The 113,750-nt window shown below is 48.1% G+C and overlaps 2 protein-coding genes across 4 annotated transcripts; one reads left to right on the top strand and one right to left on the bottom strand.

The window, feature by feature from the left end:
• Positions 1-3,674: 3,674 nt before the first annotated feature.
• LOC149365659 (uncharacterized) lies at positions 3,675-60,841 on the bottom strand. Its single transcript, XM_089569047.1, has 22 exons — positions 60,441-60,841; positions 59,045-59,157; positions 58,312-58,795; positions 57,383-57,640; positions 56,602-56,720; positions 53,763-53,810; positions 52,567-52,737; positions 50,756-50,830; positions 48,436-48,559; positions 46,311-46,383; positions 43,657-43,839; positions 41,287-41,507; positions 36,224-36,473; positions 33,258-33,371; positions 32,171-32,248; positions 31,258-31,373; positions 16,859-16,926; positions 15,162-15,283; positions 14,412-14,489; positions 13,762-13,869; positions 10,578-10,669; positions 3,675-3,869 (listed from the first exon to the last, which is right to left on the bottom strand). Exons 1-22 carry the CDS (start codon positions 60,839-60,841, stop codon positions 3,728-3,730), a joined length of 3,438 nt encoding a protein of 1,145 aa, XP_089425173.1. The 3' UTR covers positions 3,675-3,727.
• Positions 60,842-69,956: 9,115 nt separating this feature from the next.
• On the top strand, positions 69,957-101,414 carry LOC149365660 (putative defense protein). 3 transcript variants are annotated; one of them, XM_089541122.1, is made up of 5 exons: positions 69,957-70,278; positions 98,437-98,660; positions 99,881-100,014; positions 101,145-101,236; positions 101,308-101,414. In XM_089541122.1, exons 2-5 carry the CDS (start codon positions 98,462-98,464, stop codon positions 101,375-101,377), a joined length of 495 nt encoding a protein of 164 aa, XP_089397248.1. In that variant the 5' UTR covers positions 69,957-70,278; positions 98,437-98,461; the 3' UTR covers positions 101,378-101,414. The 3 variants fall into 3 exon arrangements, with proteins under 3 accessions (XP_089397248.1, XP_089397305.1, XP_089397168.1); XM_089541179.1 differs by lacking the exon at positions 69,957-70,278 and adding an exon at positions 84,975-85,072; XM_089541042.1 differs by lacking the exon at positions 69,957-70,278 and adding an exon at positions 92,180-92,204.
• Positions 101,415-113,750: the final 12,336 nt, after the last annotated feature.

Consider the following 113,750-nt stretch of genomic DNA (forward strand, 5'->3'; position numbering starts at 1 on the left):
CCACGACTCCACCCCGGACACGTTTCGGGTGCACCACCCTTCCTTCGCTCTTTATGGGGAGGTGGCGGCGAAAGGAGCCTGCATTTCACTGCAAGTTGGGTGCGCAACCCCTCACACAAACGGATTCGGCCAACCTGGGCGCACTACGCTCGCGGCGGTGAGGGTCGTACTCTGCCACCTCCCATCCAAAGGCTAGTCGCAGCTCGCCATTGTCTGGTGCTGTAGCAGGGCGTAATACGGACATATATTTTTACACCGAACTATGTGTGAGCGACTGTACCACTACCAAAACAAAATTGGAGGCGACACAAAAGCTACGCCTTAAGGATATGATGCGATGTCGTTATTGAGTTAAACGCCATATATGTGGAATTGGTCGTTCTGAACTTTACACTCGTATGTCCCACGTAGTCCTTGATACCCCTCCTTGTGCAATGGTGCAGCGGTTAAGGGATGCGTCACTGCCCTGCGATGGCAAGTGCTGCCACGTACCGGTGGGTCTTGAGCGAGTGAAGTTGCTCTTCCCGAGTAGCCTCTCGCGATCAGCCAGTAATTTAACTGTCCCCTAGCAGGGTGGTTAGTTACTCAGAATCCGGTGGGCAGGTTGATGACCCCAGTAGGTCACGTGACCTAGGTTGCTCCCCTAAGCTGCTTTCTGGGGGTGGCTACGTGAACCACACTACGCCACTGTATTTATCGCTCACAACGCCGACAACACCGACGCTGTGTTTTCTACGTAACGAGGCCTTTAACGCTATCGCGTTAGCATTGCCCAGTGTACTGGCACGTAAGTGATAGAATAAAAATAACTTAATTTGGTCCAAAGGGTGCTTGGCCAAGGGTGGAGCCTTAACCTGTTACCCCAGCGGCAGCGGCGACTGCCGAAGACCGCCGGACCAGGCCCCACCGGCGTTCTAAATTTGGCCTTAATAACGCGATAGTGTTAAAGGCCCCATTACGCATAAAATCCAGCGTCGGCATTGTAAGGGAAAATCACGATCATGGCTCTGGCAAGTGATGCCCAGAGAGCAACCTAGGAGGACGGTGGTCCAACCTGGTCATGTGACCTTGCGGCGTCATCACAACGTGCCCACAGAATAGTGAACAAACTGCCCACCGGGGCACGTGGCAGTTAAATTGATGATTTATGGCTGGAGAAGAGCAACATGGGCCGCAAAAAGCCCCCCGTTTGATGCACCTGTCATCGCAGGGCAGTGGCGCATCGCTTAAGCACCTCACCACTGTGCCAGGAGGTGTATGATGACTCCCACGGATCTATGAATGAATGTGAAGTACAGAATGACCTGCATATATGGGAATTTATTACGCTATCGCGTCATACCCTCAAGGAAAAACTGAAGTGTCCCCTCCAATTTTGTAATCACGGCTGCGATTTGTAACCTTACCACTGGGAGCGAAACAACGGATGTGATAATCCAACTGCGGCACAGGTGTTGCTGACCAATGGTAAGGAGACAGAATCAATCGCGGAAAGTGGTTTTTGGCTGGCGAGTTGGTTACGAAGCATCATGAAGGGAACAGAGTGATCTAAGACATACACAGAAAGATGAAGAACAAGGCGAACATAGCACTGAGTAACAACTGGAGGTTTATTTCCGGGTCACCATGTATAAACACACATGACCTCAAGGAGGAAAGAGATTCAGAACATACGCACCAGAAACAACATGAAGACGCTCAGGAAGATACCCCAAGGAACAAAAAGTGAATTGCACTGAGGCCTTCGTGGGGTGTATCTTCTTGACCTTCTTCATGGTGTTCTCTGCGCGCATATTCTGAATCCGTTTGGCGTCATCTGTGTCTTCATACATGATGTCGCGGAGATAAAACTTCAGGCGTTAGTCAGCGGTGTGTTCGTCGCGTTCTTCGTCCCACAGCGTCTGTTTATGATAATCGCGGAAAGAACCGTTGGAAAGCTGACCTTTAAAGCGACAGCATTGGAGTTGTCAAAACACCTCCGTCTATGTTTAGTGTCACGAAATTCTCCGATCGATCGTGAGTGGTCACGTGACCTTGTGACGTGATCACAAGTTGCCCAACGGGTCTGCGAGGAACCTAGACAATCGAAAAAATCTGAAAAAGATATATATGCAGCGATTGGCGCTGCAACCCCATAGCCGATGCCTGCTATTGCAGCTAGCAGTCCGAATATGGGGGTTGATGGATCTACAATCGTAGTGAAACGGACGCAACTATACGCAGAAGTTGCAACAAAAGCTGCGACATATGTGGAACACACTGCTATGGCATTCCACTGTTGAGGTAACTTAAGGGTCCCCATTGTTTTTTGGAACGAATTTTCCACATAGCCCTAGCCTCTTTCTTTACTGAGCTTATCGCAAGGCTACCAAGGCAGAGCACGTGACATTGATTACATGAGAGCTGTAAGCCGGCATTTTAAACAATACCATAAGCGACTTAGGAAACAAAATAATTGCAGTGAATGCGAGCAGGTGGCGCAACTGACCTCCTCCCCCACATTGAAAAAGCGATCCATTTTTAAGTGCAGAAGAAGCACTGTCCGCTCTGGAAGAGGCGTATTGAAGACCTCCGAATTCGTTCTGACCACCGGAGGCTTAGGGGGCACCCGTAACGGAGGCCCCGTGAGGTGTTTTCAAAGAATAATTTTCTTTTGCAACTAGTCTCTGCTTATGTCCACACATGAAATTAATATGCTTACTTGAAAGCGAGAGTCGATTCCACACTCTCAAGTGCATCCTCTTCATACTTTTTCAAGTCCAGCTTTCTTCGGCATTTTCTTTTTTAGGCAACTGTGGAATATTGTAGATTACTTAGAGCATATAGACGGGAATTATCTAACTTTCCGATGCGTTGCAAAATCTTGCTTTTAGACCTTGTCCTGCGTTCGTACCGTGTAGTTAAGAGTGCCGTGGAAAACCAGTGAGGTGCGTTTTTGGCATTAAAAAGCAGAAAACTACAAACGTCCCGTAGAGGGATCAGAGGATATATTGATTGTTATGATGCAATCTTACGATATGCGAAACAACTGCGGGAATAAACAAGTTTGGGTTGAAAAAATGCGCTTGTCAAGAATTCCTGGGTATAGCTTGCCTTAATTGCAACCATATCAAAGGTAACTTTTTATGACTAATCCTTAATCAGGCGATTAAGTATTACAGAGAACCTTTGTAACTTTGTTAAAAGCCGCCGACACACGCTTTATTATTTTGTTCGGCACGCCAGACACATCCGCATTTTTTGGAGTTATTGTATTCGCGCGCATCTATTTCTACGGTGTTCGAGATTTTAGTAGGTGTTGCAGACCCCCCGCCTCGAGGGTTCATCTTTTAAAGAGTCGCCGTTTGTCGCGTTTCTATGCCAAAAAAAATATTAAAAAAAAACACAATCGGAGCGTATAATTCTCTATATTGAAAACTCGACGAAGGTAACGAGGAACAAACAAACATTCTGTACAACATAAACGTTACCATCGTCATCCGTCCTCCCTTGCTTTCTTGTAGTCAACAAAAAAAAAAACTGCTGCTGCAAAAAAAGGACAGCGTCCAGATAGTATATACAATCTCTCCTGACCACGAACAACTATGGCGGGCCTCATGAACGCACAGCCAGCAGCACTGGATGAAGCCGAGGTAGCCTCTGAGTTCGCGACAGCGCATGCGCAGTCAGAGGAGGACGCCACTGTGCCCTTGTTCCCGCCAGAGCCTCGTAGCAGGAGGGCGGGTCCTCAGAAGATGCTGAATATGCTGAGCGACGCCTGCAGCTCGTCACTCTCTTGGTAGTCGGAGTGGAGCACCTTGCACGGGGGTCGGGACAGGCACCTAAAGGTCGCGTGGAGCAGCTCCATGTTGTCGAACATTTTGGTCAGCCTGTGTCGGGAGAGACGTCTCTATAACCTCTTCTGCCAGGAATTATCTTCCGATAGGGGAGAAGCGATGACGTGGAGTCGTTTCATACAATCACCAGGGACGAAAAAGAAATTCACGGGACCACTGCCACTGCGTAACGCGAGGTTTCGAAAAAAGTGTTTTCTGCGGTGATTATCATGCCCAGGGTGAGCTCACAGGCTAGTTGGTTATTCATAATAATTTCAACAGCGCATGCTACACAAGGACACAAGACGAGAAAACACACACACGAGCGCTGACTGCAACTTTATTTGAGAAAGGCGCCAACCTCTACATATATACTCTCAAGGAACCGCCCACTGGGGTAAAACCTAAAATCACGGCACGTGTCAAGCCACAAGCACGAAAAAATATTCAAGAGATAAGCATACAGTAGACAGGTGACCAAGACCGCAAAAAAGAAGAAAGATTACAAGAAGCAGCGAGAAGAAATTATTTCACTGCCCTTTTTTCCTGCGTAACAAACAGTGGTAAAATCACGTGCAGTGATTTTAGGTTTTACTCTAGTGGTCGGTTCCTTGAGGGTATATATGTAGAGGTTGGCGCCTTTCTCAAATAAAGTTGCAGTCAGCGCTCGTGTGTGTGTTTCCTCGTCTTGTGTAGCATGCGCTGTTAAAATTATTATCATGCGGTTGTTCATTATCATTTGTACTTTGCGGTAAAGTGTGCGTGACGTCACAATGCTCTCAAATAGCGCTTTGCAGGTACGTCATGCCTGACGTCACTGCACGGTGACCAATCGGCTTGGTGCTGTGTTACGCCAACACCGCAGAAGCGGGAAGCAACCCCTGGCGCATGAAGCACATCGACCCAGACTACGACGGACATGTGTGTGACCAGTGCAGTGAACGTGCAGACTTGACCCACATGCTGTGTGGTTCTTCATCAAGTGACGCCTACGCCCAGAACAAGGAACATTGGGACAAAGTACTGAAGTGCTTCACTTCACGACCAGCTTCGGGCTGTCCAGGAGGCCCGCGCGGCGGCGGAGAGCTTCGGGCTCTCTGTGCCTACGTGGGAGCTGCCCTCTGCACCTGGCGCCTAGCCGAGTGTCCTTCAGAACCCCTACTGTGGGAAATAAAGTTTTACCACCACCACCACCAAGACATTTTCAGTGAGATGGCATATTTAACACAAATTTATGCTCTTTATCGATTGAGGTGACCATGGAGTTCAAGGCGCCTTAAGGATAAATTAAATTTGAACCGTGCGGAAAGATTGCTGCGTTTTTATGGAGAGGCTGCTTTGAATGACAGCGGAGTCCTTGTAAGCTGTAAAAGGACGAGAAAATGTAATACAGGCAACACTGCCACTAGCTGCTTTCACAAGCAAATTGCAGTGACGTCAAAGAAGATGTCTGTGCGGATATCTGAGGCTAACTACAAGGACAACTACAAGCGGTAATTGACGGATCTTGGAGGCACATTGCACAGACGTCCATTATGTTATACTAGGTGACAGTTTATACATTGGCAAGAGAGTAAGGCAGAGGAGCAGAATATCTGCAAATGTGTCTCTGATCTGAACAGTTCGGAAGCTGGACTGCGGCCTCGCAATTCGATAACAGCGCAGTTGCTCCGTTCCGTCCCTGGTGCTCCTGGCGCCATCTATGCTGCTCGTTGTAATTCGAAGTACCTACCCTACGGAAACGTTCCACACGAGTTGCTCGTATGGAATTATGGAAATACGCAGTCAATATGATCTAGAAAAATATATGGACATCCATACATATTTGCATTGAGTCCATAAGCTTTCCATAAAAATTTCATATAACTCCCATAAAATGTGTATGACATCATATGGATTCCGTAAGCTTCCATACGCGCTTACTGTTATGTCCACACAGACTCTGCAGACTCCGTACTCACTCCATGTAACCCATACGGAAATATACGGAATAATGGGACTAGTCTTCTTGAAACGTTCAGTATGACATGCAACTCGTCGTAATCAAAGATTTTTTTTCGTGACTCTGCCGTTTAAAATGCGCAGTCAAGTAAGAAATATGCCTTAAACAACGAGTTTAGATAACATAGGAAATTCTTAACAGCAACAGGGGATTAAAGTCGTTCTGTAAAATACGGCGTGTTTCCTTTGGATTACGTTGCCAAGAAAGGCTGCCGAGTAGTATAGAAATGAAGCTCCAACAAAGCAAACTGCTGTGTAGGTTAATCATGCATTTTAAATTTCGCATTTGAAAAGATTACGGGGTAAGTCTGAAGGAGGAAGACGACCGCACAGCGCTGGAAACCGGACGAACGCCTGTTTCCACGTCGAGTCGGGCAGGCAGCAATAAGTGTTCCATTCTAAGCCCGGCAAGGGACACGTTGCATAAGCACGCACCGTATACCGAAACTTTCGTAACGAAAGCTCGGTGAGGGCAAGAAGCCTATTTTGTAGCCGATCTCCACGGTTGTCATGTAACAAGCTCACGGGGATTTCTTACCCAGCGTTCGTAACCTGGTCACGTGCGTCCTCGATCGCCATAAGGACACGCGGCTTACAGCATAATCAAGGGTTTTCGGATCGCTACAGTTTCGAAACTTGCCACAGGCCGGGTTTCGAGCCGAGACGTCGCGGTCATTAGGCTTCGGATAACGTTATGGAAGAGCTTTCTACCGAGCCCAGAATGACAGCGCCGCGACGACGGAAGAAGGTTTAAGCTTTGTTTTTAAGAATTTGCTTATAGCCGGACACAGGTAAAAAAAAATTACAGAGAATGTTTACTACATTTCAATCGGAGCTAAAGTACGGATTTGCGTTCCGTAGAAGATGACGGTGAGCAGGCAGTGCTGCGGGACGGAGCAAATGGAAGTTCATGAAGACGACACTTTCCGATGCACAGCGCGAGTGTGTGGTGCAGTTTAACACAAGGTGTGATCGGCTGCGGCGATAGCCTAGTGGTATCGCTGTGCGGCCCTTAAAGGCGCACTAAAGCGGAATCTGCACTCGTCTTTTTACCGCAGAAACTCGATCTACATGTTCGCAGCAATCTTGGAAACTTCGAATTATTGTCCTGTGCGGCCGATTTCCATAATTTAAATCGGATTAAACGTGTCGGCCCCCACCTTTTCATGAACTCGCCGCAGACGGTAGGAGGAGTCAGCCAACCTTTCGGCCAGTCCCATGGCGGCTTGCCGCTCTGCCATCGGCGGAGTGATACGTAGCGATCAGAGAAACTAAAGAGCCCATGTGTATTTTTATTTGCGTGGGTTTAATTTACATCTATGTAGCCTCTGACTGCATTTATTCACGGAAACATAAAAACAAAATAAAAAAATTCAGGGGCACTTTGACTATCTAAAGTGGATAGAGGCGGAAGTGTTTTTCGCACCACCTTCGCTGTTTCTGTGGCACTGGTGGCGTCACATATAATTGAGGACTAATTACTAAGTGATGACAAATCACTAATTAATGGTTAATTACTGATTAATGCCTGAATACTAATTAACTGCTAATTAATGACGCTTAAGCATCGCCTTTAGGAGTAGAACGCGACAGCGCGTTGTAGCGCTGCCAGGGAGTCCAAGGAACGCCACCACCCGTTCGGCGCGATGCCTTGCCCTTTGAACGCAACGCTTTTTGAGGAAAGGAAATGGCGCCGTAATTCTCTGTCATCTCGGTGGACACCTGAACCGCACCGTAGAGGAAGGGAGGAAGTGGGAGCGAAAGAAGATAGATAAAGAGGAGCCGTAATGAAGAAAATGAAAATTGTATTTGAGGAAAGGAAATTACGCAGTAACTGTCTCACAAAATTCAGGGGGGCACTTTTTTGACCGAAAGTGTGGTCACTGATGTGTGGTTAAGATGTTAAGCTTCGCCCCTAAGAGTGGAACGCGACAGCGTCTTGCAACGCTGCCAAGGAGACCATAGAACGCCATCGCCCATTCGGTTCTGCGCCTCGCTCGTCGGTAAATTGGTTTTTGAGGAAAGGAAATATATCTGTTTCTCATTTGTCGGTGGACACCTATACCTCGCAGGAAGGGAATGGAGGAGGATGAGAGTGAGTGAAGACACCGTATTCACTAGACGCGCCTTTGTTCATTCCAAACCATCGAGCTGGCATGGCAGAGTGGATAGCATGCTCGTCTCTCACGCCGAAGACCGGGGTTCGATTCCTGAGCTCGACCAATTTCTTAATCGGTTTTATTTATTTATATGGCCCGACTAGTAAAGCTAATTTGGCTAATTGGGCAATTAAGCAATTAAGTAAGCTCAGTCCCACTTACTTGGAGCATCACTATACGATCCCTTCAATTGGTTGCATGGTTACTAGCCAAAGTACAATTGGCCCCGTTTGAAATTCGCGCGCTGTGACGTCACGACCATTTCCACCAATTGAAAAGCGTGACATTTTCTGTCGACAACTGCTGCTTACAACGATGAGACATTAAAGGCTTCCGCCTTAAAAAGCGAAGCCGCCACGCGACTGCCTGAAAGACACACCACGTGTTAGTTGACTCCGCCTACCGCCTGCGGCGAGTTTTAAGGCGGAAGCCTTTAATGTCTCATCGTTGTAAGCAGCAGTTGTCGACAGAAAATGTCACGCTTTTCAATTGGTGGAAACGGTCGCGACGTCACAGTGCGCGAATTTCAAACCGGGCCAATTGTACTTTGGCTAGTAACCATGCAACCAATTGAAGGGATCATATAGTGATGCTCCAAGTAAGTGGGACTGAGCTTAGTTAATTGCTTAATTACCCAATTAGCCTACTTAGCTTTACTAGTCAGGCCATATAAATAAATAAAACCGATTAAGAAATTGGTCGAGCTCGGGAATCGAACCCCGGTCTTCGGCGTGAGAGACGAGCATGCTACCCACTCCGCCATGCCTGCTCGATGGTTTGGAATGAACAAAGGCGCGTCTAGTGAATACGGTGTCTTCACTCACTCTCATCCTCCTCCATTCCCTTCCCGCGAGGTTTAGGTGTCCACCGACAAATGAGAAACACATACATTTCCTTTCCTCAAAAACCAATTTACTGACGAGCGAGGCGTAGAACCGAATGGGCGATGGCGTTCTATGGACTCCTTGGCAGCGTTGCAAGATGCTGTCGCGTTCCACTCTTAGGGGCATCAGTGACCACACTTTAGGTCAAAAAAGTGCCCCCTGAATTTTGTGAGACAGTAACTGCGTAATTTCCTTTCCTCAAATACAATTTTCATTTTCTTCATTACGGCTCCTCTTTATCTATCTTCTTTCACTACCACTTCCTCCCTTCCTCTACGGTGCGGTTCAGGTGTCCACCGAGATGACAGAGAATTACTGCGCCATTTCCTTTCCTCAAAAAGCGTTGCGTTCAAAGGGCAAGGCATCGCGCTGAACGGGTGGTGTTCCGTGGACTCCCTGGCAGCGCTACAACGCGCTGTCGCGTTCCACTCCTAAAGGCGAAGCTTAAGCCTCATTAATTAGCAGTTAATTAGAATTCAGGCATTAATCAGTAATTAACAATTAATTAGTGATTTGCCATCACTTAGTAATTAGTACTCAAATATATGTGACGCCACCGGTGCCACAGAAACAGCGAAGGTGGTGCGGAAAACGCTTCCGCCTCTACCCACTTTAGACAGTCAAAGTGCCCCCTGAATTTTTAAGAAATGCGGGAGCCGGGACGTTTAATCCGATTTAAATTAGAGAAATCGGCCGCACACGAGAATAATTTGAGGTTTCTAAGAATCCTTGGAACGTGGAGATCCAGTTCCCTTGGTAAAAAGACGAGTTCAGATTCCTTTTTAGCGCCCCTTTAAAAAATATCTGTTCGCGCAGCCACGGGTTCGACTCCCAATCATGGATATTGGTTCAATTTCTTTCTATCTTTCATGCTTTGACCTCGAACTCAGCTGAAGGTCAAATTTACACGCTCCGCGATTGAAGCCCGAGGTCCCGTAGTGAAACTTTCGCTTAAAAAAAACTCCAACCAACGGCGTCGCTGGTTCTCATGAACCTGAGCGTGACAATGCAGGGAGGCAACTATCCCCGAAAATGCAGGGAGGAGTCTCTCTCCTTTCTTCTGCCACTCCCTGCATTATGTACACTAGGAAGTTCATGAGAATCAGCCGACGCTATTCGCTAGGAGGCGGTCCTTTGATGGGGAAAAGCTGCCGTTGTCTTGACTTGACCGGACTATACTTCCTTACATTGATATATATGCTTTTAAGTTTTTGTTTCAATACGGTTATATCATTAATGCGAAAGCATTATATGGTTCTGTCGCATCAGCAAAAAGTGTCCGCAGATTTGGCCTCACGATTACGCAGTTCTCTGAAGACAAATGCGTGAGAGTGATTGTGACAGATAGTGTGTGACAAAATGTTGCCGTGGCAAAAATTTCGTTGATGAGGTGTAATTAATTCAACGCGAAAAACCGCGAAAAAACACTTAGACGTCAAAGTAGCCATGGACATCGATATAGCACATGGACGTCAGAACAGCCACGGACATCGATACAATATGTGGACGTTTTTCCTTCGCATTGCTCGAACGCAGGTCGCTGGTGGACTCAAGGTTTTTTGTTGAACTGTGTTCATAGATTGCTCACATGAGGTACCCCACCCCTTCCCCTGATGCAATGACCACGCAGGTCTTTAGGTGGAGTAAAGCTAAGAAACTGGGAGAAAGGGGGAAATAAGGAGGGAATAAGAAATGAAAGAAGAAGAGCATTCACGTACCTTATTTTGTTGGTGTAGAAATCATCCTGCGTGTACCGCATCAGCGCGTTCACTCTGTCCGTCTTCTTGCTCGGCCACCGCTCGCAGAACTCCTGCGTCCAGCGTAAAGCACCCTAAACACGAATACGCCTATATGGGAGTGAAATGGCTCTCTCCTCTGGCACACTCCCTTTTATAAAAGAGGGCTAAAGCGGGCAGTTCACTCCCTTTTTACACCTTTCTGTTTGGAGTGAGGAAGCATAGCTGTCTTACCAGCGTCTGACAAGCCGATCGAGCGATTCATACATGAACCATACAAGCCTCCGCGGTGGCGCTCGTCTGCTGACCCGAAAGACGCGGGTTCGATGCCGGCAGCGGCGGCCGAATTTCGATGGAGGCGAAATTCTAGAGGCCCGTGTGCTGTGCGATGTCAGTGCACCCCAGGTGGTCGAAATTTCCGGAGCCCTCCACTACGGCGTCTCTCATAGCCTGAGCTGGTTTGGGACGTTAAACCCCAGTAAACCCATAAATTAAATAAGTCACACAGAACTTTACAAGGTAAAAGGCAAAAATTTTCAGTTTCAAATTCTTTGGTATGTGATGTTTACAGCACTGAAGTTGTATGTGCTATAAGAGATAACACCATACTGAAGGGCTCCGGGGTGAGTTTATCTCTATGATTCTAAAAAAAAAAACGAAACCATTCTAACAAACCTAACTTTAAAAACCTTTATGTACTATCGGGCCGGAATGAAACGCGAACACGGGAACGCGTGGCCTGTGGCTAATTTTGGTACAGCGCGCGCCGTCTAGCAGCGTCCGCGATAAGCTGCTGACGTGTGCACTGGGTTGGTGGCTTCTTTCCTATGCAGCCTTTGCTCGACTTGCCGAGTTTGGCAATCCCCGTCTAGCACCGGCATGGCCCCAGCCACATCGCTTTGAATCCGACGTCATGACTCCGGTCCCGGCTAGCAGGATGACGATGTGGTTTTTGCTCCTCCTGACTACCGCGTTACTTCTCAGTGCAATGATGAAGCTTGACTGCCCAATGAGGTCGGTTATGATCGTGCAAGTGATATCTGCTTCGGCAGGATGTCGAAGGCTCAGGTCGATCTTTGTGTGTATGCGTAAAAAAAAAAAATGCGACAATTTTAGTTAAACTTTCTGAAATGTCGCAGAGGCTATGACGGATTCCGTAGTAGAAGGCTAATTTTAATTTAGACCACTTAGGTTTCCTTTAAGTGCGCTTACATCGCACAGCGTACGGGCGGTTTTGTATCTCGTCTTAATTGATATACGACCGTCGCCACCTGGATCGAGCCCACGACATTGGAATTAAAAGCCACTTGTCAAAGCCACTGAGGTGCCGTAAAAAGAGTTTCCCAATTTAATTTAGTTTTTATTGACTCTTAATTAATTCACTCTTTTATTCACAGCACAACTGAAATTGCACAAGCAAGTGAATTGCACAAATATTGCACAAATGAAGTTTTACTGAAATGTATGTGATGCAAAAATTAAACACAGACATCACGCCGAAGCGGCCGTCACTAGCACGTTCATGACAGAGGTCATCCGGCAGTCTAATGGCCGAGAGATTGCGCTGAGAGATAACGCGGTCATCAAAGAAAGAGAAAACCGCAACGTCATCCCGCTGGCCCAGATTGTGGACTGGACAGTGTCGGTATCGAGGCAACACGGCTAGCGCCATGCTGGAGCTAGACGGGGATTGCCAAACCGCGGCAAGTCGAGCGAAGGCTGCACTTCTAGGGACAATAGCTGCACACCGGGCGGCTGGGGAAGAAGCCACCAACCAAGTGCACACGTCAGCAGCTTATCGCGGACGCTGCTAGACGGCGCGTGCTGTACCAAAATTAGCCACAGGCCACGCGTTTCCGTGTTCGCGTTTCATTCCGGCCCGATAGTACGTTTCGTTAGGCGCTCGGATGAGATCAGAAAGTTTGCGGGGATAGGGTGGCCGCAGCTGGCACAGCACAGGGTTAACTGCAGAGATATGGGAGACGCATCTTTTCTGCAGCGAACATAGTTAGGCGGATGATGGAGATGCACAATTTGCTGCGCAAGCGGCGGCCACATTACCAAAGCAAATTTCCTAATCTCATCTGCATGAGTGACTGTCCACCGCTGACGTCGTTATTGCTTCATTTCAATTCATTCCGTTACCCTATCAAACTGCCCGTTTTCTACGCACTAGGTATGTCGAGTGAGCCCATTTCATTCTTTTTCTAGCAAGTTATCATTAATTCCAACGTTTTCTTCAATTCATGATGGCTTCGTCTAATTTGTAAGTTATTCTTTAGATACCTTTTTATTTCATTATTTTATTATCAGGCCACTCGCATCGAAGAGGGAAAGAGCGCAAAATATGAACCCAAAGGCTAAAATCAAAACTGGTGCAATGTAAAAATTTAACAATAAATACGCGTATTATCACCAATGGCACTAAAAGCACGAAAGAGAAAAAAACGGACATCAAAATTAAGATACAAAATCTACTTCGCGACGTGGGATTGAAGTCATCAAATGAACAAAGTTAAATTATCCCATTTTTATGTGGCTTGGAGAGCGATAATAGCACCTGCTTGTGGAAGATCATTATAATCTGTCGATGTTCCAGGAAAGAATGAATAAAAATATGTAGAAGTTGTTAACTCGGGGATGACAATGTTTTGCGAAAGGGTCCGGTTAATGTTATAGTGCCGTTTCGCGTCGACTCACAGACATGGCTTGATTCAAGTACTCTCTGCAGTGAGAAACTTTTAATTTAAAACAAAATCTAAACCATGAATCCATTCTTCTTCTGCGAAGTAAATTTAATAAAGGATTGTGCATGTGAACTCTTCTTTCAGCATTTGCCATAAATACGCTCTTGCTACTAGAAAGAACATGAAACTTCGCGAATAACTACTGATTCCTGTATTTTACAGAACCTCGCTTCGAAAAGTTACTCAAGCCGACCGAAAGAGGAAAGAAAGCGATGGGATTTCTTGGCAATACAAAATTCGGTTATTTTAACCGACTTTTTCATCTACAGAAAACTGCTACGGCTGACGTTGCCTTCCTTAATTAGGATCGTTTCTTTGTAACTGCCCTAGGTAATTTATTACACACAAGACTGACGGCCTTTTCATCCGTCAGTGCAGGTGATCGTCTCCTCAAACGCGCTCTTGTAAACTCCACCCACCTCTCCAACCGCATAGAAGAGCAACTGCTCGGAGGAGAGGAGCTTGAAGTCCAGAAGGCGGTAGTCGCTGCGTGGGTAGGCCTTGCGCTTCACGGTTTCCCGAAAGTACTGCGGATTGGGGACGGAAGAAAGGAAACAAAGTGTCACGTGACAGTAACTTACTGGCCGGTATTCAGGCAAGTACGCACCGGGCTGGACTACCGAAAGTACAAGGACACCGATGTTTTCCATTGCGAATTTTCGTTCATTAGCTCGGAAACGAGGTCACGTGAAACGTACGGAAACTGTGCTCTAATCGTTGCTTCGTCGTTTTAGTTTTGTCCAACACTGACGCCAGCATGGATTGGTAACTGGGGACGGAAAGCAATTAGGTGGTCCGGTGCCGTTAAATTTTTGTTTACATTGCCGCAACCTTGAGTCCATTTCGTGGTCCTCCCACTGCTTCTCTCAAGGTCTGGTTGAGGCACTGCTGACTCACACTTGAAAACATTTTTTCACGAGAAAATAGCGGCTACTATTTTAATCATTCTGACGCTTTGTGCAGAATTTTGTACGCGACTGCGGGATACTAAAATTTGTGTTCCGCGCTATACAAAGACACTTGGATCCCTTGAGGTTCTCGCACACTAGCAGCGTGGCGCCGCGCTTACCTTAATGGTCGCCGCCATGCCGATGATGTCGGCGAAGTTCTCCAGCGATGCGATAGGGAGCCTCACGTGCAGCTGGCTCTGTAGCGAGGGAAGGAAATCCAGTTTTCACTAACCACACACACCAATGAGTGACGACCTAATGTAACCCTGCGTAACTCGCACAGACACGCAGGCACAGGACAGGAGACCATGAAGACAAACTTTACTAGGGAGCAATGGGCAGAACAAAAAGGATAGCAGACTATGCTGAAAAGAGGACACGACTTTAGTCGGATATTACTCAAGTGCGAAGCGGCTTTTCCCGCTGAAAGGACCTTCGTGTATTCAGTGGCGTCGGATGATTCTCATGAGACTGCTAGAGCGACAATGCAGGAAGGGAAGTTGAAAGGGGACAGTCCCCTCCCTCCATGGTCTGGGATAGTCCCTGTCCTGCATTGTCATGCTAGCAGGGTCATGAGTATCAACCGACGCCATTGACTGCAAGAAGGTCCTTTCAGAGGGAATATCCGCGTCGTTCTTGGCTTGTATCCTACTATAGTGCTCATCGAGGTGCAACTTTTTCGCGCATCCGATAGATGGCGTAGCGAAATAGAGGTAGACAAAGGTCGTGGTAAAACATTCCTGCTTTCGTGGCCGCTACTTGCCGCTACATTTAGTTTCGCAGAAATCGGAGGGCAGGAAAGATGCTTAGACGCAGGAGCGAATGTATATACGTCAAGCGCCCATGCACAAGCATGCGCAGGCACCAACCTCGGCGTCCTTGCTCCTTATCCGGTACTGCCGCTGGATGCAGCGCTCGAGGTCGTTGGTCTTCAGTAGAGCGTAGCCGCTCACCCAGTTCTCGAAGAAGGCCTTCTCGTTCACCACAGACCCTGCAGGTAGCATGGTGGTTTCGGTGGAAATGATCTCACAATTATCCAACTTCATGAACTTATATTTTAATGCATTGGCATCAGAAGTCCCACCGGGAAGAAAAAGTGCGCGGCGTTCGGACATCGTGTCGTGAACTGCCCCTGCTACCTGCCACCTGCCAACCACCTGTCACATTGACAGGAGGCAAAGTGGAGAGAAGGGGATTGCCGTCTCCACTTGTAGACGGAAAGAGGCTGCAAGGTTTAGTTAGTTTAGTTTGTTAGGGTTTTACATCCCAGAGAGGCTGGAAGATGGCTGCGAAGGAAAGAGCCCACACATGAGAATGACTAAGGATGACTCTGCAGGAATGACGTGGCACCTGCCAACTGCCGCGTTTGGCAGGCGGTAATGCGGAAAGAGGGATATCTTTCCTCTCCACTTCCAGGGGAGATGAAATACGCTGGAAGGTGGCTGCCTCGGGAAGAACACAGAGGGTGTGGCTGCCATGGTATCAACCCGGCCGGTGACTACCATGGAAGGTGAAGGGCTAGTGAGTCAATACCAGTCAGGCTTTCGCTGATTAATGTGCTAAGTAGCCTTAACTTTTCTAGCAAGAAGGCTTAATGCTAACGCATTGTCATCGCGTTATAACTAATCACCCCAGTAATTTTTTCGGCTTCATTTTTTTGCCTCGGTATTCTTGCTCTGACGCTTTTTCTCGAGATTCCCTATCAGTGGAATGTTTTCTTCTTATCGACTCACCAATCTGCCATAAGATATAAGCTGTTGCTGCTGTGTACCGAAACCGGTAGAATAGTGTTCCAATTTCGTGTAGTGTCCTCACTTGCGCAAAAACACATCTTTTCCAGTCTTCATATTACAAAGCACTGAAACATTGAGACGAATTCTACTTAAGTACAAGCAAGGTCGGCGAGTGACCCGGAAGACCGAGCAGTGCGCGATGAGGGGTTAGCAGGTGACACATACACTTTCAAAACAAAAACCACGGAAGGGGTAAGGAAGTGAGGGCTTGACCCGCATGCGCATTATTATTAATGAAGGTAGGACACGTTGCTTCAAATGCAGTTGCAAGTCGCCGCTTCTCCCGTCTACTTCTTTCCCGTGTACTGTTCCTTGCCTAGTTCGTTTTGAAAATTCCGGAAGACCTGCTTGAGTTTGGTAAGGGTAAAAAAAAAAACTGCAAGGCGATCAAAAATCTGATCCAACAATTCTGCGAAAGCACTTGGATTTACCCTCCATGATTACCTTGGTGCTTTCACTCCAATGAATGATTTTACTCTAAGCTGAGGCTTCATCCACGAGATAGAATATTTGTGGTGGTTGAAGTTGGGTGGAAATGGGCTGAGGGTGGTGGTGGGCGGGTGGAAGCAGTCCCCTAGCTATGGGTGCAAGGTGGTTAGTGCTTATGGAGAGCAGCTTGCTTTCCTGCTAGTCCTTATATTGGATTTCATCGTCGCTTTATCGGGGAGGCTGCAGTATAGCACTGCTTTCACACTAGAAAAAAAAGGAAACAAAAATTTCCTGCAGGAGGGAGAGTGCAATGTCCGGGAGTTATCGTGCACAGGCATGCTCACCTATGGGGTCGTAGAGCTTGGCCATGGCCCGGAGGATGTGGAAGGCGATCTTGACCTTTCGGAATACGCTGTACGCATGCGCAGAGAGAAAAATCCAATGAATTGCTATCGCGGAACTTCCTAACTAGAGGTTATTAGAAGAAACCGAGGAGCTTGTTTACTTATTCTAGGAGTTAATACTCAATCGTCAAGACTGATAGAAGCGCGGCCTAAGAAAATACAATGTACTAAAGAGAAGACAAGGCCAAGCGTTAAATAACAATTTACATTTTGTTGGTGAAGTACATGTACAGTCCGCAACAGAAGTTTATCGGACGCATGTTCTCGGGAAAAAATTTCTTCTAGCGCCAAGTCGCGACCAACTCGCCAGCTTTTTATCTGTACCAGTGACGAGGACATACATTCATGCTTGAAGGCCTCTCGCGTATTGCATACGGGATACGGACCCCGCACACCGTTACCTCATATGGGCCCCTGCTCATCAGGGGTTGGCAGGAAACGAGGCTGCAGACGCAGCCGCCCGCGCGCTCTCTCACCGGGCTGTTTTCTCCTCCCCACCTGATCAGGAACCCGATTTTAATCCGGTCTATACGTTCGAAGATATCGCAGCCTACTATCAAGATAGCCATCGCCTTTACGCTAGCCCATGTAAAGGCCTCAAGACGGCGGATGAGCGGCTCCTTCTCCGCCTCTTCACCAATACATTGCACAATACATTGCGCTCGTGAACGTCTCAGTGTGTCTCTCTTCGTCCCTTGTCTGCTTTTTTGCGCTGAATTCTATTTAAAATACATTGCTGTGATCGGCAGCCCTAAAACATTTCGACCCCTCCTTTAGCGGCAACTGTCCGCATTGTAGAGCGGTGTCTTCGGACACCGCTCACATGGTGTCGGCCTGCCCCTCCAACCCGGCCATTCCCCCTATCCCCAACCCAACCCGGGAGGACTGGGAGGCGACCCTGCTCGGCTGCCATGACTTACAGGCCTGTCACAAAGTGCGCGCATGCTTTATTTTTCTTCTTTCTTCTCCGACCAAAGTGGCCACGGCTGGCCACGGCGCCGGTAGTATGCGGGCATGTCGCGACGCAGCGGCGATGACTTTGCCTCCCCCCGCGTGGGCATTGACCCCTCGCGACGCTGGGGGGGTCAAGACTACGCCGCCCCCCTCCTCAGGATTATCGCCGGGAAGAGAGTGCTTTCACGAGGGGGGGACGGGAAGCGGCCGGTGAAGGCCCTAGCACCCGTCCCAACCTTGAGAAGTTAACATCCCTCCTCGTTAGGACCATACCTTTCCTTCGCGTCCCCTTCAGTTTCTTCATGTCTCTTCTCCCCCCTTCTCGACATCTGTAAGTCGTTGGTGCACGGGGCCGAGAGGATTCGTTTGCTTTTATTTGTTTTTTTTTTTGTGGTTTGTCACGTGAACACGGTGGCGGGAAAATCACGACCGAGTTAGTTGGTTTTGAGATTTCGGTGCGTGCCGACGTGTGTGGGGTCAGCCAGGGCAGTGGTCGGCAAGCGAGCCTAGGCGGTGTCTGACGCGTAGAGCGCGGCGACGGCGGCCCCGAAAGACGCGTGGAAGACGCGTAACCCGGGGCCCAAGTTCGCCCGTATCCGCACCCCCCCCCCATCAGCACCGCGCGCTTCCGCAGCCCGACGCTCCCTGCGACCGGACCTTGCCACTACGCAGCTAAGTCACCGATTCTCGCCACTCGCTCTGCTCTTTTTCTTTGTTCTGTCGCTGTTCTCGTCCTATTCTTTTGTATATTGCTTTAATCGTGTAACTTTGTTGTATAGTTCTCGCCCTGTTGTTTTCCTTCTTCTTGTGAATAGTTTGTGTTTGTGTTCTGATTTTGTGCTTGTTCGCATCGCGCCTGTGCATTACCTCTATTTTGCTTGGTTTGTTTTGTAACCGTTTGTTCGTGTTCTTGCCCAAGTAAAGGGGGTTGCTAAAGAAACTTGCCTATACGCCTCATGCCTCCGGTCAACGGCTAATCAGGCGTGGCCCCTATCGCCGGTCAGCAGTCTAACCTCATCTTCCGCACGCGGGGTGGAGAAATTTGTCGCTCCACCCCCTCCTAATTTACGGAGAGTGCAGTGGTGGGCAGGTTGGCCCGATTAATTATAACTTCGGCGCCAATAAAACATCAAGCCGCCCACCATATCGTGACAATTGGCGTCCGCGGACAGGACTTGCTGACCACGATTGGCCTTGACCGCGAGGCATAGCATCCAGGCAATAATCTCAGGCATTGCGAGAACTGAGAGCCAGAGCCTTGGCGCAATGGCAGATTTGGAGGAGATAATTGCTCTCGGGAGACAGCTGGGCTTCGAGGGGGTAGCCCTTCAGGAATTCCTCACAAACGAGCGCGCGAAACGGCGCGAGCGTCGTCGCGAAGAGGATGAGCGCCGTCGTCAGGAGGACGAGCTAGACAAAGCGCGCTCGGCGCGCAGGATGTTGGAGCTGCAGAAAGAGCTTGAGGCTCTCCGAGTAGGGAGCAGGCTTAGCAGGAGCGCTGGTCTTTATTTTGCTTGTAATGAAAGTGAAGTAGTAGGTGAGGCAGCACGGAAGGTGCTTGATGCCGGCGAACGAGATTGCCGGCAAGGCGACTGCAGGGCGGTAGCAGAAGTGGCACCGGCAGCAGACCAGGTGGCTTTCCGGACGCCTCCCGAGCATGGCGAGCCTACGTTCAAAGGGGGTGAACTTTGTGTCGTCAAAGGACGAGGCGGTGAGCTCGACCATGCAGTCGGGGTAGAGGTGGGTCCCGAAACACCTGAAATGAATATGCTGGAAGAGCAATTCAGCCGAGTGCAGGCACCCCCCTCAGATGTCACCACGGCGGCTACAGCGCCGCCTGACCCGGAGGATGGTACACTGGGCCAGACTTTCGGGAACAAAGATCCCGGCGAAGTCGCGGCTCCCGAGCGGCTGACCGGGCAACAAGCTATCGTGGAATGCCCCGGCCCTCATGATGTCGAGGAAAGTAAGGCCGATCTCGAAGGAGCGGTCAGAGTCGAGGAGCATTGCTCGGACGCGTCGGCTGTAGAGCCGGACCGGGAGAACGGAGCACCGTTGTGCCCCGTAGGGGAATCAGCGCATCATCATGATGCCACAGTTCCCGCGCGGCTTGAACCGCTTCATGCAACCGATACAGACTCGGTCGCTTTTTCGGAAGAACCATTTTGCAAGGAGCCAGCGGTACAGATAGGTGTAGAGTCCTACGTGGGGGTAGGGCTAGCCGGTTGCTGCGAGACTGCCGTCACCGCACAGACAGGCGCACAACCGGCAAATGACGCAGAGTCATTGAGTACCCGCCATGGAGACCGTTTCCCCGAAAAGCCAGGTTACCGCACTGGGGATATGTGCAGCTCGACAAACGCGAGCGAGCAAGTAAGCCCTGTGATGCAGTGCCCGTCTTCCAGAGCTGCGCATCAGAAAAGGGAGGAAGAAACACCTGCAGTGCTTCTTAGCAGCCTGAAAACAAAAGGGCACCTGATTTGCATGACTCGTACCAGACTCGGGAAGTGCTCAAACGGCGAGAACCGTTTTCACGCTGCAGCGAAAAGTTTGTACGAAGCCCGAGCGATTTTTCGTGCCAGCTGCCTTAATGTCAAGGTAGGAAACGGAAAATTCCTATCCGGGAAGTTCTACACCAAGAGGTACGGAGAAGTCCCTCTCAATGCCGGAGTAAAGAAAGAGACGAGACCGGCACTGGTTATCTTTGCCGGAACCTAGACGGTTATGAGCTATGAACGCTTCTCTCATTCTAGGTAGACATTCCTTTTTCTTTCTTCATGTTTGAGGGCTTGTTTTCCTATGTGGTGGAAATTCTGCGCAGCACAAGATGTTTGTGTGCTGCTTAGCATGTGAGTGTCGAACTGTTTCGATAAAATGTGAACTGTTTCGGTTGTAGAACAGTCTGCAGTGACTAGGACGCGACAATGTGAAGTGTGCAGTGCGCGACTGTGCGAGTCATCGTGGGAAACGTTGTGCGACGAAGAACTGGTGCGCGCTCCTGACAGTGAAGTGCGCGTATTTTATCTGTGTTTCCTTCCTCGGCAAGACGCATTTGTGCATGCATGGCATTTGTGCATTTGATTTTGAAATGTTATTAAGAATAACATTCTTTTCGTGGGGGTTGTGTCACAAAGTGCACGCATGCTTTATTTTTCTTCTTTCTTCTCCGACCAAAGTGGCCACGGCTGGCCACGGCGCCGGTAGTATGCGGGCATGTCGCGACGCAGCGGCGATGACTTTGCCTCCCCCCGCGTGGGCATTGACCCCTCGCGACGCTGGGGGGGTCAAGACTACGCCGCCCCCCTCCTCAGGATTATCGCCGGGAAGAGAGTGCTTTCACGAGGGGGGGACGGGAAGCGGCCGGTGAAGGCCCTAGCACCCGTCCCAACCTTGAGAAGTTAACATCCCTCCTCGTTAGGACCATACCTTTCCTTCGCGTCCCCTTCAGTTTCTTCATGTCTCTTCTCCCCCCTTCTCGACATCTGTAAGTCGTTGGTGCACGGGGCCGAGAGGATTCGTTTGCTTTTATTTGTTTTTTTTTTGTGGTTTGTCACGTGAACACGGTGGCGGGAAAATCACGACCGAGTTAGTTGGTTTTGAGATTTCGGTGCGTGCCGACGTGTGTGGGGTCAGCCAGGGCAGTGGTCGGCAAGCGAGCCTAGGCGGTGTCTGACGCGTAGAGCGCGGCGACGGCGGCCCCGAAAGACGCGTGGAAGACGCGTAACCCGGGGCCCAAGTTCGCCCGTATCCGCACCCCCCCCCCCCCCCCCATCAGCACCGCGCGCTTCCGCAGCCCGACGCTCCCTGCGACCGGACCTTGCCACTACGCAGCTAAGTCACCGATTCTCGCCACTCGCTCTGCTCTTTTTCTTTGTTCTGTCGCTGTTCTCGTCCTATTCTTTTGTATATTGCTTTAATCGTGTAACTTTGTTGTATAGTTCTCGCCCTGTTGTTTTCCTTCTTCTTGTGAATAGTTTGTGTTTGTGTTCTGATTTTGTGCTTGTTCGCATCGCGCCTGTGCATTACCTCTATTTTGCTTGGTTTGTTTTGTAACCGTTTGTTCGTGTTCTTGCCCAAGTAAAGGGGGTTGCTAAAGAAACTTGCCTATACGCCTCATGCCTCCGGTCAACGGCTAATCAGGCGTGGCCCCTATCGCCGGTCAGCAGTCTAACCTCATCTTCCGCACGCGGGGTGGAGAAATTTGTCGCTCCACCCCCTCCTAATTTACGGAGAGTGCAGTGGTGGGCAGGTTGGCCCGATTAATTATAACTTCGGCGCCAATAAAACATCAAGCCGCCCACCATATCGTGACAAGGCCCAACAAGCCTTAGTCGGGCGCGCCCGGGCGGCGGCTACCGCCACTGGGGTCCCAAACTAGGGACCTCCACCTAGTGTTTGTAAGGATCGGTCCCTTACAGGCTGATCCAAACACCTCCTGTCCGTTCTGAATAAATGTTTTCACCACCACCCCACCACCCTTTCGCGTGATAAGCTTCCGTGACATCAATGAAACAAATATTTTCTCCAAGACCTCAAACTGCAATGTTTCGTCCTTCCTTCGTGCTTTCTCTCTTGAGCTGCAATCCGTCTTGGTAAGTTACAGAGGGTGGAATCGACACTGGAGAGGGTTCCTCATGTCAAAATCGCTTGCTTAATTGATTTGAAAACGCAAAGAAATGACGCATTAATTGCTCGATTTCGTCCAGCGTTGCGAGTAGGTGAACGAAGTGACAAGACGTTTTGCACAGCGTTAGATGTTATGAGCGCATGTGCATGTGCAGTTGCATGTGCATGTGCAGTTGCATGTGCATGTGCATGAGAGCATGTGCATGTGCAGTTGCATGTGCTGCGTCATCATGGCGTCCGTTGTACCGAGTGAACAGCTTTTCACCTTTTGTTCTCTCTCTTTCCCTCTTTTCCTTTCATCAATACCGCCATCTTGGGCGCGCGGTGTTCAACCAATCAGATGCGTCGGATAGTCACGTGATCCCGGAGTGGGAGTGAGACAGCACGCGCCCGCTGCCTCCCCCCCCCCCCTCCCCTCAATCTCTTTTCCCCTGTTCGTACTTCGTCTCCTTCCTTTTGAGCGTTTTCACTCTCTCCATTCTCTCCTGTTATGACTTCTACAGCTCAAGAGTGGACGCTTAACAGCTAGTTGGACTGTGAAACCAACTAAAGAAAAAGTTCTTCAGAAGTAAAGCTAACCGACGTGGTGAACGACAGCTGTATTTGCCCGAAATCATGATGGCAGTTGGTGGCGTACACTAAATCCGGACCTCTAGCTCTGGACCGAGGTCCAGTTCTGAGTTGCATTCATACCACCACATCTGTACCCGCTGCGGTGGCTCAGTGGTTAGCGAGCTCGGCTACTGAGCCGGAGTTCCCGGGATAGATACCGGACGCCGCGGCGGCCGCGTTTCGATGGAGGCGAAAAGCAAAAGTCGCCCGTATTATAATTTCGTTTTTTTTTTAGGCTTGCGAATAAAAAGATTTTCACCACCATCACCCATGTGCTTTTCTTTCAATCTTTCCTCTCACGTCTTCCAACTCTCTGCACGTGGAAGCGATCAGAACTCAGCTCGAGCCAGTGGGCAGGCCCGTACACTTTCTTTTTCATCCTTCCTTCAGTCACAACAACTAAAAGCGTGGCTGAGGTGCTCCCTGACCCAAGGGAGCCAGTCATGTGCCCTCCCTGGCGAACACTGTCGCTCATACAAAATTCGATGTAAAAATATATCTGCATACTACACCCTGTCAGAGCACCAGACAGTGGCGCAGTGATACTATAGTCATTGTGTGGGAGGCGGCCGAGTACGACTCTCACCGCCGTGAGCGTAGTAGCCCAGGTTGATCGAGTCCGGTGAATCGTGGATGGAGCCCATAGATCAGGAGACCCCGCGGGATGAGGCTTTCCGAAGCCAGTTGTCAGCGGCCGCGTGGGAGACTACGCCCATTTTTTTATTGCGAAGCACTATTAAGGTGGAAGCCTGTAATGCCTCATCGTTGTAAGCGGGAGTTGTCGACAGAAATGTCACGCTTTTCAATCGGTCGAAATGGTCGTGACGTCACAGCGCGCGAATTTCAAACGAGGCCAATTGTACTTTGGCTTGTAACCATGCAACCAATTAAAGGAATCGTATCGTGATCCTCCAAGTAAAATAAATGAATTATTAAATAAATAAATAAAACCGAGTAGGAAATTGGCCGAGTTGGGGAATCGAAACAGGGTCTCCGGAGTCTTCGTTCCCTCCCATCTTCCTCAAAAACCAGTTAACCGCCGAGCAAGGCGTAGAGCCGAACGGACGATGGCGTTCTGTGGACTTCCTGGCAGCGCTACAAGACGCTGTCGCGGTCGAAACATCTTAACCACACATCATTAACATCTTAACCATCTTAACATCTTAACCACACATCAGGGACACAAGCAGCAACACCATGTTTGAGCGGGTAGTGTGCTCGTCTCGCACTCCGGAGACCCTGTTTCGATACCCCAACACGACCAATTTCCTACTCGGTTTTATTTATTTAATAATTCATTTATTTTACTTGGAGGATCACAATGCCATGCCTTTAACTGGTTGCATGGTTGCTAGCCAAAGTACAATTGGCCCCGTTTGAAATTCGCGCACTGTGACGTCACGACCATCACGACCTATTGAAAAGTGTGACATTTCTGTCGACAACTCCTGCTTACAACGATGAGGCATTAAAGGCTTCCGCCTTAATAGTGGTTTCGCAATAAAAAAATTGGGCGTAGTCTCCCACGCGGCCGCTGACCCGCGGGGACTCCTGATCTATGGGCTCCATCAGCGATCCAACGGACTCGATCAACCTGGGCTACTTACTACGCTCACGGCGGTGAGGGTTGTACTCTGCCGCCTCCCACAGAATGACTACAGTATCACTGCGCCACTGCCTGGTGCTCTGACAGGGTGTAATAGGCAGATATATTTTTACACCGAATTTTGTATGAATGACAATGTTCGCCGTTCTATGCCACTTCCGAATATTCCCCAGTGTACCTGATCACAACTGCGTGACAGAGAAGAAATCTTATTTGGCTCGAAGGGTGCTGCTTTGGTAAGAAGTGGAACCTTTAGCCCAGGAGCACAGCAGAAGCGACAAACACTCAGGCCTGCCGTGACAGGTTTCACTGGCATTCGTTCTCACTGCATTCTTCTAACTTTGGTAGCTTTTGATGTTACGACTCACACCTAAGTAAGCGATGCCATAAGCCGGTTGTGGCATCGAAGGCAGGACCGACTAATAGTGTGCAAACAGAAGTATTTCGGGAAGGAGTGAATATAAAAACACGCAGGATGGCCACCAACCAGTAATGAGAACATGCAGCGTCAGCTTACTTAGAAGAAGAGTGGATTAAACACACATGGCGCGCGCTGGAACTCCGGCTCTCCGCGTTATAATAGCCTCACCCTCCGCAGCGACGTCAGCCGGGGCGGAGGAGAAGTAAGACATCTCTGGGGACAGAGAAAGACGAAGAGCCAACGCTAAAAATCTTCAGCATGGCGGAGTCGCTTGGGCAGTTGGATGAGAGAGAGCTGATTATAGACTCTCTCTCCCCGGGTCCTCCCCGATCTTGCTGGTACGTTATGCCGTTGGTCGTAGCACTGCCTAGGTATTCAGGAGAAGAGGGCCAAGATCGGGTACCGCGACGCGCACGCAGCCAAGGCAGCCTTTTAGAACTTTCGAGTACATTGTTTCTTTTTTTCTTCTGCAGACGCACAGAAAGCTGACGCTGCAATCGATCTGTTGCGAAGATTAACACCAACACCATGAAATTCAGATAAGTAACTGCTGACACTGGGAAACATATCCAGTGAACTGATGCAACTGCAAGATGAACAGGTTGGTCCCTGTTATGCCGTTCATAGTTTTGATCCGCCAAACCTAATTTCACTCAGTATATGAGACACTTGGTACACGGGTGACTTTAGTAAACTACCATCTCTAAGTGACTACACTTCGCCGGTATTAGAGACCTTCCATTCGAGTCTTCATTTAGGGTGGCGACAGCTATTTTTCAATCAATACACGCCATTTTGGTTCACGAAGATTGTGTATAGGCTTCTCATAAGAACATGCAGCTCCTTAATTTCCAGCAGCCTGGAAGCTCTTTATGAAGATCCCGCGTCGTAGACAGCCGAGGATGATGACTTTACCAATAATTCTGAGGCGTCCGAAATTCCGTGTGTGCATCAAAATACTAGCGTTGTTTTCTGGGTCAAAGAGGTACGGCCTCTTGGGGTTACGGTACTAAGTGACTGTCACGGTTGCCGAGTACGTTTTAAGGTGCGCATCTTGTCCATTAGGGGTAATTAAGAAGACGGCGTGTTGGTATGTGGCGCACAGCGGGTAGTCAGCATGAATGGCGCGCAAGAGTAAACCCGTTGTTCTGTCAGTTTGAGGTAACTTCTGCCGTGTTTAAACAAAGGGTGGACTAGTTTCTTAACTTCTCCATTGATGAAAATGCAAGGAATGGGCGTTAGGCATGCTCTAGTTAAATGCAATATGGCCACTTACTTGACCTCGAGGTCGTCGATGTTATAGCCAAATATGATACTGAACGGCACCACTGCACATTGGAACAGAGAAAGACAGCGTCAACGACAGCCATTAGGGGATAGCCGGTAACTAGCTTTTCATACAATACCACAGCTGACTTCAGGAGGGAAAAAATTGTCAGGGTTTTAACTTAATTAAACTTATTAGACTACGAAAGCTTTACCAAATCGCCATGGTCAAATTTTAGCAATGGCCCGTGCCAAATTTGGAGGCCGCCATTGTGTCTCGCACGCTCAATTATGATTGGACATTGATTTTGGTCCAAATCGGCCAAGGTCAAATTTTGGGGGTGGGCCAATTTCCGAAGGTGGGTGGCCAATTTTGGAGGTCACCAGCGTGTTGGGCGCGGTCAAATTCGGGGCCGGGTGGTCTAGATTTGAATATAACTTTGGGTTGCGCTTTTTTTAAGCTTTTAACTTACCATGGCATTGCTGTTGCTAGGCAACGGCACAAGAACGGTCCAAGTGACAAGATTCTTGGTCGGCGTTTGTGAGCGTATGAGTGCGTTCACACTAACAATTGTGGTGAACGAAACAGTACGCTTGTAAGAAGGATTATTTTGTATGCACTGAAACAACATATTCGGTATGATAGAGCCCTATTGAGGGCCTCCGAATAGATACTAACAACACTGGTATGTTGATCATGAGAAGGCACCGTGATCTTAGTGTACACAGGAGCTTCTAAAATAGACAATATTAATATTTCGCTCTTGACTCTGGTGAAGTCCACTGATGAAGTTGATACACTTACTTCAAACACGGTGTGAGAATATATTTCATTGTGCTTGAAAGCAAAGCCGCAGCACATGCCTTTTTCAATGGCTGAGAGCTGTCTCAAGTGTTCGTTCTCCGGTCCATGATGAACGAATGCAGTTGTTACGCTAGCGTTCCAGTCTAGCCGCCTCCCCCTCATTCTCCCCATTCCAACGGTTTGACCGCGAAGCTCAGTCAGGCAGTTGTTTATAGCAATCGTTTATTAAAAAGCAAAGTTTATTAAAAGGGACAGCCGGAGAGAGTTCAATAAAAACAAGCTCACTCTCGCGGCAATATTAAAGCTGGCGCATCGCGTTAACTTGATACGATTCGCTTCACTTGCTGCGTTGAAGGAAACCATTGTAAGAATAATCTATTATCTACAGACCGTTTATTGACTCTATTGCCTTCCCGTAGATATCCCTTTTGTAAATAGTCAACAGACTGTGTACAAAACAGATATACGAAAAGTGTATGGCCATAAACCTACACACCGTCTACAGACCGTTAACAGGATACGTGTTGCGTATTGACTAGTGTCTAAGATTTGTCCTTAGAAAGTCTTGAGACGTTATAGACAAAAGTTAGACAAAAGTAAGAGTTAAGGGCTCAGCGACTCACCCAACGTGTTGGTGTCGTAGACGTACGATGCCTGAGGTTCCAGAAGACGCGGCGTGTGTCTGCGCAAACGAAGCAAGGCGATAAGAGAAACGCAGCGGCGGTCATGATAGCTAGTTTGCACGAGAGTGCGATCTACGGAAAGGTCAAAGTTGGTTTATGAGCTATCTGTCACAAAAGTTGTTCACACACACACAAAAACGAATTTGTGAGGAATCACCACACACGCGACAATTTTGAAAACTAGATGTGAAAACGACAGAGAACAAAAAACTGGCCCTATGTGAGGGTTTTTCTTAAGATTAACGGACACCCAGTAAAAATTCAACAAAACGTTTTTGTCGTTCCAACATATTTTGTTTTTGACCAAGACCTTGTAGCAACAAATACAGTTTTGCGCAGTTACTGCAGAAAAGTGCTACTTAACTATAAACTAGTACTAATGAATCAGAAATTAAAGTGCTAAACAAAAACACTACAAAACAACAGAAAAATTTGTCGTTGCAACAAACACTACGACACATTTTGTCGTATTTTGCGACAGGGTTCTGTTGTTGTTTTCGACTGGGTAGGGCCGAGACACGTCACTCACGTGGGACTGACTCCGGCGGCCTCGGAGAGGGAAAGAGCTAAGTGCGTGCCTTCAAAACACCTTGCTTTTTTGTAAACGCTGCACACGCGAGTTCACGCTCCCATAATTTGTTTTCCCTCATGTTCTGTCGATAACCCTTTGTAGGACAGTGGCCCACATGTTGTACCATGTGCGTCAGATGCCGGGAATGGACCACAGGGCACCTGCGTACCATGTTCATGACTCATACCATATTCATGAGTCATAGTCATGACCTGTAGTCGTAGTTATTCTCCAATGTAGCACGACTCAGCACTTTGCAAGTAGCGTAAGTTTGTACAAAGTATGCGTATTCATGACGTGGGGTCATAGCCATGACTCAATCATTCCGCAACGTAGCATGAATCAGCGATTTACAAGTAAAGCAATGTAAGATGGAGAGAGTTTGTACAAAGTATGCGTATTCATGACGAGTAGTCACAGTCATAAATCATAGTCATTCTGCAACTCAGCATGACTTAGCACTTTAATGCTTTCACATTCTGACACGTTAAGCAGTCGTGTCTCCGTCGAATTTTTTATTGGATGCTGAATACTACGTATCGAACCCACCACGCATGTTTTAATCTGTCGTTAATAGCCCTCCTTGGAGTTGAGGTATTCACAAGCGCGTGTGTACCGTTCTAAACGTCCCATTGCGGTGGGGAAAAAAAAACAAATACTGTTCAGCTGTTGAGCCTTTCCCATTAGTAAACTGTGTTATATTTTTGAAGCGAGCTTTAACTATAATACAAATTTGCTTACGCGTCGAAGGGACTCAAGTATGGATACGTACCACATTTGAAGTCTTTCTGCAAATTCATTGGTACAAATAAGTGCCCCCTTTTTTCTACAAGACCAGAAGTCCAAACAGCTTCAAAGTGATGCCTTTGCATTTCTTTTCATTCTTAGTGTTATTTTACCCTTTTTAGGCATGTGAGACACGCATACATCCTGTGCCTCATAAAGGGTTAATATCTTGGTCTGTGGTCAAATTAGACCCGTTCGCTACTGCCCTCTTTGGCTCTCCTGGTTAGGCACTGAGAGGCCGAACTGCTCAAACGAGGCACAGCTTTAGTTCAACCAGATATCAAAGCCGGATTAAAAGCCACGCGTGTTCAATACACCATTCCTGGGCCGACAAGAGGGATAATTAATAGTATTAATTATATATTATTAGTTATTATTATTATTATTATCAGTTATATTAATAGTACATGACAGCGACGACAGCTGGCATGTATCTCGTATTTCAAATGCATGGTTTTAACCATGCAAATATCTACCTCTTTCTAACTAAACTACACTACTATTCCCCTGCAAAAATTATTATATACTTCTGTCCCAACTTTTCCGACGCCCTCTATTCTACTTCTTACAGCGTGCATGAAAAAAATGACTGTGGCTCAGCTCGGCTGAGCGGGTTATACGGAGCGAAAGGCAACCGAACCAGTGGCCGATGTCGATGCGGAGACGTTGGCAGCATCCGCCGCCCTTTTCCGCTTGAGATACTCTGCCATACTGCCGCCTCAGCTGTGGTTGCGGCGCACACGAGCTCTTCTTTTCAATCCTCCGACATGTTATCGGGCATGCGGCACAGCTGGCGAAGCGAGTGGAGGCGAGCGCAACGACGAGGCAAGCGGTGTGACGTCATACCAAACGGCGGCCGCTCCGCGGCGAGACGCGTGTTGTGACGTCATGCCAGATGGCGCGGCGACCGCGCGGCGTCCGCCAGCTGCAGCGGTTGCTAGGGAACGGCTGAAGGTCGGTCTCTGCGCCTCCACGGAGCACCGCCACACCGAAATCGCAAGTTCGTGGCCATGTAGCTTTCGCTACAAAAAACGGCAAATAGTGAAAAGCGCTGGCAGTAGCACCGCACGTGTTTCACTCTGGACGTATAAGGTGCTGACGGTGTCTGACCGTTCTACAACGCTAGTTGTCAGAGAACGTCCCCCAGCTTTCGTGCCGAGTGTATGAAGTCGTCACCCTCTAGCCCGCGCGAACACGGGATAGGAGCACGGTCACCGCGGCGGGGGCAGCGCGCATGCGCGACTGGAAAAGAAGCACAACAGGGGGAGGGCGCGAGGACTGCGTATGCGGTATAAGCGGGCGCCGAAGCCGACAGCGACGCAGCGGCCCACATCCAATACCGAATCACAGATCGACGAAGTGGGCATATGGATGGTGCCAAACAGAGAGCGATGGAGCTGCACATGTTAGAGGGTGCAAAGCAGCGAGCGACGGAGCGACACATGTAGAGGTTGCTGTTATGCTTAAGCAAAGCCTACGCGCTGACTTAAGAACCAGTCCCCGACCGCCAGCGTGGGAGGAGCGAGTTGCGGTGACAGATTTACCGTGGTCGAGGCAGAACAACGTTCACAAGCTCGGGTTCTTGAAGCGGCCCCTAAGGGAGCGGATGGGGCGCGAAAACGTCTACTAGCCAAGGTGGAGCAGGGGCCCTCGGTAGAACGCCCCAAGCGTTCATGACAGAAGCGGAATCGGGAAACGAAGAAGAAGCAGGAGTGTAGACGCCAAAAACGCTGAATCACGCGCTCGTGAATTTTTTGCAAAATCACTAAACTGCGAGAGGCGCAAAGCCCTACAACAAATACGCATACGCAAAGAAGGAGCAACGCAAACAAAAAAGTACGTATGGAACAGCTAGCGCCGAGCATCTGAATTACCATGCCCATAATCCTCCTTAAGTTTCCTTATAAAGTTTATCTGGTGTCTATGGAAGCGGTCTCAATGTCTGTATTGCGGTAGTTGTTCGCTTAAAGACCCCACATAGGCGGTGATATGCAGCACTGCACACTCACATAAAAAGCTGGCTGCCGCTGTCGTTGAAGCCATTGACGAGAGCCCAGTAATAGACGTTTTCCGCTATGGAGTAAGCCAGCAGGTTGTCCAAGAAGGTTGCACCCTGGTTTTCATACTAACCACAGGAAGAGACAAGAACCGTCATCTCATATTGTATTCAAAAACGCTTTCTGATGCGCTAACTGGAGAAGTTTCAAATGTGCTGTACATCCTAATGCGTGCGTTCTTCGTGTTATCTTTGCCTTGGTATTCGAAGCGCAGTATTACTTGTTCAGATTAGAGTCATCGGAAACTTATCCAGTGCCTTAGGCACCACTAGCATCGCACTCTAAATAGGATTCTAGCCAAACTCTACAATGTCTCGCGACAATCACAATAGGGGAATCCACGCACCGGCTTAATTTCGCGAGGCTGCATGAAAAACACTGGCTCTTCAGTTACTGCTGTTGAGATAAGCGGGGCCAGAAATTTTCGCTCTCTGGTTACTTCGGCTCTGTCACATGTTACTGCGCATGGAACCGGTATAGAGTCTGTTAGTCCGACGGGCATTGTTCAGCTTATTTTTTTAAGGAAGGAATTATCTAACACATTATTTTGCGACGGGGAAAGAAGGTCTTATTTAGAGCGATCGATGGCCAGTAAGTCAATATTCCGGAATTTTGTGTTCAGTGGCACTAGCGTATTACGCATTGAGAAATATGAACAGCAACGAAAAAAAGCGAGGTTACAGAGGTTATTAAAAAACTATATACTACGTAATTATTACATCATACTACGAGTAAAATCTAACTTCTCGATGAGCGCAAAACACATATAGGCTATAGATCAACTTAAATTTTTGCCCGCGGCGGCAGCATGGACTGCACAACATACTAATGAACTCAGCTTATGATGATGACATAGTATACTTACGGCGCCCTTGTAGATGACACGTAGCAGGCTTTCCATGCTTTTGTAGGGTTGGAATACGAACGTCTTGAGCTTCTTCGTCTGCGATGAAGAGAAGGTCGCCACCACCTCTATAGAAGCGCCTGATATACGGTCCGGTACATTACGAACGGAAATACCCGAGTCGAATGCAACTATTGACCAGATACCCGGAACAAGCAGAGCAAAACGATACATTTCGCGTTTTGTTAGCAACATTCTTGCGGACGAATTAGCTTCGAAGTATACATTAAAGTCTGGGGCTGAAACTAGTTTGTTTCACCGGGGCAAAGTGCTTGCTTTCTTACGGTACATTAGGGAGCACTATCGGGGGCAGAACCGTCCAGGACGCACAGCCACTGGCTCAAATGCATCGCCGCATCACAAGAGTCACCTAGCAGCCTAGAAAACGGCGCGTCCATTTCGCATGCCGAGGGGTACTCGTCTGGACATGTCTGGACGCGGCTGCTCGTCTGCTCTGCCTCCCTTGAGCTTGGTGCGTGAACCAGCCCACGCGATGATTCGACATGCTGGCGAGCTTCAAAGTGTACGCCGTCACTCTGATAAGGCGTCGGCAACCTGCATTTATTGTCGGATTTCACCAGCAGCTAGCTGCTGCGGACTACCGGAGCATTGCTTCGCTTATCAAGCCGAAGATCTGCAACACCGTTCCGGCAACATTTTCGGTCGACCGCTTCTTCTAGCAGGAATGGACATGGCGATAAAAATTGTATCGCCGTCGGAATACGTTTTTGCATGCGCTCGCAGGTCCTGGGTAGTTCTGTCCCCGATAATACTATAGTGAGCAGAAGTAAGAGACCCCTGCGAACGAGTACCGAACCGGGTCAAACTAAAGGCCAAACTGCACGCGGGCGCCATCTGGCGAACGAAACCCCCCTGTTGTCGAGTCTAGCGCTGCGTGGCTAGTGCAGTGGGCCAGTCTCGGCACCAGAAGCACAGAACCAGAAGTGCTTCGTTAGGCGGCGCTCGCATACAGGTTGGCATGAAGCAGCACGCGCTGGTGGGCGTCTCTTCATTTCGCTCGTTATCTGCACCGTTATCTGCACCGTACCTTCCTGTAAGACAGCAGCCGGGAGCGGGCGTTGGTGTGTGCGCTGAACGAGAACTTCTTGTCGGCCGCCGTGGTCAGATTCTGGCGGATGAGGGCGCGGAATATGTCCTGTATCTGCATAGCAAGAAGAACAAGATTCGACCGGGAAACGTTGGAGGGAAATAAAGACGCCAGAATGGCGAGAGGCTTTTCCTCAAATATACAAAATCGTCGACACAGGTATAAACCGGCGCACCACTCTTATCAGTAGGTGCTGAGATCTTGAGTGCTGCTGCTGCTGCTATTGCCCGGCTTGGCGGTGCAGCCTGTACTATATAAACGACAAGAAGCAAGAAGAAAAGTTTGAGTCATTTTATCCTTCCATGGACTGTGATGTCGGACTAACAGTTGTGACGCACTCCATTCCCATACCCCTCATTCAATTAATAACACTCATTTCATGAGACAGCCAGGTTTACCAGCATCATATGATCGCTCAGCGCACATTATGGACAACTTAAACTCATCGGAAATACCTTAATGAAATTCTTGTTAGACATTAGGTGAACGAGGGAGTATTGGTAATTGCACATCACCATGACGGCTACGAGGGTAGTAATTATCCGTTGAATGCTCGTACTCGTTGTAATGTCCAAAGCTCTAAAATGGCAAGGCACTAGTAACAGCACGCATAGGCAGTGGCAATTCGATAGCTTTTTGACGAGAGCATGCGAGAGGTACGGAGTTCGATCCCCAGTGCCGCTGGGTGCCCACCAACGGTACAATGCGTACGAACGGTAAATCTTTCTCCTCGACTGGTGCTCGGTTTATCAGGGGTGAAATTCTTGAGAATGGGTCTTTCAGCCCACTTTGTGTAAAGGAAAATACCGTGTGCCATGGCGCTCTTCCACCAAAACTGTCCTTGCGCCATAAAAATTCATCATCATCTTTTTGACACGAACAGTTGTGCGCTTCCCATGTGCGAAGAAGGCTAATAATGTTATCTTGTTAAGGATCCCATTACACTGACGCTGCTCTAGTGACTACGCCTGTGCACTGTCACGTGTCTTATATAGCTGTGCTGGCCAGGGAGAGGCTAATTCGAGTAGTCGTACGGAGCGGTCATGACCGCTTTGATAGAAGAGACAATGTTAAACAGACATCCCCCTCATCGTCCTGCCACGAAGGAGGACAAACTGAATTTTTTTCTCCAACCTCTAATGCCTTACTAAATGTTCTAAAGGCAGAAAGTTTTCCGTGCCAACAAATTTAGAGGTGATCATTCCGATCGATGTGGTGAGGTCCGTCCTAAGAGTCAGCGGTGACTTTCACGAAACCCAGGCAGCTGGCGGAGGGGTTTCCTCATCCTTACTATATCCTTATTACCAATCAACCTTCGCAACTGTCTCCTTCTCTCCATTTACTTCGAGGCTTCACAGAAGCGCCGACGTCGGGTTTCCACCTGCAGCGGTGGTGGTTAGAGCGCTCGGCTACTGAGCCGGAGTACCCGGGTTGGAACCCGACCGCGGCGGCCGCGTTTCGATGGAGTCGAAACGCTAAAGGCGCCCGTGTGCTGTGCGCTGCTAGCGCACCTTGAAGATCCTCAGGGCGTTTAAATCATTCCGGAGACCACCATTACAGCATCTATTATCCTCTTCTTCCACTCCCACCTTCCTCCTTTCCCTCACGGCGAGGTTGAGGTGTCCCCCGAGAAGGGAGAAGTCACTGCGCCAGTTTCTTTCCTCAAAAGCCACCATTGTTTTTGCGAAATGATCCTACTACTGCTAGCTCACTAAAACATTGGAAAATCAGCTAAAGCTACCTGTGCAAGATCTACTATGAGAGCAAAACCATGCAGGATGCGCGGATCGAGTCGGCAGGAGTCTTATTAGTCGGTGGATCGAGTCAACACCTGTGAAAGTTAGACTTACATGCTATGACGTGCGATATTAAACTGACTAGATATCCCTGCAGATACGGCAAGAATGGGCCCATATCTCTTTTATCGCGGCAAGGAAAATTTGGTCCCCAGTAGCACCTTGCCATGAGGTGGTCTGCATTCTAATATGCCTTGTCCGTTGCATTTGGTTTAAGCGGCGGGATAGCTGACGCTATACGAAGATGACAACAGCGTGTTAGACGAACCTGGGGATGCGTTGTATAACCGCCATTAAGACGCGCCGCACTTTCTTGTACTGTTCATCAATTCGTATGCCAGCGCATGGTATTACGCGATATCGTAAGGAGCTCGTTCTGCTGAAAATCATACGCTGGCCGTCGTCTTACCTCAGTCGCGAAAAATCCCAGAAGTTTCAAATGATAAAAGGAATTAGCCTTCATTACGATTAGAACCCAAGCTCTCTGCGTGACAGGCGGGCCGCAACGCATAGGCCACGGAGGGTCTTTGTTCGAGCGCGTTGGTCAAGCTAATGAACGCATTGTGGTGTTTGTGATTTAGTAACGTGTGTTTGGAACGTGTACTGACGGTACAGCAATTAAAACAACCAAATATAAATATGCTAATTAGGCGTCAGAAAGTGCGCGCAATTAAAAGGCGGTGCTATGGAGCTTCATTGTACTGAAACAAATGGTGTGTATGAGTATTGGTATGTAGTGGCGTAGTATGTTGTGCAACGTAGCCTTGACAATGATTAGTCACTGGTAATCGATCATTGTTATGGTGCTTCATTGTACTGAAACAAATGGTGTGTATGAGTATGAGTATGTAGTGGCGTAGTATGTTGTGCAACGTAGCCTTGACAATGATTAGTCACTGGTAATCGATAATTGTGATCGGTAATCGGCAATGTGAACGGTAATTGTTGTTATCGATGACAGTGATCGCTAACATGTTGTGAATTGGTAATAGGTGAGAAATGAGAATCAAATGGAATAAAAAGAGAAAAAAAAAGAGGAGAAAGAGCTGTCGCGTCTACGCTTAAGGTGGAGCATAAGCGTCCACCTAATTATTCAGTGGACACACCAACCTGGCCGGCCGTGCGCTTCTTGTCAACGGCGATCTTCTCGAAGGCGACGGTGAGGACGTGCGTCATGAATCGGTCCAGCACGTGCAGGCAGGCATGGAAGCGTGGCTGGCGTTTCTTGCCTGGGGCGCGCAGACCACGGTCGTACTGGGCGTAGAACTTGGTCAGGCTCTCGGGTTCCCCGTCTTTCGTGGTCACTGCCGGGGCCACCCACAGCAGCAACCGCAACGCCAGGAAATGGATGGTGGCCGCCCTGCGCAACGATGCCTCGCGGTTGAGCTACGAAGTGACACCGGCGGCGTTTGAGCTACACATTGCACTTTCGTTGGACACCTCAACCGCACCGCGAGGGTGGCGAGAAAGCAGAGAGAGTGAAAGAGGTGCCATAGTGAAGGGCTCTGGATTGGTTTTGGTTTTTGAAGGAAGGAAATGGCACAGTAATTGTCTCACATCTCGGTGGACATGCGAACCTCGCCGTGGGAGAAGGAAGGAATGTGGGAGTGCAAGAAAGAAAGGAAGAAAGGAAGGAAGAAAGAAAGAAAGAAAGAAAGAAGGGAAGGAAGGAAGGAAGAAAGGTAGAAAGAAAGAAGGAAAGAAAGAAAGAGAGAAAGAAAGAAAGAAAGCAAGAAAGAAAGAAAGCAAGAAAGCAAGAAAGAAAGAAAGAAAGAAAGAAAGAAAGAAAGAAAGAAAGAAAGAAGGGAAGGAAGGAAGGAAGAAAGGTAGAAAGAAAGAAGGAAAGAAAGAAAGAGAGAAAGAAAGAAAGAAAGCAAGAAAGAAAGAAAGCAAGAAAGCAAGAAAGCAAGAAAGAAAGAAAGAAAGAAAGAAAGAAAGAAAGAAGGGAAGGGAAGGGAAGGAAGGAAGGAAGAAAGGTAGAAAGAAAGAAGGAAAGAAAGAAAGAGAGAAAGAAAGAAAGAAAGCAAGAAAGAAAGAAAGCAAGAAAGCAAGAAAGAAAGAAAGAAAGAAAGAAAGAAAGAAAGAAAGAAAGAAAGAAAGAAAGAAGGGAAGGAAGGAAGGAAGAAAGGTAGAAAGAAAGAAGGAAAGAAAGAAAGAGAGAAAGAAAGAAAGAAAGCAAGAAAGAAAGAAAGCAAGAAAGCAAGAAAGCAAGAAAGAAAGAAAGAAAGAGAGAAAGAAAGAAAGAAAGAAAGAAAGAAAGAAAGAGAGAAAGAGAGAAAGAAAGAAGAGCCGTAGCGGAGGGCTCCAGAATAATTTCGACCCCCTGGGGATCTTTAACGTATACACTGACGACGCACAGCGGATGGGCACCTTTTGCGTTTCGCCTCCATCTAAACGCGGCTGCCGCGGCCGGGTTTGAACCCGGGAACTCCGGCTCAGTAACAGGGCGCCCTAACCACTGAGCCACAATGGCGGGTACGGCTCTGAATTAATTTCGGCTTCCTGGGTATCTCTAACCTGCACACTGGCACTGAAATGGTTACGGGTGGTTTTTGCGTTTCGCCTCTATCGAAATGCCGCTGAGGCGGCTGGGATAGGCTGGACGAGCCTATGCTGAACGGCCGAACGGCATAGAGAAGGAACTACTGTTGAATGAGAACGGAATTCCATGACGAAAAGCTGAGAGATCTCGTGAATGTGTGAAAAAGGTCAGTGACGGCGGCACCTCTGCAAATTTTCTTGTCCATTCGGCTTTAAAGAGGTTCGTTTACACTCAATATAGCCTTTTCGTTACATTCACGCAGTGGTCTCTCGATACGAGCCAACCCATTCCAGTTGTATATAAAAAAAGAATCGTGCCCAAAATCCGTTGAAATGTTTTGTCGTAACGCCAAATTTTTCTGTAGTATTGCAGTATTGTTCTGCAGTTCTGTCAGTACGACAAGAGACAGAACAATAGTACACAAAATTTTACACTTACAATCAAAATTTACGCTGTTACTAAAAGCGCATAGCCAAAGAATAGTACCTAACATCTGTTGTGATCACAGAGAATTTTTGTTCAGGTTTAAGACTAGGCTTTTTCTTCTTTTCTTCTGTTCTGCCAGTCGAAAAAAGAAACAGCAAAACTGTGTCAAAAAACAAAAACTTTTTTGCAATAATAACTCATTTTTTTATTGTTTTGTGGTATTTTTCTGTAGTACTTTAGTTTTTTATGTAGCACTTTTATGTGGTATGTAGTTCTGCAGTACTTTCCTATGGTAACTACAAAAAATTCTGTTGCCAAAAAATCTCTATTGTTACTACAAATTTTTGGCCAAAAACATTACAGAAATTTTGCTTGACGATAGGAACTTTTGTTTTTTTTTTTTCTACTGGGCTGCCCAACGTTTGCTGACCGACAAACCTCAGCATAGCCATAAATAGCTTGTAGGATAGATCCTGACTAATAACAAAAAATGCATGAATGATTTTGCTTCTCATTATTGCAGTTGTATTCACTTGCGATTTGGACTGTGACATTGCGAATCTACGACTTATCGTCGTCTTCTTCCTTTCGAGGCATGCTTTCTGTGACGTCACGGCCCAGGGGTCAGGTTTAAGCTCTGTGGACGGCGTGGCCACGTGAAACACTTGCTCGAATGACACGACGCCGGTCACGTGACGACGCTTACGACCACGTGACCAGCCGTCGTAATAAGCTAACGCCGAGAGTACAGCGGGAATGATGTACTACTAACAGCCGCGCCGTAAGAATGATGATAGCGATGATTAATTTTATTCGCACAGGGCTGCTTTGTCCAAAGAGTATCATAGAAGAACGTCTTTTTCCTTAAACAAGATCTGGTCAAAGGCCCATTTTCTAAGCATTTCACCCCAGGGAAGCCGAACACCAGTCAAGGGAAAGCTTTCACCCATTGTAACACCAATGGATACTCGGAAGCACTGGGGATCGAACCAAGGACCTCCTACATGCTAGCAGGATGCTGAAAGTACTACGCCACCGTTGGGACATAAAATTTGATAGTTTCCTTCCTCCGAAACAGTTTTATACGCTGACGACACAAATATTTTCTTCCATGACGTGAGTTTACAAGCAATAGAATGTCGAGCAAATCTCTGGTTAGAAAACCTTACATTATGGTTGAGGGCCAACAGGTTAGAACTAAACATCACGAAGACGAAGTATGTAATATTCAGAGCTAAAAATAAAGTCATAGATGATGAGCCAATCATATTATACAATTCAAATATTTTACAACGAGTACAGTAAATAAAATTCCTTGGAGTTATATTCAATGAACACCTGCTGTGGACTGACCATATTAATCAAGTAAGAAAAAAAATTTCGTGATCAGTGGGCCTTCTAAATAAATTTAGACTTCTATTGCCAGTATGGCTCAAAAAGCAACTTTATTTCAGTTTAATTCATTCACATCTTCACTATTGTTTACTGATATGGGGAGACTCAACACAGACTAATTTAAATGCTTTGTTTTTACTACAGAAAAAGGCCATACGAGCAATTGCTAATCTAGGCTACTTGGATAGTACTAACTTGTGGTGCAACAGCTTGGGGTTACTGACAATTTTTCAATTAAAAACTCTTCGGCTAGCACTTGAAACATATAACAGATTTCATCATGAAACTAATTTTTTTGTAACACCAGAACTACCACAAAACCCATATCCCCTTCTTCGACACATGACAATAAGAGCACCAAAATCAAGAACAAATTACGAATTCCAAACGATTAGATATCAGATGACTACCTTTTTGAATGAAAACAGAAATTTTCATGACCTCCTCCATCAATGTAGAACCCGAAAATATACAAGAGAAAAGTGATTGCACTGTTGACTACATGACTAACCGGTACATCCTGTGACATATTGTAAATTGATAACAGTTATCATGATTGTATATATATATTTTTTTCCTTTTTATAATTCCCTGTAACCCAACAGCACGCATCTTAACAACTTTGAAGATATCTTAACATTGTTGTACAGTTTTTCCTTTGTTTTTTTTTCTTTTAACATGCCAGCAAGTGTAATGGCGACCGCTACATTTATTGTATTTCTATATTTTGTGTATTTGCCGAATGCAGTTTGCTCACCGACAGGGAGGAAGGCCCTCGTCAGGCACCATGCCTTTTGGCCTCCTTCCTGAAGTGTATGAAACACTTCAAATAAATACTTTTCAAACTTCAAACTTTTCAAACAAGAAAGTTACAGGCAGAAAGAAAAATCCCTGCCTCTCCCGCAACCGAGAGTAGAGTAAGCCTGAAATGTTTACGGGCATAACACATTGGTTGTAGATGGTACTAGTCAAAATCATGAAATGGATCAAGTGTTCACCACACCACACCACACCACACTCTTCTTGTTGCGTCGAAGCGATCGCCTGCAATAGTTCGGGCTTAGGCAGGCAGCCGCGAACCGTGGCGGCCTCGTCGCTTTCGGGAGTGGCCGCATAATCATGGCATTGTCGGCAGGGGCGAGCAGTCTTCTGCTGTGGCGTATCACTCGCAAAGCGATCGCTTTCCGCCAGACGCTTCCTACCTCTCCTTTCATCAGGCTCCATTGCTCGGCTTAAGCAGCTGTGTCGGTGGCGGCATTGAAATGCAGGACGATGCAGAAGCGTACACGGACACGACGAGACGCAGGCCTGACAAGAATGTGTATGCAGCGCGTTCGAATACTCCGCGAGCGTGTATACATCTGCCTGTCAAAGGGGGAAACGTCATGAGCTGAAGGCCCAGCGGCCGGACTTTTACATGCGTGAGTGTGGGACCGCGGCGCCATCCTTGGGGACGGCGCGGAAGCAGTTTTTCCGCCCAAAGCCCTTCTCGCCCTGGAGCTCCCCTCTTGCTCTCAGCGGTACTCTCTCAAAGCCCCTAACAGATCAAGTATGAGTCTCGTTAAATCTCGTACGGTGCCCGGATGCTCTCGTTTCAGCTCCCGGATGTGTGGAATTCAGTGCCCGGATGAGTAGAATTCAGTGCCCGGATGTTGGCTCTCGGTCTCGGCGTGACGTCACCACACTGCCGACAACGGGAGCCAAAAGCATTTCATGCTTAAAACAGACACCCCTCGCTAATATGCATATGCCTTGGGTGGACCATGATCGTGGCGCTGTGCCGGACAGTTAAGGAGGTCGCAATACTCACGGGTTCGAAGCCAGCATGGCGTCGATGGTGCTTTCGAAGGCTACGAAGTAGGGCAGGTACTCGTAACGCACCACCGTCTCGTTGGTGAACTTCTTTCTGGCGAACGGCTCGAGGAACTCGTCCCACTTAAAAGACTTTGCGGTAATCCACCTGAGCACCTGCACCCCGCGCGTGGCCAAGTTGGGCTTGTCCAGCGATGCGCGCCGGGCCGCTTTGTACCCCTGCGTGGTTGCCGTGGTGGGGCGGCCGATGTGGCAAATGAAAATTTTTTTTTTTTTCATGAAAGACGGAGCAATTATGGCACCCTTGGTGGTCGCAGCGGAACTGCGCTGTAAAGGAACAGAAAAACTTGCAACGCAAAGGATCTGGACGGAAAGAGAATCCATAGCGGAGTAATTCCGGATTAACGTCTGATATCCTGGGGCGCTTTACTGAAAATTTTATGGTCCCTTAAATTCCTTTACGTGTGCGAAGCGATAGCACGACGCCAGTGGTCGCCTGAGTGTGACGGACTTCCGGTCTGGTGACACTACTCTCGACTGAATTGATGTCACTTCTAGACTACTCCCGCCACTTCTGGCTTAGTTGACACCATTCCCCTTGAGGCCAGAGTGTGACAAACTTCCGTTCCGGTGACGTCACTACCGGTTTAATTGACGGCACTTCCGGCCTGGTGATGCCACTTCTGGTTTGACTGAGATTACTCCCCTTGGGGCCTTAGTGTGCCTAACTACTGGTCTGGCAACGTCACTTCCGGTCTGGTGATGCCATTTCTGGTTTGGATGACGTCACTCCTGGTCTTATGGGGTCACTCTTATGGTTCAGCTTATGGTTCAGCTGGTGTGACTTCCGGTCGTTTCTCGAGTTATACCTGCTCATATATGACTCATACACACATGCACAGTTTTCACACAGCATTACGGCACCTCGATATATCAAAACTCTACTACATACAGCCTAGGCTCCTGTGTGACATCAAGGAGCAATCAGAAGATGGTCTAACGAGCTCCTCATGCTGTGGACAGGAATGGTGTAAAACTGTCTCACTCTCGGTTTACAACTAAACCGTGCCGTGAAGGAAGGATGGAATGAAGGAGAAAACAGAAAATGTAAGATTTAACGAAATCTCGTCTGGTCGGATGAGTACATGCGAAAAATAAATAAAGAAGCGCCGACAAAAAAAAGGTGTAGTCTAGAGACGTTTCGACTTCCACCGATTCGGTCCATCCAACGTGCCACAAGCGCTCCGTCCTTTCTACCCTCGTCCGACGTGCGGGAAGAATATGCTCGGAACCTAAAGATAAAGCCTCTGACCAACGCAAAGTGCGCCATGAGCTCCACAAATGCGGCTACCCAAAGCGCTTTCTGGACACTGTTAAACGACAGACGGCGAGACCATCTCAGCCTGCTGGCTTTCCTTGCCGTGCCCGAGCTTCAATACCTTATGTTCCACGCGTGCGTGTGTCATCGGCTCGCGTTTTTCGCACCTACGATGTGCATATATCTCATGTTCCTGCGTGAAAGCTTCGTCACGAGGTGGTGGCCGTAAAAGACAAGCTAAGGAAGGAAAAGTTTCCCGGCGCTATTTATAAAATACCCTGCACAGACTGCGATCACTGCTACAAAGGGGAAAGCGGAAACTTCGAAAGACGGCGGAAAGACCACATTGTCAGAAACAAGAAGGTCGCTTCCACCACACTTGCTGAACACGTTTAAAACGCGAAGCACGATATCGCTTGGGAAGAAGCGCCAGTTATCGGTCGTGAAAAAAACTGGATGTCACGCCAATATCTGGGGTCCTTGATTATCCAGACAACAGATCACACGCTCAACCGTAATATCGGCAATCTAACGCCCTCGTACGCTAGATGCCTGCCGTGATTAGTACAACGTACTTAAGCATTGTGTGTGAAATTTTTTCCTTTCTTCTTCCTTCAGTGAACAAGGCTTCCGTGTGGAAGTCGAAACGTCTCTTGACTACGCCTTTATCGGTCGGCGCTTCTTCATTTTTGAGAAAAAAAGCAACTCTGCACAACCTAAACAAGAATACGCTTATAAGGGAGTAAAAATGTAGTACGCTGTCATCTAGTGCACTCCTTTTACAAAAAAGGAAAGAGCTAAAGGACAGCATACTCCCCTTTGTTCTTCCTCTTTAGAGCGTACCGGAGGGATACGGCTTAATTTGGACAACGAGGGCCAGGGGCGCCTTATGGGTTTGTCCGCCACCGAAATGCGGCCTCTAGTAGATCTCTCCACCTCGGGCTTAGCTGATGAATTCCACAGCCACCGAAAGACCGCGGTGGGCTGGGCTGACAGTCCACACTTCGCTAATGAATTTTCCTGTGTCGATCGAGTCTTGGCACGGCTCACCGCTGCTATGGTGGTGTCGATGTCGTAGATGTGGCTGCTGTAGTTGCCGTTCAGGCCGTAGTCGGTGAGGATCTGCCCGATCTGCTCCGGTATTTTCTCATCGTCCACAAAGAAGGTCTCCAAGGAGGAAGCATCCGCGTCCAGGTAGAAACGCGGGTGCATCGTCGTGTCCGGAAGGCTCAGCTACGCGGCGAGCGAATGCAGGTTCATGACAAATAGCCACGATAGCAGCAGCAGCAACATCGACATTAACAACACCAGAAACTCTAGCTAATTACCAACTGAAACTAAACTCTGCATCCAACTCCTGCCAAAACGCCTCGCACTAATTTCTTTAAAACTTCCTGTTGAGAGAGTTGGTAGTTCGTCTTGAAGTAGAAACGTTGTAGCGCAAACAAAGACACGGACAAGAAAGACGACACACACACACAAGCGCTTGTGTATGTTTCGTCTCTCTTGTCCGTGTCTTCGTTTGCGCTACAACATTTCTGCTTCAGGAAGCACTAATTTCTCACATCGAGATTCTCTTCTTCCCCTTCCTCCGTGTATTCTCCCAACCTGAGTCAGTGCTTCTGGAAACAGCAGGCCTCCGTGCTCCTCCTTTGACGTCATTGTCCGGTTGGCCATACTACGCCATGAATTTAGACCACAAGGTTCAACAAGCAAGACCTACTGAACTACAGACCTGCACATATGGCGGGGTCCTATGGAGCAGCGTGCGCCAACTTTCGTTAGCTTATTGGCCGTTGAGGACGCTCGGTTGACCTGTTCGTCTGCTATGATCATCATCATCGTTTGCCATTTTGAGCAAGATATTTAATACATTTGTTTCATCTTCCTCTCCTACCTTAACATCAGCAATAAAAATATCCATAATAACAACTTTTTTCGCCCTGGAAAAGTATAAAAAACGACTTACTTTTTATCCGCTTTCTTTTCGTCAGCACCACCGTGCCTAGCATAGATAAATGGATGATAATGATTACGTGGACAAACGACAAAACTGCCTTGTCTGAAATAAAATGATGGAGGAGGCCATTTTCTCAACCGGTATATATTAGCGCCAGCCGCCCGTAATGTTGCTACCCTAGCGGCAAAACGCATGAACTAGAACATGCGCGCTGGAGAAGGGCCATTTGTGCAGGTCTATAGTTCAGTAGGTCTTGTCAACAAGCGACAGCCACCAAACTTGGCAGCAGTCGTTTCTTGAGCCTTGTAGTCCCAGTTCATGGCACGGTATGGTCAACTGGGTAAGGTGCGGTGACGTCGCATTAGAAGTGCAGATGCCTTTTGTCTGTAGTAGAAACTGGCTCAGCTCAATAAATGGATAACATGCAATGTTGCCTACGCGGCAATGTATGCCGTGTAAAGAATACATGACCTCATGATACACAGGGTATGCTTTTGTGGACACGCGTCGCTTTAGTTTCAGCCAGGAGAGTTTCCACCAGGATTGTTGTGTTGTTGTGTTGTGCTGTGTTGTGTTGGGTTGGGTTTAGTGGTACATAAGCATCCAAGGCTATCATGCGCCAAACTCAAGGTGTGGGAAAATTGATTTCTGTAGAATTCATTTCTGTAGATTTCTGTAGATTTCTGTAGATTTCTGTAGATTTCTGTAGACTAAAAAGCGAGAAAAATCGGTGGTGTAAAGATCTACCAGGATTGTTTCAGGCCATCTCTGCTATGTGGACTCCAAAGAGAGACCGCGAAGTGCGGGTGCCGAAATGAATAGAAGTTTAGCGTGGAAGCCATTGAATGCATTTCTGTATAGAAGAATACATAGCACCCTACCGTCTGCTTCGCAGGATGACATCTGTGCCAGTGATGTCTTTATTGTAGACGTAAGGTACTGAATGATTCCTACAAATGTTTTTATTTGGAAGACTTCGAGGCAATTTGTTGAGAAGGGGTGAGGTTTGGAAAGTCACTGTTAGAGAGCCTAACTTCATTATAGCTCCCTTCTGGCTTGATGACAAGCTTGAAACTTTTGCTCCACTCTGGGGCAATGCAAACAGTTAATCTTTCTTGCGTTTCATGTTGAAACTTTCCTTTCTTGCTAGGTGTTTTAGAGAAGCCGGCCACTAGTTTTTTTTAAGTAGGTTTTTTCCAGATAAAGTTAATTTTTAAGGCATAATAACACTGTTGGAGGACGCCAAAAAAAAACAGGCGAAACATGTTAATTTTAATTTCATGGCATAATTTCTAATAGTTAACTTTTTAACTATTGCCGATAGCCGTTTGATAGACGTAGCTTTGCGCAAGCGAAGTTTTTGAACGGCGCAAGAAATGGCCCAAATCTGCCGAGCCACAGCAGCGAGGATAATTGCGTTCTCTAAATTCTAGAAACTGAAATGGCTAGTACTAACGGCAGGCTACAAATCTCTAATTGCAGTCCGGCGCATATCGTAACAGCTAAAATGTGCAACCATTAAAACTGAGTCAATAACTTTATTAGTTAACATGATTCGCCTGTCCTTTGATACCCGCCAACGCAAGTATCATTATGCCGCAAAACTCTGCTCTCTACCTCAGAAACAATTTTAAAAATTACTGGCGGGCTTCCCTGAAACACCGTCCAGCATGTCAAAGGTACTACAGATAAAACGAGCCAGTTCATCAGTAGCATGCAAAGCTACAGAGAATCAACCACTGACCATGATGATGGCGCTCTTTTGACCAGGATACCTCTGCCGGACCATAACCCGGGCTATCGGGAACAGCGCGTACCTGGAAATGAATTAGATAGAAGGTGCGAAAATTCGTATTATACAAAGTAAACTGCCGAGGCAGTCCCTCGGTTAACAAAAACAGAAAAAAACAGTAAGGCTACCAATTTTGTGGGCACTAACCCACAATTCTTTTTGAGTCGCATTAGGTTACCTTAACAAGATTTACATAGGAAATAATATGTTGAAAAAAGTGTGTTCAAGAAAAGGAGCCGTAAAGAAAATAATAGCGCTCAATCCGGCCTCATAGCTGTCACAGACTGCAATGTCTCAAAGGGTTACACAGGTCTCTCGTCGCGTAGGTGTCTCACACCTGTCTCGGAGATTAGGTTGCTGTTTCACATGGGCATAGATAATTGGTATCATAAGTTCGCAAGGATATTTCATCCCGCAGGCGTCTCAAACATCGTATAAAAAATTTCATACGACTGCATAGGTCTGTCAAGATATACGTGTCTCGATGACCGGAAAGGTGTCTCAAAGATTATCCTCGCCTTCATCCTAATCACATTCACTGCAGAACAAAGGCTTCTGTCATCCCTGCAGCTAGCCTTGTCATGTGACAGCTACGATCACCTTATCCATGCAAACTTCCTGATCTTCTCCGCCCACCTGACATTCTCCTGCCCTTGCTAAGCTTGCCTTCTCTTGGAATCAGTTTTGTTACTTTAATGCCCATTTATTAACTTGCCGTCGAATTGCATGCCCTGGCCATGCGATTTCTGCTTTGCGATTTCAACTAGCTAGATATCATTAACTCTCACTTATTCCTTGACCCTTTCTGCTGTCTTCCTCTCTCTTAATGTTACACTGATTATATTACTTTTAATAGTCTTCGTTTCCACTCTCCACAGGTAAGTACTGACAAGACACAGTTGTAGTATACTTCCCTCTCGAGGGACACCCGTAAGGTACTATTCATGACCTCAGAGTGTCTACGGAATGCACGCCACCCCATTCCTATTCGCCATCACGTGCCACATCCTCTATTATATAGCCTTCTTAGACCACGAGCAAACATTTAGCTAAGTTGAGACCTCAGCAGTTACGAAGGCATTGCGGAAACAGGGTGGAGAAAAGTATGTAAAGGTACTGCAAAATATCTACACAGGCTGCGTAGCCAACATAGTTCTCAAATGGGAATGTGCTAAAATTCCCATTAGGAAGGGTGTGAGGCAGGGAGGTGTGGTTTTTACAGTGATATTAACCAAATGTTTGCACCAGGTGTTCACAGACCTCGATGGGGAAGAGTTATGAATAAAAGTTAATAGAAAATACGTTACAGATTTTCGATTCGCTGATGACATTGCTTTACTTATTAACTCAGGAGACAAACGGCAAAGTATGATCAAGGACCTAGAAAGTCAAGGCAGAGTGTTTGAACTAATAATATCAAACAATGGAATGGAATATTTAGTACCGTGGAAGGGCACAACAGGTTACGCTGGGCAGCCAATCATTGAAAGTTGTAAGCGAATATAACTACTTAGGGCAGATAGTAACTGTTGACCGGAACCGAATAGACAGCATAGGTATCTAATGTTTGTTGCAGGGGATGGCAAATGTGTTCCATCGTACAAGTGTCTGAAAGATCCCATAAATATCTTATAGGACTGCACAGATATCGCATGCGTGTCACGCAGATTGTACTGGGGTCTCATATACGGATAGTTGTCTCATAGAGAGCATAGGCGTCTAATGTTCAATCCATAGGATCTCAAAGGTGGTTTCATCGCAGACCATAAAAGCGTCTTAGTATGCAAAGGCCCTTCGTCATTGGTCGTCTCATGGATCACATCAGCGTCTCATTTTAACACAGGTGTTCCATGTTCAAATCACAGGAGTGCCGAGTTGCCTCATAAGTGCTTCAGAGGTGTCCCCAAAGTGGATAAATATCAATCAAGGACACACACTATGGACTCCTGGCCCATACATCCGCAATACTCCCGTATTCCTCATCAGCAGGAAAACTAATCGAATATCTACACTTCGCCACATTTTCGCTCGTTCGTGGCTTAGAGCCACTGCAAATCAGTTAGCGCAAAACACGCACTTGAGGCCAAGTTGCGAGGCCAGCGACTCCACTGTGCCGTTGTAGCTCTTGGGAAAGTCGGCACCGAACTCGGCGCGAAGAAGCTTTGTCGCCGAAGCCAAGACCGCCTGGATGTTTCCGTTGTCTGCGGAGGTGAAGAAGAGTTCAAAATGTTGTACTAAGAAGCGCTGAGTCTCTTCTAATCGGTCAATACTTCCATACTGTACTGCACACCACCCCGCACCTCTACAAGAGCACCTTATGCCAGCTAGACCTAAACCACGTGACGACAGATTGCACTTTCTCCCATCGCTGTCACTTCCAGGATTCAACTATCTTGTATGACACAGACCAGGGCTCTTTGGCCGTACCAGTTACGAACTTCTCCTAAGGGCCGATGCATCGATATCCAATGGTTTCATTGGGCCAAAAACTCGGAGGTTAGATGGCAGTAGCGACACCTGTGGGTAGTAAAATAAACTGTGTACAGGTGTTGCGAACTGCTATATGGCTGATCACCGCTCCGGTTCTTGGCGAGAAAAGGAGTGGCACGGGTGCAAGAACAAAAAGCGTGGGTTTAATACCTTTTACAGGCGAATTCACTTCAGCTATGGCAGGCAGTACATTTCAGCTATTCTGAAGATAATGACGACTATCGGCGACAGTTTTCATTTGTCCCTGAAAGGGGCCGCCATGATCTGCTTAGCTCCGCCATTTGTAGCTCAAGGAATAACTACATCTACGAAAATTGCATGTCAAAACAAGTGTGGGCTCAAACCCACACAAAGGGCAGCCACTTTGGGTAGAAAGAGATCACGGGAGCTTTTGGTTATGTCCTATCAGCACGCCGACGGGGACGCCCTCCTCTGAAGATATTTATCGTGCAGCTGGGTACTTCTGTGAACAAGTCATCTAAGAATCTCTGACGCTATGCCTGAGGCGCTGAAGGGTCAGCGAAACCTCGAACTCTGCTAAAGCCCCCCCCCCCCCCCCCCCCCTCTTCCCTGAGCTAAGAAACTACAACAAAAAATCTAGCGCTAGGAGGCACGCAAGAACCCGCAAACACGTTCTAGCTCTGCCTTCCTATCATCTACGTATACCTTTCCTGCCATGTCCTGGGTGCCTTGTAAAAATGGACTCTCGTTACTGCGAACTCAGATACTTCAAACATACTGTTTAGTCGAACTGCTGCTTTATGTCGAATCAACATACACGCTATTATAAAAAAAGATCATTCGTACAAATGTTCTCACCCCATCGAGTTCGTAATATTCAGAGTCGACTGTATTATAGCAACAAACTCTACGGGCGTTTTGCTAAAGTTATCAAAATAATACCGTAGCTAGAAGCGAAAAATTTTCATGCAGTCTCCAGGTACGACATTTCGTTATCCTCTCGCTCAAGTTAGTGGTCTACACGTGGTCTCCATAAGTTCCGCAACAGCAACCACCGCCATGCGCAATGGTCCCATTGGGAAATAACACCCTCAGACATGCAGATTCTACAATGCGTGATGCAGCAGTCGCCCTTAGTGCATGCTTGATTGCTTCAACTTTCACGCTAAGTATTGTTCGTTTTCCTCGAGGAAACGCTAAAGTATTTCCCTCTTACGTTTAGTAATAGAGGGTCCCAAGGAAGCGTGCATCTACAGGTGTTATACTTTCGATAGTAATGTCACGTGCCGCCGTCAGGCAAGCAGCCACGGCTGAGCAGGCAGCATTGCAACAGTTGTATTCCCGGACTCGTGTAAAGGTCGCGGTTAAAACCGCCCGAGCGGAACTGACGAGTTCGCAACAGGAGGGCGGTGACGACCTTGTCACAAGGAAGTGAACAGAACATGCGACGCAGCTGGTTCCGTGCCCTTTATCTGTCGCATAAAGTTCATACAGTGAGCGTAGAACAAAACAGCAAAGAAGTCCCACGACCCACGATATGTAGTCCCACGACCTCTGAAGCATTCATTCAACAAATCCAGGGGTTTCGATGCTACTATTTCAATTCTTTCTTTACGATACTTCGTGCAGAATGACTTACACGCGCGCCTGTAGAAAACCAATGGTCAGTATTTTGAGTTGGAAAACTAACCAATTTTCCCAAGGATTACATCGATTATGTGCAGCATGTTTTCATTAAACACGAGAGCGGCGTCTGAAAGGTTAGAGGTTCATGAGAAGGGCCCTTCCAAGAGGAAAAAATAGGCAGTGCGGTCGATTAGAAACGACGCAAAGGCCTGAGCAGGGCACATTTTGTCAACATGTTTTGGAGCCCCTATGTTTCAAGTGCATGTGACAGGTGCATGAGGAAGTTCGGACACTATAATAAAAAAAGAGGAAACACTGACCTGTAGTGCAGGTTCTGAACATCACGGCCAGCTTTTCAACGTCTGAAGTCGGAGTTCTGATTGAGCTAGAGATGTCTGGAAGGGGTTGAGAAGAGCACGGCATTAAGCAAGTGTGCGTTGCACTGGTTTCGTTAAAGGCGTTATATTAGGGCTACGCCTTGAGACCTCAAGGTAACTGTGTAATACGCGGCCAGCAGCGTACAAATTATATGGCAACTATAGGCTGAAACAGTGTGCACTCATTCGAGTACATCAGCTTGCTCTCTCCAGCAACGCAGGCCTTCGTATTCCTTTGCTTTGCGATTTTTGTCCACTATCCCCATGCACAATAAACCTTGATATTATGCTAATTGATTTCGAACTTGTAATATGTCAAGGGGGTACAACAGCGATAACTGCACTTTTGAATAACATTTGTTCTGTGTGTTCAGAAGCAAACTTAACGCCATCTCTGAATTAAGCTCATTAGTTCGCCTTTAGAGTCAGGTAGAACTAGTAGCTTATGTTCGCTCGCAAATTATCCGCAAGGTGTATACAGTCCTGCCTCGTTAATATGAACACTCTGATTTCCGAGCAAAAATGTCCGTAAAGCGAGTCGCCCGTTATAACGAATCATGAAGAAAAACAAAAATGTTCTAAATAACCGATTTCTGATTGCGGACTGCTTCTCTGTATAATGGCAGGCAGTGAAGTGGAAATCGGGCAATAATGGGTGATAAAGGTGATCGTTCGAGTGTTCATTATTTTTAAAATCATGCGGCGCAGGTGTCAGCCCGTTTGGAGCGCGTAGTGATCGATGAGACGCGGTATGGTGCTTCTTGTTGTGATGAAGTACTACGATTGTTCGCATCCCAAGAACTCTGTACTCACTCGGCTGACAGCTGTTGAATATGGTTTTCAGTCGCAAGAGAACTCCCAGGACTTCTTTTCCAGCACCATCGCAAGAGAAAAGGAGCCGGGTAACAGGTCTTCCTAATGATTTATAACGACTAGCTCTATTCTTTTGTCAGTTCTGTCACTCTTTGTCCTAGATTTTCCGTTAAGTTTTGTCTGCCAATGTACACTCTAAGCAGGAGGGAGTAAAAAGGAGTAACCTGTCCTCTAGCACACTCCCTTATGTAAACCGGAGTGCCAATGTACACTCAATACAGAAGGGCTCTAGTATATACCCTATACTACATATATAGAAATGTATATAACCTCCTGAAAGTTTCCATAAGGCAAGTCCCATAATTCCCTATATTTCAATATAGATTATATGGAGTCAGTATGGAGTGTATGCAGTCGGTAAGGACATTAGGTTTGGTTTAGTTTGGTTTATGGGGTTTAACGTCCCAAAGCGACTAAGGCTATGAGAGACGCCGTAGTGGAGGGCTCCGGAAATTTCGACCACCTGGGGTTCTTTAACGTGCAATGACATCGCACAGTACACGGGCCTCTAGAATTTCTCCTCCAAAGAAATTCTAGCCGTCGCGGCCGGGATCGAACCCGCGTCTTTTGGGTCAGCAGCCGAGCACCATAACCGCTGAGCCACCGCGGCGGCGGTAAGGACATTACAGAAAGATCGTATGGAGACGTACGGAATCTATATGAGGTCGTGCACACTTTATAGAAGCTATGTGAATTTTTTATGAAAATGTTATGGACTCAGTAAAAAAGATGTATGGATGTCCTTATATATATTTCCACATCATATGAACTCCATATTCCCATAATTTCATACAAGCGACTCGTGTGGAATGTTTCAGTAGGGTAATGAAATGGCAAACATGGAACGCAAAGAAGCAGGCAAAATGGGGGAAAAGACGCACTGAGCAGAAGATTCCTGAGGCTCGTCTCGATGCGGTCGCGTCGCTGTATGATGGTCGAGTACATGTACCGGTATTCAGGTATCTTTGTGGTGAACTCCCATTCGGAGCAGATAAGGTCGTAGAACTCCTCGCATGGATCTCCATTGTAATACGCGCCGGAGTATGTGGCCGCTGAAACCGACATTAAATCGCGGTTAAATCATTCAACTTGATCGTCAATATTAGACAATTGAAGTTCCTTATGGCATCCACAACCGGACTATCTTGTCGTCAAACTGGACAAATTCAAAAATCAGGTGACCCGTTTGGCAACGATTAGCTACTATCCATTCGCAAGTATATATGAAATAAACTCTGCTCGTGTCGCGCAAGTTTTCACTCATTTCTCATTTTTGAATTGCGTGTTTGACATCCAACCGCCGTCCAAGCAGGAAATAATCCAAGCTTTCCTGCTTTGCTGATGCGCGGCAACTTTGACATGCGTGCTTGTCGCAACTGCACAGGCTTAGAGAATCTTCCCAAATGTCCAGATATCTACGCATGCGTAGTTGCTCCAAGACGTAGTAACCCGTTGCGGTAGAACGAAAAGTGTAATAGATTACAAATTACTCTAAACCGAATTCAGTGCACATCTTGCACACTATAGAATGCTTATGAAAACGCACTAAAACATTTTAGAGCTAGAACTTTACCCCTCTCGGTACAACTTCCGATTTCCAAGTGGATGGGACCATAACCTTCAGTGCCTCAAAAGGTCAAACCGAACTTGACTGCGTATTAGTATGACCCAAACACTGGTATCATGACCACGTAATCATAAAACTATGACTACTGCGTACCTGACTTTGAACTTTGACCTTGACCCTTGACATTTCATCTCAGACAGTGGAGACCATATTTAACAGAACTTTCGCTCGTATAACTAGGTTCACGCCACGTTGAACCCCAGCCATTTTTTCTAATAAACATAATAAATTACAGATTATTCTAAAGCGCATTCAGTGCACATCGTGCACTGGGGGCACAGCTAGGGTTTAGTTTTATGTCTCTGCATTAATAGTTCGTTCATCTGAAGGGCGTCGCAAGTGCTGGGGAAGATAAGTGTTATAGACTGGAGTACAGCGTCGCAGTTCCAGATCTGACGATATTTAGCTATCGTGCCAAACAGCCGGAATTATGAATTCTGAGTCGCTTACCATCGACCTTGCACGAGTCCGAGTAGCAGTAGCTGACGGTGGAGCTATCTGCGAGTATCGAAAAAGCGATTGAACAAGTCAATGCTAAGCGCAGTGCATATATATGACTTAGGAAAACTAAAAAGCATGACCCCACGCGCACTGTCTGCACTACAGAACAAAAACAGTGCAAGGGTCAATTGTCCACTTAAATTTAACGTACTGGCTCCGGAGCATTTCTCGGGCGCTAGCGCTCCTCAGCATGAGCAACTAGCACCATCTGTCTATCGTCAGCAGCGACCACCGCGTATCTCAAAGGGGATATATTCATTTCTAATAGGGAGAATGGGGTGAGATGCTGTGCAAACGTGTCGATAGTAATGGCGTATACGCTTGCGATGCGTTGCATGATTTTACTCGAAAAATGGGTCCTTCGCTCTCCCCAAGTAGCTCTGACGGCTTCAGAAAATCAGTGGGGTGTAGCAACGATAATTGCGGACGTTGAACACCAGGCGGCGAATGGTGGCAACCATGCAAAATAAAAAAAAAATGGCTGTGGTTTAGCTCTGGTTAAACCTGGAGTAACGCGTTAGCTACAGCTGGTAGCTAACGTAAGAGCACGAAAAAACGGGGACGAAATAGACACAAGTACGACAGGACGTACAGTCGGGGACAAAAGTCTCTGGACCACGTGTTCCTCTAACGAAGCCGATAGCTCTGCTATTAGTCGGCGGCTGTAGACCACACTTGTGGAGGTAAAAGTTAAATTTTTGTTCTTTCATCTCCACAAGTGCGGTCTCCAGCCGCTGTCTGATAGTAGAGCTATAAGCTTCGTTTGAGGAACACGTGGTCCGGAGACTTTTGTCCCTGACTGTACGTTTTTCAAGGTAATAATGTAGGCGCGACGCGCACACCGGCTTCGTGCTCTGACGTCACTCCGCACATACGCACAACTGACGAGGCGGGCGGCGTCAGCTACACCGTCGGCGCAGCGGCGAGGCGTGCGGCGCGCACACAAGCTGCGGGCATGACGTCACTACGCGCATGCGCACAGTTGGCGGTGCGGTGGTGCCACGGCTCAGCGTGCAGCCACGCGGACCTCGCGAAGCGACTGGCGTAGTGTAGCTATCGCTACGAAAACCACTGTCTGGGTTTTTCTGGGCTGCAGTGCTTGCCGGGGAAGCAAAGTACCCCTGCCTTATAGTTTGCATTCGCGGGGTGTACTGCCTCCAGGAAAACGTTACCTCCAGGCTTGTAAATACAGATGAGTATCTCCATCTTGCGTTGTTAACGTAGCCAGGAGTCACAGCCTTGTGCATGACAAAGCCGCTTCACTTCAGGGCACTTTTAGATTTGGTGCTTGACGTGGAGTGCTTCGGAGTAAGAGTAAATTTTTATGGTTCATACAGCAAAGTGTCAGTCGCGTTTTGAGCGCCAAATTTTAGAAATTAACCAAAGATTGAATGCACAAATAAGGAAAGGGGTACTTTGGTCTAAAACGAGGAGAGGAAGGTAAGCCAACTCCACAACATCAGATTAATTCAATTCACAACTGCCGCAATCTGATTATTCTGGAATATGTGTAACGTTATTCTGGTGCCATCAATCAACCTTCATCCCGCGGGCCATTGATGACTGCAAGGCCGTTTCAGTATTCCAAATAAAAAAACTGTAACGCTAAATACATCATCATCAGCCTGACTACGCCGACTGCAGGGCAAAGGCCTCTCCCATGTCTCTCCAATGAACCCTGTCTTTCGCCAGTTGCGGCCACCGTGTCCCAGCAAACTTCTTAATCTCATCCGCCCACCTAACTTTCTGCCGCCCCCTGCTACGTTTGCCTTCTCCTGGAATCCACTCCGTTACCCTTAAGGACCAGCGGTTATCTTGCCTTCGCATTACATGCCCTGCCCAAGCCCATTTCTTCCTCTTGGTTTCGACTAGGATGTCATTAAACCGCACTTTTTCCCTCATCCACTCCGCCCGCTTCAGAACGTTGTGGCCAAGTACTATACCAGGGTGGACAAATCCTGTACTGGTGAGGGAGTGCGTTGTCACCAAGATCAGGTCGCACCCCAGGCCTGGTTATGCAACTTCATCGACACGAGGAGTTTTTCTTTAATACAGAGGAGGATTGCGCGGCACCGGGATTCGAGCCCCGGTTCCTATTGCACACGGGGCGGATGCTCTACCTCCACGCCATCGCTGCACGTACAGCTGAGCTTAGAAAACGGGGGCTCACCAGCCCGTGGCTATTAGACACACGGCTGCCTGGTGATTCGGACAGACTTCGAGAAAGACATTTGTTCGGTTGAAACACAGAGCAACTGGACGTTGGACATCCGCCATTATTAACAACTTCCACTACAGATCAACGGCCTCTCATCCATCTTGAATAAGTCATGGTCTTCTGCAGCCACCCAATCCAGGGAAATTTGAATGTGACCTACTTCATTTCTTCGCGCACACATTACATTTACCCAAATGATTAGTTTATTGCAAAGCACACGCGCAACCAAGGGTTCTTTTCTTTTACACGTGAGCGCACTAAAAAGAGCCCTACATTAAGCGGTAGCATAGAACACTCAACGAAGCAAATACCCGACGCCTAAAGCGATAGCACAGAACACTCAAAATAGCTAGGTGGCCGTGCAGTAGTGTGCCCAGCAAAAGGAGAGACGTTTCGGCAAATTTCCGTTCTCCCAAGGTGAAGAGTAGGTAATTTCTTAATCGAGCCATCATCTTCGCCACATGTGGGTGGTCGCTCTGATCATGAATACCGCTATGCGATCCGTACATTGCACGGTTGTAACGAGAATGACGGCTGAGCGGCACGCAACACTCAGTGGGGGGAGCTCACAGAGGAAGAATCCGAGGTAGACACCGGCCGGGACAACAATGCCCATCAGGAGTAGGCACGGTATCAGCGCCACCAAGAGTAGGCAACACCAAGCCAGGGCACCGTACTGAGGTTCTTCGCTGCAGTTTTTGAAATGCAAGAACAAGAACGATATAATAAAACCACGTGGTGTTAAAGGGACGCTGGGAATATCTTCATTTAATTCCATCCAAGAGCCTTTTGCAAAGAAATGGCCTGTTTAACGAAGCGAATAACTTTGCCTGGCCGGTTTCTTTTCTTCTACTAATTGTGTTGTGAACGCCACTATAACGAAGACAGCTATACAACGAATTAGTCGGCTGAACAAAAATCTTGCACGTTCCAGATTGCCTACTTCCCATCTTTAAGAACACGCATGGTAAGGCATCACGGTTCGTTCAGGTTATGAGGGACGCCGTAGTGAGGGGCTCCGGAAATTTCTACCCCCTAGAGTTCTCGAAAAGGGCACTTAGATCTTGACTTGCTTCCGACTATAGCTCATAACCACTCGATTCTGAGCCTTAGTGGCCTCTGTGTAGTTATAACTCGTTTAACCAAGTGGTATGAGCCAACTTCAGTTTATTCTCTTGTGCCTCTAATTTGCTTGCTTGTGAATCTACAAAAATTTTAAGACTAGCTTTACTTTCCTTCTCATAATTAGCCTGAGTCGCTTTGGGACGTTAAGCACCCATAACCCAGTTATCACAACCTTACACAAAAGAGGCATATCTCGCAAAACAGTGCACAGGACGCCGACGCTCACAAGAAAGGGAATATCTCTGGCGGCTCCTCGGCCAGCGGCGGGGCGGGCAGCTCGATCTCCTTCTCGGGCTCCGGCGGGGGGACCTCCTCGGGCTTCCACTCCTCGAGGATCGAGGTCTTCTCCGCCATCGGCTCGGTGGGTGGCTCAGAAGGCGGCACCGGAGGGACGTAGGGGAGGAACGTCGGGAGCGGCGGCAAGGGTTCTTCCTCGCTCAGCTCGCTCGAGCTTTCTTCCGACGACGAAGGGGTGGACGGTTCCCTGCCACCAGCGAACAAAAAGGGTCGCTCACGTTATGTCACACAAGATGTATAGGCGCGAGTCTGGAGGAAAGAGGTGACAATAAAATGTGATGGGGGAGAAGGGAGGTCATTTGCGAGTTCACTTGCCTGCAGCTATCACTGTTTAATAGCACATGCGGCCCATTTCAGAATCAGAATCAGTTTATTTAAATGAACAAACAGTACAGGGTTGCTCAAAAGTTCCCAGGCCGCAGGGTCTGCTTTTCGGTATATCCTGGTATTTAAGATGCTGGCAAAGCTATCAAGGCTCTCAGAGGGTAGAACGATCCTTCTTCTAACCTCTACAGGTATTTTGAGCTTCGAGGGTACCGTGAATGCCTGACTATACTGTTCAAAAGCAAACCCCGTGGCCTGAGAACTTTTAACTGACCCTGTACATACACATATTAAGTTAAATGTAGGGGGAGGTCCCAAAGCCAAAGGCTACACAGGGGACCTCCTTATGGCATGAGGACAGTCAGTGGGCCTCGTGACAAGTTATTGTATTGGTCACATCAGTCACGTGAAAGATGACAGTGGACAAGAGACCTTGTAATGATGACGTCATTTTAGGAGAAGGGCCAGCACAGGGTCGAAAAGAAAGAGAGAGAGAGAGAGAGAAAGTTTTTTCCTCTCTGCCTTAATATTTACCTGACTTTCCTGCGCTTGCGCACAGGCTGTCCACCCTGGTCGTAGAAGCCCTCCATGAATGCGGGCAGCATGCCGGGAAACATGCCCCCACCGGCGGGACCCGCGGCAGCAACCGCAGCGGGCGGGGGAGGGGGTGGAGGAGGCGGGGGTGGAGGAGGAGGAGGAGGCGGGGGAGGCGCCGGCGGCGGAATCACGATGATCGGCGCCGGAGGAGGGGGCGGTTGAGGGTAGGGGGGCAGGCTGGGCATGATGGGAGTCGGCATCGGGAACGGGATCGGGATGATGGTCGGTGGCGCCTGCGGGGGAGGAGGAGGGTGGTGGCAGCAGCGGTCGCTGCCCCCGCCGCCGCCAGTGATGATGATGGAGGGCGCAGGCTGCGGTGGGTAGGGAGGATGCGGTGGTGGTGCGGAAGCTGCTGGCGCAGCCGCAGCAGGTGCCGGTGGCGGCATCATTATGGTGGTGGAGGCCGTCTGTGGTGGCATGCCTGCACATTCAATACGAGGCGCCGGAGCATTGGTAAGGACACATGGATGAGTGAAGTTTAATGAATTCACTTCACTTCAAGAGTGAAGTGAAGTTTAATGAATTCGGAAGCGCGATAAACAAAACTGATTTTAATGAGTAATGGACAAGAACTGCTTCTGACAAATCGAAACTACTTATTCCCACGTGCTCTTCGTACAATCTGGATCGTTTTCAAGGCTTATTTACATCTGAGACATCTGATGCATACCCATCATAAGAGGTGCTCTGTCGGGCGCCCACACTGGGTAGGGAAAGACGAGATGCTGAACCCGGGAGTCGCTCGTCGTCATGGGGGGCAGGCGTGCACGGACGTAGCTGGACCTACACGTCAGAAAGGCAAAGGGGGAACACAGCACTGACAGTCATATGCACATGCACGACATGTTCGCCACGTTTCGAGTGTTAGAATTGTAGGCAGCAGCAAGTATCAAACGGCACGTGAACTCCTGGAGGCTTTTCATATAACGAAAACAGCAGACTGTTCTATTAGTGAAGCTTCGGCTTTTATGTACACTTCGGAATTCAACCTTTTTGCGGCAGTATGATAAGATGTTTTCTGGTGTTACCTTGGCACGTGTTTGTTGTGCGTTTTTATCCTTTCTGTAGTGCGCAGACGCGAGAGCCTTTTTTATGCCCGAAATTTTTTCCGAATAAACCAATTGTGAGTGCATGCAGCGTTCGTGCGTGTTTTTGCATGTCCCTTCTCTTTGTGTTCGTGCTTCTTCGCTGCCGATATGAATCAACACAGTGAATAAATTCGCAGATCTCCCGTCGGCAGACTGGCGTTTTTTTTTTTGCTATTACAGAGTTTGCCATCGTCAAATGAGTTCCCCATTGGTTTTCTACGGCAGTCTTAACTGCTCGATGCGAGCCATGGAAATACTTTAAAACAAATATCTTATTAAGCGTCGGAAGAATAGAACATTACCTCGAATAATTTCACATTGTACAATACAATATTCCCACATTCAAATTTTTGTCCAAGAATGAAGGTCATGGTTTTTCGTGCACCGTATAAAAAGTGTGCCAAGAACTGTACCGTGCAGCAAGAGGGGAATGTAAACCGTGTGGGGACGCGCTTTACTCGTCCCCTGTGGTTCGCTTCCCCGCAGTGCACCCTCACTCGTCCCCGGTGGTTCGCTTCCCCGCAATGCACCCTCCTTAGTTGTGTTAGAGACGGGTTTCTTCGGCTTGGGGCCTGTGAAGTGCGCGGACCTCACGCGCGACGCTCCGCTCTTCGTCGGCGGGCGCCTCGTGGTGGGGACATGCTCCCGAAACCCGTCCCGTCCGGCCTCGGAGTTTCCCCTTGCCCTACCGTGGGCGAACATTCGCTCGTAACCGTGCTGGTGAGTCAGACGTCTTCGATTCCTCAGCGTATTTTGTTGCTAGATAGCGTTGTTGTTGTTGTACCAATAAATGCCTTGTTTGTGTCAAAGTGTGTCGTTCCTTTGTTCCCTCAGAGCAAGGCCCATCGTGGTCGGCGTGCGCTCGGTAGCATACGCGACCACGGGGTGGCGTCCAGCGGTTTTTAACTGTCAGCCGCGGTTAAATGGGGAGAACGTATTTATCTCCCCAGTTAAAGCCCCACAACCGCTACACCTTACGTGGTCGTTCGTCGATGAACGCACTGCTGGGGATCCTGCTGGGGATCCGCTCCTTCCCCGCCCTCTTCCTCTGTCATGGCCCTGGAACGCGTCATGGCAGTGGACACGGCACCTCTAAACGCTGGCCCCGGTCGCGCACTGGGTGCGGGGTCTGGTGGCGGTGCAGGCGGCCGAGGGCCCTGCACACTGACCGTCGTCGAGGCGGACACCGGCACCATCTGCTGAGGTGGTGGCGGCGGTGGTGGCGGAAGAGGAGGATGGTTGGCCGGCGCGTAGTAGAAGAACGTCTCCTCCCGGTCGAGGAAGTCCTGCGGTGTAATAGTTGGCCGGAAAAAATACATTGAAGTGGCAATTTGGCAAGAGTTGCCTGCATCTAATTTCGGACTCTTATCCTGGGTCATGGACGTCGTGACTGGTGACCAACGTCCGATTTTCAGCACAGGGTCCAGAGGGATTCCTAATACATCGTGGATATTAAGTTATATAACGTGCGCAATGCAGCTTTAGACTCGACCTGCTGTTGTGAGTAGTGCAAGCGCAATTTAATGATAACCTTTAACTACGCCTTGCTAATTACACTTGTACAGCCATGACCATGCTTATCTAGAGCGCTGAAGAGCCTCTTAGTGGAGCAAAGAGAGAGCGATAATAAGAGCAGGTACTAATTATCACAAACATCAATTGCTTGCATTCGAACATTGCAGTATAGGCCTGTAAGCAGAAAAGGACCAAATACCGCCTTCATAACACAAAAGCAGCGCTATAATTTAGTATTTCATTTGTTCGTCAGGACAACACCTCGGCGACATATACAAGCCTCCCCACCCTTGTCTATCTGAAATGGTCCACTCACTTAGCAAGGGCAGTTTGTAATCGCGTTTGTTTCAAGCATGGCTACACTACTCTGTTTTTCTATGGAATCATGTGGTTGGAATTATATGGAATCATATCATATGGAGTCATAGTAGGTTGATGGTGATCACGTGGTATCAACGGAGCAAGGGCAGCATTATCAGAGAGCTCTGTGGTGAGCTCGTTTGGTCTCCACAACGTAAAGATATAAAGGCGATGCTACTGAAAGCATGGGCCTATACAACTCGAAAAAACAGTAAAAACAGAAAATGGTAGGCCGCATATTACACATCTCTGTGAACTCAGAGTAGGAAAATTAAGGCTGTATTCGTTACATTCCTTATCAAATGGAAAATCCCAACAAATGCCAACGTGCATTTCTACCAACGCACCGCGTGCTGCCCGGAAATAATTCAGCATCCAGCGCACAGCGTTCCTGCCTTCGCAGGCGACCTAGGCGTTCCTGATCCGAAGTTTGGTGCTTAACTGAAGGCCTTCAGAGACCGGCGCAGTATCCGAGTAATTACGCGCATGTATTTCCGCCGTCTTCTCTCCAGGGTTTCGTAATTCATTAGGCGCACTATTGCGTGGACTGCGAGATGCTGCGTCGCGGCCTCGTCGATGCCACAACGCAGTAGTGTTGCTGTAATAGCGGTGGCCGTGAGCGGACCTACCAAGAAGAGCGTACTTGGCACCAAGGCGAAAGAAGAGAGCCCGGCGCGAAAGCACTTAGCTCCTTGCCGCGTTCCCATGGTAGCGAGCACACGGCGGTAATGATTAACTGGGTACACATGGAGGCCAACGGGAATTCGCAATGCCGTGTGGAAATCTATGCAAATAGATACATATTCATCGCAGAACCAGTTTCGTCATCTGTTTGATCTACGGCGAATTCTTGACCCTGTAATCTTCGGCGCATCAAGCACGATATACGTGCGCTGTAAAAGGAATGTGAACAGTTTCCGCTTATGTGCGCATAAGCAATATCGCACTCTCACGGTATAGCACAAACTACATTTCACATCTTACCTAACGAAACAAAGTAAAATTCTAAGCTGAAAAAGGTGTAGAAAGCCCCCCCCCCCCCCCCCCCTCCCTTCCTTCTTGGCACAGTACTGTAGACAGAACCGAACCCTACCGGCAGGAGAACGCAAAATTTTGACGTACGTATTGCTGCACTGGAATGCAGTTCGGTTTGGTATGGTTCGGTTTATGGGGTGTTTAACGTCCCAAAGTGACTCAGGCTATGAGGGACGCCGTAGTGAAGGGCTCCGGAAATTTTGACCACCTGGGGTTCTTTAAACTTTAACTTCCTCTGACAGCGCACGGTACACGGGCCTCTAGAATTTCGCCTCCATCGAAATTCGACCACCGCGGCCGGAACCGAACCCGCGTCTTTCGGGTCAGCAGCCGAGCACTGGCATGCAGTGGAAGGATTCTCAACTTCGTTCCTGATGTATTGCGCAAGCTTGAGTATGTGCCTGCAGTGTCAATTATTTCTCTGTTCTCAGCAATAAAGAAATTAGCATAACCTGCTTATTTGAATCGGTCATTATCAATACTTTCATTAATAAACTTCTCATTTTTTTGCGCTTATGAAATGTTGGAAGTTGACAGCTTTTTATATGACGTTTGCATTGCCTAGCCATTCCAATATTAATACACATAAGCCGAACTATCGTGCTATAGGCATGGAAAGTGGCAATACTTAATGTACTACAGTCATGAACGACACTGTCGGCAGTAATAGGGTGGTGAGGGTGAAAATCATCTCTCTCTCTCTCTCTCTCACACACACAGAGAGAGAGAGAGAGAGACAGACAGACAGAAAGATAGATAGACAGGTGTTAGGTGTGCAGCCATGTCCGGAGATTCAATATAAAGTTTATTCATGCCGTCGTAGAGATTAAGTGCTTCGGTACTGCTTTTCTAACAACGAGATTGTCCTGATGACGTCCGGAGCGCTAAACGATTCAGTTAAACGTAATAAGCGCCAACAAGGCCAACAAGTGTCTGCAATTTATGTTTGATACAGAGAAAGTGAAACGAGAGTTGTGACGCAGTTTAGAAAGAGTGCGAGCAACTTGCATTGTTTCCGGCTAGCGGACTAAGTAGAGGCCAATCATTCCAGTGTAGAATGAATTACACTTAACATCGCTGCATGATACTGGCCATCAGGCAATTAAATGACAACGTAAAACATTTCTGAGAAATAGTGACGAAACCTTCATAAAAGCCATGATTTCGAACCGGGACGTCCGAACCACTGCCATAGTACCGTAGTCATTTTGAAAGCATGACTGTCAGGTTGCAGCACAAGACAAAATCGACAGAATAGCGGACTTTGTGAATGCTATAGAGACGTGCAAGTCCGCCTTTAGAGCGAAGAACGATAATGAATCTTCAGTGAAGAAAGGTCGAAAACATCATGAGGATTTCAGTAGTAGCAGCTCTATTGAGCTCAGGTGAATGATGATTATAATGTATCTTTAAACTAATCATGAGGCAGGTTAAGTCGACTGAAGAACGATGTCTTCTTTCACTTTATCTGCAACCCTGCCATGCGAATCACACGACTACATCTCATCCAGGTTTCTAACCTCATCTTCCCATATGACTTTTTGCCGCCCCGTTATTCTCTAACTATTTCTTTCATACAAAAAGTCCGCCATCTTGGCAAATTCCCATTACTGAATCGTCCCATCAAGCTGCGTACGGGGAACGTGATTTCACATCAAGGCGAATTTTTATCATCGAATACGACACGAAAATGTCAATACGCGGTCAAAGCGATAGAAATGTACGTGAACTCACGTCGTCGAGGCACATGACTGCTTTGACGGGGAGCCTTCGGCTTAGATCGAATACAGAGTGCCTTGACTGCAGATATGGCTGCTCAGAAAGAGGCCCTTTTTTTTTTTCTAACACTTGCACGTTCCGTTTTTGGCCTTTGTCTTTTCTTCTTCGTACGCAGCTCTTTTAACATCGGCGGAATATCAACATCTGCTATATTCCTGGAGCAGGAAAGTTCGTCGATCTCGACAGCTAGAAGTATCTATGACGAGGTTGCGCTGCCGTATCCCTGCTCTAAATTTCTATCTGCACAGGTCTGGTTTGGCACTATCACCCCTTTGCGCATTTTGCCTTGAGCCTGAATCTATCGATCATTTTTGGCTCCATTGTCGCCGTTTCACTTCTTTGAGAAGAAGACTGCTGGAGTTTGAGCAGCCCACTCTTGCCTATCATTTGGCGCCACCACGCTTGGGTTCAGCCACAGGTCTGTTAGTGCCGCTGTTGAAAATTTCTTGCTGGAATCTCATCGACTGCCTTGCTAAAGCTTACAATGTTTTCTTTTTTATGTTTTATTACATTCTGAATTAATCACCTCTTCATTTTTTGTTGTCTTTCTCTCTCTCTCTCTTCAATCCAAACGCTTATCTTTTTTTAGTCCCTGCCCTTCTTGTGGTAGACTCCCCGGTGTGGCTCTCCCGTGTGCTTTTCTTTTGCCTTTAGTATGTACAGGTGAATAGCAACCTCTGCTTCCCGATTCTTGGCCGATCCCCCGGTGTGGGTATGTGCCATCTTTTCAACGGCTAACAACAACAACAAATACACAGTATGAAACCCGCTTCAACATGTGACTGCTGAGGGGAATATTAAAATAGGAATTAAGAGGAAGTGCTCGCACTTAAATCGATTGCAAAGTGTTAGCTTGGGCTAGGTTGCCGTAGAAGGCTAGCAGTGCGCCGAAGACACCAACGTAGAAAGAGAATATGACACGCGCACTGAAACGCACCTCTTCTAAGTTTCTCTTTCTAATGCTTGTTTAACCCTTTGTCGTGAGACCAAACGCTGTTCCAATCAATAAAGATATTTTTAATGCTACTGTTACCTCGTTTTGAAGACAAGCGCTGGCTGGCGATAGCAGTATACATACAGCATACAGCAATACAGCAGTATACATAGCTAACCGGTGACGACAGAGTTTGACAGTCTATTTATCTATTTACATTTCCTGCAACGCCCTGAAGGCATCATTGCAAGGGGGATACATACCTACACAAGTCGAACAAATAGCAAGGGCAAATCATTTGTACAGGATGCAATTAATGGCGGAAAAAAGAGTGTGTTTCTGTGCATTCACACCCGTCAAAGTCCTGACAAAACAAAAAAAAAACATGAAAGAAGAAAAAGCGGCAAACAGCAACTCAGAATGTGACAAGTCTGACAACAGTGTCGGAACGTAGCCTCGGAGTAGCATTCCACAACACGATGTGGCAGCTTGTTGGTGGCACGTGGAAAAAAGGAGTGCTTGAAAGCATCACTACGGCATTTTGTGCCGGGCATTTTCCATTCCTGGCCGCACCTTCTGGATGAGGAATGTGGTGGCAGCAAATAAGTTTTGGGATTAATCTCTAGCCACAGCGATGGCTCAGTGGTTATGGCACCCAAAATACGCGGGTTATATTCCGGCCGTGGTAGTCGAATTTCGATGGAGGGAAAATTCCCGTGTACTGTGCAATGTCAGTGCATGTTAAAAAACCCCAGGCGGTCGAAATTTCCGGAGCCCTCCACTACAGCGTCCCTCATAGCCTGAGTCGCTTTGGGACGTTAAACCCCAATAAACCAACCAGTTATGGTCCTATTGAAATAGATGCGGTAGAGAAATTCAAACCTCACTCGCAACCTGCGCTCCTCTAGTGGGTCCCATTTTAGCTCCTGCTTGATATAGTTACCACGAACATTATAACAATACTTGTCAGTAACAAACTGCGCTGCGCGATTATGAACGCGTTTTAGCATAGTACAATGGGTTCCAATAATAAAGGAAGGGAAATAGTTTAGCGAAGACGATTTCACAAGTCAGGTCATTAGAAGGACATTCCGGTCAACTCCATCACAATTTTGGCCTTAGTAACACCCTATAGCTAGTCCTTGTGGGATTCAGCTGTTTACTCAGGATACCGTGTATTTTTCAACCCGTCTTTTGTTAGCGTTTTGCAAATTGTTGTCTCTCTCTTGCTTTTCTTTCCACTCTACTTTTTTCTTCATGATCAAGATCTATGTTGGTGTGTTTAGGAAAACATTCTCTCAGTGCTGACATCTTTGGAGCGTTAGCTGGAATATTTTTTTCCGACGCTCCGACTCGTGTTCGTGGTGATATTGACGACGTCGAGGGTAGTGACGCCGAGTGTGGTGAGTTTGTTTTAACGCGGCCGCGTAAAGACTGCCGCTCTGCATAAAATCCGGTGTCGCTGGCTTTCCGGCGTCGGCGGCGTTCGTTTTCCGGCGTTCGTTTTGCGGAGCTTTCCGGATTCTGGCTCCGCATTTCTGGCCCCACCCTGGCTTCCAACTTTAGCGGAAGCAAGTGCGACGCACAGTAACCAGTCGCGTTTTACATTCGCCAGCCGAGGCGTACTGAACAAGGAAGGAGGCGCCAATGGGCAAAAAAAGTCGGCTAAGAGGATGACCACAATCAGACGCTGTCATGGCTGAAAGAGGCGGTGAAAATATTTTAATGAAATAGTTTAGGAGGTTGTAGCGACGGTGGGAGCTCTCAGTTCGGGACCCCATTGGCGTAGGCTGCTGTCCGGGCTCTTTCGATGAGTTCCTTTTGACTCGTTTCTTCCGAGCTGTCCAGAGCTGACTCCCGCCCCTCCTGCGTTGGCTGGTTATTAACAGTGATCGCCTGATTTCGTTGGCAGACCCATACCACATGGTACAGGTCCGCCTTCTCCCCGCAGAATTTGCATTGTGAGTCAAATGACTCCGGGGTTCATTGCATGTAGCCTTCGTGGGTTGTTGTAAGTGTTGGTCTGTAGCTTTCGGAGGTGTTGTTCCTCCCCTTTGTCCAGTGTCATAGCCGGCGGAGGGTAGACCCGACGGGATAACCTTAAGTGCTGAAGTATGTCGGTGTAAGTTAGTAGGGGGGTAGGAGGTTCCACGGCATCCGTACTGGGTGCCCGGGGGAGAAATGCTCGGGCTGAGGAATGTGTGCTCTCGTTTTCTGGGATGCCCTCATGACCTGGTACCCATATTAAGTGTTTTTGTGTGAGTTGGTAGCCACGGGTGTAGCTATCTCGCAGGATTTTAGAGTCGGAGCACTTTATTCGATGCTGGTGATAGGGACCTAAACTTAATATGATTAAACTGAGCGCAACAAATGATGAGCAATCAAGGTATTCTACCCGGAACAACAGGCGCATGTGCCACTATAACAGTGAAAGGCGGGCTAGTTGGTGACTAGTATTAGAATGCATTTTGGGACCGCGCAAAAAGACAGGGGATGAGGAAGAGACCAACAAGTTAGAGCTCGGAACTTCAGCTGAGTTCATTACACATGTGCGTCACATTTATACATTCCTCGCAAACACAAACTAACCTAATACACGATCATAACACGACACTGATGCGCTGGCGCATGCGGGACAGCATATTATCCAGATGTGCGAACTCTTTATCAGATCAGTTGACAGAGGTTTTGCTGACACAAGCCACTATGACCAAAGAATGCTATGCTCCTGTCGTACAACGAATACAGACGTGCTTCGTTAATATGGACCCTTGGTTCCCGAGCAAAACTGTACATGAAGCGAGTGGTTCGTAATAAGGAACCACGAAGAAAAAAAAAACATGCTATGATTAAATTCTGCTTCCGTGCATACTGATGGCCAGCAAAGTTGAACGAACTTAGACATAATTTTGGGAGCTACAAGCCCGTTATTCTGGCCGCCACTAAGCTTGAAATAACGTGGTGTAGCCTAACACACTTAGAGATACACGATATGCTTGATGGCACATCATGACTAAATGACCTTACTACTACTCACACCTTACGAACCGCTCGCTACTACATATCGGCACTCAGTCGGGCGACAGTTGCTGAATGCGGCTTTCTACGCATCACAAGGTGCAGAGGACGTTTTGGTAACAGTCATTCGTGCAACATTAATTGAGGTGTGTCGTTCAGCCAACTTTGCACTGTAAAGCATGAAATCACAAAAGACAACGTCATGTCTCCGCCATATTCACTTCTTCGCTACATTCTTTTAGCTTGCTGCGCTCAAGATGCTGAGATGGAAACACCTTGTTGAGGCAGTAGAGATTTTGTTGTCATTAACGTCTATATTAACGAGACAAAAAAAACGTGGGCACTAATGGGCACTGTGCATTTTCCCTCTACCTTTGTCTGTACAGCGAGTTTCCTTATTAACGAGGCGTAAATGCATTGAAAACATTTGGTTCCCCAAAAAATTTCCCATAATTCGCGTCTGCCATATTAACGGGGGTCGTATTAACGAGACTCGACTGCATGCTTTTATGGGAGTAAAATGAGAGTAAACTCATTTTATAAAAGTGAGTGCGCTGGAGGAGAGCTTAGGCCCTTTTTGACTCCTTTTAGTTTGGAGTGTATGTTCATCCCGACTACCATGAGCGATGCTGCCCTTCATCTCAGCAACGAAGTTAGTTTGACAACGGCTCGGTTTTATCAATTACTATAATGCCGCGTTCGAAAGCGGAGACCCTTTTTGTTCTCTACTACTCTCCCCGCTTTAGAAATACCAATTTTTCACACACGGCCTCTTTGTGACGGGACATGAAGTGTCATGGTCGCGCATATTGTTCTGACGACTTCCTGTTTACTTGCATTTCTGTTACTCTGTTTGAAGGTTATTTCGTGCAGCTTAGTTGATAAAAAAACAAAACCCTCGATCTATGGTCCCAGCTGCACCGGTAAGCACGCTTTGTCGCCAGGTCCGCAGAAAAGTTACGTAAGGAAACGCGCTTCGTGAATTCTTCCTCTTGCCCAACACGCACGCAGGCGTCACGGTCATCGGTGAACTCCGGTCCTTCTCCTTTCTATGTTTGTTTCCTTCCCTCCTCTTCTCTTCCCTTCTTTCTATCTCTTTCTTCCTTTTTCCTCCTCCTTGATTCCTTCAATTCTTCTTTCTATATTTCTTTGTTTCTTCATTCTCGTGGTGAAAGTAGTAATGAAACAAAACCCGCTTCATCCTCACTTAACTTCCCCTTTCCATCGCCATCCCCTCGCTTTCGTTCCTTCCTGCTTTGCCAAAGCAAAGAAGACGCTGAGGCCCGCGTCATTCGTTCACGGCGAATGCGGCCTGCGCGGCACGTCAAAGAACGGCGGGGGTTCCGTTGACTTGGGCGAGGAGGCGGTCACTGTCCCACATCTGTGCAGCATCGCCACGCAGGCCGACACGCGACCGCGCTCACTCACTCATCCACCAGTCAGGCGGGTGGGTGGGGGAGGGAAGCAATATGGAGGACAAGACGGGGGAGGAGGAGGTCTAGTGCAAGTCCCGCTCCATCGCTCTACGTTCATTTTCCCCTCGCGCGCGCACTAAATGATCAAAACACAATTAACCTCGGCGACTTTGTTTCGCTCCCCTACATGCCCAAAGGACAAACTTCGTACGTTTAGTTCGAGTTTTTCTTTTTGTCAGCACAGTCAAGAAGGAAGGGGATACGGAAGGGTTTCGATGGTGTAAGGGGGTGGTCGATGAGGTCGGGCACTGCAGCGGACCCCGCTCTCGCGTCATTACTTTCCTTCGCATCTTGCTTCATTGCCAAAGCCTTGTGTTCGCTTCCCTCTACCTCTTGCGTTTCGGAAACGATGAACAAAATACAAGCTCGACGCGGCCCTTACGTTCAGTGCCAACCACCACCCTCGCCCACCAAGCGCCCTTCCGCCGAGAGTAAAAGGCCAGGCGGCTATGTTTCGTCACAGGTAGTCAGGGTGAGCATACAGCTGGTTGCCGGGTCGGCGGCAGTCGGGCCACGGAAGTCCGCGGGCGAAGCAGCTCGGCCTAGTGCGTCGTCGTGAGCCCCCTTATTCCAAGTCAGCTCTGTCCTCATCTCGGGCCTCTGCTCACTCTTTAGCGAGCGCCTTCGCCGCTTCTGCTAGCGCCCCGAGGAACGCCCCGAGAACTTGTGTTCGCCCACACCTGCGCTCTACCGCTTCCAGGTAATGCATTTTAGATACAGCTAATGCAGGTGCAGTCTTTACCAAAAGTAACCGGGCAAAGGTGGTTTGTCTCTTAGCCGCGTAGCGAAGCACTTATGGCAGCCCTTAAGCTCTGAATCTGTGTAAAGTGAGGTGAACCCTTGTCTTCACGTGTTGACGCCTTTCGGTCTTATAGGGGTGCCGTCAAGCTTCCGTTATGCGGTTGAGAAGCAAAAACCTGTTGTTCGGTTACTTTTGGAAAAGGAAGTACATTTTGACGCGATCAGATTGAATCTCTCCCATACTGGCAGGCCTGCGGAGGTGCTGTCGATGGAACGACAGTATGTCATATCCAAAAAGCCCGCGTTTGCCTGATATCCAAATAGCACGTTACGGCCCCAGATAGGCCTTAGCCGTGAGGAATAAATAGGCCAGCGAACGCAGCGACTGTGGAAATTGCGGTCACGTGGTACAGTCTTAGTCAAAAGTAAGCAGGCCAGCGAAGTTTCGCTTCTAACCCATGTAGGATGCTCTTGTAGCATCCATAAATGTCCTCATTTTCGGAACGTTGAGAATGTAAGTTTCTCTGCCCTTCCGGAAATTTGAAATGCTGGCAGTCCAAAACAAGAAACACAGCATGGCCCCTCCTTCCTTGGCCATGCTGTGGCCAAGGACGGCCATGCCATGGCCAAGGACCAAACCCCTTGGCCTCTATATATTTGACACACGATGTACAGTCGGGGACAAAAGTCTCTGGACTACGTGTTCCTCAAACGAAGCTTATAGCTCTAATATCAGACAGTGGCTGGAGACCGCATTTGTGGAGATGAAAGAACAAAAATTTAACTTTTACCTCCACAAGTGTGGACTCAAGCCGCCGACTAATAGCAGAGCTATCGGCTTCGTTAGAGGAACACGTGGTCCGGTGACTCCTGTCCCTGACTGTACAGATAGGCCCGAGAGTCGATGCACCACGTGGAAGTAGTCGTTACCACCTACCTGTTCGTTCCAAAAAGGGCGAACAGCCTGACAGCATTTGTTTCTCCCCTCATGTTTGGGACAGATAGCCTGTTTGATACCCGCTCGCCTCAAAGACACGCTGGGTCTCTCCCCTCTCCAAATATACAGCGTGGCAGCTGCGTGCGAATGCAGGAAATGTTTTCTCGGGCGCACCTGTGGAACAAGTGCAGACTTTGACATTAGCATACGCAGTGACAGAAAGCTGTGCGTGCAATTATTACCACTGCACTGAGTGGCGGACAGCCGTCCGTGTCGGAACAGCTGCGGGAGGAGACTGCGGCCTTGGCGGGCGGAAAAGGTTAGCGGGGAGTTGCCATTCGCTAAACGATGGCACAACAGCGCACAGGCCTGATGCAGCTCACGGCGCACATGTTAAAAAAAAGAAAAACATAGTTCAGTACCACATGTTCTTTTCGTTCGCTTATGTCGTAAAATTTCCAGTTGAACGACAGAAATGAGCGTTGCCGTGTACTGCTGCCAGTGTTGTTTTCCGGACATTTGCCATAACTCGTTATGAGCTAGTTTCTCTCTTAACGGCTATCAGAGTGTGCAGCAAACGAATACCCCACTGCAGGCCAGTGTACGAGATAACACTGGTAGTTGAAAGTACAGTCGAGCATCGTTATGACGAAACGATTTGTAACGAAATGATGGGTATAAAGAAGGAACGACGATTTATTTTGGAAGTTCGGCCAGTAAGGGCTATAACGAAACTATGGCTATAACGAAGTAATCGCCGGCCCCCTTCAACTTCGTTATAATGAGTTCAACAGTAGTTAAAACATAAGTTCCGTCAGAACTGAAAAAAAAAACTGTTCTTCTTAAGCAGCGCATGCCAGCCAGTTTTAGCAACACCGATTTTTATGCATGACTCCATTTTAAAACTGGTGGCGACGGAGAAGCCTCCCACGAAACTAGTTTTCATGGAGGGTGCGCCTGTCAGATGAGTCAGTAGAACCGGGTTCTTAGTGCGTATATACGTTGATGCATTTCCTCTCTCTGACGGAACCCCACGTAGGCCAGGAGGCAATGGCAGCGCTTGCCTGCTTTCTGCGGGTTCGCAGTCCCGGAAACCGCAGTTTTCGCCGACACAGTTCTTCACGTGCACTTCTCCTTATTTATTTCAGCAACCTATTTTGTCCTTACGGAAAATGCACAAACACACAACGGTCGCGTGTGCAGAGGCAGCGAATCGCACCTGTAACACGAACAGTCGCGCCCGCCTGCCAAGAGGTTAATGGCTCCCGTGAATGCGGTGATTAACCGCGCTGAATACGACCTGGCTCTATGCCTCCGTACACCTGCCTGGCGCCATGCCCCAAAGGGGTTTCTACACTCGGTTTCGAGGGCGATTCGATAGGCTTGCGTAACCGCCACGGGATCTGATTTGGCGCCAAATGCTAGTGCAAGCCTTTATGCTGAACGCGGCGACACAGATTCCTGTGCGTCAGCAATTCTTCTTTTTATGCCTAGCATATTGCAATCACTCAGTTCAGCCCTTGGGCGCGGCCGGGCAGCCACCAAACCACGTGAAAAAAAGAAGAAAAAAAGAAAAAAAAGAAAAAAAAACAAGAAAAGAAGGAAAGAAGAAGAAAAGAAAAAGGACGGCTGAGCATGGTGGCGGTTGCCACCGCCCCGTTTCAAAGGGGGCGCTCCTATCCATCCATCCATCCATCCATACGTCACGGAGGAAAAGCTGCTGAGAAAATCGAGTGCCGCCAAGCAATACCTCGCGCAAAAAGACCGCGCAATATGCAACGCATTCTTGGCTTAACCAAGCTAAGCCTGGGCATCTTTTTTGTTCTTTCTTATTCTGTCGCAGATAAAAAAAAAATCACCTCAGTCTTTGTCCTTGAAGTCCCAGCAAACGTCGGCGCGCAAGTCAATGCCACATATTCGATAGTTGTGCGCCTCTAAGGAATGAGATCGCCAGCCGCATCAGTGACATCTTTCCGTCCACAATGGAGGAAGAGAAGAAAATAAGAATGGAGGGTTACGCTAATCAGCCAGCTTTAGCAAGACAAGTTCCCTTGCAGCCGTTCTCTTTCTCTTTTACTGCTATGAGCACGCCAAAATCGGTCCCACGTGATGGGAGTCCAGTCAAGGACCTGGCCAATGTAACGCCGTCCGAGGTGTCACGTGGGGGCCGACTTCCTCCCGGTTATTTCTTCTTCATATGGCTGGGCTTCGAAACTCTCCCATAAGGCTCCCTCCTGAGTTTTTCTTCGTTATAAGCCAAGATAAGATAAGATAACCTTATAGCTTATAAGAGGAGCTAACCTTAAGTGTATGCTTGATTTTTGTCAGCTAAATTCAGCAGATTATTATTGAATTTTCTTCGAGGCTGAGTTAAAAAAATTTATAAGCTGGAAAGCGCCAGCTGCAAAACTGCAAAGAACTCCGTGGACATGAGCAGGCCAGCATAAGCAGCCAGTTATTGCCAAAAGCTTGCGTAGCTGATTAAACTGGGCAAAGGCATTTTCTTTCAAAATTATAGAAGAAGGTGACGGATATAAATTGACACACCATTAACGGTTAATCCGACCCGCAGAAGTGGCCCATTGTGTGCGGCGTTCGGCTGCGGAGTACGAAGTCTTGGGTTCGATTCCGCACGCAGAAGGCGCATTCGGATGGACGAGATATGCACATATATGCTTTGGCACTGAGAATTCGATGCATGGTAAAATACCGTCCTTGGCCAAAATTAAAGCACAATGCTTTATTACCTTAGAGTTGCTTTAGGATGTTGAAATCCAAAATCAAATATCAGTATGCTGCCCCAGACATTTCATCCAAAACATTTAGAAACTTTATATCAACCCATATTAACTTATATGGACCCCACCTGAAACAAAAACGACGTCTTAGTTAGTTAGTTAGTTATATGGGGTTTTATGGCGCACAAGCAACTATGGCTATCATGCGCCAAACACAAGGTTAGATGATGTTATGTTAAGTGTATAGAAGTTACATTATATTAAATTTAAAACATTGGCCTTCTTTAGAAACTTACAAACAAGTGAAAACTCGACGAGTGTTTGCTCGCCTAAAAGCAATGCGGGATGAAATGGAATGTGTTCATTGTAAAATACCGTAAAAAAATTTTTTCTAAGTTCTTCGAGATGCGAACAAGAGATTAAAATATGATTCACTGTGAGCTCCTCACCACACATTTCACACACAGGTTTGTCTTTTTTTGTTAATAAGAAGTTATGGGTGATGTGTGTGTGGCCTATGCGTAAACGACATAAAATTACTTCGATAAAACGTTCTTTATGACGGCATGATTTCCATTCTTTCAAAATAGTGCCACGTATCATTGCAGTGTTTGTTCGTTCACGCTCAAGACAGCAGGAAAGGGTCGTTATCACTTTTGTTCGTGGCGCGAGAAGCGACCAGACTAATCTCGATTGTTCGCAGCCTTGAAAGGCTGCATCTAGGTTTTTCCAGATTACCGTAGATGATCTTGACCTGTTATCTGGAAGTTTCCTTGCCGGCTTTAAATTGAGCGATGCCGCGAGCGGCGGACATTCGTAGTTCGACGGCCGACGAGCACGCTTGTTGCTTACGCCGCCGCCGAGTGATTCAGTTATTTTGCGGGCGCAAGTCAGCCCAAATAAAGAGCTTCGTTTCCAAGACTGGTTGGTGTCTTCCTGACCGCTGGACTGCCTTCACTACAACGTGACATCTGGTGGAGGTGCTGGGTAGCCTTTCATGTTCCGGACACCCCCTACAAGCCGTGACGCCAGCCCTCTGAGTCATCAACCGCAGGACCTGAGTCCAGTCCACCGCGCTAGCCGACGCCTGCAAGGGGACGCACCAGAGTTCGGGAATCTGCCGGACCCTACCCGGAAGCGAAAGCCAGCAGCAACGTCCACCATGAGCTTGCCCCAGACGACGACTCCAATCATTCTGCAGCAGCCCCGGGTGCCACCAACCTTCGACGCTTCGCCTGGCGCCGACCCCGAAGAATGGCTGGAGCAGTTCGACCGAGTGGCTGTCTTTAACAACTGGGACGATGCCATGAAATTTAGGTACGTCTTCTTTGCCCTGGAGGGACCAGCAAGAGTCTGGTTTGAGAATGAGGAAGCCAGCCTCGCGAATTGGGCAACCTTCAAAGAGCAGCTTCTCAAGACTTTCACAAACGTCGTGAGAAAGGAGAGAGCCCAGCAGCTGCTACAGTCTCGCATACAACACCCAAACGAGACCGTTGCAGTGTACACTGAGGAGATGAAGCGTCTCTTCCGGCGTGCCGACTCGAACATGAAGGAAGAAGAAAAGGTCAAGCTGCTTATGCGAGGAGTTAAAGAACAACTCTTTGCCGGCCTCGTACGGAACCCACCGAAAACCGTGGCGGAATTCATAGAAGAGGCCTCCACGATGGAAAAATCACTTGACGCCCGAGCCCGCCAATATGAGCGCCAGCAGCGCGTTTTTTCAGCAAACTGCCTGGACGCCGCTAACAACGATAACCTGCGGGAGGTTATACGCCAAGTAGTACGAGAAGAGCTCCGACGATTGCTGCCAAATGGAACGCAGCCGCAGGTTTCACCACTTACTGACGTAATCCGGGACGAAGTTCAACAGGCCTTGGGTGTGGCGCCGACACCCACGCAGCCTCTGCAGCCCCCAGCCATGACTTACGCCGCAGCTGTGCGCCGTCCTGCACCTCGACAACGGGACCCAAGCCCCTATCGCCCTCAGCCAGCTGCGTTGGACCGCCGCCCACTCGCCCCAACCCGCCCATCCTACGAGCGACGCGCGCAGCCGAGGAAATGCGACGAGTGGAGAACTCCCGACCAGCGCCGCCCACTATGCTTCCACTGTGGCGAAGCCGGTCACGTCCTCCGGCACTGCCCATACAGGAGACTGGGCATCCGAGGGTTCTCTTACGACGCTCCACGACCCCGACCCGGCCAGCGACCAGCCGAAATCGAGGAGTTTTTGCGTCGGGAAGAATACTCATCGCCGAGCCGCCTATCACGTTCCCCGTCGCCATCGTCCCCACGCTTTGTTTCTCCTAGCCGAGGCTACGCCGCGCGTGGACGCTCCCCCAGCCCCCGAAGGTTAAACTAAATAAAGCAGCCTCTGGAGGTGAGGTTGCTTCTAAGCGCAATGACAAAGATCCTCCATCGACGAGTACTCAAGACCATGCCGCCACTACGACGACAACACCGACGACGACAACAGCGACGACGACAACACCGACGACGACGACACCAACGACGACGCGGCCAGACTTGAAGCTTTTACCGCTGCCCAGTGAAGTAACGTCGCAGTACGCCCACCGCAGCCTCACTACTCGACGAAGCCGAGATCGGACACCGAAGACAACGTACAATACCAGAACGCGAACAAGTGACCTTGAAGTTACGGTCGACGGTCACGCGGTTACTGCCTTGGTGGACACGGGAGCTGACTACTCTGTCATGAGTGGCCCACTCGCTGTCCGACTCAGGAAGGTAACAACAACCTGGGATGGCCCTTTGATCCGCACCGCAGGTGGCAACCTGATTACGCCGTCAGGACGCTGCACCGCAAGAATTACTGTAAATGGGAGAACCTATGCGACAACCTTCCTGATCCTACAGCAATGCTCGAGAGATGTGATTTTGGGAATGGACTTCTTGAACGAACATCGCGCGATCATCGACCTTCGATCTAAGTCGATCAAGCTTTCCACGGAAAAAGCCATACCTGCTGCGACGAGCGCGACTCATCACGTTGCCTTAAACGTCCTCGATGAAGCATTGAGCGTGCCGCCCCGATCAAGTGTTCTCGTCGGCTTAGGTACTGGAGACATCGAAAATGCCGAAGGCGTTATCGAGGGGAACACCCAGTTACTCCTGGATCGAGGATTGGGCGTCGCGAGGGGAGTCGCCGAAATCCGAAATGGCCAAACCCAGGTGTTGCTAACCAACTTCACGGAAGAATACCGGCATCTAAACAAAGGTACGACGATCGCTTTCCTCGACGAGCTGGCAGACATCAGAGGCGTATTTGCCCTACCCGACCAACCCGCAGAACCATCTCACCAAGGCCATCAACCCACGTTCGACATCAACCCGGCATTACCCCGAAGCAGACAAGACCAAATACGCAGTCTTCTTCAAAGGTACACCGATTGCTTCTCATCAGCATCGAATGTGCGACGAACCCGGCTTGCCAAGCACCGCATTGTCACAGACGAACACGCACGACCACTGCGACAGAGCCCCTACCGCGTATCGCCGCTAGAACGCCAAGCTATCCGCAAGCAAGTTGAAGAAATGCTTCGTGACGACGTCATACAGCCATCGAGGAGCCCCTGGGCAGCACCGGTCGTTCTAGTGAAAAAGAAAGACGGCACCCTTCGCTTTTGCGTCGATTACCGCCGCCTGAACAACATTACGAAGAAGGATGTCTACCCCCTCCCCCGCATAGACGATACACTGGACCGGCTGTGCCACGCTAAGTACTTTTCATCGATGGACCTGAAGAGCGGCTACTGGCAAATTGAAGTCGACGAAAGAGATCGCGAGAAGACTGCGTTCATCACGCCAGACGGACTTTTCGAGTTCAAGGTGATGCCATTCGGCCTCTGCTCTGCCCCAGCGACGTTCCAGCGAGTAATGGATACGGTGCTCGCAGGCTTGAAGTGGCAGATTTGCCTAGTCTACTTAGATGACGTTGTTGTCTTCTCCTCAAGCTTTGAAGACCACCTCAGAAGGCTTCGGATAGTGCTGGAAACTATCAAGTCTTCAGGCCTGACACTGAAACCAGAGAAGTGCCACTTCGCCTACGAGGAACTGCTGTTCCTTGGTCACGTCGTAAGCAAGGATGGAGTTCGCCCAGACCCCCAGAAGACGGCTGCGATCGCAGAGTTTCCACAGCCTAATGACAAGAAGGCTATACGCAGATTCCTTGGATTGTGCGCTTATTACCGACGATTCGTCAAGAACTTTTCGCGCATCGCTGAACCTTTGACTCAACTTACCAAGTCTGACGTGCCTTTTAAATGGGAAAGGCCACAAGAGGAAGCTTTCAACGAGCTGAAGCGCCGCTTACAGTCCCCTCCTGTGCTCGGGCACTTTGATGAAAACGCCGAAACCGAAGTTCATACCGATGCAAGCGGGGTGGGCTTAGGAGCGGTCCTCGTTCAGAAAAATGGCAGACAGGAGAAAGTTATCGCGTACGCTAGCCGTTCACTGTCGAGAGCCGAAGCCAACTATTCGACGACAGAGAAAGAATGTCTCGCCATTATTTGGGCCACGTCCAAATTTCGCCCCTACCTATACGGACGACCATTCAAGGTTGTGAGCGATCACCATGCGCTGTGCTGGCTGGCGAATTTGAAAGATCCCTCCGGCCGCCTTGCTCGTTGGAGCCTGCGTCTTCAAGAATTCGACATAACTGTAGTCTACAAATCTGGCCGCAAGCATTCCGATGCAGACTGCTTGTCACGAGCTCCTGTCGACGCAGCACCCGAAGAGGAAGACGACGACGCTTTCTTAGGACCGGTAAGCGCGAGCAGTTTCGCGCAGCAGCAGCACTCGGATCCTGACTTGCAAAGCCTAGTTGATTATCTGAAAGGCAAGACCGCATCGCCTCCCCGAGGGTTCAAGCGGCAACTGTCGTCCTTCGTCCTTCACAATAATGTCCTCCTGAAGAAGAACTTCGCGCCGAACAGGACAGTGCATCTTCTTGTCGTGCCCAAAAATCTCAGGCAAGAAATTATGCAGGCATGCCATGATGAGCCGACTGCAGGACATCTCGGGATTGCTCGCACGTTGCACCGCATCCAGGAGAAGTACTATTGGCCACGGCTAGCTACCGACGTTTCCCATTACGTGAAAACGTGCCGTGAGTGTCAGCGACGCAAAACGCCTCCGACTAGACCAGCCGGACTCCTGAACCCCATACCACCGCCAACTAAGCCCTTTCAGCAAATAGGGATGGACCTCCTCGGCCCCTTTCCGACCTCTTCATCAGGAAACAAGTGGATCATCGTGGCCACCGACTACATGACCCGCTACGCAGAAGCAAAAGCGTTGCCTAGTGGTACCGCAACAGAAGTCGCAAAATTTTTTGTCGAACAAATTCTCCTGCGACACGGCGCCCCGGAAGTGCTCATCACAGACAGAGGAACGGCGTTTACAGCGGAGCTGACGCAAGCCATTTTAAACTACAGCCAGACAAGCCATCGGAGAACCACTGCCTATCATCCACAAACCAACGGACTCACAGAGCGTCTGAACAAGACCATCGCAGACATGCTCTCCATGTACATCGACGCCGAACACAAGACGTGGGACTCCATTCTGCCCTACGTGATCTTCGCCTATAATACTGCCGCCCAGGAGACAACCAGGTTTACCCCATTCCAGCTGGTATACGGCAGGAAGCCCACGACAACACTTGACGCAATGCTCCCGCACGTTTCCGACGAAGACAACCTCGACGTCGCCGCCTATCTTCATCGCGCCGAGGAAGCCCGAAGACTTGCGCGGCTTCGCATTCAAGACCAGCAGCACACCGACGCCCGACGCTACAACCTGCGCCGACGAGACACGCATTACAAGCCAGGTGATCGTGTTTGGATATGGACGCCAGTTCGCCGCCGTGGATTGAGTGAAAAGTTGCTGCGACGCTACTTTGGCCCGTACAAGGTTCTCCGTCGCATCGGCGACCTCGACTACGAAGTCATCCCCGACGGTACGACAGCATCTCAGCGACGCCGCACACGCCCGGAAGTCGTACATGTCGTACGCCTGAAGCCATATTATGAACGCTAAAGGACTGGAAGTTTTCATTGTCCGTGTTTATTTTCATTTTAAAGCATCGAGACGATGCTTCTTTGGAAGGGGGGTAATGCCACGTATCATTGCAGTGTTTGTTCGTTCACGCTCAAGACAGCAGGAAAGGGTCGTTATCACTTTTGTTCGTGGCGCGAGAAGCGACCAGACTAATCTCGATTGTTCGCAGCCTTGAAAGGCTGCATCTAGGTTTTTCCAGATTACCGTAGATGATCTTGACCTGTTATCTGGAAGTTTCCTTGCCGGCTTTAAATTGAGCGATGCCGCGAGCGGCGGACATTCGTAGTTCGACGACCGACGAGCACGCTTGTTGCTTACGCCGCCGCCGAGTGATTCAGTTATTTTGCGGGCGCAAGTCAGCCCAAATAAAGAGCTTCGTTTCCAAGACTGGTTGGTGTCTTCCTGACCGCTGGACTGCCTTCACTACAACGTGACAATAGGCTTTACAGTATGCAGCTTGTTGTTTCTTTCATTTTCCCAAGAAGCTTGCCATTTGGCTCTTAGTTTGCTATGCACTAACTTCATGTAATCCCTCGGAGGCAAACCCACATGTTTCACCTCCATGGCTCTTCCCTTAAAAATTCCCTTAAAAATAAATCGCATGGACGTTGCGTTGAGACAAACTTCCGATTCTAACTCGCCGATTCTAATCATGCCGATTCTAGCTTCAATCGCGATTTCAAAGCAAGGGACGTATGAACCAAAACTTCAAAGCAGAACGTCCGCAATGATACGTAGAGGCATTTTGTTTTTCGCAGAAACCGTCGATAGCCGCGCAAATATGAGATTTAGCAGACGACATACACATGTTCCTGTATGACTGTGAAGACATTGTTCTCTGCACCACACTGGCGTTTAGTTTGCAGGCCACAGTTCAATGCATGTGCACTCATGAAGATCACGAAAGGACACTACTTCGGCATGGCACTCATGAAAAGTTCGCCAGTATTGTACCCGTATAGAAAAACTAGGTTAAAAAGAGGAAAAGTTGAAGTACGCTTCTTACTCATTGCTTAGGCTGTAATAGTAGATTGTAAATTAATTAAGCGCCCCTTTCACACTACTTCTACCCATGCAGCAGGCAGACCAGGTAAGCAATTTTTTTTAATTTTACGCTCCGCAGTCAAGTATGCCCCGTTCCGACTAAATTGTTGCACAGCTGTAGTGACGTGACTGTGCTCTTCTGATAAAGCAGCCCCACCACCCTCCTTCTGCGAAGGCTACCTTGTTGCACTGATTCGCTGCTTTAATTTTTTTTTCTTTTATGCCGTACTACTGGCTGCAGCCTTGCTCGGCTGCTCCGACCTGGTTAGCCGGAAGGCCCTGGTCGACCGAGCCCGAGCAGCGGTGGTCGCAAATGGGTTCCTGTACTGAGGAGCCTACCTAGCGATTGTGAAAGGTGGCCCCTTCCGGGACACCTCCAACTTCCTCCCTGCTATGTACGAGGAATAAACTTCTTCAGAAAGACAGACTACGGGCTCCAGGCGGGGCTCAAAACGAAGGGGGACATCTGATAATTTCACCAAAGAAGTGCACCGAAGTACTAAGGCGCAACAAACAAGGCACAGGAGACAATACGCACAAGTCGATATATTTTCATCAGTTTCCCTTCGGGACGTACTTCTTCATTAACATTGTTCAGTAGTTTTGAATTATGACAATTAGTTTAAGAAGCGCGAAACCTGAAGCTGATAGGGTCGATATTTCGCAGAGCTGATGTCGCAGGAAGCTGGCTGGGAAGCTGGCATTTGTTAGTGCGCACGAAAACAAAGGAAAATATTGAAACCTCTATTTGGGGGCTATATGAACGATGCTATATCTTCCGATGCGTCGTTAGTTATGGTGCCGAGCAATTAATGCATTATTGGCTATGCCTTGGTTCAATCAAGAGCTATTTGCCGCCGCTATGGCTCAGTGGTTATGGTGCTCAGCAGCTGACCCGAAAGACACGGGTTCGGCCTCGGCCACGGCGGTCGAATGTCGATGGAGGCGAAATTCTAGAGGCCCGTGTACTGTGCGATGTCAGTGCACGATAATTTTCCTCCAAATTGAACTACATCCAACTCACCATACTTCTGCACGTTAAAGAACGCCTCCTTATATACTAGGTGTGGAGTCCCTAGTCCGGGACCGCATTGTAGAAGCCGCCGCTTCTCAACACATCACCACTGACTCCCGCGGAGCGTGTCGAATCTACTGACACTGCGCCCTAAAACCGTAACGCGACTCGTTCCAAATAAAAGAACGAATTCGAAACTAGTATCGACAAGGCGCCGCCTAATCTAATGCGGAACCTCGTCTTCGGTGCGAACGAACCCGCCGACACTGCGTCTCAGCCTCTCAGGCGGTGAGCCAAAGGCACGGCGGCGGCAAGCACCCGTCTCTCTCTCGAGGCCAGCTCTCGGTAGTAGCATCGAGGTTGGGGGCCGCGCGAGCGACCTCGATTGCTGCATTCTGTTTGTTAATTTAGCTTCCGCTTACGCGAAAGCGAAGTTGCTCGGAGGGAGATCTGGGAAAGGGAGCCTGGTCGCCGGGCCCGTTCGCTCGCTTGTACCGGTAGCACAAGGCACACGTGCTGGCGCAAGAATTGCTGTTCTTTTTGGCGAAGCGTGGTTATGTAAACGCTGTGATAGCTTGGGGACCTGCTGGAACTGGCTGCGCGCCTGAATCATCGCCCTGTAGGCACCTAACTAGTGATGTCCTTGGGAAAAAAAATGGAGAGCACTGCAGTCTGGTGAACTGGAGAAATTGGTTGGTTGATTTATGGGGTTTAACGTCTCGAACCAACTCAGGCTATGAGAGACGCCGTAGTGAAGGGCTCCGGAAATTTCGACCACCTGGGGTTCTTTAACGTGCACTGAGGTACGTATGGTATGGTATCGAATAGTATAGTGTGGTATATGGTTTATGGATGTTTGTTCAACGTTCCAAAGCGACTCAGACTATGAGAGACGCCGTAGTGAAGGGCTCCGGAAATTTCGACCACCTGGGGTTCTTTAACGTGCACTGACATCGCGCAGTACACGGGCCTGTAGAATTTCGCCTCCATCAAGGCGAAAGCATTTGCTTTTGAACGTCGTCTATTTTTTTTGCAAGTCATCATTGTGCCATGATACTTATCACGTGACGCTTGGATGACGTCGGCAACTATTTTGAAAGTCGTTGTCACGCGACACTTATCACGTTACCCTCGGATGACGTCACAATTTCATTGTACAAGTCAATTTTGTCTAACATCAGCACACATCCTCAACACACCCTACCGTCATACATACCACAACGCGTTCACTTCATGCTAGTCGTCATCTTACTCGCGCTTTAAGCTACGAAACCAATGGAGCGGGAGCTTAGAAAGCAAAGGAAAGGCGCATAACTGCCCTACTGGAGCAGTGGACACCTCAGTCATGCTGCGCCGCGTTTCTGGCACAACGTTGTCAATGCAAACGCATGCAGCGCACATCTGTCGCTACCCCCACGTAGCTTAAAATTGCTGAATTGGTTTTTGAGAGAAGGAAATGGCGCAGTATCTGTCTCACGCATCTGTGTGTCCTTAAGCTACGTCGCGGTAGTGACAAATGTGTGCTTCATGCGTCGGCATTGACAACGTTGTGGCAGAAACGCTGCTCCGAAGCCATGGGCCGTTGGCGTTCATTGTGTTCATTGGCGTTCACGTCTACAACGTTTTACACTCCGATGATTTTAAGGAAATGAAGTGCGCATAACTGCCTCCACGGGTCATTGGACGCCTGGTACGCGGGGTGATGAGTGAGAAATGTGGGCTGCGTGTGTTAGCGCTGACAACGTTGTGACGGACACGCGGCATTGCTGCAATAGGCCGCAGAGTTCATTGGGTGAGCAAACTCTCGCGATCAACCATTAACTGCCACCTGCCAGGGTGGCAGGGTGGGTGCGCTGTCTATCCAGTGCCCGAAACGCACTCAATATTACAGACGCCAAGCCGCTATACGTAATAGCTTTCGCTTTCGAAAGCCAGAAACGCCATAGCTTTCGCTCTCTGACCAGGTTCAGCAGTAGTTAACCACAGCTAATTTTTATTGCGAAAGCAATACTACTTGCACTTTCACGCCTTTGCCGTGCCGCGGCGGTGACCACCATCGTGCCGTGGCGGTGACCACCATTGACCTTCATTTGACCTTGATTGCATTAGATTGGATTGGACAGCACTGGACTAGACTGGACTGGATTGGATTGAATTAGATTAGGTTAGATTCCATTACATTAGATTACATTGGATTGGATAGGAGTGGATTGGATTGGATTGCACTGGATTTGATTGGATTGGAATGGAATGGAATGGATTGAATTGAATTGGATTGAATTGCATTGGATTGGAATGGATTGCATTGTATTGGATTGGATTGTATAACCGATGCATCACCACAAGTCTAACCACAAGCACCACCACCAGCTACACTACCAGCTGTACCATGGCGTAGGTACGGATATTGCTTTCGCAATTACCGGGCTTAACCAAGCTAAGCCACAGCGAATTTATTTTAATAAATTGATAGTTAAATTAAATTGGTTTTTAAGGAAAGGAAATGGCGCAGTATCTGTCTCACATAGCTCGGTGGACACCTGAACCGTACCGTAAGGGAAGGGAGAAAGGTGGGAGTGAAAGGTGGCCACCACGTTTTCCATCCACGAAACGCTCATGGAACCATCTTTACTCACGTCTTTTATACACAAAAATACCAGCAGAAATTTCTTGCTTCAATGGAATAAAGATTATTTGTAGCATCGGGAACAAGATGTTATCAGCCGTTCCTGCTTAAAATTTGACAAAAAAATTTAAATGAAAATCAATTCGATTTGTGTGCACATGTCCCCGATTCGCCGGGTGATATTTAAGAAGAGACCAATAATAGCAGCCCTAAACTTTGTCACATTACGGTCAGCGGTTCTGTGTGGCTATTCTTGGAATGCTTCCCGCTTCTGTTAACCCGCGTTTGTTCTCTCACGCATTCTGCCCGCTTCCGGTCTCTTTGCGTTGCACCTATCGTTTCTTTTCATAGCTCGCTGTGTTGCCCTTAAGCTGAACCCTTTTCGCTAGACTGAAACAAATACAAACAAAACCGGGCTGCTGCATCTTTGTCATTCATGTCGATTCGCCTTGCAGATTGTAACAAATTACTGCTCACTTTATGTGCCATTATCTTTAAAGGAAACATAAGCGCCTGCATGTTATCGAGGCTATCTTCTATTGTGTCTGATTGCTATTTCTCTTTTCCATCTTCGTGGACTTCAAAGCTCACCTGATGATGTGGATAGCCTATTTTTTTCTCCTAGTTACGCTGTCCTGGTTCCATCAACCTTAGAGATAGGGATTTATTTATTTATTTATTTATTTATTTATTTATTTATTTATTTATTTATTTATTTATTTATTTATTTATTTATTTATTTATTTATTTATTAAGGCGAAAGCCTTTAATGCCTCATACTGTCGTTAGCAGACGCGTCGGCAGCCGTGTCGACAGGCGCGTCGGCAGGAGTGTCGACAGACGCGTCGGCAGGAGTGTCGAAAGACGCGTCGGCAGCCGTGTCGACAGACGCGTCGGCAGGAGTGTCGACAGACGCGTCGGCAGATTCGTCCGCCTTTCGGCATCACTGCTACAAGGGCTCACCAGCTACAAGGCAACTCAGATTTCAACTTTTTCTGTCGATAGATGGCAGCACCTGAGTACCCCAAAAAGGAGGGAAGTTCTATTCCCCCTCCAGGTGTGTAAACTACACCGCGACACGAAAAAAAGTATTCGTTCTTCCGCGTACACAAAGTAGAGCCCAGAACTATCTGTAGGTATGCGGCCAAGGTTCCAGAGACCGAAGCACAAAAAAGTTGACCCCCCTCTCAAGCCATTGAGCACAGAAGGATGTGGGGGTCATACAATGGACCATTTCCCAGTAACCCACCAATTTAGCGTTTCTGGTTTGGGTCGCCTAAGCTTCCTTCAGTCTTTTCTGCGAAAATTCTTTTACAATGGTAAGGTGGGGTGACTGGTTTCGCCTGAGCAGACAGGTGTGGTCGGTTAAAATGGCTTGGTGCATCCGCAGGACATTACCCGGAAAAGGTTCCATTGTGTTGAACACCTATGTAGTCAGTCTCTAAATAAAAGGAAAGAAAGGAGCTCCTAGCACTGTAACGGACACGTGTCGTGTTCGTATCACTTCTTTTTAGCACCACCAGCTCGAGAAAAAAAGAAAAGCAGGAATCTTTTAGAAATACAGCCCAAGCAAGAAAAAAGGAAAGAAAGAAATGAAGTTCGTCCGGGTTCTAAGAAAAACGGATGCGCACGAACACAGACAAGCAAGAAGTTGGTGGTAGAGTGCAGTAGCGACAAAATATTCTGTCGCCAGATGGAGCCACGCCGCGCTAGTAAATTTTGGCGCGAAATTCAAATCCCCTCAGAAAATACATACACAACTTTCAGAGCCTGTAAAAGGCTAACACTAACTTCGATATGGATAAAAATCGTGTCTTAGCAATCAAGAAAGAAAAAGGGAGGAAATGTTGCGGACGAAATTTTGATTTTTGGCTTGGTTTTTTCACGAGATGACATGAAAGACCTACATATCTAAAAGCACCATTTTTCTGGAACTTTGCGTCTAATTGGTAAAAAAGTGAAACTTAAACAATAAAATCTGCCCGCAACATTTCCTTCATTCATTCAAGAAGAAAACGCTGCCACAAACCTCATGAAAATCGAGCCATATTTAGACACGGTATAGCTTCTGAAAGTTCCCATGTATTTCCTATGGACACTGCCACTGGTGAACCCTCTTAAAAGGCTCAAGGTTCCAGCATGAATAAAGGCGCCTCTAGTGAATGCATGGGCTTCATAAATAAAATAAAAGGAGTAAAGTCAAGAAAAGGAAAATAAAACATAAAAAGAAAATAAACAAAAGTAAAAACAAAATATAAATAAGATGTGGAAATAAAAATTAAAAAACAACAAAATTAACAAAGGAGCAAAAAAAAATTAAAAATAAAACAAAATATCAAAAATAAAAAGTAAATAAAAACTAACAGTGGCCAGGAAACGCTTTCGCCTTGCAGCACTTTAGAGAGCCAAAGTGCCCCCTGAATTTTTTTATTTATTTATTTATTTATTTATTTATTTTCCTTTTTTATTTATTCGGTGGTGCCAACTAACGGCCACAGAGCTTTTGAGTTATGATAATATATTTTAAGAAGAATACAAATTCGTGCCCAGGGTGTCTTAGGAGCTTTCAATGCCCGGCTGCTAAACCGAAAGACGCAGGTTCGATCCCTGCTGGGGCAGTCACATTTCGATGCAGGCGAAATGCTAGAGGACCGTGTACTGCGCGATGTCAGTGCACGGTAAAGAACCCCAGGTGGTCGAAATTATCCTAAGCCCTCCACTACGGTGTACCTCATAATCTGAGTTACTTTGGGACGCGAGAAGTCCATAAGCCATTAACCACAAAATCGGGCCCACTTTCGGCAGTAGGGAAGCGATTGGCAAACTTCGATATTACATTGAGAACTCCGCCCAATTTTTATTCTTGGTAAAATGTATCGTTCGTCTCGTTGTGGCAGTCCTGATGTTCGTCTGGAAGCACAAGACACATTAGAGAGCCTTCTGACTTTGGGACTTCCGTCTACATTAGTAATGTCGGGTTAATTGTATCCCTTGTTGCGGATAAAAATGCAACAGTTCTTCCCTCCAACTCATTACAGACTAGTCATGTCGATGCTGAAAAAGGCTCCGCTGCGAACTTTTGAAAATTCATGGCAATTTGAACAGGCGTGGAGCGTCTGCAGCTCCCCCCCCCCCCTTAAAAAAAAAAGAAAAATCATTGACGTATTCGTTTTAGTTTGAGAATATGACGCGGGAGGACGCAACCTGTTTTCCATTTTTTTATTTTCTAGCTTGTAAAAACTTCGCTTCCACTGCAAGAAAGCCTCTTTGCAATTGAAATTTTATTTACACTTGTCATAGTATGTATATTTTTGCTAAGATGCTTTCTCTTTGTTGCTGTTCCCACTATAAGTGTACAGTCCTCCCAAAACTGCTGTGCCTGCTGCCATGTTGTGTAGGGAGACCGGGCCAGTCAAGCTGCTCTTGATGCAGCTTTTATCCCGCCACCTTCGCCACACCTCGTACATGCCCTATGCTTGTTGTGGGAAACAAACTAAACTGAAACTAAACTGCATGCGGTAGTCAATTCGCGTAGGCCAACTTTAGTTTGTCCTCAAGGTCCCTTTATTGCAGATTTCATCGTAGCTACCCAAGATTCCAGATAATAATTACATAACACAAAGTGGGCTGCGTTTCTATAGGCAACTTCAAATTTTGTTTCACGCAACTAAGTTAGCAACTAGCTTCACACAAATCAGTTAAAGGCGATGTGGTTTGGTTTATGGAGACTAACGTCCCAAAACGACTCAGGCTACGAGAGACGCCGTAGTGACGGGCTCCAGAAATTTCGGCCACCTGGGGGGTTCTTTGACGTGCACTGACAACGCACAGTACACGGGCCTCTAGAATTTCCCTCCATCGAAATTCGACCGCCGCGGCCGGGATCGAACCCCCGTCTTTCGGGTCAGCAGCCGAGCACCATAACCACTAATCAATGCGGTGTTTTCAGCCCGGAGATCCTGCTCAGGTATATGAATGCCAGGTATCAGTACAAGGATACAGACTCTGAAGTAACGTTGTTTGCGAGATAACACTCTCCATCCCAACACCTGGTTGTACTAACGCGCTCCTGCACACACTTTCCGCATTGTGACACCATCGGACACCTCTCTTCTTCTGTCCCAATTAACAGACTCTATGCGTACAGTATGTGTCACGCTTAACGGGAAGCTGAAGAGATTTTCGAATTCATTAAGATGCTCACGTATGGATGTGGGAACCTTAAAAATCATGCGGGTGAAATTTTTTTGCAGATTAATCACTTAGGAGCGACGTAATCGCCGATTAAAATTGCGCGGTAGCTCCGCCCCCCGCTGTCCGCCGAGCGCTGCTGATGACCCTGACGATGCGAGCCGAAACCGGAAACCGTGGGGTGGTGACGTAAACATTGGTGTTCCGTCGCCACGCAGCCTCCGCGACCGTGCTTGTTTCTGCGTGCGTGCCATCGTAAGCGGCTTCGATCTGCCGTGTGTTCCTGTATTTGTGCTTTTTTATGTTTGTGGTGACGAACAAAAACGTGGGCAGCATCGAGTGAAGCGGTGGACCAGCATGCCGGCGTTCTGCGCAGCCTTCGGCTGCACTAACACCAGCGGCCGCGACGACGTGGTCTTTCATAATTTCCCGCAAAATAAGAAGCTTTCCGCGAGGTGGGTAGCTGCTGTGAAGAGAAGGGATTTCAAGCCCTCAAAGACTACAGTGCTATGCTCTGACCACTTTCGTGATGAAGACTATAACCATAGCCTGTCGGTAATGCGTTCATTGGGCCTGTCAACAAAGTCAGCTGGACTGAAACCCGGCGCAATACCGTCTGTCTTCGCGCACAGGAGCTCGTCACCGCCACCGAGGCCAGCTTTCGCGAAAAGGAGGAAGCTCGAGGTAAGAATTTGTGTATTAACTCTATGAGAATTTGACTGCGCGAACCGGTGTTCTGTGTAGTGTATGGCGCGTAATTTCGTGGATGCAAGACTTCCGCTAGTAGTGAGATGAACGGCGCTGGAATGAGAATGTCAGGACGGCAGCAAACTGCAGCTTACAAAATAAGTGCTTAGCTGTTATGCTTGCAGGCATCCATCATGCATCTCGTACAGCATTACTCATATCAGAGCTCGGCCCTAAATTTTTTGGCTGAATAAAAATCGTTAAACTGCTACTAATACTGCAAGATGTGGAGCGACGCGAAGTGCGCCTCACAACCGGAGACTGCGCGCCGCGCGTGAGCAGAGAACTTCGTTCGGTAAGCGAGCACCTGAAAAGACGTTATATGCAGACTCTTTACTCAATTATGTTGGAGCTCAGATATTCTAGGATTCATGCGTAGCCCTCAGTGGCGAGAACATAGGGAGTAGTACGCGGCACAATTTTCTTCGTGGTCGGAGCGCCGAGAAAACTGCTTGCAGATGTTTCTGGTATACGGGCGCGCCGCGTTTCGTTTTCAGTTTGGTTTCGCCTGGGGCCTGGCTGATAGCAGCCTCGTCAGCGCCCAATGTGCGCAGTCATGGCGCTTGCAGTCCGGCCCTAAAGCGTACACTTTTTTTTTGAGCGATCTACGTCGGACGCGGCCGCTGGTTCTGTGTTAGCGCTTGAAGTTGCCTGTCAGGGTTTTTAAAGAGATCTTTTTTGCTTGGCTATAGTATTTGCAGGAGGTGCTCCAAATCTGCAAATACAACATAATATGAAAATAAAAATTTAATTAAGATATGCAGTTTAGTGAGCTAATGGAAGCCTTCTGCCTATTGCTGGTGTCTGCCGTATCCCCCAATATAGCCCCAGGGATAAAATTAATACAAGGTTAGTTACCCATTTTTTAAAATAAATTTTGGACCTTCTAAAGGAACACCTGGTATATAATAAATGACCTCACTTCGCACGGAGCTCGCCAATCAACAAAATGGTTTATGAAATAAACCAGCAGATTTTACTCATACTGAAGCACACTTTTGTTCTGTTTGGAACAATAACATCATGTGGCTTATGCCTTTCAGTTTCTTGCCGAACTGCTGCAAGATCAAGACTGCGCACCAGACGATAGTGCAAATGAAGAGTGCATGGAAAATGACATCACACCTGGAGGCTGCACACCACCAGGCAGTCAAGAATACACACCAAACGGCAGTACAAATCAGGACTGCGCAACAAGTTGAATGCCACTGGCAGATGCTGCTGAGGACCCTGCATCGAACTTTTCTAAAAGTGATGACAAGGCTGACAAGTCTGTTCAAGTTCTAATGCAGCCAATATCAGTAAAGTGTTCTGCCAGGAATACGTTTATAATAACACATGTAGTCGTAAAAAATTGCCGAGTGCAGCATGGCTTCATACATTAATAATAATATATAATTGTGCGCCACGTGTGCTACAGCCAACCTTGCGATTCGGCATGCTCGGTTGCAGCACGAGGCCATCGAGTTAGTGAAAACAATCACTGAGAACAGCACGATAAAGGCGGCCGCAAACGGATGGAGATAGTCCTACAAGGGCTTGCAGTATGAAGCAACTCGCCTAAACAAGGATTTCAATTTACTCTCAGATCCCATCTTGGCACGCAGAATGGAAGGCGCACGTTTGTCACCTCGACGAGTTCTTCCGCAAAGCGCCGCGAACTTCTGTCTTTCGCGTGTGTTATGAATCGAGCCGGCACGCAGCGACCATGAAGCGATGCCAGCATAAAATTTGCGTGCAAAGAGAGCCTGATACCTTCTTGCGCTTGTCAATGGTCTGTGTGGATTACAAGCAGATTTGAGGCAGCACCGACAAGCGGCAAGACAAACAATGCCAACGATCGCATCCCGTTTACATTGCATTAGGAAAATTTCGTGGAGCAGTGCTATACTACATTTGTTCGCTTCAAAATTAATTTATTGTATCTCCGAATGAAGTTTGGGTAGAAAAGTATGCTTACGAAAGGACATTTCCAACACGTGGAGATGCTGACACTTCGCTTTCGTTCAAGCCAAAAGCACCGCTTGCGCCAGCATCGTTGCTTCCTTGGAGCGGTTTGCTCTTTGCGATTGGTTCGTACATGTAGGGGATGACGCCAAGATCCTCCTGGTAATCTTCGATGTGTTCCATCGTGATATAAGCATCAAACCAACAACCGGAACACCGCGCGCCGCGCTGAATTCATGTACTACATCGGCGGCGACCGAGCCGGGCTCACCGAGCCAACGCCAGTGTTTACGTCACGAGGCGCCCAGCCAATCACAGGCGGCAACGAGGCGCGCGAGCTGGCCTGAGGCTGCTGCGGCACTTTTCGCCAAAATAAAATAGGTTTGCGCTTTCCTTTGCCCAATTTCGATGAGAAATTCGAATTCCGAGGGTGGAAAACTGTAAAGTGCATCTCTTCACTCAATTTTTTTGGGAAACCTTTCAGCATCCCTTTAAAGGACACACGGGACATGGTCAAACCGGCTCCTACGCAGAGAAAAACAGGAGTGTCACCCCGAAGCAGGTGCGCGGTTTCAGTATCGTCCCCTCTAGCGCTTTGCGCATTTCTTTTTCTTTCTTTTTTTTTTTGCTTTGCGGTGAAACCTACTTTTCTCGAGTTAAGAGCCGGTTTGACCACCTCTAGGCCTACCTCTAAGTATGACACATAGTGTATCTACGTGCCATTCTTTCAAGTCGCCAAGTTTCTTTGTCTTATGGGGTCACGGACAGACCTGTACATTTGTATTTCGGGTCTCTTAGAGATCACACGGGGCCGTTGTGTCCATTACGCCGTTATTTTCTGTACCAAAGTACGTAGCATCTTCCCCCGGTTAAGACAGCCACACAGCGAACTGAGCAGCCGCCATACGCTCACGAAGCTTGCATCGTATATAGCCAAGTGTGGTTCTAACCAAACCTCACAACTACAGACGAACCTCGTTATAACGAAATGGTTTATAACGAAATGATGGATATAACGAAGAAATGACAATTCCCCTTAGAAGCTCGGTCAGAACTGGCTATAAGGCTATAACAAATTTGCGGTTATAACGAAGAAATTGCCAGGCATCTTGAACTTCGTTTTAACGAGGTTCAACTGTAGTTAAGCGTAGAAAGTTGGGCTAGTTGGTTGGTAGTACTATTATGATACATTCCAGCGGCTAAAAAGACACGGACGAAGGTAGACGAGACAGGACGAACGCCGGACTTCAACTGAGGTTTATTTCACAAACAGCGATAATATACAAAAGGGGGCGCAAGGAAAAGTAATCCGTGACAAGATTAACCCATAATCAAAAAAGTGCAGAAGGCTCCTTTGCCATGCCACTCATGTTTTCCACATCGGCGCACCTGCTATCTATCGCCTACCTGGCTGAATCCACCCGTTTGCCTTCAGGTAATCTATTTCTTTTTTGTTTAGCGCCACAGAAGGGCTGCTGACGCAGTTTTCTTTGTCATTGAAAATACTGAACGCTTCAAAAATTTCTCGGCTCTTTTGAGTCTTAAATCTGCGCATCACACTTGTCCTTTCTAAAAACGCCTTACATGCTGGCTTGTGTGAGCAACGGCGAATGTGGTCGGCTAGGTGACCTCCGCCAGATAACGAATGGGCTGTCCGGCGATGCTCTAGCAAGCGTTCGTTGAGGCAGCGTCCCGTCTGTCCGATATACCGTCTGCCACAGGCGAGGGGGATGCTGTATACAACACCAGGTCTCACACCGCCTCAAGAAGGTCGGCGACAAGTGTGGCGTGCGTGTAGTATTTTCGGCCCCGGAAAAGCTGGGACGCATGTGCCGCCTGGTGAATGACGCCAAAAAGAGGCCTATGTGCAAAATTAAGCACATCAAACCTCTTGTTCAATGTGAAGTTGGTGTTGTATACAGCATCCCCCTCGCCTGTGGCAGACGGTATATCGGACAGACGGGACGCTGCCTCAACGAACGCTTGCTAGAGCATCGCCGGACAGCCCATTCGTTATCTGGCGGAGGTCACCTAGCCGACCACATTCGCCGTTGCTCACACAAGCCAGCATGTAAGGCGTTTTTAGAAAGGACAAGTGTGATGCGCAGATTTAAGACTCAAAAGAGCCGAGAAATTTTTGAAGCGTTCAGTATTTTCAATGACAAAGAAAACTGCGTCAGCAGCCCTTCTGTGGCGCTAAACAAAAAAGAAATAGATTACCTGAAGGCAAACGGGTGGATTCAGCCAGGTAGGCGATAGATAGCAGGTGCGCCGATGTGGAAAACATGAGTGGCATGGCAAAGGAGCCTTCTGCACTTTTTTGATTATGGGTTAATCTTGTCACGGATTACTTTTCCTTGCGCCCCCTTTTGTATATTATCGCTGTTTGTGAAATAAACCTCAGTTGACCGGCGTTCGTCCTGTCTCGTCTACCTTCGTCCGTGTCTTTTTAGCCGCTGGAATGTATCATAATAGTTCAACTGTAGGCGCCGCGACTGTTTAGGTTACGAAATCGCGCCGCTTGCGGAAAAGAAAAGAAAATAAGAAACTCCTTTCCGGGTCAAAGACAAACAACTGTCTCTATTCGCCGATTGTCGAGAGTGAAAGGGGAAGAGAAGAATAGCTTCTTTCTTTTCGCAGCAAAAATACGAGTCCCTGACGTTCTGGACCCCCTAGGGAGCCGGCACGAGCTGGCGAGGAAAATGGGGGGTGAGAAGGAGGGAGGAGGTCAAAGATTGCAGCGTTTTGAACCGGTGCATTAGACGGACCGCCAACCGACGAGATCGACCCCGATGCATTCCTAATTATACGCTCGCTGTGAGACGACACACTGTATGCCGGAAGGAATACAACGTGTTCCTTCGTCGATGATGCAGTATGCGCCACGCCGCGGCGGCATATCTCTTTAGGAGGTACTGACGGCGGTAAAGGGGGGTCACGGATCTCTCAGTCGGTGCGGCGGCGAAGCGATGAAGCGGCGGATCTGCGCTCCACAGAGGCATACGGACGACGACAGCTTCCTCGCCTTCGTGGTCGATCGCCATGACCCCGATGCTGCCGACGCTGCATCGTCGTGCGGCTTTGGGGTCGTTGACGCTCGCGTTATCCGTCATTGTAAAGATATCACTCAAGACATAGGCTGGTGCTGTGCTGTCTTCTCTAATCGAAGTGAAATGGGAGCCTGCTACGTGCCGGTTCTCGTGCGCTTCGCTGCCGGGCAGCTTGGTTCGAAGGCTGTCAAAGGTGAGGGGCGAAGCGCTTGGGTTTGCTCTCAGTGCTTTCGAATTGCAATGCGTCTGTTAATGAAGGCGCGTTAGGCAAGGTTAATTAAGCTCGTAGAGCTGGTTGAATGGGATAATGAACAGGGATTATTAACAAGGCAATCTCACTACTAAGGTGGGCGTCCTCACTCAACTCCTTGTGGAGGACGTCGGAGCTAGAATGCGTAGGGAATGTTCCTAGCCTAGCATGCATTAATCATGCAGTATTAGGAATGTATGGTATACGAAGTCTGCGAAGGCTACTAATCATGGTCGGGCTCAAGGAGGAAGAGGAAAGGCGGAGAGGTTAACCGAGAGATTAAACAAGTTTGCTGATAAGGAGATATAAAGGTGAGGGAGGAAAGTGAGAGATAAGAAAAAGGAGAAGGCCAAAAAGCTTCGGCAAAGTCACGGCCTTTCGTGCAGGTCCGACGCTCTCAAGAACCGCAGGATGGCCTGGCAGGCCCTCACCGCCGATGATCGCCGCGGCCAGTGTCCAAGAATCTTGAACTCCGTTAGCGGGCGTGGATCGATGTGTTCCAGCGCATGGAGTAGAGAACGTCTTGCAGAACTGTACGCTGGACATTCACAAAGAATATGAGATATGGTCTCATCGCGGCCACATATGTCACACGCAGGGTTATCAGCCATGCTAACCACGGTGGAGTAATGGCTTGTGAATGCGACACCAAGCCACAGATGACACAGCAATGTTGCCTCACGTCGTGGTAGGCCGGATGGAAGGGTCGGGCTCAAGATTCCTGATAAGGTAGCAGCCAGATGTAGTTAAGCATGATGATCTGCATGTTGCTTTGTGATGACTGCCTGATCAAGAATCTGCTTTTGTATTCCTTTCTCCGTACAGACAATTTCAAAGAGAACAGTATACATTGATGTGACATTGACATTGGTTTAGGTGATGCATGTCTGATGAGCAGCGCAGAACCAGACTGTTTTCTACATTTTCTTTTTGTGTGTGTGTGTTCTCGCGACAGTGTACGATGTTTGCCAAGCCTTAGGGAGTTCTACTCTGCAGTGACGAACAGGACGCAGAAGGCGCGCATTGAAAATGGTCTCAATGCGTACTGATGAAGACATTAATTTTCATGGCGCAATGGCAGCTTTAGCTAAAGGGTGCCGTTGCACAAGGTATTTCGTCTGCACACGATGGGGATAAAGACCCATTTCCCATGCACTTCACCCAGACAAGCCAAGCACTAGGCCAAGAAAAAGCTTGTACCTATTGTATAACCTGTTGGTACCAAGCGGCAGTGGGGATCGAACCCTGAACCTCCTGCATACAAAGCGGAGGCTGAAACCACTAAGCCACCGCTGCGGTATAAGACAATATCTATTGACGCAGCTGCAAATATGCGGAGAAATAATTGTAAATTGCAGTTAACACCAATAAATATTTTTAAGACCATACATCCATCGAAGACGCAGCCCTACAGCCACAGGCAACTGAGGGTCTTTTTGTCCTGCCGACAAGAAGTAACGGCAGTGGTTGTACTACCCCTCAACGGGTTCACGTCATTGTGAGGCAATATTCTGAGCGGCTATTACGTGAAAAAAATATAGTATTTGTTGCGTAGAGCACCTCAGTTGCATGGCCACAGATGGCACGTTTCCGGGAGCACCCACAGCCGGCGCATGTGTCTTTGACAGTCGGAGCTTTCTGGGTAACAGTTTCAATGTGCAGTGGGAGAGGCGGGAGTTCACGGTTACGAAACATTACGATCGCGGTGCTGTGCACCCCAGAATGTTCCCTCATATAGGAACTGTCAGCCTAATAGTCTTGTAGGCTTTACGTTCTCCACTCGGTTCCTCATATTGCAACGCCCTCCCTCATAGGAGTTAAGAACACAAAACAAAATGAACACGGAGCGGGAGGAAAGCTTCAGTCCTCCAGCCAACGCATTCAATGGGAAACAACTGACCATCCGCTGAATCCTTTAACACATATCTCTCTTCAGTCAACAGCGCCACAATGAGGGTTCTGCGCCGAGGTTCAAACACCTCCGGAAAAGCCAGCGATAACTAATGCGCTAATCACCTAACAGGGCATATTGAATCTTTCGCTTGACGTTAGCGTAAGAAAAAGCTCAGGACCTGATGGCATCTGAAATCAGTCTATGTACCGATACGCAGAGTGAAATTCAAAACATCTTGCTCCTGATGGTCAGTATTTAGTCAGTGATGGTTTTTCTATTAGCGCATTGAAACTTGTGCCAGTTACACGCAATTTCAAAAATGGCAGCGCAGCACATGCAGCTAATTATCGTTCAGTTTCTCTTTTGAGTACTTGCTCTAAACTGCTTAAATGTATAGTATCGAAGCACCTCTAGTCTTACTTAGAGAAACATAATTTGCTATCTAGAAGTAAACAGGGTTTCCGGAGAAATAAAATGGCTCGCATGCAAAACGTTAATTCGACCGATTGTAGAATGTGCAAAAGTTGTTTACGATGCATACTGCAAGATTACTTCTTCGAAAATTCAGAAGGTCCAGCGATTTTACATTTAATTAATAGAGTCAATGTATCTCCTCTTCCCCAACTCTTTTCTGCATCATCTCTTTCTACATTTGAGTCCCAAGCCAAACATGAAAGGCTAAATAGCGGCATTTAAGTATACATATTCAGTTTAATATCAACATGTCTAACGGCTTTAAGGTTCGTTCTAACGATAAATCGCGACATTGTCAATGCATGTCAACTCCAGCTTCTTCTGTACACACTGCAGGACTGTCTCGTTTTCTTTTTCTTTTTTGCCTCCCGGAGCGATGAATGGGTGAAGTTCCCTGTCTAACACTGCTATGCAGTCTACGTCCGTTGCAGCATTTGTAGAAAGTACTGATCATATTCTTGTTTTCCATAACTTGTGAGCTTGTTTTGCTTTAAATATAAGGAGTGTTTATTCTAAGCGCATATGTTAGATAGTTTTATGGCCCAGAGTGTACAGATCACAGCCATTATCGTCTTGGTTTTCTCAAGAGCGTCGCATAACAGTATGTTTTCTTTTATAACGAGTACTTGTATGCTGGTGCATTCTTTTTTCCTTCCACTGCTGCAAAAGCGCTACAAGAGCTGGCAGTATCAAATAAATTAATTAAAAAGTAAATAAAAATTAAAGAACCTCTGTTTGTTTAAACTTGGCTTCGCTGGGACGAAGGCAAGTCTTATTGTCAAAGCGCTGGCTGGCAGTCTGAGGCTCGCCTCTCGTTCTTGTTTATTTTGCATTGCGTTGCCAAGACCTCCACCGCACCTTCCCTCTCTATGCTGTAGATCCCCATGAGAGTTTAGGAGAGGGAACTGTAGCCACATTTTATTTACTATTTATTTACAAATACTGCTAATCCCAATTGGAATTGTGGCAGGAGGGCTTAGTAACAAGTCGCAACCCTAGTAACAAGTCAAAACAAGTCGCAACCCTTCAAAGTAACGTTATGAAAGTCACAACAAGTCACAACTCTTCCCAGAGTAAAGGCTATGAGGCAGAGCTATGCTGATGGTAGTCCCGTTCCTTCACGCAGACAAGCCTCGTCGGGATCCCGAAAGATGCGGTCCGTGGCCCTTCTCTTCTGCCTGGTGGCTTCGCTGCTGCCCGTGATCCTCCGCGCCTACCCGTCGGGGGCTCCAGCGGGCGTGTGCAACTCGGAGCTGCCCAAGCACGGCACCGCAGAGCCCCAGGCGTCCCAGTCCCCCTACGTCATCCAGGCGACGCCCGTCAACATCGCTCAGGGTGGCCGCGTCACCGGTAAGCATGCAGTGCGAGAGAGGAACTACGCGAGGGTATGGTGCTGTGTTGAGGCTAGACAAGGAAACAAAAAACAATTGCCTCTAGCCGCGCCACTAAGTATAGCAGACTGCTATGTCAGGGTGTTAGGCTCGTACACTCTAAATACTAATAGGACTATATAGGAATAAAATGGTCCCTTTTAGGTGCCGGGTGTACTGCCCAAATTCCAGAGTAGATTTCAATCCCTAAATATATGGAATGCTTGGTGTATGGCAACAGTGGTATAGTCCCACTGCAAAGCACAGTAACTTGATGAAGTTAGCTATGGGAGGAGGCTATTAAGGGCAGCGCCGGGGGTCTCAAGGTTAGCAGATAGGGGAAGTTGAAACTTCGGTTAAAATCTGCGTAACTGCTCGAACTTCGCATCTTTTGAAGAGGGAATTAGTTTCCACTGTAAACCGTAAGTATTCAGTTCTTTAAGTGATAGAAATCTACTCCAAGGTTTCGGCAGGATACATTGCCCCGTACAGGGAGTATGCTACAGGACACCTTATTTCCTTTTTACTACTTTCGTGTTTATCGTGTATGTCGGGTGCGCTTCAACGTCGTGGGATATCATATTCTTCGATGAAGCGTTTTCAAACATGACTTAGCACATCCTTTATGTACAGCGACATTCAAAATCGATCAGTTAACTTCGGGTGCGACCACGTTTTCAGGGTCACCTTGCTTGTGTTAAGGTGCTTGCCCATGAGGATCTTCTTAGAGGTATACTGCTGCTAACCTGTACTACTGTCGCTGTTCCTTTGACGGCGCTGTCAGAGTCAGTGACACATCTAAGGAACAGTCTGCGGAAATACGGAAATGAACGCATTGGCTCGTGCAGATACAGCTCGTGCAGTGCACCTTTTTCAATCGGCGCGCATCACTGATGCTACTTTATGAGGCCTGTGGTCGGAATCCTGAGAGCATGCATCAGCTTTGGCGACGGTAATGAGGCTGTGAAATGTCAGTGCAGACCGCTCATGTTTTAGTCAGCTTGCACCACATCATGACTGCAACAGAGTGAATTAGAAAGATGTCCCATAGAATTCAGTATTGACAATCAGAATGGTTCAAGCTTCAAGACAGCTATCTTTGACTGAAGCGCAAACGATTACAAAATATCGAGTTTACGTTTGCCTTTGAGTGCGTTTTACGTTGCTGGAGTTCACACAATGATCACTGGTTTATTGCAGTGACTGTGTACGGAAGCAGTCCATTCAGGGGGGTCATCCTCACGGCTCGCGACGTCCACACCAGCGAGCTGTTGAAGGGGACCTTCACACCTGACGCGCAGACCAAGACCCTCGACTGCAACGGAGCAACCGCGGTGGGTATCCACTCAACAGCCTTGCCTCTTTGGCCAACTACTCGGGACATCACATCGTTTCAACCGACTTTTCATCAAAAATTAACCTCATAAAAAAAAACTACGGATGAATAAGGTGGGTTATGTTCGGACGTGTTTTGAAGTGGACACGCAAGCTGACTGCACTAAGGAAACTGAAAATTGGTTTTTGAGGAAAGGAAATGACGCAGTAACTGTCTCACATCTCGGTTGAAACCTGAACCGCGCCGTAAGGGAAGGGATAAGGGAGGGAGTGAGAGAAGAAAGGAAGAAAGAGGTGCCGTAGTGGAGGGCCTCGGAATAATTTCGGACACCTGGGTATCTTCAACGTGCACTGACATCGCACAGCACTCGGGTTGCGTTTGCGTTTCACCGCCTTTTGCGTTTCACCTTCATCGAAACGCAGCCGCCGTGATCGAGTACAAACCCTGGTACTCCGGTACTCCGACTGCAGTAGTGCCTACTCAGTTCTGAAGTTCTTCGGGTTGGCTTTGTCACAGACAAGCGCTGTTGGGGAGGATAGTAAAAATCCCCTGAGACAAAATGAATACATTTCACTAGGGAATCTTGTCTATGGTGGCATGGCGTCAATCGATAGCATACTTATCGGAAAATGTCGAGAGACAAGAGGCTTGCTTTGAACATAACAAACGCCTTTCATTTTGTTGCGAAAGCAACACTACTGGAGCCCAGCTAGGCTCGTCGCGTATGCTCGTGGCGGTGCGGCTACCAAACGACCTTGAGTCGCCGTTGCCTAGCAACCGCTTCAGCTGCGCTCCAACAGATGGCGCCGCGCCGCTGCCATGCGCGAGAGGTTGCTCGGGTAGAGCAACATGGGTCGCACAATCCCTACCGGTGGCTGGGATAGAAACAGCCACCTGACATTGCAGTGGGGCCTCTCTTAACCGCTGCGCTGCGCCAGGAGGGGTACGAGGACTCCCAGGGATCGATGAACGTAAAGTAGAGAATGACCTTCTGCATATACGGGAATTAACCCACTACGCTTAAGGCGGAGATTAAGTGCCCTCTACAACTGAAGAATGAACACCTGCTTTCGCGTGTCTCCTCGGTTTAACTACGTTAATACCCCCCCCCCCCCCAATTTTTTGCAGAACGCCATAACTCATAACAGCAGAGACGACAAGACGCAGGTCGTGGTGTCCTGGACAGCTCCGGCGGGCTACACTGGACAGGTGTACTTCAGGTGAGTTTCGGCATTGCGCCCCCGCCTTGGAGAGAAAGCTTGACTCGGATTTCTTTTCTTAACCCTTGCAGCGGAACTGTTGTCCAGTCTTCCTACGTCTTCTGGAAGGGCATCACCTCTGACGCCGTTTTCGTGCAGTAAAGCAACAATAAAGTATAGTGGACCAGCTGAACAAGGATCTCAGCGTGTCCTGTCCCCGTTCCTGATCCCGTTGAATTTGTTCATTGTAAGCAATGACCGATGACAGGGCTGCCAGGCCTCGAAGTTGATTTTGTATGGTTTGGAAGCTTCCAGGGGCTGTAGAAACGCTGTCTTTGGAATGACATGTGTGCTTTTCTACCGGGGCGGGGCAGTCAAGAGAAAATCGTTTATGCGCCGGCCATGTCAGGAGGTAGCGCGAGGACTACCTGCAACTACCTGCTGACTGGGATGCGATGCGCTAGAGCTAGAATTGAGACTCCACTTGGCTTAATCAAACGCTTTCAGTTCTTCGGCGAGAGGATAGAGAGTGTCCGCTGCGTGCTTATAACGTTATCTCGTTATAACGAACTGGTTTATAACGAAAGAATGAATATAACGACGGCATGGCGATTCCCCTTAGAAGCTCGGTCAACACGTGTTGCAACAAAGCTACGGCTATAGTGAAGTAATCGCCTGGCCCCTTCAGCTGCATTATAACGAGGTTGAAGTTAGATGTGCTCTCTCCTTCTTGGCAGGACATTGATAATCGCATTGCACCGGTTGATGAGTGATGAGGTTCGGTGCAGCCTCATTTCATTCCCTTCACGAAAGACACGAACACGAGATGTGAACGAGAAGGCATTAGCGGTGAAACCGCAGTAAGAATAGGCGCTTGAGAGCGCTGGCGTTGCTGTAACCTGCGCTACTGCGGCGCAGCGACGCAAGGTGTCAAGAGCAGTTGACGTAATCCTTTTTCAGAAGATTAGTGCCTAGGGCGGTATGCTTCCGGGCCACGCCGCGTGACTGGTTAACCATTTCCAGCTTTCTAAATCTCTTGAAGGTAAGAGGCGATCAGATCCTCACTCCTCCGAAGGTTAGGGCATCGGCGGAAGCTACAAAAGAGCCCCACTATACACGTCTTAGAAGCAAACCCCCTTGAGTAAACCTTTGGGGAAAAGCTGTACCTACAGCGTTGCCGGCATTCCCCTCCTCTCCGCCAACACCAAGGTAGTCTACATCCCACAGGAGCAGGGTGTAGAATAGCACCCGAATGTGTAATAGCGGAACAAAATATCAAACCCGTTGAACAAAAAGTAGCCAATAAAGACGACTCGGTTTGACTTGAAAAAAAAATTTAACACCATCAATGGGTCGGTCCTACGGGAATGATTGAGCCTCAATGGCTTGCATGACTCCCGTTGGCGCTTCTTTTATGCAGTTTTGGCATGATCCTTTTCCCTAGCCTGGCTCCACTGCCGTTGTTCAGCTCACTGAGCCCGACAAAGTTCCGCTGCCCTTGCTTCATCACTCGGGGAAGAAACTGCTTCGTTGACCAAATATTTAGGGGAATCCCCCAAGGTGGAGTAGATTTGTAATAAGGGAGTAATTACTAGGGGGGGTACTGCGCACAAAAAGACAAGGACAAGAAGATAACACAACAAGCGCAGACTCGCGACTCGCGCGCTTGTCGCGAGTCTGCGCTTGTTGTGTTATCTTCTTGTCCTTGTCTTTTTGTGCGCAGTACCCCCCCTTGTATTCACCATGATTGACCGACTAGCCCAACAACGTACGCTCTTAGAGTAATTACTCATTGACGTCCACCCGAGCGCAGCCATACGGCCACAAAGGAAAGCTATACAGCTTTCACAGAAACTTCGTAGTTAAAGAAAAATTCGTCCTGGTCCGGGGTTCGAACCCGGGACCACCGCTACACCGGAGCAGTCGCTCTACCAAGTGAGCTAACCGGGACGGCAAGCTTATGGTAGGGCGAGAGCGAATTGATCTATAACTCGAAGTGGGAACAGTAAGGGAGTAATTACTCATTGACGTTCACCCGAGCGCAGCCATACGGCCACAAAGGAAAGCTATACAGCTTTCACAGAAACTTCGTAGTTAAAGAAAAATTCGTCCTGGTCCGGGGTTCGAACCCGGGACCACCGCTACACCGGAGCAGTCGCTCTACCAATTGAGCTAACCGGGACGGCAAGCTTTGTGGCCGTATGGCTGCGCTCGGGTGGACGTCAATGAGTAATTACTCCCTTATTAAGAAACTGCTTCATCACTCCGACAAGCCAGCGAAACGCGCCGTTAAAATACAGGCTGCAATGTTAATTTAACTGTTAACGACGTGGAAGACAGCGCGACGCGATCCTTTTAGCCATACCCGCACTGTACTGCCACCCTCGCCTGAAGCCGACGCTTTCCTTCTTGCAACTTTCTCTTACCCTACCCTTCCCACGCAATGTTCCTCCTTTCCCCGCTCCATACTTCCTTTATTGCGGAAGCACTACTTAACGGGATCAAACCCAACCAAGAAGCTTGTGTGAAGCATCGGAGTAACTCGGGAAAGCTCGGGCTAGTTCGGAGGAGTGTCGCGCCAGCTACAGCCAATGGTAGGTGACCTTGAGGGTGACCTTGGCGAAACATAGCATAGCAGCAGCCCATGAAGAAATGAAATAAATATTGCCGCAACTGGGTTTGGAACCCGCGGCGGTGCGAACAGATCAGCTTCGCAGGCAATTGCACGAGAGCTCTATGCCATCGCCACTTTTTTTAATTATTATTATGCTATCGCCGCGGCCGATCACGCCTTGTGCAACGCACTCTCCCGCTGCGCATTGCACATCTTCATTAACTTTCAACCAGTGGTTTAGGTTTGGCTTGGTTTGGTTTGGTTTATGAGGCTTAAAGGGCAACTGCAGCACTTTTTTGAGATTTTCGCGACATTCAAGGATACAGATCTTTATAGGCTGCAGGTAAAGCATGCCAAGTGTTTTTTCACTAGCATTTAAAATAGTGACGTAATCGACGATTGAATTTTGCGCTTCTCCTCAATGCACCGGAGAAGTGCAGGGAAACTCAGCGTGACGTCATGGAAGGTATGATTTCAAATTACCGCTGTCGTCAGCCACACCCTGCCCTGACGCGTTAGACGCTGCCAAACAACTCTCGGCAGGGTTCGCCTTCGGTGGCGTTGGTTTGTTTCCTTCAAAGCATGCGTTTGTGCGTTGGAGATGTACCCATACCTTCGATGACGTCATCATGCGCCCCCCACTTGGCGTTGTGCGCTGCGGAAAAGCTTGAAGGGCGTCCGGATTTTAATCGGCGATTACTTCACTATTTCAAGTGCTAGCCCAAAAAGACTTCGCATGCTTTACCTGCAGGTTTCACACATTCGACCCTCTTAAGCTCGTTGATTTCTAAAATCTATGCAGTTTCCCTTTAACGTCCCAAAGCGACTCAGTTTATAAGAGACGCCGTAGTGAAGGGCTCCGGAAATTGAGCCAACCAACCTAACGCATGCTTCCGCTCATCTACTCGGTTTAACTGCGTTAAAACTCTACCACTTTATCTCCTTGGCGGCCTCAATCGACGAACAGTTTTCCCGACATGACCCCTCTAATGCTCACACGTTAATAATAAAATAGGGCACAGTAACACTGTGCTGTATAGTTCGAACTGTTTTACTTTAAAAGCCAAAAACAGCTTGCTTCCACACTCCACTCATGTAGGTCATGGCGCAGATTGCTTGAATATCAGCCATATATGGTTGGTTTGGTTTATGAGGCTTAACGTCCCAAAGCGACTCAGTTTATAAGAGACGCCGTAGTGAAGGGCTCCGGAAATTGAGCCAACCAACCTAACGCATGCTTCCGCTCATCTACTCGGTTTAACTGCGTTAAAACTCTACCACTTTATCTCCTTGGCGGCCTCAATCGACGAACAGTTTTCCCGACATGACCCCTCTAATGCTCACACGTTAATAATAAAATAGGGCACAGTAACACTGTGCTGTATAGTTCGAACTGTTTTACTTTAAAAGCCAAAAACAGCTTGCTTCCACACTCCACTCATGTAGGTCATGGCGCAGATTGCTTGAATATCAGCCATATATGTACAGAGGGTTGTCTTATTGCTTTCCTAGGCTTGGCCTTTCATCTTCGAGAGCAGAGAATCTCTAGAATACTGTCGACCGGAATATGTGCTCCGGATCAGAGACGTGGATAACTGTGCGAAAGACCTCATTCGTTTGTTGTTTGATGTCAAGGTAGAAGACGAAACAGGTGAATGAGGCACCGACACTTTGAATGATCACAAGGACAATCACATTTGTCGCACCATAAAATAAACCTCTCGAATGCGGGCCGTAATTTTTGGTACACCCAGTTTTGACGATGCTTTCGAAGTAGCTTCGGCCACCGGCCTCGAAGGATAACACATCGCAGGGCCGCTGCAGTGGCTGGCTGAAGTAGGACTCCAGAAATTACACTAATAATTTCACTTCTCAGCAGCCTGTTGTCTGGATTATGTGACTCGCGTCTGGTGTCTCGTAGCACTGCCCTCGAAAATGCACTTCGCCAATGATATATCTGTTATCATATAGCATACGAAATCCAGAGATTTCCCCATTGTACCGCTTGTCTGGATCGCAATGCAGTGGCGAAAAATAACGTGATTCATACACACTGACGGAACGTCGTGAAAACAAATCTGTTGTAAAATCTCTAAACAAATAGGGTCAAGGGCATCAGAAATATTTGACCCAGAAGGAGTCTTGACGCACCAACGACGTGCGATTACACGAGGTCTTTGCGACATCGCCTTTTTCCCAGCACGGTGTCGCAGCTGGAACTTCACACGCGAAATTTATGTTCAGCAGTTGTGTGCCGTAGCCACGGCGCCACAGCTGCGAGCGTTGATAAATCGCTTGTAGTCTTAACAGAATATATGTTTAAAGAATGCTAACAGGAGATGAAAATGGGTGCTTTATGAAGCTAACTTTCAGCTATTCTACGTAGATTATTCTTGTTAACAATTTGGGCTTGGCCCGCAGCTCGATATTACTCACGGAAACATGCGAAGTTATCAGCTCATCCTCTTTAAATCGCAGAGCTTTTGAGTTCAAACATAGAGTGTAACTAACGAAATGTAGGTCCTCGAAGCATAGAAAAATTTTGTGCTGTTTTAGTTCCTGCAGGATGTGTCCAGCACTAGGAGGCCTATAAGAAGGCAAGTGTTCTTAGTGTCTTACATCTGTATGAGTAGAGTAATATAAAAGGTCTAAAAAACATTGCTGCTGTCTTCTCGATCGGGTAACCGAATTACACAAGCGGCTGTCAAACGCTAATTGTACAAGTGTTCAGAGACGGACCCTTTCTTTGAGCAAGATGTGTATCCCAAGTCGGTACCTTTCAGTTACACAGTGCTGAGAGCCTTGTAGAACGATTAAAGCTTCAAGAGCACCCATTGCTTCATAGAAGAGGAATAGAAAGCTCTTTCAAATCAGTGATAATGCCAAAGGTGAATTTTCTTCATTGTCTCTGTTAGCACAGTTGTAAAGTTTAGAGACTCACAGCGGTCGTTACAAAGCGCTGAAGATCAGGAGTAATTATTCCTTTGTCCCTAAACACTCTGGTAAAGACGAGGCGCGCACACTTAAAGGAAGAACACAGGTAGACAGAAAGAGCGCAAGACGAAGTAGCCTAGCAAGAAGTTCTAAACTATCTCGGAAGTTCCTATGTATAATATGCATTAAAAAGATATTGTTAATTGTTTAATTATAAGTCCCGCAGATGGCTTTAGGGCACGACATAGAGGTCTGCGCTTAAATATATGTCCCGAGATAAGCATACATTTCAACCCAATACACAGAACACTTAGTGAGTAACTTGCAGTATGAGCGGTTTCTCTCGACATGTGCTGATAGAAACAGCACCCGATAGAGATTTCCTCAGAGCACCGCGACTCCTTGTGTAAAGAATTTCCCTTGTGGGAAGCGCGTATTGACTAAGACCGACTCGGGGCTCGCCTTTCAATAACAATTTCACTAAATCCCTTCGAGTTGCGCGAAATAATTCCGCTTCAGAGTTAAAAATCACAGTCGCAGGAATGATGGGAGGGAGATCTCTCGAGCGGACTCGCATTTTCTTTATATCTTGCAACAGCAGCCGCTGCATGACGCGGGACGATAACGATAACTGAAGGACAGTCGATCCTTTCGCTGCTCTGAGCGCCCAACAAAACCCTTCCAAGAAAAACACCCAGACAAAATCTTCTGGTGCATAAAGTGCGAGGTCGCACCCATGGATAATGCTTCACTGGCATACAAGCGGGAACGAAAGTTGAATGACTTCCTGGAGCGCATAAAGAACATTTGTGCATGTCTTTAATCGAGAGCAATTATTTGTCCTGCCCTTCATGAAGCACTTGTTCGACAGCTGAAATTATTGAAAAACAAGCTTCCTTTAAGCGTTTGAACAGAATTCCTCTGACGGGCTGATCCAAGAAATTCCTAACGAATACCGTGAGTGCCTTTGAACAGTTTTCAACGAAAAAATTCATAGCTCGATCGCGCATCCTGCAAAGGAGCAGCGGCGAGAGTCAAGGCACTGAAGTCTTTGATCTAAAAAGCATGCAGCCCGTTATACCCAGTGGAACGGGCGGGCACGTGTTACCTTATATTTTTTCGAGACTCCCATCATGGTTTCCGTAAGCAGTACATACTCTGATGCGCATGTGCAATACACAACCACACTAGAGGAACACATCTGTCATGCACCTGCGCCTTTCCTCATAGCTAACTTTCTTCAGTCTTCACACATCTTTCTGTTCAAAGACCCCGACATGGTAGCGCGAACACACGTGCGTTGGAGTAACCATGGTGCAAAAAAGTCAATTTTCGACAATTTTAATTTTTTTTTCTGTAAACTTGGACTGGAGTAATGTAAAGACTACTTCAATTTAAAGCCGTTGAAGAAGAATTGTTGCCGTAGTTTCTTCAAGAATTGTGTTTCTGAAACCCAAAACAACCGTGCTGTTTTGTTTCCATAGACGCCTTTTGTTTAAATACTGAATGGATTTGGAAGAAACGGTAGGCGAGTCATCGAGACTCCGCTGGTTTTGACTTGTACATGAGATCAGCTGAACCAAAATACAATCAAAGAAACCCGGCTCGTTACATGCACGATTACGCAAAGCAAAAACAGATGCTTCTCCAACTGAAGCTGCATAGGCCGTAAGGCTTAGTCGTGCTAGCTTGCAGCTTTTCGAGATTCCTCGCAACGCTGCCAATAGCATAGCGTCGAGCACAGACGCTCTGAAGGAGCCAGTACCAGCTGCTTCCTTAGTGTTTCCTGCAAATCTCGTTTTGAATCTCTACTAAAGATGCGCCACAAGTAACATTTCGGAAGACCCAAGAACGTGTCGGCGTTTGCCCCTCACGCATCCTGAAACCGAACATGTCGTAATCTTCCATGCTCCCATTCCCCACTTCTAGGAGGCCATCATCGCCGCTCATCGGTGAAGGGCTTTCATAACGAAGGCAGTCAGAGACTTCGCCGGTTCGCGTCCCAGTTCCGCGAATAAAGCAATACGAGGAAAGCTACGGAGTGCAATTAAGACTGCTTACGTGCTTTGAATGCAAAAGCAGTGTCTCATCGTGAGCTCTGTTGCCGCGTTCATTAAAAATTCCTTCCTCTCTGATGACGCACCTACTCGTGAGCACACAGTCGTAAGGAAATGTGTGCACTAGGTTCATCTTTATTCGCCAAGAAATAACGCGGTTTTTTGGCCTATGGGTTTCATGCTCGCTTCGTAATCCGAAGGTCCTTGGTTCAATTCCCGTGCCTTCGGAAGAAAACTCCTCTAGATTTCACTACCTTATGTCTTACTGCTTACGCCATGCAAGAACATAGTGACATCACTTTGGAATTTCGTGCTATAAACGGCGACAGATGCTGGCTTTTGTGCTAATGGGACTTACGATGTCGCATCAAAATGAGACTCTGCCTTTTCATTTTATCTCCTTAAAGACCCGGTGACGGGTGTTAAATAAGAGATGGGAGCAAACATTGGGATGGCTAAGTGTTAATGCAACGAAGGGTGGTTTGCAACACTTTCGGCGAACGCGGATGAGGACGAGATGGCAGCGATGTCGTTGGATAGGGCGTTCCGGTCTGCAGCATCAGAGAAAAAAATGAAGCGGGAAAGGTGACAGTGAGGGTACGTGGACGGGAAACGAAGTGGATGACGTGGGCGGTGAGACGCGCACGTTGGTGGGACAATGTAGGGTGCGCAGCCGAGTGAACTATGGAAAAACGTGTGAAATAAGTAAAAGCTGGCAATACGGCGACGGAGTGAAAGGTGCAGTAATCCGGATCCTGCTTTCAGTGATGACACGCTTACATCGTATGAATATGAAGAGTGAATAAATCTGGCCGCTCTGTTTTGAAGTTATTCAAGATTTTCCGCGCTCGGAGGGGATGGTTCGAAATGGGATATCATCCTTGTGATTCTTGGCTATGAAGAATGCCTCTAGGCTCTACTTCTTGACATTCTTCATGGAAGCTGCTAACCTCGGTATGGTGGCGTCTTCACACAGTCTAATCACTTTTTCTTGGCTCTTGATAGATCGAGATTATACACGAGATAGGTAAGATTTACGCAATGACAGGGCAATTTTTAATCTGCCTATTTTTTCAAAGGGTCTGGAAAAAATTATAAGAGATTATCAAAATTTTGTGATAAATTTCATCTCATGAGTCCGTCACAGCATGGCTTTCTGTATGGCAAACCCACGGAAGCGGCATGGCCGACACAGACAGAAATTATTTTGAAAGCTTTTGAATTTAAACAGTTTTGCATAGAAATTTACGTTGACTTTTCAAAGGCCTTCGAATGCCTCAGCCACCAAATCCTCTTTAAAAAAGCTGGATTTGTACGAAGTTCGTGGGAGAGCTCTACATCCCCTCCAGTCTTATCTGCAGCAACATCACATCATCCTATGAAGACATTTCTACAGCCGTTCCCCGGGGAATCGTTCTCGGGCCACTACTTTTTATTCTTTGTATATTAATGGCACCACTTCTATTAGCAATACACCTAACTATGTTATCTACGCTGATGATACTACCCCATTCTTTCAAAGCAGCCATATGCATTCTCATTTGCTCACAATTAATGGCACCCTGGAAGAATTCAATAAATGGAGTGTATTGAACTGGCGATGCCATTCATTAACTCCGCAAAACCAAAAGGCGTCCTTTTAAATCCACGGCAGCGTATGATGCAAACAGACTACGAGTTATATCTTGGTAATTTCCTAGTAGGATTTGTTAGTACAATAAAAAATTCTGTATTTTCTTCAACGAAAACTTATCATGGGACGCCCAGCTTGAGTATGTTCAAATACAACTCTCAAAAAGCGCCAGAATGCTCGACAGGCTTCGATCCCTTCCTGTTTCTATATAACTTATATATAAGTTATAACGCCTTCTTTCTTTCCCCATGAGAGGCCCCCGTGAGCAATGGAAAAGTTCTTTCGACTCCGCTTCTTCAAGGACGAACGGGACGTCACACTGACTCGCAGCGCTCCCGATGGCCTCCGCGAGAAGTGCAAAGCTTGCGCAAGGCCTCCGCCGCTGCTGCTCCTGGGATTTTTCCCGCAATAACGACGCGACGGAGCCGCGGCTGCTTTAGACTGTGGCGTCTCCGACGCCGGCTTTTCCGCCTCACGAGCTCCTTAACGCTCCTTTAAAATGATAAAAATTAGAGGCTTATCAAGGTTAAGCCCAGTGGATGCGAAGCATGTTAAGCAGCTGCCTCAGTGTGGATGGGGCTAAGTAACGGAGACGTGGTTTTAGGTTAATCGTCGTACTTTATTCTTTGCAGCCCGACAAGCACACTCTTATGGTCCGTAAATGCATTACTCTTGGTTTGACCGTCACTTATTCTTCGCGTTCTTCATCGGTTTCCGTAGCACGCTGCAGCCTTCGTTTTGCATTCCTATTATTAACGTCCTTAGCGTTTGGAGGCATCTTGACCGCATACACGCCCGGCGCAAAGACGCTGGCGCGGTTGCGGGCACAGAGACTGACGCGACGGCGGGCGCGCGCCGCTTCATCCCTGGCGTGACGTCACATATCACGTGATGCAGCGATGGTGGCGCCGCCGCCGCGTCGCGCGCGACGGCGCGAACCGAAGCGTGGAGGCCTCCGCCGGTCGACGTCCGACGGCGCGATATGAGGCCCCATCTGCAGCCGGTGTGACGTCATCCCGTGACGTCACATCATGTGATCTCACTTCAAGGTCAATGGTGGTCACCGCCGGGAGGCGACCGACGGCGCGATATGAGGCCCCATCTGCAGCCGGTGTGACGTCATCACGTGACGTCATGTCACGTGACCCCACTTCAGGGTCAATGGTGGCCACCGCCGGGCGTCGCGCGAAGGCCCGAAACCTACGTTAATATGCTTCGCATAATAACAAAAATAAAAATGAAGCTTGGGTGCCTCAAGCCCCACCGGTGGCTGTGTTTTAGAAGCAGCCACCGGGGCACCAGTGCATCGCTTAACCCCTGCACCGCTAGGTCAGGAGTGTATAAGGACTTCCCGTCATCTATGAATTTAGAGAATGACCAATTCCGCTTATGTGGACATGTAAGCAGAACTAAGGCGGCAAAGAAGGCGTGCTATCAGCGTCAAATGAAATGCGAACAGCGGAGCGTGTGGCCCAAGCTCCACTTTACTACGTCTGCCTGTCGCCATGCATTATAGAGAGCGGCGCGCTCATCCAGTTTGCGATAGTTTTGCTTCTGTTTTCTTTGTCGTTCGTTTTCCCGCTTTGCCAATGGAGCGTCCCGTGCATTCTTTCCACCGATCGCAAGTTATGTGCCGCGTTATCGCTGGCGGCCGCAGCTGTGGACTGCGTGAGTGAAGCGAGCGCTCTTAGCTCCCTGATCTGCAGCGCTTTGACTTTACTCCCATCCTAGGCATGTCATCAACGTCTGGCTGCGCTGTGAACAGATAAAGGTCGACCGGTTGCGTGAATTAAGAAAACTAAATATGATGGCCATTGGATTAGAGCAATCTTACCTCATAAACGGCAGGGTCGACGTGGTTTACATGGAGTCATGTGTAGCAGGAAAGGCACACCTGATGTTGTCGGCTCTCCAGATTCGCTGACGCCGGTCCCAGTGAGTCGAAAACGTTGGCTCGTTAGAGAACATTACGCGGCACCAGTTATCCGTAGTCCACGATGCATGGTCTTGTGCAAACACAAGCCTTGACTTTTCTCTTTGCTTCTGAGACCGCTGGCGTCTGCGACCGTATACGGCTTTGCAGAACAGACTCTGGTAGACGACGTCTAATGGTTGACATGCTTGGCACACAATTGAAAAGTGTGTTTTACCTCATGATGCATACTGTTGGGTGCGTCGTGCGTCTATTGCAGCGGCCACAATAAATATAGGTCTTGATCCTTGCCGGTAACTCGCTGTCTGTGCCCACGGGGCAAGTTTCGGAGCCGTCCCTCACCGCAGACTGTCTGGAAAATCCTGGGAACCGTAGACAGTGGGCGACCCGTTCCTTTTGCAATGACGCGTTACTGCACACAGCGACGGTAAAGAGAAGCGATTGGCGCTCTCTTAGTGGGCCCGTACGCTGACGTGTGCATGTTGTATTCCAGTGTACAACAACCAAGCGATTGAGAAACCGTCGAGTTGGACACCGACCGCAACCCGATTGGTCTTTTCCACGCGTCGCAACCAGACCCTGATAACAGGACGATGATGGAAGCGTAATCAAAGCCTTGCAGGCCAGGGAGATAAGAGCGCTCGCCTCACCTACGGGTGCCACAGCCGGTGCCGCCCGCGAAACCACGTGTTGAACAAGCTGAGATCGGTGGAAAGAACGAACATGGCGCTCCAGTGGCAAAGCGAGAAAATGAAAGTCAAAGAGAACGGAAGCAAAACTATCGCAAGCCGGATGAGCGCTCCTATCTCTGATGGCGACAGGCAACCATAGTAAAGTGTTCCTTTTTCCTCGTGCTCCGCGGTTGGTATTTCATTTGACGCCGATAGGATTTGCACGTGAGGGATCTACAATGGTATCGAATTGAACACTTAATGATATGTTAAGCGTTAGGTGATTGTGAAAGGAAGGACAATGTCCCAGTCTGCGAAGTGATGCGCGAAGAGGACCCCAGGCCGCTGAAGGAACATTATACCCCTAAGGCGGATCTTAAGTGTACCCTCTAGTTTTTTTCCCCCTTTTTGTTCTGTTGGTGGTAATAAAGTTACTAGTGGCAGCAAGGTGAAGGTTGTGAGCGCACGTTGAGGGTTGTAATTGCTGCTGTGTGCATGCCCTCTCGCACGCCCTGACACTGCTATACTTCAGCCGCTGCAGTGGCTCAGTGGTTATGGCACTCACTGTGCGGACATCATGGGACATCATTGTGCGGAGTTCTCACCGCCACCTGCACACTAAAGAGGCTACTTAACAGTCAGCCTTATCACTTATCCCAAAGCATTATCAGTCGGTATTCAGCTAACTGTGAG

Source organism: Amblyomma mixtum, chromosome 1 (assembly GCF_055824585.1).
Source record: "Amblyomma mixtum isolate Tamu chromosome 1, ASM5582458v1, whole genome shotgun sequence".
Taxonomy (NCBI): Eukaryota; Metazoa; Arthropoda; class Arachnida; order Ixodida; family Ixodidae; genus Amblyomma; species Amblyomma mixtum.

What these genes read in the sequence shown, in the direction of transcription:
- LOC149365660 (XM_089541122.1), top strand. Translation starts at nt 98,462, where the DNA reads ATGCGGTCCGTGGCCCTTCTCTTCTGCCTGGTGGCTTCGCTGCTGCCC. An exon ending in TCAGGGTGGCCGCGTCACCG is followed by an intron (nt 98,661 to 99,880) that starts GTAAGCATGCAG and finishes GGTTTATTGCAG; the next exon opens with TGACTGTGTACGGAAGCAGT. An exon ending in ACTGGACAGGTGTACTTCAG is followed by an intron (nt 101,237 to 101,307) that starts GTGAGTTTCGGC and finishes TAACCCTTGCAG; the next exon opens with CGGAACTGTTGTCCAGTCTT.
- LOC149365659 (XM_089569047.1), bottom strand. Translation starts at nt 60,841, where the DNA reads ATGACCCAGGATAAGAGTCCGAAATTAGATGCAGGCAACTCTTGCCAA. An exon ending in GTTCATCGACGAACGACCAC is followed by an intron (nt 59,158 to 60,440) that starts GTAAGGTGTAGC and finishes TCTGACGTGTAG; the next exon opens with GTCCAGCTACGTCCGTGCAC. An exon ending in TAAGGAGCAAGGACGCCGAG is followed by an intron (nt 14,490 to 15,161) that starts GTTGGTGCCTGC and finishes CCCTCGCTACAG; the next exon opens with AGCCAGCTGCACGTGAGGCT.